The sequence below is a fragment of the Cetorhinus maximus genome, chromosome 3 (assembly GCF_964194155.1).
Source record: "Cetorhinus maximus chromosome 3, sCetMax3.hap1.1, whole genome shotgun sequence".
In the NCBI taxonomy this organism is placed as follows: Eukaryota; Metazoa; Chordata; class Chondrichthyes; order Lamniformes; family Cetorhinidae; genus Cetorhinus; species Cetorhinus maximus.
Window position 1 is genome coordinate 157,494,952 of NC_135881.1, and position 144,179 is coordinate 157,639,130.

The 144,179-nt window shown below is 45.7% G+C and overlaps 1 protein-coding gene across 1 annotated transcript; it reads left to right on the forward strand.

The window, feature by feature from the left end:
- Positions 1-29,388: 29,388 nt before the first annotated feature.
- On the forward strand, positions 29,389-84,208 carry gcm2 (glial cells missing transcription factor 2). The gene is made up of 5 exons (XM_078535287.1): positions 29,389-29,481; positions 30,355-30,607; positions 63,121-63,233; positions 81,489-81,614; positions 83,321-84,208. Exons 1-5 carry the CDS (start codon positions 29,389-29,391, stop codon positions 84,206-84,208), a joined length of 1,473 nt encoding a protein of 490 aa, XP_078391413.1.
- Positions 84,209-144,179: the final 59,971 nt, after the last annotated feature.

The following is a 144,179-nucleotide window of genomic DNA, read 5'->3' on the forward strand; positions in this document are numbered from 1 at the left end:
CTGAATACTTTATCTCTCTGATGGAAGCTGAGTTTTGCATTCATCTGCCCTAGGCCAGGGAGCCACTCAGTTGAAATGTTGCTGAATCGTAATGGCCCTTCTGGCCATGCCAGCTTGTCATTTCTCTAAGGGTTTTATGCCTTTCCTAAAATGACCAATAAAGAGATACTGGTGTCACCAACCAAAAACCAAATAAAAGTGTTCACTTTGAAAGGACCACAACTAATCAAGAACTTAATCAGAAGAACAAAATTATTTATAACCTTACGCAATAATATTATCCCTGATGTCCACTTATGCTCTCCAGTCCCTGAGATGTCCATCAATCACAGAAAGCCTCAAGCAAAGAAGCAGACATCATGTGCTCCTTCGACAAGGTCACCCACGTAGACAAGATTGCTAAAGAGTGACAGAGTGAACAGCACCATGGACCATGAAAAAGAAGCGTGAATTTATTTGACTCATTATGAGGATGTACCAAAGTATTAATTGTTAATTATTTTTGAAGTGCAGTCGTTTTTGTTTTGTGTGCAGCGATACCTTATAGAACATTGAACATTATATGACATTGAACGATGAGTTCAGTAATGAGATAACTGTATTTAAAATAAAAAGGGGTTAATGAATAAACTAATCAAACTCCAAGGGGATAAAAACCCTGGTCTGGATGGATTGCATCCACATATTTTAAAAGAACCTAGGGAAGAGATAGTTGAAGCATTACTACACATACTTAATAATTTGTTAGAAAATAGTGCCGTGCCAGAAAACCAACAGATAGCTAATGTAATTCCTACGTTTAAGAATGAGGACAAAACATGTTCAGGGAATCACAGGCCAGTCAGCTTAACATCAATGGTAGGAAATTAATGGAATCCTTAATTGGAAAGAGGAGAAGTACATCTAGAAATGAGAAACGTACAGCAGGATTTTTCATATGTTGGTTTGCTGCTCTTCCATGGATCATTAATCATCAGTTATGGGACTTTTCGCTTGGAGGAAGTCCCACCTCAGAGAGCTGTTGGCCAATCTGTAGTTTCAGCAGTGCCACCAGGAGCAGTGACCACTGCTCGGACTACAAGCAGTCCTATCAGTCTAAGCATTGGAGCCCCTAGGACCAGGTGAGTCCAGGGTCCTGCATCAGGGATAGGACACAAGACCAAGGAATTGGGGAGAGATGGGGTGAGGGTCTTGATGACAAGGCCAAGCAGAGAGAGAGCACCTGGTTGCAGGGGTTGCATCCTGTGTGGATAGGAAGCCCATCAGGGAAAAAGCCCCTATCCCCATTTCCCAACTGAGGTCTGAGCAGGGTAACCTGCCAGCCTCAAAATTGAGGCCAGGCGGGAAGTGGAATTGACAACTCAAGGGTCTCAATTGGGACTAGGGCAGGTAAGCCACTCTAGATCTTACCCACCCCCCCAATAAAATTGCAGACTGGTCATGAGCAAGCGGGTGGGTAGGCAACCAAGGAATTTTACGGCCGCCCACACAACCTGAAAATCTGCCAGCAGGGGCCTGTAAAACTCTGCCCATAATAATAAATGCATGGATTTCAAAAGGGAAAATCTTCTTGACCAACTTTATTGAATTTTTTGAGGAGGAATCAGAGAGGGTAAAAAATGGGAATGCAGTAGATGAAATTTATCTGGATTTTCAAAAGGCTTTCGATAAGATGACCCATAATAGACCAATGAATAAGGTCAGAGAATATGGAGTAAAGGGGAAAATGCAGGATGGATTGTTAGCTGGCTTCAAGGCAAAAAGCAGAAAGTGGGAATAAAGGGTAGTTATGCAGAGTGGCAGAAGATGTGAAATGGTGTTCCACAACCTTCAGTGTTGGAAACACTGCTATTCACAATTTACATTAATGATTTGGACTTTGGAATCAAAAACACAGGCCCATAACTTCCAATCTCCAGGGCGTCGTACTCAAAGGGTACCCCAAAGATATGGTGGGTGATCCCCACCCCCCACCTCCCCCAGAAGTCCCCATGTTAGGATTACACAGCAATGTGTACACCTCCAATACCTTGTCACTCCCTACATCAATTTGCTCAAGAACCTCGCAGTCTCTCTCCCCGAGTTCCATACCTCCATCCTCATTCTCTTGGGTGAAGACGGATGTGAAGTATTCGTTCAACATTCTACCGATGTCCTCTGGCTCTACCCATAGATTTCCCCCTTGGTCCCTAATGGGCCCTACTGTTTCCCTGGTTATCCTCTTCCCATTGATATACGTATAGAATATCTTGAGATTTTCCCTACTTTCATCAAGTCTAGGAAAGATTTAAAAATTATGCCTGTAGAAACTCTTTCTATCTGTTTTAACATTTCTAGTTAGCTTCCTCTGATGCTCTAATTTCTTTCTCCAGATTAATCTTTTAGCCTTCGCTGCTGTTCTTTATATCCTGACCAATCATCTGACCTGCCACTCATCTTTGCGCAGTTATATGCTTTTTCCTTAAATTTTATGCTTTCCCTAACTACTTTTGTTATCCATGGATGGTGGGTCCTCCCTTTAGAATTTTTCTTTATAGTAGGAATATGCTTATTCTGAGTATCCTGAAATATCCCCTTAAATATCTGTCACTGCTTCTCTATTGATCTATCCCCTAGCCTAGTATCCCAGTTCACCTCAGCTTTCATTCCCAAATTGTTGCCCTTATTTACGTTTAAAATACTGGTCTTAAACCCTCTCTTCTCCCTTTCAAACTGGATGTAAAATTCCACCATATTGTGGTCCCTGCTATGTAAGGGTGCCTTTACTCTGAGGTCATTAATTAATCCTGTCACATTACACAATAGCAAGTCTAATATAACTTGCTTTCTGGTTGGTTCCAGAACATGCTGATCTAAGAAACTATCTCGAAAGCATTCTAGGAACTCTTCACCCGGGCTACTACTGCCAATCTGATTTTTCCAGTTTATATGTAGATTAAAATCACCCATGAATATTGCCATCCCTTTATCACAAGCGCCCAATATTTCTATTTATAAACTTTGTCCTACATTGTGGCTACTTTTAGGGGCCTGTAGACCACTCCCACTAGTGACAATTTTCCCCTTCTATTCCTCATTTCCACCCAAACCAATTTCACATCCTGATTGCCTGAACCAAGGTTATTCTAACTGTTGCACAAATGCCATCCTTGATTAACAGTCCTACCCCTCCACCTTTATCTAGCTTCCTATTCTTCTTGACAGTCACATATCCCTCAACATTCAGGACCTAATCCTTGCCATCCTGCAGCCACATCTCCATAATGGCTGTCAGGTCACATTCATTTAGTTCAATGTGCACACTATCAATTCGTTTACTTTGTTATGAATGCTACGCTCATTCAGATAAAAAGCCTTTAGTTTAGTTTCTTTGTTATCTTTGTGACATCTAGTCTTGATTCTTTGTGCATTCTTAGACTTTTTCTCTCTGTCCTTCCTGCCATTCTCTGACTCTCATTTCCCATATTACTATTTTCCTCCCTCATCTTGTCTCTACTCTTTGATATATTACATCTTTCCACATTTGACCCCTTGCCCCCACTATTTAGTTTAAAACCCTCTCTACTTTCCTAGTTATGCGATTCGCTTGAACACTGGTCCCAGCACAATTTAAGTGTAGGCCATCCCAATGGTACAGCCCCCATTTTCTGCAGCACTGGTGCCAGTGCCCCACAAACCAGAACCCACTTCTCCCACACCAGTCTTTGAGCCATGTGTCCATCTCTCTAATTTTATGTACCCTATGCCAATTTGCATACAGTTTGGGTAATAATCCAGAGATTATAATCTTTGAGGTTCTGCTTTTCAATTTAGTGCCTAGCTCCTATACTATCTACGCAGAGCCCCTTTCCTCATTCTACCTATGCCATGGATGATGACAAGTGCATCCTCCCCTCTCCCACTGCAAGTTCCTCTCCAGCCCTGAGCAGATTTCCTGAACCCTAGCACCAGACAGCCTCCTGGACTCTCGCTCTTTGCTACAGAGAACAGTGTCATTCCCCCTCACTCTACCGTCCCCTACTACTTCCTTTTTTCTCCCCGCACTTTAATGGCTTCCTGTACCAGAGTGCCACGGTTTGCTTATCCACCCTGCAGCTTCCGCTCTCATCCAATCAAACTGAGAGAGCCTCGAACCTATTGAACAATTGCAGAGATCACACTCCTGCACTCCTGCCCTCTAGGGCCCCTTCCCTGCCTCACACACAGTCACACTCTCAAAAGGAAGCGATGACATAGTGGTATTGTTGCTGGGCTAGTAATCCAGAGACCCAGGGTAATGGTCTGGGACCTGGGTTCAAATCCTGCCATGGCAGATGGTGAAATTTGAATTCAGTGAAAATCTGGAATTAAAAGTCTGATGATGACACAAAGCCATTGTCATAAAAACCCATCTGGTTCACTGATGTCTTTTAGGGAAGGAAGTCGTGACTCCAGACCCACAGCAATGTGGTTAACTCTTATATTCCCTCTAAACTAAGTATGGGTAATAAATGCTGGCCTGGCCAGCGATGCCCTCATCCCATGAACAAATAAAAAAAAACCCTCCTGTCCCACTGACCAAATCAGAAGACCCTATCCTAAGTGGTGTGATTGCCTCCTGGTACAAAGCATCCAGGTAACTTTACCCCTCCCTGATCTGTCACCTGTCATGCGTTTTAAATAATTACTTAATTATATTATTAACTTATTTATGTCACTTTTTAACTTTACCACCAATTCATGTGCTATTTAAAACCTTAGGGATAGAATAGAACTTACCCACTTACCACATACTCACCCTTTTCCCTGTAGTTCAGCAAGAACCAATTCCTACAGGCTGAGAAAGATGGGGAAAGGAAACGAACACCTCCCCTGTACCCTTCACCAAACTTCGTCCTCACCAAACTTCAAGTCTTCACTCAGTTTCCTCAGCTGCACTCCATTTGCCTTGGCTGCACTAAAGAACCCTGAATTTATAGTAAACTGAACAGGGGCTAGAGTAACCAGATTCAACCAGTTAGCTAATTAACTACTCAGCTCCTACAGCAGAGAGTGAGTTTACCCTGTTTAAACTGCAAGAAAGAAAGAACTTGGCCTGCTTAAACAGTTACTCTGCAGTTACTGCTAATTACAGACCAGATTAGACTTTAAGAGCAAAATTTAAGAACAAAATTAACACTTAAAACTCTCCCTCTCACCAAACTCCAAGGGCAGAATTTTTAGCTCAGCACACGGGTGTACGCCCGACCCAATCGGATGTGAAATTGTGCGAGATGACATTGGGTGAGCATCCTGACATCATCCCGCGCTAGCACAATATTTCAGTCAGCGGACATGCGCAAAACTTGGAAGCGTGACCACTGACAATTAAGAGGCCAATTAAGGTAATTAAAGGTGCAATTGTTTGCTATTTTTCGTGGCCCTTCCAACATTATTGTTGGCGGACAGGTGAAATGGCCAGGTGGACTTTGCATTTTTCATGAAACCTCATCCAAGGGTGGGATGATGTTTCCGTTATTAAATGAAAGAAAAATAAAAACCTATGGAGAGCATTTTTATCATGTACATGTTCAGGCGACTGATTGTGTTGCTTGCACATCTTTTTCCTGCTTTTAAAAACTTTATTTGATGCTTTTCAGGTCTTCAGCTCCCTGAGGCAGCTCTCTGCCTTCAGGGAGCTTTCTGTCAGCACTCGCCCACGCCCACGCTGACGCCTACACCTGCCCTCTCCCGGCCCCACCTGGCAGTGCTGAGCTTCTCAGTGTGCGTTTCACACCGGCTGGCCATTAAGTGGCTAGCCAGCGTGAGATTGCAGCCGGGGCCAAACGCGGTTGGTGGTCTGTTCCCCAGCCAATCCTGGGCCTGCCGATCGCACCCGCCCGCCAAGCTGAAAATTCTGCCCCAACTCTTCACTCAGTTTCCTCATCACTCAATTTGTCCTTGAGAAGGTGATGGTGAGCCTCTTTCTTGAACTACTGTAGACGATGTGGTGTAGGTACACCCACAGTGCTTTTAGGGAACGAGTTCCGGGTTTTTGACCCGGCAACAGAGAAGGAACAGCGATATAGTTCCAAGTCAGAATGGGAACGTGCAGGTGCTGGTGCTCCCATACATCTCCTGCCCTGGTCTTTCCAGGTGGTAGAAGTCTCGGGTTTGGAGGTGCTGTCAAAGGAGCCTTGGTAAATTGCTCCAGTGCATCTTGCAGATGGTACGTACTGCAATGTGTCAATGGTGGAGGGAGGGAATATTTAAGGTGGTGGATGGGGTGCCAATTAAGCCCTTGTCCTAGATAGTATCAAGCTTCTTGAGTGTTGTTGGAGCTGCACTCATCCAGGCAAGTGGAGAGAATTCCATCACACTCCTGACTTGTGCCTTGCAGGCAGGTTTTGGGGAGTCAGGAGTTGAGTTACTCACTAAAGAATTCCAAGCCTCTGACTTGCTCTTGTAGCCACCTGAATCTATAGTTATATTGATACACCATTTTAAAATGTTATAGTTAAGAGAAGTATTTTGTTAATTTTTACGTAGTTTTATTTTTTTGAGCGGTTATTTGATTGATTGGGTGGTCAGCATGCTTTGTGCTAATGCAAGAGTTAGCCTGCCCTGGGGCATATGTCTCTTGTGCAATGATTTAAACATAATTTATATTCCTTGTTTTTTTGCTTTATTTGCAATCTGTCTGTTTCAGTGAAGATTCTTCAAACTAATCGCTGCTTGTCCTGCTCAAAGACACCACAGCATCCCTGTAGAGGGCGCCATATACAAATACACACTGGATGATTCAAAGAGGTAAATTCTATGTTTACAAATTGGGCCTGCTGCCTCCCACCCCAACCGTGTCATGATGCCAGTCTTCAGTAACACAAAACTCGGCCAGGTGTTGAACTCGGCAGCCTCACCTTCCATTTTTTAAAAAAACTAATTAACAATCTATTGCGCTTGTTAACAAAGCAATAGACCTGAATTTTACACTAATCAAAAAGCAGGAAATGTTGCCCATGCCATTTTTTTGGTGGGCACATATGAAAAACCCTCGGAGGAAGTCTTGCTAGGTATCAGGATGTGTTGCAAAGTCAGATATAAAGGCTCAAAGTGAGGCTGGCTGTTCAGCAGAAGATCTTGAAGGTAAAGGTGGCAGATTTTCACAGTGGTTTCACTTTGTTTTATCATAGATTTCTTTTTTATTATTCATTCACAGGATGTAGGCTTCATTGGCTGGGCCAGCATTTATTCTCCATTCCTAGTTGCCCCTGAGAGGGTGGTGGTGAGCTGCCTTTGTGAACTGCTGTAGTCTATGTGGTGTAGGTACACCCACTGTGCTGTTAGGAAGGCAGTTCCAGGATTTTGACCCAGTGACAGTGAAGGAACGGTGATATATTTCCAAATCAGGATGGTGAGTGACTTGGAGGGGAACTTCCAGGTGGTGATGTTCACATTTATCTGCTGCCTTTGTCCTTCTAGATGGTAGTGGTCATTGGTTTGGAAGATGCTGTCGAAGGAGCCTTGATGAATTCCTGCAGTGCACCTTGTAGATGGTACACACTGCTGCTACTGTGCATCGGTGGTGGAAGGAGTGAATGTTTGTGGATGTGGTGCCAAACAAGCGGGCTGCTTTGTCCTTCAGCCTGCATCAGGACTTTTCTCACTGAAGTGCCAGAAAGTGCCACAATCAAGTTTGTGCACTCCAGTATCAGACCTGCAGATCACTGATCACTGTGGGGATTCTGCTTTTTGTAGGATGCTCTGATAGGTCTGCAATATGATCCTGTTAGGGTTTCACTCATGGTCGTGGTCTGCTGTGCTTTACATAACCTGGCCCTCTAGAGATGGGAAGCCCTAGCAGTGGAGGATCTGATGGAGAGAGCCGCATCCTCTGACAATGAGCCTGATGATGAGGATGGTGAGCCATGCCAGTAGGAGGCTCTGGATGCCTGGGCAATGTGAGAATCCCTAATACTATGAAAAGTTCACTAGCAATATGTTATTTGATCAATGAGAATATCTTGGCCGCATTCACCTTTTCCAGGTAATTCCCACATACCAACACCAGGGCTGTCTGTGCATGTGCCAATGTCTCTATAAAAGTACCAAGTGAGGCTAATCAGAGGGACCCACATGAGTGCAAACTCCCATAACAACAGGCAGTCAATCCAAATCAAAACCAACACATCACACACAAGAAACACTAATGCAGCTTGTGGCATCACGTGAAAAGAACAATTGTATAATAACAAAATGAATCAATAATCTTTAGAACTCTCAAAGTTGAACAATCACCCCCCAATGAACCCGTATGTGATTAATGTGGTGTTTTCTTAAATCATTTATGGGTGCGATTTATGGGTGCTTCCCTTCACTTCCAGCTGTGCTGAAGACAAGCTGCTGACCCTTATGTTTGCCTCTTTGCCTGGGATGACTTTGGTAGGGTTCTCTTGTCACCTAAGGCTGTGAGGGCCCTGGTGTGATGGGACTCTCCTTCACAGTGGCAGGAGGGATAGCTGTGTCCGTGGCAGCCTGAGGATTTCTGCCAATGGCAGAGGGGTGGAGCGGCTGACCCATCATAAGCACCTTGAGAGGTGTCCTCTGATAGAGGCAGCAGCTGCTCATCTGCTGCTGTGAGCTCCATTTGGCCCTCGCTGTTTTCCTGAAAGGAACCAGGAACTGTATGTGACCCAAGGCTCCTTGCAGCCCCCCCCACCCCCCCCACCCTCACCTAGGCTCTGGGCACCGGAGCTCGGAGACAAAGATATGGTTGCAGGTCAGCATGCATGCCCAGTATCCCATTAGAGTTGCTGGGTTTGTACCTCCATGACAGTCACCAGTCTCTCAATGGAGGCAGCCACATGTTCTGAAGAGCAGGTGATCAGAGTGCTCATGGCCTGGATGAACTCTGCTACTGTCCGTACCCATCTGGTATCTCTGCCACATCTCCACGTACCTCGCACTGTACGTCAAGCATCTGCCACCCGATGGATGACTCCACTGGCTTATCGTCAACATCTAGAGGCAGAATCATCCCAGATTTGCAGTAAAGGGCGTTTTACTCGCCGGCCGCAGTGGTGGCTTTTCATGTTGTATCGTCCCAATCCTGCCTCATTAATCATGCATTCCCGGGAAGCACACTGTTTCAATGGCGGGCAGACACTCATTCTCCCGCCATGCAATCAACTCACTGCTTCCTCACGCCGGGCGCCATATTTAAAGTGCAGCTGCACAAACACCTCTCAGTGCTTCCAGCCCAGGACTGCTGCAAAGAAGACATGGCCCTGAAAGGCAAGAAGACTGCAGCCCCCTGGTTTAATGAAATGTCTCTCATGCATATTTTGGATGCTGTGGGGGCCCAGCGTGATGTCCTCTACCCCTGTTCTGGCCACAGGAGGGACAGAAACATCACCAATGAAGCATGGGAGGCAGTGGTAGTGCTGATCAGCACCAGCGTCCTACAAAGGAGGACAGCCACCCAGTGCCAAAAGAGAATGAATGATCTCTTCCATTTTACCAAGGTAGGTCACTCCTCTGATCACCCTCAGCTCACACACTCACAAACCCATCACACATCTATAGAAATCTCACTCACTGCCAGTGCAAGGGACATCACCATTCACTCTCTCACACTCACCTTCATTGTCCTTATCCCGTCCATGGGACCACTCACCCACCCACACAACCTAGGAACACTTATCATCTGGCCTGGCAGGCATCCTGGTTACACTCTTTCCATTTCTATCCATGCAAGACAAGCTGGCACACAACATAGGGAGAGGTCACAGACCGGGTGGAGGAATGCCTGAAATCAAGGTCCTCACGGACTTTGAAAATGGAGCCATCCAGCTGGCCACCGAGGATCTGGACATCCCTGTACCGACAGTGAGGTCGGTGGTGCTCTACCAAGTGAGGATCCAGCAGTGCAACATTCATCAGGCAACCATGCTGTGACTGATGTGTCCTGTTCCGCAGTCCCCTGCCATGCTTTATCTCTCCTTGCTTTCACAGAGTAACAGCCAACAGAGTCACGACTCAGGGCCTCTAATTAAGCCCTGAAGAAACCTCTGAAGAGGAATCTGAGGGCATCCTCCCTGAAGTCCCATCACAGCACTCACCCACACCCTCCACCAGCGCAGGGATACACACCTCGGTGGGACCTAGCTTTAGAGTAGCCCCGGGATCACAATCTGGTGAGCACATTGCACTTTCTGATCCACAGCAGGCGGTGGCCGGAACTTCCCAGGAGCCCAGCACTCGGAGGACTGCTGGAGACCAGAACGTTGCTGAGTCCCGGTCAGATGACGAGCCTCTGGACTCAGTCATGTCACAGTTGCTGGAGCTGCAAAGGAAAGCTCGGGAACATCAGGATGGGATGTCCGCTGCACTCCTCAGATTACAAGGCATGATGGAGGAGTCCTTCCACCTTCAGGCTGAGGTGATAGCACTGGCACCGAGGTCAACACTGGTAGGATGGCGGCCACCATGGAGACCTTGGCCAAGGACATTAGTCCTGCACTGCAGTGCGGGTTCAACTCCATCACTGATGCCATAGTTGGCCTCCAACAGTGTGTACGTGAGAGCAGCATGGGGCAACTTGATCTCACTCCAGCTACCCCTTCTCCTCAAGGAGTCAGCCAGGGGCCCTCGGGCACCCATGGGGAGGAGGATCAGCAGGTGCAGACCCCAGGGCCATCCATCCAGGTGACTCGGGGAGTGTCCAGCCCATCCGAATCCCCTCTTCCTGTGACCAGGAAGCTCCACAGGCTGAGGAGGCTGCCACTGTCACACAGCAGGTCCCTGAAAGCAGGCCCAGGCCCTCCAGAGGATGTCCGTCAAAGTCATCACAGACAGGGCGTCGCACTCAGCAGGCTGCCTCCACCTCCGCTGTGGATGTCCGGGGAGCACCAAGACATAGCGGCATAGATAGGAAGGTTAAGAAGATGTAGTTGCACAACCTGGACATGGATGTTAATCACTTGTACATAATATTCGTCATTGTCAATAAACACCCAACAATGTCTCCCTGTCTGTGGCTCCTTATTCTGATGAGCAGTGTTCTTTTCACTCAGATATGAAACCTTTCTGCACAAGATAAAGGCAGGTGTCTCAGTCCAGAGCCTCTTCCCTGTGCTCTGTGCGGCCTCCAGACTACAGTGATGGTCTGGCCTCACACTCACTGGACACATTGCTGATGCCTGCACCTCAGTGGCACTGGTCATTGCTGCCACAATGTCGTCGGCAAGCAACATAGAATTCCGTCATTGTCTCTGTGTGCTCTCAGCACCTTTAAGGTGGGTCCAGCCCCCCATCTCTTCATCATCTGTGACCAGTGACTCTGTGCTCCTGAAGAAGTCAGGTGCTGAAGGCTGACAAAGGATCAAGTGCATTTAAAGTTTCACGGCTACATCTCTATGATATAACCCTGATCACAGAGCGCAAGTGAGCTGCCCTCGGCCAGACAGAAGTCAGACATTCTCAGAGGCAATGTGAAGATCTATGGAGTGTTCTCACTGCATGTCGCCATCATCCTCCTGCAATAGAGCAACTATTAGGGCCTCACCTGCATCTCCATATGAGGAGCATTATCACAGAGGGTATGTGCACTGCCATCAGCCAGACTGGAGTCAAATGTTCACATGCAATGTGAGGATTTATGGTGTCTCCTCACTGCATGTTGTCATCATCCTCTACAAATGTAGCAATTCTGAGGGCCTCCCAAGTGGCCCTGCTACATCTGGCCAATGCGATGACCTCATTGCCATCATTGCCTTAAAGGACCTCCTCACCCTCATTCCTCCTCATCAGAGGAGACATTCAGTTCCTGCATCTCCTCCTCAGCCAGCTCCTCTCCCTGTTGCAGCACCAGGTTGTAAAGGGTGCAGCAGACATAACGATGTGTGACACCCTCTATGGGCTGTATTGCAGGGCTCCACCAGACCGGTCCAGGCACCGGAACCTCATCTTCAGCATCCCAATAGTCTGCTCCACCAAGTTGCGAGTTGCTGCATGAGCCTCATTATAGCGTCGCTCTGCTGCAGTCTGAGGCCGCTGCACGGGTGTCATCAGCCACGGCCTCTGCGGGCAGCCCTTGTCCCCAAGGAGCCAACCCTGCAGCTTCTGTGGACCCTGGAAGACTGCAGGGATCTGCGAGCGACTGAGAATGTTGGAGATGTGGACACTCCCTGGAAACCGTCACAGACCTGCAGCATGTGTTTGTGTTGGTCACACACCAGCTGCACATTCAGCGGGTGGAAGCCCTTGCGGTTGACATAGTTGACCCCGTGTTACGACGTAGATCACATAAATGCAGTAAATGGCACCCTGCACCTGTGGGAACCTGAGACGTGGGCAAATCCAATTGCTCCTGCATCCTGGCTTTCCTGGTCCCAGGCAAAATGCACAAAGTTGTGTATCTTTGCGAAGATGGTGTCCATGACCTCATGGATGCATTTGTGGGTGGTGGTTTCAGATATCGTGCTGAGGTCACCTGTGGAGCCCTGAAAAGAGACACTGACATAAAACTTGATGCCGCTGTCACTTTCATGACCATGGACAGTGAATGCCCTCCACGTCCCTGTGGTACCAAATCCTGCAGCAGGTGGCAGATGTGACTGACCAGTTCCCTGGACATGCGCAGTTTTTGGCGACACTGGTTGTTGGTCATCTGCAGGAATGAAAGACGGTGTCTATAGACCCTGGATCTAGCTAGGCGCCAACCAGTGACGGCTCACTGTGGCTCTTCAGCAGCGTGTGCAAGAGCCCCAGCCGCTCCTTCTTCTTGTGGGTGCTGCCCCTCCCTCTGCCCAGCCAGGCTCCTCCATCACTCTTTTCTCCTTTGTTTCCACTCTCTGTACATCATGACGCATACAGCTAGTTCACCAGGCTCCATGCTCCTGATGTACTCCTCCTGCAGGATAAAAGAGAAAGATGCATGGGTTAGCATGGGTGTACTACAAACCTCTCTTGGTTAAATCTGAAGGCCTCTTAACGCATCCAGAGAGTGCTGGCCACCACTTGGGTGGCCAGAGTTTAGTGCGCTGCATGGCTGCCCAAAACCCCACCCACCTCCTCCCCACTCCACCTGACCGTTTGGCGACAGCTTTGCCCACTGGACTGCATGCTGTGCTCTCAGCTCAGGCACAGGCATTCTCCTAACCTGCACTGCAAGGCTGCACTGTTAGCTTGAACTATGGGGGAGACTGGTCCAAACGGGATGCTGACATTGCAAGGGGCTGTGAGTGCCTCCACCAGTGACTGCTCCACGGCCAGCTTTCACAAGGAGATTGTACAACTTGCACAGTCGTTCAACTGTTCTGCAGTCCACTAAAACGCTCATTAGTTTGCAGCCTGTGCCCGAGGGTTGAAAAGCTCTGGAGCAGTTGGTGGCACTTTGGTGCTTCTATGTTGCTTGAGTGGGCAGATAAGCTAAAGGCCTGACTCCGATCATATCAATGTGGATGCATCTGAACTGTCTCAGCTGCTGTGGAATGGTTAATTTATACAAGGTTTCCCCAATGCATGGCTGCTTCCCTCCCCCCAACCCAGCATTTGCTTGTGCACTACCATCAACCACAATGCAGCCCTTGCCCCCCTTCTAAGTCACCTGAACTGCAGGGCAGCCCTTGCCCTGGCACTGCACTGTCAGCCAGCTGGAAAAGTGTGACTTGCCTGTGCCCTCGCCTGAATTCGCCGCACCTCAGCCTTGAAATCCAGCAGGTGACCCTGCCAAGCACTGTGCAACATTACTGTGCACTTAACTCCGAGTTCTCCTTGGTGTGCAGCTCGCCAGTGGAGCCTCAGAGGGTTTATATACGTTGTTGTGAAACATGTTGGCTTGCAATCACACCAACATGCTTGGATCATCCAGCATGTGGGGATGATTCCAGCAAGCTGGGCTTATAATAATATGCATCCGACATCCGACAGTGGGAAACATGGCCCACAATTTATGGGCTGATCAGACGATCGCAAACTGGTTTCACGTCATGAAACCGATTTTTGGCCCTCTCGCCATATTGTCCGCTCATGCCGCCGAACACACCTGATGCCAGTGGGCATGGAAAATTCTGCCCTAGCACTTCTCTGACTACCAGAGGCCTATTTTATTTCAGTTTCCAACAGCTGGTCTTGCAACTGTGATGTGCTTGCACCAGTGTGTGGATCCCTTAGAACAGACTCGTCCATACCCACTGAGGTGCGTGTATCTGTGCTAGTGCTAGGTGCAGAGCAAGGAAGTGATGCTGCACCCTCTGAGGCTCCGTTCTACTCCTCAGAGGCTTTTTAAAATATTCTTTCACAGCATGTGGCTAGGCCAGCATTTATGGTCAATCCCTAATGGCCCTTGAGAAGGTGGTGGTGAGCTGCCTTCTTGAACTGTTTCCATGGCGTTGGTACATCCACAGTGCTGTTAGGAAGGGAGTTACAGGATTTTGACCCTGTGACAGAGAAGGAACAGGTATATAGTTCCGAGTCAGGATGGGGTGTTAACATTGGTCACTGAGGGCTAGTGGCCGCATCTGCCGATGTTTCACCTGTGGGAAACAAACAAGGAGTATGAAGGGCACCATCAGCATTTGAGATGACTTCAGAGAGACACTCCGGCTAAAAACACACACTTGGGGCATTGGGAGCTGGTAACCAAAACTTGAACCTTAGGCCCTTCAACATTGAGACACTCATTCCTCCCCGAATTCTGCAAGCCTCCAAAATCAAAAACCATTAATGTTACCTTCCCACCACCTTCCCCAGTTTCCAATACAACAAGAAAGAGCTAGGTGCCCTTGGAATCTCAGCACCCTGGGGCCTTCCTCCAATCTCGCCTCACCCAATGGTACGACCCCAATAATTTGCTGCCAGCTCCAGCACTCTTCCTCTGGAGGGATGAAAGTGACCATGTTGTCTTGACCACCTCCTGGCACTATCTCTGGCATTATGTTAGAGACATTGAATATACTGTGCTAAAATCATGCTTTCAAATGTGTAATCAATATGTCCTTTGGTGGTCAACATTTCTCAATGCTCCGTGCTAACTAACAGGTTTTGCATTTCATAAGCTCCCACCATTGAATCCCCTGTTGCAATGCAGAGAGGTATGTCTTATGCACTTGGCCAAGGGCTACGCAATCCCACACCTGCCACACATCACACCCTTCCATATAGGTCCATCTCCAAAACGGTTGCACATTCACCCTGGCAGATCACAAGTGGCTATTCAGCCTCTTATGACACTGTAACAAAGTCCTTTGGATGAGCCCATGGCTGCTGACCTCTTCGGCAACTTCAATCTGGTCTGACTTGGAGGTCTCTTCTCATCAGCAAGAATGAGGACCTCCCACCAATCACTCACAGCCTGGAGGAGGACTCACAGTGAGTCATCATCAAACCATGGGGCTGTCCTTGGTCTGAGCCCCTCAACAACTCCTCTCTGCTCCATATGGGAAAGGGAATGGGACAGGTGTGTTAGAGGAGTAATATAATTATATAGTACAATTACAATGTGCAGGGGTATGGGGAAAAGGTAGGGCAATGGCACAAGGTCATAATGCCCATTTGGAGAGCTGGTACAGACATGATGGGCCAAATGGCCTCCTTCTGTGCTGTTAAAATTCTGTAATTCTGTGTGCTTTCTGTGATTCCGTGTGCTCAAATGTTCTTTCCTCCTGCTTAAGGATTATGAATGACACGGTGCTGGCACAATAGTCACGAACATTTAAAAACAAGCTCTTACCTGCTGCTGGTCCAAATGTTCTAAGGATTTCACATTCTTTTGGGTCAGAACTTCTGTCTGAAAACCACTATTTATCATGCAGCTGCTAGAAAACCGTGCCAGAGTGCCTTTAAATGGGTCGCTGTGACTGGCTTCTGAGCTACAGCCTGCCCCCTCTCTCCCCTGATGTCCCACTCTGGAGGCCCAATTGGTCGCAATGCCCATCCTTTCCTTACCTAGTTGGCTGGCTTCCAGCCAGGCGGTTGTTATATGGCCGCAAGACACTTTATTCGGTATCTTTAAAATGTACTGGCAGTAGTCGGTGAAGCACACACTTCTGGGTCAGATTCCCACTAACCACAAAGAAGTGTGAAATTCACCCCAAAGTATCTGCTGAGAAACTTACTAAAAGTCTGTGGGGCAACTGTTTGCAAGGTGAACAGCTAACAATGAAGACCAGGCCATTATGTATTGAATACACTGTGTTTAAAACTTGGTAGTTAAGAGAATCAAAAACAGAAAATGCTGGAAAAACTCAGCAGGTCTAACAGCATCTGTGGAGAGAAAGACAGTTAACGTTTCGAGTCCGTATGACTCTTCTTCAGACTGTTCTGTTTTTGTTTCAGATTTCCAGCATCCGCAGCGTTTTGCTTTTATCCAAACTGAAAGTCTTTCTGTTCACTAAATTATATTTTTGACAGTTGTTAGTTTCAAAATAGAAAGAACAAAACAATTTTCATTTTTAGTATCTTCCTGTAATTACAAGTATAAATAAAAAATAATCCTTCATAAAACCGAATATTTTGACAGAGCACAGCGGATCAATCAGCTGTCAATATTTGTAAAAATTGAAATATCTATAAACAAGGATTAAGAATAACATTTAATTATAACAGGGTCTGTATATGAATATGGATCAGGTATTGTGACTCATTGAAATCAGGTATGAATGAGGACCAATCCTGTGTTGACAAGGACTAACTAATGCACTTTGTGTCTCGTTGGAATTTTAGCCTTCAAAAATGAAATATAGAATATTCAGTGTACCCTAGTATACCTTCTACAACACCTTGTTTGTAATCGCTGAAATCTAGAACTGACGGACAGAATATTTCAGCTGCTGTCTCTCCCCACTGGCAATGTTCTATCCATTCACTTTAAGAGGTGCAGAAATCATAGGTTAGCAACTGCAGAAGTGGAAATCTGAGTCATAAGAAAATACATACGAACACATGAATTAGGAGCAGCAATAGGCCACGTGGCCCTTCGAGCCTGCTCTACCATTCAATAACATTGTGGCTGATCTGATTTAAACACCTGATAACCTTTCACCCCTTGCTTACCAAGAATCTACCCACCTCTGCCTTAAAGATATTCAAGGTCTCTGCCTCAACCACATTTTGAGGGAAAGGGTTCCAAAGTCTCACAACCCTCTGAGGGAAAATGTTTTTCCTCATCTATGTCCTAAACAACCCCCTATTTTGAAACAGTGACCCCAAGTTCTAGATTGTCCCACAAGAGGAAACATCCTTTCCACATCCACCCTGTTAAGACCCCTCAGGATCTTATATGTTTCAATCAAGTCGCCTCTTACTCCTCTAAACTCCAGTGGATACAAGCCTAGTCTGTCCAGCCTTTCCTCATAAGACAACCCCCCATTCCTGATATTAAACCAGTAAACCTTCTCTGAATTGCTTCTAATGCATTTACATCTTTCCTTAAACAAGGAGACCAATACTGTACCCAATTCTCCAGATCTGGCCTTACCAATGACCTGTATAACTGAAGCATAAACTCTCTACTCTTGTATTCAATTCCCCTCACAATAAACGATAACATTCTATTAGCTTTGCTAATTACTTGCTGTATCTGCATACTAACCTTTTGTGATTCATGCACTTGGACACCCAGATCTTTCTGCGCCTCAGCACTCTGCAACCTCTCACTGTTTAGATAATATGCCTCATTTTTTATTGGACCTGCCAAAATGGACAACATTGTATTTTCCCACACAGTTAATAGGATGTGAGCATCACTCGCTATGTCAGCATTTGTTGCCCATCCCTAGTTGCCCTTAAGAAGGTGGCACTGATGCACCTTCTTGAACCGCTGCAGTCCATGTGGTGTAGGTACATCCACAGTGCTGTTAGGGAGAGAGTTCCAGGATTTTGACCCAGCAGCAGTGAAGGAACGGCGATATATTTCCAAGTCAGGATGGTGAGTGACTTGGAGGGGAACTTCCAGGTGGTGGTGTTCCCAAGTGTCTACTGCACTTGCCATTCTATGTGGTAGTGGTCATGGGTTTGGAAGGTGCTATCTATGAAGCCTTGGTGAATTGCTGCAGTGCATCTCGTAGTTGGTACACACTGCTGTCACTGTGTGTCGGTGGTGGAGGGACTGAAAGTTTAAGGTGGGGGATGGGGTGCCAATCAAGCAGGCTGCTTTGTCCTGGATGATGTCAAGCTTTTTGAGTGTTGTAGCTGCACTCATCCAGGCAAATGGAGAGTATTCCATCACAATCCTGACTTATGCCTTGTATATGGTGGATAGGCTTTGGGGAGTCAGGAGATGAGTTACTTCCCACAGAATTCCCAGTCTCTGACCTGCTCTTATAGCTACAGTATTTATATGGCTTGTCTAGTTCAGTTTCTTTTCAATGGTAACCCCAGGATGTTGATAGCGGGGGATTCAGAAATTGTCATGCCATTGAATGTGAAGGGGAGATGGTTAGATTCTCTCTTGTTGGAGATGGTCATTGCCTGGCACTTGTGTGGCACAAATGTTACTTGCCACTTATTACCTAAGCTTGAACGATATCCAGGTCTTGCTGCATTTGACATGGACTACTTCAGTATCTGTGGAGTTGTGAATGGTACTGAACATTGTGCAACCATCAGCGAACATCCCCACTTCTGATCTTATGATGGAAGCATATGCTTCATTGATGAAGCAGCTGAAGATGGTTGGGCCGAGGACATTACCCTGAGGAACTCCTGCAGCGATGACCTGGAGCTGAGGTGACTGACCTCCAACGACCACAACCATCTTCATTTGTACTAGATTTGACTCCAACCAGTGGAGAGTTTTTCCACTGATTCCCATTGACTCCAGTTTTGCTAAAACTTTAAGCCTTGATGCCACACTTGGTCAAATGCTACCTTGATGTCAAGGGCAATCACTCCCACTTCACCTCTTTACTCTTTAGTTCATGTTTGGACCTGCAATTTCCTGCCTATGGGTGTGGTGAAAGTGGAGACAATGAATGATTTCAAAAGGAAATTGGATAGGCATCGAACAAGATAAACTTACCGGGCTACTGTGATGGAGTGGAGGAATGGGACTGATTGGATTGCTATACAGAAAGCCAACATAGGCTTGACAAGGTGAATGACCTCCTCTGTCCCATAATGATTCTATGGGTGGAACTCTCCCATCCCGCCTGCAGCAGGTTTCGTGGTGGGCAGGAGCAGAGAATCCAGCGGGAGGCGAAAAATTGGAAACCCGCCGACGTAAAAACAGGTTACAATTCTCCCGACAGTGTTTTCATGGTAGGTCAGTTATCCTGCCGACTCATGGCGCGAATTCCATTTGCATTCATTAACATCTCATGAATGCTCATTAAAACAACTCCTCACCAGAATCTTGTCACGCCTTCCAATCTTCCGTCACGCCAGCAGGAAATTATGTCAGCCTCAAACCCGTTTGAATAAGGGTGGCTTGCACAAGTCGGACCGCAGTTCACTGGTAACTTCGAGGAGAGTGGAACGTACCTGCCATAGTGCTGTGCTGGTCTTGTTGCGATGAATACCACTCTGCTGGGGCTGTAGGGTTGGACTGCTCCTTCTCTTTGCTTTCATTATCCTGAGGCTCAGTACTGTGATACTCATGCAGGCCTCCAATTTCAGAGACTAGCACTTCAATCGGGGGTGGACTGTGAGGTGAAGGGTCAGGCTGACAAACAAAAGGGGGTCAACGGGGAGGGCAGGCTGTGGAACAGCAGTCGGGGGAAGGGCGAACACTAGGAGGACAATGGGGAGGGAAGGCCATGGAATGGCAGCTAGGGGGAAGGGCAAACAAGAGGGGGGCCTTTCTGGGTTCGCCCTCTAACCTCCTGTTACCACAGGAGTGAGCAGGAGTCTACTTAGAGAGAAAGGAGGAATACCTCCTTGCAATGAAAGCCACTTAAAGCCAATGGCTTCATTAGCACTGGTAAAGGGCTATGCAGGCCTCAATGGCTGCACATCACAGTTGCTACATCTCAAGAGTAACACATAGGAATGTAGAATTTGGGAATGCAGGCAATAGTGCAGGAGGCACAGCTGTATGATTTATGGCATTCCATTAATGAAGGTCTGTCACATGTTCACCAGATTTGACACTCCTAATGGGCCAAATAGCATCCACTCATTGACCATGAGCAACTGATCATTAATATGTCACATCAGAGATTGGAGCGCAGAGCTAGGTTGGGCCAATCATCTCAGTTGAACTTGAGCATCCCACCCAGGGCTCAAGATGTTACATCTGCGATGCCATCCTGGTCACCTGGATGTGTGTGCTAGTGTCTCAGGGACAAGGCAACATCAGTCAGCATGCAAGTAGGGCAGGAAAATCCATGGACCCTTACAGTTTCCAAAAGTGTCGTCCTCTGATTTTCATTTTCTTCCCCCTTGAATCATTAATGTCTTCAATGTTTCAGAGAGAAGGCAAAAGGAGATATGGATCCAGGGTCCAATCCTGCCTTTGTCAGGGTCCTAATGCAATGGAGGAGGTGAAGGGGGGAGAGCCGAATCCACACACAGCCCCAGCAGGAGGGACATGGTCAAGCGGAGCCACAACATGAACAGGAGAGTCAGGAGGAGAGACCCAGACAATGGGGGCGACTCACCAGACCTAAGGTTTATCGTCCAAGAGTCTCCTATTTACAAATAAGTGAGAGGCAATGCTGTGCATGACTGCATTTCTCCCAAGCTCTGGTACATCATATATGCCACATTTTTCATGAAGACCTGATGCTACGTGGAGTTGGAGGGTATCCCCTGCCAGTGGCTTTGAAGGTGACCACTGCGCTCAATTTCTTGGCCTCTGGCTCTTTCCGAGGATCAACAGGGGACCTTTGTGGCATCTATCAGCTCACAACACATTGATGCATAAAGGAGGTCACAGATGCCCTTTACAGGAAGGCCCATCGTTATGTCAGGTTTGCTCTGGATGAAGACAGCCAGCCTGCGAGATTCACCAACTTCACCACCATCTCAGGCTTCCCAAGGGTGCAGGGTGCAATAGGCTGCACCAATGTGCCTATATGGGCTCCATGGCAGCAGCCGCTAATATTTATAAACCGCAAGGGCTATCAATGTACAACTGGTGTGTGATCACCAGAAGCACATACTGCATGTTTGTGCACGGTACCCTGGGAGTTGCCATGACTCTTACATCCTGAGTCACTCCCAGGTGCCTGAGATTTTTGAGGGGCCATTACGTCTGCAGGGATGGCTGCTCGGGGATAAGGGGTACCCACTGAAACACTGGCTGAAGACACCAGTGTATCGCCCTCAGAGTCGTTCTGAGGAGAGGTACAACGCTGCTCACAGCTCCACACAGTCTCTTATAGAGCAGACCAGAGGGCTTCTGAAGAAGCGTTTCAGATGCTTGGGCCGCTCAGGTGGCTCACTCCAATACACTCCCGACAGGGTTTCCCGCATCATTGCATTGCATTGCGCTCTTCACAATCTGGCTATGCAAAGAGGTGACCCCCTGCCAGAGGATGAACTGGAGGAGGATGAGAGCTCATCGGAGGATGAAGATATGGAGGCCCAGGAACCTCAGGAGGCTGCTGAGGGTCAGTATTAGTGTGATCACGCCATGGAGGAAGGGACACATGTGATACGTTAATTGTTGACAAGTTCCAGGAAGAGTAGTGAAGTGAGGGAATACGGCCACATCTCTCTTGTCCATTCAGGGAAGTTGCCCTCAATGCATTTTCTTTTAACTAAGTGGGTGTCGACCCATTTGCAGCAAGAACGAGTCCCGCATTCACCCAAACACGTTCTGACCTCATGAATCACCAGGCCATGATCTGTGCTTCGGTCTGTGGGTCTCTGTGAGTGAGTTCATTCTGAGAGCTGAGAATTCACTTAGGAACAAGAGCGATTCGAGAGAAGACTTGAAGCCTTCGCCCCCATCTAATGATGGAAACTCTGCTGCAACTGAGATGTGGACATGCCCAGGGATCTCCTCCTCCCGTGCGTGTCTTTCCTTCTGCCACTACCACTGAGGAGACACAAATGCCGCTAGATTATCAATGTTGATGAGCTGCCATTGCTCAATGGTGTTCCTTGAGGAAGAAGAGTGAGAAATGCTTACATCACACATTTCCAATAAAGATTTAAACACATCTCCCTGACATCACACAAGGGGTGCAGATACTAGTTATAGTGAGGTTGATATCACAGGAATGTGAATCTCACAGTGGGACACTATCACTGAGTGGGAGCAAGGCTAAACCTTGAAATAAGAGGACTCCAAAGTACAAAATCACAATGCCTTCAGTTGACAGGAACATTCACATAACCATAAAATGTATTAACAAAAGTGCAATTTCTTTACATGTCAAGCACACTCGTGACCCAAAAGTGACGACAATTTTTCTTAACTTTCCTGGGTGCAGCCCCAACATCCGCAGCAGAGGTGGAGGCAGACTGCTGACTGCTATGCCCTGATGTCTGTGATGACCTTGGCAGATGTCCTAAGGTGGCCTAAGGCCTGGAGAGCCCCGGCCTGATAAGAGTCACCGGCCCAGGGGCAGAAGTGCCCTCGGCAGCCTAAGCAGCTGGAATGGTTGGGGTCACAGGCAGAGGGGGCTGTGAGCGACTGCACAGCCTTGGAGTGTCCTGAGAGGAGACCCCGGGGTGTCCACCTGACACTCAGCTTCCCTGTGGGTACCCGAGGGCCCCGCCCTGACTCCTGCAGGAGATGGTGCACCTGGAGGGGGGTCAAGATGCCCCATCCCATGTTGTCTACATCTTGATGGTGCCCAGCAGGGTGTGAGGCCATGGAGTCCAGGGCCAAGCATAAATCCGGCAAGACCTGCTGGACCAAGGTCTCCATGGTAATCGCCAACCTTCCCATGGTGACCTCGAGGCACTCCCATGTCAGAGGCACAACATCAGACAGAACACGGTCGGACTCCCCCATCCTTCGCTCTAGTCTGTTGAGTGATTGCCAAGTCTCTGCCTGATTTTCCACCGCCTGTCATTTTATCTCCAGCATTGATTTGGTGACCACTTCCAGAGGCTCATCATCTGACTCAGACCGAGCAGGTGGCTGGTCTCCAGCAGCCCTCCGAGTGCTGGAGACCTGGGTTGTCCCTGCCTCCAACTGCAGTGAGGTGTTCCCCAAAAAATGAGCCCGAGCCTAATCTACAGCTGTGCCCCCACCCTGCCCCGACATGTGTGCTCTGAGCTGATGGAGGGTGTGTGTGAGTGCGGTTCTTCCGGACCTTCCTCCTCGGATGAGATCCAGGGACTCATGCTGGTGGTGCTGGACTGGCTTGGGGGCATTGATCTGCTGGTGCTTAGAAAATAGAAAAGAGAGTTTCAGTTAATGAGCATGAGCTAGATAAGACTGCACGTGACTCATTGTGATTGTCAGGATTTGATGAAGTGATGGAGCTGTGATCCGTACAGGGTTGGCGGGAGAGGCCACAGGAGCAATCCCTATCCTCCCCAGCCAGCTCAGGTGCAGCCTCCTCAAACTCACTGAGGGCAAGGATGATGGAAGTCCTTCCCCTGGTCTGCGTGCTCTGATGCCTGTGGTGCGCCAGTTTGGCATGTATGAAGGGGAAAGAAGGGCATGTGATGGGAAGAGTTAGAGCAGAGGTTGGGTGAGATCATGTCTCCTGTGTGTGGTGAGCCCTCCCCAGGAGGGCCAGAGGATAGAGTGTGAGCAACATGGGATGATGATGATGTGAAAGTCTTGGTGAAGGAACAAGTGTTGATATGTTGCCCCCACTAATGGTTCCCTGAGAGAGTAGCCATTTGAGTGCATGATGCCATGATGAGAGTTTGATATCGGAGCGAGTTGAAGGATGACTTATCCTGGTGGGGCAAATAAGATCATTCATCCCCTTCCTGCACTGGGTGGCACTTTGGGATGGGTGTCAGCCGTGCTGACCTGCTCTGTGACGGTCTCCCAGGCCCGAAACGTAAGGCTGCTGTGCTTCTTGCAGCCATCCGTGGGGTAGAATGTGGACCGTTGTTCCTGCACCTTCCTGACCAAGGCCTGGAGGGCCTGGTGGGTGAGGCGGGGTGCAGACTTCATGCTGAGGCTCTTGGCCTTTCTCTTATGAGTTGCGGACTTCTCTGGTGGGCTGGTGAGATTGCGATTGTGTTGGATTGGCATTTAAATATGGCACCCAGACCTTCAAACCCACCAGCCTCCAGCGGGTGGATGAATCAGCTCCTGATCCTCCAGGTGATTCGGAGTGAAACATGCCTCTGCATGGTTAATGAGGTGCCAAGCACAGATTCAGGCATGAGTTGCTGCCATTAAACAGGGCTGGGCACCGCTGAAACCACCCATTCCCCCACTTAGTTTCATTTTGGAAAACTTTCACCCTATGATTCCACAGGTGTTTTGGGATGGATATGAAAAGCACTATACAAATTCAGCTTTGTTCTATATATTTGGCTTGAATTTAAATTTAAATCAGTGTGAAGCACCTTGATATTTATTAACATTTGAGATCAACTATAAACAAGGACCCAAATTTATTACCTAGTTAGACATTATGTGTATCGATTAAGGCAATTAAAGTTTATTAATAACTTTTGGGTTTCCGGGAATTATTCAGGACAATATTTAAAGTGCTGTCTCTTATTTCAAATTTATGGGATATATATAGTAGTGACCCAGGCTGCTCCAATAATTACATTTTATTTGAAAAACATCAAGATTACAGTCTAAGATCGATACTTTTTGGTATCTTATTCCAAAGTAAATTAAATTTGCATCCTAGGATAATTTATCTCTTGTAGCTAGGCAGACCAGGAAGCAGGTGTGGAAATTGAAAATGAGTAAGTTCTTTTCCAGTCTGTATGTTAAAGATAGTGCATAGGATTTTTTGCACATCCTTACTTTTGATTCCGTAAAATGTATTTTACAGCATTTATTTAATATTTAATGTGTGGTAAAATATATAGGGTTGATATATTTCTTAGACTAGCTAACATGGACATGAAATGATTTGAGGTATGGATGCATGTCAATGGTTAGTATAACTTTGGAGTGATATCCAAATCTCCATTCACCTCTTGGCAAGTGGTGATGACCAGCCTCCAAGCGGTCACATCAATTGGGTGGAATATAACTCTTGGTCCACTCTGAAACTGAATTTAGAAACTGTTGGGTCGTAGGCTGGATCTGATGAGCATTGTACAAGCCTTGCATTTAGTGTTTAAGCACTATGAAAAGGTAGAGAACTGCAGTCTCTCTGTTAAGGTAAAACAAAGGAACAAAGGTTGAGGGAATACAGGTGTGAAAGCATCTGCATGTTAGTACCCCATGCAGAATTCTACACATACATGCGAGCACCCTGCAACATGCGAGCACAATGCCCTGGTGGAGTCACATTTTGAAAAATTTGGATGACCTCATAGTTTGATAGAGTGAAACTCCAGAAGATTATCAACTTAATCTGAGTACTGAAATATGTTACTGTTTGAAACATGCACCTAAGCAACCTTTATATTCTTTCTATCGTCTGACATATATAGAGGAACTTGTTATTTAAGGCAGCATGTTCTGTGTGGTGTCTCAAAATTGCTGGTCCCTCATTGCAGCTACCCCGGAAATGAATAAATAATGCAATGCATGTTGTTCACATTTAAAAATAATTGGTTGCATGTGTTTTATAGTCCACAGTTTGGCCTTGGTTTCATTCATATTAAACTTCAGACCACTGAACTTAAGATGTAAAATTCTTTCTGTTTCGAACATGCAGATGCATGTAGTTCCATTTTATTGCTATGCAACTTGTTAATGAACGCCTATGTTTCCACATCTCTAGGATAAATATTTTGATTTGTTCGTGCTTTAAAGATTACGTTGCAACATGTTTTGAAAAGTAACATATTTTAGGGTTCAGATTAGATTGATAATCTATTGAAGTTTTACTCTCAGTTTAAGAGATCATCTAAACTCTTCAGTACACTATTCTTTTCTTTTTATTATCCTATGTGTGACCTGGAAATGAATATACAAAAATAATATAATGTATGTTGCTTAAAATTTTAAAATACATTTTATAAGAGAAGCAATACAAGTTAAATGTATGATGTAAGCATGATATACTGTAGACAAGCCATTAGCTAACACACCATTATCTCTGTTATTTTCTGAGAAAATGCCAATATTTGTTTGGCTCTTTATACTTTTTTCATTTGTTTTCTTTGAATTAAGAGAATGATCTTCTAAACCACATCTAGTAAAGTAGAATATCCCATGCTTGTATAAATGTATTTCATTTGTGAAGCATTCTCAATTGCTTGTTTTGATAATATAATTTTAACAAATTGACTTTGTGCCCCTCAATGACCTTTACACAATTTAAAGTTATGTTTTAGCACTAGAATCCTAAATTATTTTAGAAAACTAAACAGCACAATTAATTAACTTTTGTGGCTTGTTATTTTATGTTAATATAATGTTGAAATATGTAACAAAATTATTTTTCAAAGCTTTTCTTGAAGTTGTTATATTTCACTTGGAGTCCCAGAACTGATATTTTCTCCTGCAGCATTTTGCCAGCCGCCGGAAGATTCTTGGGTCTAAGCCGCACAAAACAACTTTTTGCGCGATTTTATTGAGATTTTCATAGGTTTCACGTTTTGTATATTTTGATTTGATTTTTCTCTACTGTTCTATAGCTGAGAAATTGCTGCAAGAGCGATGTGTTGGATTTGGATTTTAGATACATTTACTTATTTTACCAGTACACGGTGTGATTTGCCTTTGGCCAGCTCTTCAATAACTTTCGCAAGCTGGTCAAGGTTAATTGTTTTCTCTTTTTTCTTTTCGAAATATTTGTTTGTTTCAGGATTAAAAATGCCACTGGAATTCCCAATCATTGGAACTATTAGGATATTCATTTGTAAGAAACGATTAATAATCTGGAACAGCGCGACAGGCAATTCAAATATTCAATTAAAGATAGTTTGGTTTTCCAGTTTACCTCATAGATTTGAGCAGAGTGCTATTTTATATTTAATTTGCATCATATTACTGAAGGCTTTTCTTTCAGGAAGACTTCCTTGTTCTGCCATTGTTTTGTCAATTTGTGTCGATGCTATTTAACTGATGCGACTAAGACCAAAAACAAAGGTGGGACACTGTTTTCAAACCTTGGTATGATCCTTAATAAGAGTCAGCAAGACAAATGGCTATAGTCATCGAGGCTATTTGTTTGTGGCTCCCGGCAAATGGGCTGTCGTTGGAAGCTATTTGCAAAGGAAACATTTTACAGTGAAACTATTGCAGTTGCATGTTAAGGTTGTTATTTCTGTTCCATTGTGCCGTTAAACTGGGGAAGATGCTGTCTCTATTTAGGAGTCAGTATTAATTTAATTAATGGGGTCAGTATTGATTTAAATTTCGAGGCCAGTATTTGTTTTACTCTAAGGATCAGTATTGGTTTAATTTGGTACTAGTACTTGTTAATATTTTGGGATCAGTACTTGTTTAATAATGATCAGTATTTATTTTGGGAATGAACATTTGTTTATTTTTATGGCGAGTGTTGTGCAGATCCGTGAATGAAATCAGCGGAAAAACCAATATACAAGCGACAGCTCAGATCATGAAAGATTCTGAAGTCAGCGCTTTGACTTCACTCCCTGCTCACCTTTTCGTGTCAGGAAGGTTGAGGTGGAACGGGGTTTAGGGAACGGGGTTGTTTGGTGTTCGTGTCCAACATCTGTATCTATTTCCTGGAATACCGTCACCCGACTGAGCAACCCGATTCAGATCTAACTGCCCGTCTTTCTTACTGTCAAGTTTCCCCCCTTATATTTTAATTATAACCTGAATGTTTAGTCCACTGACTAAATAAGTCTCGAGTCATCCATGGTTTCATGTATATATGAAGACTAATTAATAAATACTCCATCAAAACGAGTGCCGGAGCAAGTTTGGCTGCTTTGTCAGAACAGGTTCTAGATTTACATGATTTGTCTGATTCCTAAAATGAAAATCTATCAGGTTTACACAAAACAATCGGAACACGGGTTTGTTTGTTTCCCTGTTTGATCCACTACACTTGGAAAGGTACCTCCCTTCATCATACAAAATGAAGCATCGTTCAGCAATGTTGTTATATAAATAAGAGAAAAGGCAAAACACCCTTTACATTCAGAATGCACAACGTCGTGTATGGGAAACGTTTTCCATTAGACCGCGCTCATCTTCACTGGAACCAAGATTCGACTGATATTCTTTTAACATCTTAGTACATACCGATTTAAGAAAATACGTATTTCGCAGTTCACAAATAATTTTTAGAAATCGAAATAACTGATTTTTGACTGCACGGTTTGGACTTAAAATCAAGATCTAACCTCTGTAAACTTGGGAAGGAGCCAAGAGTTTAACTGTGGAGTTTAACTCGATTTTTCCGCTGTCCCAAACTGTAGCTCATCAGTGTCACCGAAGTCAGATTTACAAGTAATTGGCTCCGCAAAAATGTTAAAAGCATTTTGTGTCATCTTCAGTTCAAAACAATCCATAAGGTAACGTGAAGCGCCTCACATCCCATTATGAACCATGTACGGCGAATTGAACGGATTTACAATCAATGTACACTACTGCTTTCACAATATTTGAACGTTTGTTTAAAGTTCATCACATATTCCATCCACATCTCGAATGAAATGTGTGTATTGGACTATAGTCCACATTAGACAAACCGCCAGGAAGCACATGGTGGCTTTGGCAATAATAATATTTTATTTTGACTGTTATTGTGCTACCATCAGAAATCCGGTAAATCAGCTTTGCCTGTTACAAATGTATATACATGGTCATTTCAAGATCTCTGCTGATTGTGTTTTGATGTGGTTTCTAGCCTTGACTTTGTGGCTGATTTCTGCTTGGTTTGCGGCTGGTTATGTCTCTGGAGAGTGCTGGTTTTGAGACACTGGCAGGCGGGTGGGTCTTGTTTGACTGACTGAGTGTCTACGTGTAGTTCAGAGCAGGCTATCTCCGCAGGTCACCAACACGGTTCACCTGAGATAAAAGCTAGTGCTGGTGATCAACTCCTACCGAACTGTGTCAAAAAGAGCGCGTATCCTCAACCACTGCGAGGTTACCCGGGGATCCAGGGAGTGTTCACAACATCTTCACTTATCTTTGGACTCCAGTGCTTTAGAAAAATAAGTGCGCGGCGGGGCGCACCTCCAGCCAAACTTTGTTGCACTCCACACAGGATCAAATGCGATTCAAATGCCGCAGGTTTTGCTAGTCTCAGTAAATACTTTCTGTCAGAGTTTTTTTTTTACTTTATTTTTCCATTCGGCGTTTATTTACCCTGTGTCAGTTCTTTCCCCCATCACCTCTCACCATTTCTTTTGTGCAGTACATGAATCGGAGTGCGAGTGGAGCCCCGAGCCAGCCCATGTTCTCCGATGTCATTGAGCAGATCTGATTATAGGGTGAGAGGAAAGATGTCCAAAGTGGATCAATACGAAGATGCCGACTGTGTCTGTTCCTACGGCATGAAAATCACTTGGGACATTAACGACCCCAAACTGCCTCAGGTAACCGTTGGGAAAGCTTCGCCCTGTAAAAGGACGGATTCAAATCTTTAATTCAATCAGTATTTCTACACTGTATGGTGCATATTATCACCGGGTTATACATGTTAAAGTGCCTTCTTTTAATGTTCTTTAGTTCAATTTCAAAAGTTAAACCGGAACCGTTGAAATACAATGATTTATGCGGTGGGGAGAGAATCAGATTCGGTGCCAGTTAATATAAGCAGGAGAAGCCCAGAGCCGGTTGCTTCAGACGGATAATCCTGTCCCGGAGTTTTAAAGTCATTTGTTCGTGTTGCGGTTTACCGGCGGGTGGATATTTCAGTTCTCGAGTGAATACATTTGTTCTTTCCATCTGCTGCCAGGTTTTTATTTCAAATATTGTGCCGATTTTTTGAGTGTGTCAAAGGCAACAGTTTGAAAGTGGTTGACTTGTGGTTCTGGAGCATGTTTAATGTTTATAAATTGAGTTTCGCGCTTTGGCGAATTCGGCACTCATTCACACCGGTGGCCGGTTCCTATGAATTTAATAATTAAAATCAAATCGATTACAAACATAATCATTTTTTAAAATGTCTCTAATTTGGTACTGGCTTTGAATGATCTTAATCGCTGTATTTGGATTTTAATCAAATCTGCTATGAATTTTACAGATCCGCTCAAAACGAACATGGGGCATGTAAATCTGTTTCAGTTTGACAATTCCCATTTATTTTAGAGACAGTTCACTGCGGATTTATAAATTTCTAAAATCTGGTCTAACAATGTGTGACACGGGACTCGGAGTAGACCAACCCGTGTATGTTTTTTTTCATATAATGTTTCTTATCTGACAGCCTTGCATAATTAATCAATACTTTTGTGTGCAACTTTCAGGATGTGAAGCAGTTTGACTCGTTCCAGGAATGGACAGATGGCTATGTGCGATATATTTACTCTGCCGACGATAAAAATGCGCAGAGGCACCTTAGTGGCTGGGCTATGAGGAACACTAATAATCACAACTGCCAGATCCTGAAAAAGTCCTGCCTGGGAGTGCTGATCTGCGCCAGAAACTGCACCCTACCTAATGGCTGCAAAGTGCAGCTCAGACCGGCTATCTGTGACAAGGCTCGTCAAAAGCAGCAGAGTGAGTATCCCAGAGTCGGCAATGAACAGCATTGTATGTTGTTGGATTAATATCACTTTCTTTACAGAGGAGCCTATATTTCTGTCTCCAATTGTGGTTTAAACGGATGAAGCAAGATTTATGTCAGGATGCAGGATGGGTGATAGGATGTACTGCTCAAACTCTACGCTCACCAACAAGAGCGGAGTTGGAAGCAAAACAAAGGTTTTGGTGGAACGCGGGAGGCGCGAAGGGGATGGGAACTGGACATAACAAGAATGACGATGCACCAGAAACACACAACTCTCTGCATTTTGTTTAATGCATTTATAGGATGTGGGCTTCGCTGGTTAGGCCAGCATTTATTGCCCATCCCTATTTGCCCTAATTGCGAAGCGGCAGGGTCTTCTGAAAAGGCTCTCAGTGCAAACTCTTAAATAATGTGTCCCATCTGTGCCTTAAAATTCTCTTTCCGGCACATACAGGAGTTATTTCTGTACTTGGATTCCAGTACTCTGTAATTTCAGGTGTTTTTTTTAATTTTCTAATATCAATCCCTCTCACGGATTACAGTTGTCCTCAGGTCAGGACCACGGGTAAAAGTTATTGGCTTTTTTCCTTCCGGCCTAAGTTTCGGCCTAAGAAACGTTTATATAATTGTTAATATTATCGTCCCTTTCTATGTGTATTTCTGTGTGTAAATCTAACAAAATACGGAGTATGCCACAACCTTTCTAGGAACAATCTTTAAAATTATAATCCGCCGTCTTCAACCCAATCTTGATTTTGTTTAAATTCTCATCGCCGCAATTAAATAATATGTTACAGCACAGAAAGGAATCTGAATGAACGATGTTCGATCCCATGCCATTTACTATTTCTACTTTGCGAACAGCTATCCAATTCCATGTAATTCTAGTGATTTAATTACTTGTGATTAATTTAAGCTTGTGATCATTCGTTACCCGAACCAGTTTCACTATTTATTCTATCACAACTCTTGATAACCTGGAAGAACTCTGCCAGGTTACACGTAATCTTTTCAGTTTCAGTAAAATGAAGTCCTAATTTCTCAAGTCCCTTTTTCATAACTGTCACTCTCATCATTGAGAGTATAATAATATAGTAGAGCCAGAGATACTAATGAAAAGTGGTTTGATAATTGCCAGGATGGCTAAAGAGGACAGGGATCCAAATTGCCTGACAAACATCGACAGCAATTTAAGTAGCACTGTTAATATTTAATGATAGTGACATTCTGTTCTAAGGCTCCAGTGGTACTGCAGCTTTTGTTATTTGTCGAGTGCAACTTGCAACTGGCAGATGCAGGTTATACTGTCCACCATATAGCTGCAGGTTATTCTGGGATCAGTGATGAAGGAGCAAGGAATGTACTCTAGCAATGAACGATTATATGTTGTTGAATTAATATAATGCATATTAAAAAAATGCAGAACCCCAGGTCCTTGAAAGCCAGGTTTTAAAGTTAGGAGATTATTGATAAAAGCTAACATCAGAAATATTAAAAACTAGGTTTATGCAGTTCCAAGGACATCCAATGGACAAACTGGAGACTTTTATTTGGTTTTGCACTGAATCGGAGTTATATTATATTCAATGTGAAATCAATGTCTGGGAAGGATCTTGCACCTTCTGGTTGTAGAGTGGTCAGAAGTCACACAAGAACTAGACACTTCACTGTCACTTTGTTTCTATGAGCTTACAAAAACATTTTGCATTGATTCGAAAGTGGATGTAAAACTCTAAGCTTATTGAAATTTCCTACTGCAGCAAATATATAAAGACTTCTTTATATGAAAAAAAGGAATAAATTTGGTCAATTCACTGATCTTATGCTCTCAGAGGGGAGCCACATCAAAGTGGAATATTAATCAGAGTTAGGGCAATATCAGTAGCACTGATTCTCTGACCGGTAATCCTTTCAAGCATAGCTCCACACTGGGCATGTAGGATCAGTACATTTTTCATATTGCCTTGTTGTCTCTCACGATTTGCAAAATATTTTTTAAAACATGTGTAAAATGTGTTTTCTTGTACTAGTAATTTGTTTAATTTTATAGTCACACAGTGGGGGTTAAGTTCGATCAAACAGGACAGATCTGTTGGGCCTGTTGACCTTTTGTCATTTCTGAAAATCTTCACCATCTTAATTTTAAAAAGATTAAATAATTCATGCATCATTTGAAATACAAAAGAATACATTTTTTCGAAATAAAATGACAGGGATTAAAAAATTGTCCAGGAAGAAAGGAGTCGTAGAATGAATAGTACACAGAGGATATGCAGATATTGTTATAAACAAAATCAGTGAAGCCCAAATGGTTTGTAGAATCCAGCATAACCCATCATGCCTGTGCCAGCTCACTTAGTCCCATTCCCCTGCTCTTTTCCACGCAATTTTACATGTTCCCTTTTTGAATATTGAACTATTTTATAAGCTATTATGGATTTATTTTCTCCCATGTTTCCTTCCATGTCCTAGCAACCCTCTATATGAAAATAAATCTTCTTCTCTCACCCTCTCTCTTTGTACTTCTGATGATGATCTTAAACTCATATCCTCTAATTAATATAATTACTTTAATTACCAACCAGTGGAAGTAGATTTTCTTGCTTTATTTCATCTAAACCTCTTATAGAATTGAATATATAAGAATCCCCAGAGATGTGTTGGAGCTGAGAACGTAATTTCAATCTGAATAATACATATAGTTGCCATTTATTCAGTTCTGGTTAATTTTATTCAATTTTATTTTCACAAATTGTGGGTGTTATGGTTTGCAGTAATGGATAAAAGGTCCTTCTGATTTTTAAAAATAGTTGTTGGGATATGGACAGCACTGGAAAGGTCACATTTATTGCCCTTGCTCAGTTGTTTTGAAAAGGTGCTGGCCCTTTGTCTTGAGCTGCTGCAGTGTTTATGTGCTACCCTGATGGTGTTATGTGGATAGTAACACTTCAATACTGAAGAAATGGAATATACACATGTCCCAATTAGACTGGAGCTGGTCATGTTCTCATACCACTGTTGCTCTTGTCTTTCTTGGTCATAGAGATCGCAGGGTTTGGAAGTATAATTGAACAACCTTGGAGAATTGCTACAGTGTATCCTGTCAATGGTGTGTTCTACTCTATGAGACACTGGCCTGTGGAATTGGTGACTATTGAGTCCAATAGTTGGACTCAAACAGATTGCTCTGTCCTAAATGGTTTTGAGCTTCTTACATCTGGAGCATACACAGTGACTGGTGACTATTCCATCTCACTCTTGACATGTGCAAGGTAGACAGTGGAGAGGTGTTGAAGAGTCTGGAGATTGGTCAGTCATCACTGAGTAACCAACTTAAACCACGCTCTTCTAGCCCTGATGTTTATTTGGCTGGTTCAATTAAAGATTCTGGTCAATGGTGACCCACCCAACAGGATATTGATGGTGGGGTCTTAGTGATGGCAGTGCAGTTCAACGTCAGGGAATGTGGCTGAGCTTTTATTTGTTCTAGAAGATCATCACCTGGTACTTATATGGTGTAATTGTTACCTGCCATTTATGATCCTAGGCATGACTGAATGCTGCACAAGTGCTGCTGCAGGTTGGCACGGTTAGCTTCATTATCAGAACATTAAGATGAAGCTAAACATAATTTGTCAACAGACCCACGTCTGACTTTATGATGATTGGAAGGTCATTGATGAAGTAGCTGAATGTGGTTGGGCTAAGGATACTTGAGGAGCTTTTACAGTGCCATCTGGGGCTGTGATGATTGGCTTCTGAGAAGTAAAGTTATGATTCCGGACACTGGAGGGTTTCCCTTGATTGCCACTGACCCAGTTTTGTTGGCTCTCTTTTTGCCATAATTGGTTGAATGCTGCCTTGATTTTATTGTCACCTCTCCTCTGCCACTTACCTCTTCCTTGGCCAGTATGTTTTCAGTCCAACTGGGAAGGTAGCTTTGCTGGTTCTGGTGCTGGGGAATGAGGTGGATGAGGTGGAACAAGTGTCTATGAGGGAACATTTGGGTAAGAGTGATCATCGTTTCATAAGGTTTAGGTTAGTAATGGAGAAGAGGAAGGAACAATCTAAAGCAGAACTTCTAAATTGGAAGAAGGCTCTAGCCAGAGTAAAATGGAACCAAAGGCTGGCGGGAAAAACTGTAACCGTGATCTTAAGGAGAAGATGTTTCAGGTATATATTAGGTATATACCAACAGGGGTGAAAGGTAGGGGAGCTAAAGGCAGGGATCCTCGAATGATGAGGGAAACAGAGAATATAATTGAAACAAATAAAGAAGGTGTATAATGCATGGATAAATTCTTCAAGCGAGAACCAAGGCAAATACAGTAGGTTCAGAGGGGAAGTGAGGATGAAAATAAAACTGGCAAAGGCAGAATATGAGAATAGAATGGCAGTTAACATAAAAGGGAACCCAAGAATCTTCTACCAGCATTTAAATAGTAAGTGGGTAGTAAGAGGCAGGATGGATCCTATTAGAGACAAAGAGGGTGATAAATGTTTAGGGGCATAGGCAAGCATCAAATACTAAATGAGTGTTTTGTATTAGGAAAGGTTGCCGATAAAATGTTGGTAGAAACGTGGATGGTAGAGGTAATGGATAAAGTAAAATTGATAGGCAGGATATAATGGAAAGGCTGGCTATGTTTAGAGTGGATAATTTGGCTGCTCAGGATGGCTTTCATCCCAGGCTACTGAAGGAAGTGGTGGTGGAGATAACAGAAAGGCTTGCCATAATCTAATTTTCCCTAGGTACAGGGAGGTGCCCAATAGAGTGGTAAATGTGACACCCTTATTCAAGAAAGGGTGTAAGGACATTCCTCATAACCACAAGCTTAACATCAGTGGCATGTAAGATTTTAGAAACAATAATCAGAGAAAAACATTAACATGTACTTGGAGAGGTTTAAGTTAATTAAGGAGACCCATCACAGATTTGTAAAAGACAGATTATGTTTGATTTATTTAATCGAATTTTTCTGATGAATTAACAACAAAGACTGATGAAAGGAATGCAGTTGATGCTGTCAATATGAATTTTAAGAAAGAATATGACAAAATACCACAAAAGGCTGATTAACAAAATTAAAACTCATGGAATATGAGGGTCAGTATCAGTTTGGATTAAAAAATTGACTTAAGGACAGAAATAGTGAGCTGTTAAGTGAGGAAAACCAGGGGAAAGAGTAGGGCCCAATAGGGGCCAAGGGGGCAATCTATGGGTGGAGCCAGAGGACATTGGTAGAGTGTTGAACGAATACTTCACATCCGTCTTCACCCAAGAGAATGAGGATGAAGGTATGGAACTCGGGGAGAGAGACTGTGAGGTTCTTGAGCAAATTGATATAGGGAGTGGCAAGGTATTAGAGGTGTTGGAAGGCTTAAAAGTGGCCAAATCTCTAGGTCCGGATGATTTGCATCCCAAACTGCTGAAGGAGGCAATGGAGGAGATCGCAGGGGCTCTGACCCAAATTTTTAATTCCTCTATGGCCACGGGGGAGGTACCAGAGGACTGGAGAACAGCTAATGTGGTTCCGCTATTTAAGAAGGATTGTAGAGATAAGCCAGGGAACTACAGGCCAGTGAGTCTCACGTCAGCGGTAGGGAAGCTATTGGAGAAAATTCTGAAGAAGAGAATCTATCTCCACTTGGAGAGGCAAGGTTTGATCAGGGATAGTCAGCATGGCTTTGTCAGAAGGAGGTCATGCCTAACAAATTTGATTGAATTTTTTGAGGAGGTGACCAGGTGTGTAGATGAGGGTAGTGCAGTTGATGTAGTTTATATGGATTTCAGCAAAGCCTTTGACAAGGTCCCACATGGGAGACTTATAAAGAAGGCAAATGCACATGGGATACAGAGTAATTTGATAAGGTGGCTTGAAAATTGGCTTAGTTGTAGGAGACAGAGGGTGATGACAGAAGGATGCTTTAGTGACTGGAAGCCAGTGTCCAGTGGCGTACCACAAGGATCTGTGCTGGGTCCCCTATTATTTGTCATTTATATAAACAACATGGATGACTATGTTGAGGGTAGGATTAATAAATTAGCAGATGACACAAAAATTGGCCAGGTGGTTAACAGTGAGGTTGAGTGTCCTGGGCTACAGGAAGATATAGACAGGATGGTCAAATGGGCAGATAAGTGGCAGATAGAATTTAAGCCTGAAAAGTGTGAGGTGATACACTTTGGAAGGAGTAATTTGACAAGTAAGTATTCAATGAATGGCACGACACTAGGAAGTTCTGAGGAACAAAGGGACCTTGGCGTGTGTATCCATAGATCTCTGAAGGCAGAGGGGCATGTTAGTGGGGTGGTGAAAAAGGCATATGGGACTTTATCAATCGAGGCATAGATTACAAAAGTAGGAGGTCATGTTGGAGTTGTATAGAACCTTGATGAGGCCACAACTGGAGCACTGTGAGATCACAGGTTGCCACATTATAGGAAGGATGTGATTGCACTGGAGGGGGTGCAGAGGAGATTCACCAGGATGTTGCCTGGGAAGAAACATTTAAGTTATGAAGAGAGGTTGGATAGACTTGGGTTGTTTTCGTTGGAGCAGAGAAGACTGAGGGGCGACCTGATTGAGGTGTACAAGATTATGAGGGGCATGGACAGGGTGGATCAGGAGCAGCTATTTCCCTTAGTTGAAGGGTCAGTCACGAGGGGAGATACGTTCAAGGTGAGGGGCATGAGATTTAGGGGGGATGTGAGGAAAAGCTTTTTTACCCAGAGAGTGGTGACGGTCTGGAATGCGCTGCCTGGGAGGGTGGTGGAGGCAGGTTGCCTCACATCCTTTAAAAAGTACCTGGATGAGCACTTGGCACGTCATAACATTCAAGGCTATGGGCCAAGTGCTGGTAAATGGGATTAGATAGGTAGGTCAGGTGTTTCTCACGTGTCGGTGCAGACTCGATGGGCTGAAGGGCCTCGTCTGCACTGTGTGATTCTGTGATTCTGTCGTTGTTTTTCACTGGAGCATGGTAGACTGTCGTGTTCCCCAAGGGTCAGTGTTAGGATCACTGCTTCTTTTTGATATAAATGACTTGGATAGCAGATTACAGAGTAAGATGTCAAAATTTACCAATGATACTTGCAGGTATAGCAAACAGTGAAGATGGTGACCATCAGCTGCAACAGGACCAAGATAGCCTAGCAGAATAGGCAGACAATTGGGAGATGGAATTTAGTACAGAGAAGTGTGAGATGGAGCATTTTGGAAGAAAGGATAGTGAGAGGCAATGCAGACTTAATGGCACAGTTCTAAAAAGTGTGCAGGGATAGAGGAACCTGGGAGTTCATGTGGATAGACCTTTGAAGTTGGCAGGATATTTTGAAAGAACAGTTGGCAAAGGCTATAGGAACGTGGGCTTCTTAATAGAGGTATTGAGTACAAAAGCAGGGAAGGTATACTGAATGTTTACAGAGCTTTGGTTAGGCCACAACTAGAGTATTGTATCCAATTCTGGACACCATCATGTAAGTCTTTTGTTTTTTAGTACTATTTTCACTGAATTATTTGTTTATTATGGGAGTTAAACTACGTTAAGTCATTTGTTTTGGAAACAATAGATTACATTCAAGGTAATTTTCGTGAGTCACCCAGATATTATTAAAGTAGCGAGGGCTTTTCATAAAACCTACATTTTCATGAAATATTGCAGATGATAGTGATATCTGTGAAGTGGAATATGTGTAGACTTTAATGTTGCAAGAGTGAAATCTCACTACGTGTTACTACTGGCCTGGTCAGCAATGTCCACGTCCCATGAACAAGTAAAAAGAAATTGCCATGCAACGCTGTTGTTAAAATAGTGGACAAATTAAGTTCATAGAAACACAATACTAATAGGATTGCATAGATCTGTTTCACTAATTTAACTGTGACTTATGATAACCATGGGCAGAATTTTTTGGTCCTCTGCCAGTGGGTTTGAAGGCAGGGGTGCTTGTAAAATGCAGCACATGGCCTGTCTGTTGCCTACCCGTCTGCCGCCGACCTGTTTCTCATTTTACAGAGGGAGGTGGAGGTATTGGGCCTGCCCTTGGGCCTATTGAGGGCAAGAAAATAAATGCCTCATCCCATACCCACCACTATTTTACCCACAGCAACGGATGCCAAGTGGGTACCCCACTGGATGGGCTGGTGTCAGGCAGAGGTGGTCCCCTGTGTCCATCATAGGCAAACCTTCCCAAAGTTATAGGCCACTTTAACCATCCCTCCGGCCTCTCAAGCCCAGCCCTCTAACCCCCTCACACCCCTCGCTGGGGCCTGCCAGCCAGGCCCCAGAGATACCCCGGAATTACCTTCAGTCCAATCTCCTTAAGCTCATCTTCTTAAGGGATTGGCATTAGTCCCAGCAGTGACTGCCTCTCAAACCTGGCGCTGCTGGGACCACAGAACTGCCATCTGTCCAATTGGCCAGCAACTCTCTAAGATAGGACTTTCTCCCCAGATAGGGGTGGACTTTTCGCCCTTAGCCAATTGACATCCTGCTGAGTGTTAAATGACTGCAGAGCAGCTAGTATCAGTGGGGATGCATTTCCCACTGACTCTTTGGGTGGCAGGACAGGAAACCCTGCCAACAAAAAACCCTGCCCATGTATATTTCATACACCTCTGCTTGACCTGAATTTTCTTTTCTTCTCCTGCTGATCTTGATAACATAAGGAATCCAAAATCTGAAATATCCATACTGAAGAAGCCACTTGGTTTATCATCACTTCCTTAAATAACACTAATCTACTCTAATCCCAATTCCTTTCTCTTTTAAGAAAAACCTACATTTAAATAGCACTTTTCATTACCTCGGGACACTTTGAAATATTTTACAATTTTTTTTAGTGTCACTATTGGCAATCATAGCAGTAGTCACTGATTTAATGTTGCAAATTGGAAAGCAACTTCTGGGAACCCCCACCAGTTAAACACCAAATCTGGAACTTGCTGCCTGATTTACCTCTGCTCCTTCACAAGCTTCACCACACTTGTACTTTTCCAGTTTGGAATTAAAACATGCCAAGCACTCTTTCTGGCAATGAAAATGTAATTTTAAAAGATTGTAGTCTCTCTTATTTATTGATGGAGATCTAAAAAGATTAAAACTGAAAATGCTGGAAAAACTCAGCAGGTCTGGTAGCACCTGTGGAGAGAGAAACAGAGTTAACATTTCAAATCCAATACGACTGTTCTTCGGAACTGAAGAGAGGTAGAAATGTGATGAGTTTTACGCTGTTGAGAAAGGGAAAAGTCAGGTGGAACAAAAGGGAAGGTCAAGGATAGGTTGGATGGCGGGAGAGAATAAATACCAAATATGTCATGGAACAACAGGCAATGGGAGTGGTAATGGTTGTACTGAAGAAACAAAGCATAGATCCAGAGTAAGCATGCTAAAACAAGATACAGACTGGCACTTGGCAAAAGAAATTCAAAATGGAGGACGGAGCTCATGGTCTGAAATTGTTGAACTCAATGTTGAGGCCAGAAGGCTATAAAGTGCCTAATTGGAAGATGAAGTGCTGTTCCTCCAGCTTGTGTTGGGCTTCACCTCAATGGAACATTGCAGCACGCTGAGGACAGAAATGTAAGCATGTGAACTGAAATGGCAGGTGTCCGGAAGATCAGGACATGCTTGCAGACTGAGTGAAGGTGTTCCACAAAATGATCATCCAGTCTGCATTTGGTCTCCCAAACGTAGAGGAGACTGAGTTGTGAGCAATGAATATAGTAGACTAAATTGAAAGAAGTACAAGTAAATCGCTGCTTCACCTGGAAGGAGTGTCTGGGGCCTTGGATGATAAGGCGAGAAGAGATAAAGGATAAAGGGGCAGGTGTTACACCTCCTGTGATTGCATGGGAAGGTGCCATGGGAAGGGGATGAGGTGTCAGGGGTGATAGAGGACCAGGGTGTCACAGAGGGAATAGCCTCTTTGGAATGCTAACAGAGGAGGAGAGGGGAAAATGTGTTTGGTGGTGGCATCATTGCTGGAGGTGGCGGGAATGGTGGAAGATGATACTTTGAATGTGGTGGCTGGTGGGGTGGTAGCTGAAGATAAGGGGAACTCTATCATGATTCTGGGAGGGAGGGGAAGGGGTGAGGGACAGAAGTGCTGGACTGCAGTTCAGTACTGCACTGAAGTATCAGATCATCTGCTTAAATCTCTTGAGAGATACTTTAAGCCACCACCTTCTGATTCAGAGGTGAAGGTGCAATTACTGAGCCAAGGCTGACATTTTTTCTGACCATTTTTCTGAAAGTTTTATCTTATTCGTTTCTTGATTCATCTTCACTCAGTCCCTGTGGTAATGCCTTTCATTCTCTAAAAGCACCTTGCATTAAAAAAAAATCTTTCCAACCTCCCTCTTTGTTCTTCAATTGTGAACCGTTGCATTGCATAGCTAACTCTTGCTGATGCTACCCCATCCTTAATACTTTGTGTCTGGTTTATGTTCAAGTTATATGTTCTTGCTATGCAGAGTTTTGAAGTGATTCTAGATAAAGGAAAGAAAAGAATAGTCATTATGACTGGTTTCTGAAAGATGCAATGTGCAATCAAGAGACCAGTGATACTGCTGACCATTTTCATCATCACTAAAAGTTGATCTGAGGTCAGCCATAAAGTAGCTGTCACAGGTGTAACCTTTCTATATATTTTGCACTGTAACTTGCCATGATTAGAAATCCATTTTGGTGCAACAGCCTCTATAGGGGACCTAGGAACTGTGTGAACAGGGTCGGCAACTATATAACTCCCTCGTCAATCATATTGAAAAATCCTGAGTGAGGCATGCAGAATTCACTGGAGTTTAGAAGAATGAGAGGGGATCTCATCGAAACGTATAAAATTCTGACAGGGCTGGATGCAGGGATGATGTTTCCTCTGACTGGGGGTCACAGTCTCAGGATTTAGGGAAGGCCATTTAAGACTGAGATGAGGGGAAACTTCTTCATTTGGAGGGTGGTGAATTTGTGTAATTCTCTACCACAGAGGGCTGTGGAGGCCAAGTCACTGAATATATTTAAGAAGGAAACAGATTTCTAGACTCTAAAGGCGTCAAGAGATATGGGGAGAGTGCAGGAGTATGGTGTTGAGATAGAGGATGAGCCATGATCATATTGGATGGTGGAGCTGGCTCAAATGACCTACCCCTGCTTCTGTTTTCCATGTTAATTCAAACCACAAAGTGTATGTTGAAATAATATCCTCTCTCTGGTTGCCATAGTCCCAGAGGGCCATAGCTTGCTCTCACAATAGAGACAGATGACTAGTGGTGAGTTTAACCTGAGAGTCATCACACCTCAGGCAAGGGGTGAGGTTCATGGATGACCTCAGCCAGTATGGGAATTGAACCCATGCTGTTGCCATCACTTTGCACCACAAACCAGCTGTCCAGCCAACTGAGCTAACCGACCCCCATTGTGATAATAATTAAATGTCAAATCATGCACAGAAAGTGAAATAATAAAAGGAAATGAAGATGGGATAAAATGGAGATAAAAGAAGCAGAAAGTGGCACTAGAATATAGCAGCAGAGAGGAAAGATAAGGTGCATAAAAAAGTAGGAGGAACAAACAGAGAAGAACAAAGAATCATGCAAAAAGAGCTAGAATGAGATTGAGGAAGAAAGGAAAACAGATTAGTATGGTGTTGAAATGCATATGTGATAATGTGAGAAATCTGACAATTAATAGGTGCTGGCTGCCACAAAGGAATTATTCAAATGCCTTCTGGAATTCCATATAAATAACATCCAGAGACAATCCCTGTCCACGACTTTCTTCACCTCTTCAAAACATTCAATCAGATTCCTCAGGGATGGCCTACATCTTACAGGGTCATGCTGGACTGCCTGAAAGTTTTCAGGGTGTTAATTAACATTTAATTGTTATCACAATGGGGGGCAGTTAGCTCAGTTGGCTGGACAGCTGGTTTATGGCACAAAGTAACATCAACAACATGGGTTCAATTCCCATACCAGCTGAGGTCATCCATGAACCTCACCCCTTGCCTGAGGTGTGATGACTCTCAGGTTAAACTCACCACTAGTCATCTGTCTCTATTGTGAGACCAAGCTATGGTCCTCTGGGACTATCCTTAATTAAAGACTGTAGTAATTTCCTGACAACCAATGTTAGGCCAACTGATATACAATTACCTGGTTTTCCTTAAGTTGAGAAGTCACAAGCAATTTTCCAATCTAAAAGAACAGCTCCCAAATTAAGCACACTTTGGAGATTATAGTTAGGACAACTTCAGTGTTCTCACCTATTTCATTTCAAACCCAGGGATGGACACCATCTGCTTCTGGAGATCTGTCAATTTTAATGCCATTATTTTCTTCCTTTCTGTCACTTTGTCTATGTTAATTTTGATGTATTCCTGTCCCTGATTCAATATTAGTTTCTAGCATGATGATCTCTTCTGCTACTGTAAATACTAGCACAAAGTAATTATTCAACATGTTCACTATTTCCTTATTTTCATTGACAATATCACCATTATCAAGGGTTCCACATTGATCCTGGCTAGTCTTTGTTAACTATTCATTGTAAAATGTTTTTGTGTTGATTTTGTTATCCATTGCAAGTTCATTTTCATACTCTATTTTCATAGCTTTTACTAACTGTTCTGTCTCATAAGATCATAAGAAATAGGAGCAGGAGTAGGCCATTTAGTTTATGGCTGATCTGATTGAGGCCTTAACTCCACTTTCCTGCCTGTCCCCCTTAAACTTGACTCCCTGTCGATCAAAAATTTATCTAGCTCAGCCTTGGATACATTCAATGACCCAGCACCCACTGCTCTCTGTGGAAGAGAATTCCAAAGATTAATCGCCCTCTGAGAGAAGAAATTCCTCCTCACCTCTGTCTTAAATGGGAGACCCCTTATTTTCAGACTGTGAACTCCTAATTCTAGATTCCCCAGTGAAGGGAAACATCCTGTAAGCACCCACCCTGTCAAGCACCTTCAGAATTTTATATGTTTCAATAATATCATAGAATTATAAAAGGTTTATGGCACAGAAAGAGGCCACTTGGCCCATCATGTATGCACCAGCTAAAAAACGAGCCACACAGCCTAATCCCACTTTCAAGCATTTGGTCCATAGCCCTGCAGTTACAGCACTTGAGGTACGTATCCAGACACTTTTTAAATGAGTTGAGTGTTTCTGCCTCTACAACACTTTCAGGCAGTGAGTTCCAGATCCCCACAGCCCTCTGGGTAAAAAATATTTCCCCATCTCCCCTCTAATTCTTTTACCAATCACTTTAAATCCATACCCCCTAGTAATTGACCTCTCTGCTAAAGTAAATAGACCCTTCACATCCACTCTATCCAGGCCCTTCACAATGCTGTACATCTCCATGAGATCCCTCCTCAGCCTTCTCTGTTCCAAGGAGAAACACCCCAGCTTAGCCAATCTCTCCTTGTAGCAGCAATTTTCCAGTCCTGGCAACATCCTCATAAATCTCCTCTATACGCTCTCTGATGCAATTACAACCTTTCTGTAATGAGGTGACAGAACTGCACACAGTACTCAAGTTGTGGTCTAGCTAATGTTTTATATAGTTCCAGTATAACATTACATTCTATGCCTCAGCTAATAAATACACCTTCTTAACCACCTTATCAACCTGCCCTGTTGCCTTCAGGGATTCATTCCAAGGTCTCTCACCTCTCAGTATTCTCCCATTTATTGTGTATTTCTTTGCCAAATACATCACCTCTCACTTCTCTGGGTTGAATTCCGTTTGCCACTTTTCTGTCCGCAGATCAGTCTATTAATATTTTCAGATCACCTCTATCTCTTCTGAACTGCAATGAGTATAGGCCCTACCTGTTCAATGTTTCCTTATAAGGCAACCCCTTCATCGCAGGAATCAGCCTAGTGAAACTTCTCTGAACTGCTTCCAATGCAAGTTTATCATTCCTTAAGTGAGGAGACCAAAACTGTACACACTCCAGGTCCTGTACAGTTGGAGCAAGAGTTCCCTATTTCATATGCCATCCCCCTAAGGCTAACATTAAGGACACCAAAATCCCTATGTACTGCAGAATTCTGCAGTCTCTCTCTATTTAAATAATATTCTGCTTTTCTATGGACAACCTCATTTTCCCACAATTATACGCAATCTGCCGAATTTTTGTCCACTCACTTGACCTATTAATATCCTTTTTCAGACTCTTTGGCCGGGATTTCCTGGCCCTGCCCACGGTGGGCATCATCACAGGCAGACAGGAAAATTTGGAGAATGGCCTTGACTTTTGGCCGCTCTTCAAATTTTCCTGTCCTGCCCATGATGATGCCTGCTACTGATGGGGCAAGAAAAGCCCACTCTTTGTTTCCTCCTCACAACTTACAAAATAGGTAGGGAAGTATTATCAGTAAATCTAGCTACAATACAGTAAGTCCCTTTACCCAAGTGATTAATATAGATTGCAAGTATTTGAGCCCCAGCATTGATCCCAATGTACTCCACTAGTTGCAGTTTGCCGACCTGAAAGAAACCAATTTTATTCCAACTCTGTTTCCTGTTAGTTAGGCAATCCCCTATCCATGCTAATATGTCACCCCAATACCATAAACTCATATCTTCTGCATTAAGCTTTTATGTGGCACCTTATTGAATGCCTTTTGGAAATCCAAATACAATACATCTACTGGTTCCCCATTATCCACCCTGCTTATTACATCCACAAAGAGCTCTAATAAATTAGTCAAACGCAAATTTCCCTTTTGCAGAATTATGTTGACTCTGCCTGATTGTTTTATGATTTCATAAATGTCTCACTATTGCCTCTTTAATAATGTATTCTAGTATTTTTCAATGACAGATGTTAGATGAACTGGCCTAGCTTCCTGCTTTCCATGTGCCTCCTTTCTTGAACAGTGGTTTTATATTTGTGGCTTTACAATCGCTGGTACCCTTCCAGAAACTAGGGAATTTTGGAAGATTCAGTCAACCATGGCTAACAAAGGGAGTTAACGATTGTGTAAGATTAAAAAAGGTTGCCAGAAATAGTTGTAAACCTGAGGATTGGGAGGATTTTAGAATACAGCAAAGGATGACCAAACAACTGATAAAGAAAGGGAGAATAGAATATGAATGTAAAACTAGCAAAAAACAGAGGGCAGGATTTTTACCTCAGGCCGGCGTGGCGGGCGAGCCTGTGAGCGGCCACGAAGCTGACCATCGCCCGCAACCAGGCCCTGATCGTGATTTCACGCTGGCCGGCCAGCATGAGAGGGGCACTCAGAGCCTCAGCGCTGCCAGGGTGGGGGCGGGAAGAGCGCGAGCGCTGAGGTGTGTGAGGGTGCGCTCAGTGAAAGCTCCCTGAAGGCACAGAGTTGCCTCAGGAAGCTGAAGATCTTTAACCTTAAAAATAAAGAATGGAAAAATAAGGAAAACACATCCCCTCGTGTGACTCTGTCATATGAGCAAGGACATGTTAAAAATTAGTTTTAAAAGTTATTTTTTTTTAATCACTGGTCAAAACCTCATCCCCCCGTGGATGAGGTTTCGCAAAAAATGCAAAGGCCGTTTGGCCTATTTGCCCACCTGCCAACCGAACGGTTGGACGGGCAGTGAAAATACGATTTAATTAATTGATTAAGGGCCTTAAAAGGCCTCTTAATTGTCAGCTAGTGCGCTACCGCCTCTCATGCACGGCCGCCAAGCGAAAAATTGCGAGAGTGCGCGATGATATTGGGACACTCACCCGACATTTGGGAAGGGTGCACGCCTGCCAGACAAGGGAAAAATTCTGCCCATAAAGACGGACTGTTAAAGCTTCTATAGATACATAGAAAGGGAATGTTTGGCTAAAACAAATGTAGGTCCATTGCAGGCAGAGTCAGGAGAATTTATAATAGAGAATAGAGAAACAGCAGAGAAATTAAATGATTAGCAGGTCTAACAGCACCTGCTGAGTTTTTCCAACATTTTCTGTTTTTGTTTCAGATTTCCAGCAGCCACAGTATTTTGCTTTTAACTAAATGATTGCTTTGTGTCTATCTTTATTGACAAAGATACAAGAAATCTCCCAGAATTAGAGATCCAAGGGACTACTCAGAACGAAAAAAAACAGTAAAACCTGGGAAATAAGAATACTGGTCTAAACTGGTCTTGGATACCTTAGAATGGAACACCAGTGAAAGCTGGGAAATAAGAGTACTGGTCCAAACTGTTTTTCCCTATTGGGTAGGGAGATGAGGAATTGAAGGAATTCATATTAGTAAGAAGGTTGCATTGAAGAAATTAATGGGACTGAAGGTTAAGTCCCCGAGGGACCTGATATTCTACATCCCAGAGTGTTGAAAGAGGTAGCTATGGAGATAGCGGACACATCGGTGATCATCTTCCAAAATTCTATAGGGCAAGATTTTTAGTTCGGCAACCTACAACTGCGATTTCACGCTGGATGGTCAATTAACAGAATCAGTCACCTGAACATATAGGTAGAGAAAATTCTGTCCAAACATTTTTATTTTTAAAAATTTAATAACAGAAGCCTCATCTCACCCTTGGATGAGGTTTCATCAAAAATGCAAAGTCTGCCTGGCAGATTTGCCTGTCCGCCAACCATAAGGTTGGACGGACCATGAAAAATTGGAGTCAGTTGGAACTTTAATGGGCTTAGTTGCCCTCTTAATTGTCAGTGGGTGCAGTTCTGGCTTTCGTGTGCACCCGCTGACCGAAATATTGCGCGAACGCGGGGTGATGTCGGGATGCTCACCCGATGTCATCACGCCCTATTTTACGCTCGAGCAGGTCAGGCGCGCGCCAGCACACCGAGCTAAAAATTCTTCCCATAGATTCTGGAATGGTAGCTGCAGATTGGAAGGTAGCAACTGTCACCCCACAATGGAGGGGGAGAGAAAACAGGAGACTATAGACCTGTTAGCCTGACATCAGTAGCAGGGAAGATGCTAGAATCTATTCTAAAGGATGTGATAAATGGATACTTGGATAATGATAATCTAATTGAGCATAGTCAACGTGGATTTATGAATGGGAAATCATGTTTGACGAACTTGTTGCAGTTTTCTGAGGGTGTTGGGGATGTAGTACACTTGGATTTTCAGAAGGCTTTTGATAAAGTCCCTCAAAGGAGTTTGGTTAGCAAAATCAAAGCACATGGGATAGGAGGTAATATACTGGCATGGAGTAAGGATTGGTTAACAGAGTAGGAATAAACAGGTCGTTCTCGCATTGGCAAGCGGTGACTAGTGGGGTAGAGAGGCAGTGGCAGACATTTAAGAATATTTTTCATAACTCTCAACAAAGATAAATTCATTAAGAAAGGAAGACTCTATGAGAAAGATGCCCCTTCCATGGCTAAACTAAGGAAGTTAAGGATGGTATCAAGAACAGATACACGATGCTGTGAAGATTAGTGGTAGGCCAAAAGATTGGAAAAATTTTAAAACCATGAAAGGATGATGAAAAAAAGGGAAAAATTGGAGTATGAGAGAAAACTAACATGAAATATAAAAACAGTCGCTTATAAAAGCTTCCACAAGGATATAAAAAGGAAAAGAGTAGTTACAGTGAGCGCAAGTCCCATAGAGGGTGAGAATGGGGAATTAATAATGGGAAACAAGGAAATTGCAGAGACTTTGAATAAGTATTTTGTATCTGTCTTCACAGTGGAAGATCTAAGCTCTTGGTTTCACTGCACTCGGTTACTTTGTACATGTGCTACATTTCCTGCATTTATACTAGCTCAGATTCCAGTGAGATGAGTCAGCCACTGCTGGCTGTGGAACGAGTTGTGACTTACTAGCTACCCTGCAGGTGCCTCTAGGCAGGGACTTTGTTTATCACTAACTTGCCTCTTTAACTGTCCATGCTGATTTTTTTTTGGCAAGTAGAGCCCTTGCTCCTTGGAGGTTTCAACTTATTCTATATCATGTTAAGTTTTTTTTGAACATCTCTCACTGGACTGCTGTCATTTTACCCATTGAAAGATGTGCCGAGTTTACTGAGGAGGACTGCGACAAATTACAGAAGGACATAGATAAACTTGCAGAATGGGCAAATAATTGGCAAATGAGGTTCAACACAGTTAATTGTGGCATAGTACATTTTAGTAGGAAGAACAGGAAGCTCACTTGTTATTTGTAAGGTACAAGTCTTGGTGAAATAGAGGAACAAAGGGATCTCAGAATACAAATACATCAATCACTAAAAGTTGTATCACAAGTTAGAAAGGCCATTAAAAAAAAGCAAATCAAGCACTAAGGCCGGGATTTTCCATGTCCGCTGGCGTTGAGCGTGTTTGGTGGCATGAGCAGACAATATGGCGACAAGGGCCAAATTCAGTTTCACGACATTGTGAAACCAGTCTGCAATCATCCGCTCAGCCTCATCAGATGTCAGGAACCTCATTGTAATACATCAGCATATCATTATAAGGCCGGCTGGCCAGGCTCATCCCCCCCCCCAGCTGGATTGTCTACCCATGTTGGCAGGAAAACCCCCCCAGCTGGATTGTCTACCCATGTTGGCAGGAAAACACACTGGTGCAGAATGCATCTTGACAACTGTGACGTGCTAAAGTTGGGACTTGCCGCCAGGGCCTTGCTCACATCGTGGACATCCGAGGAGCAGAAGATGCTGGAGCCCAACAGCAGTGGGATCCTGGAGGAGTGTCCATGACATGCTGAGTGGACTCTCATGGACATGGCTCTGCTGCGAAGCAGCTCACGGAAGTTGGAAAGTCACCATTGATACCCACAACGGATGATGATTCCTCATGATGGTGGGAGAGGAAGGTCTAGGATCAATTGGAAGAGGAAGAGGTGTCAGGGGGTGAGGTTGGGAGGGAGGGAATGAAGGTGTTGGGGGGTGAATGAAGGTGTTGAGGGGTGAGTTTGAGGGGGGAATGAAGGTGTCAGGTGGGTCAGGTTGGGAGGGGGGAGGGAGTACAGGGGAGGAAGGGGTAATGGGGGAGAAGATGGCAATTGGGGAGGTAGGTGAAAGGGGGGTGGAAGATGCAAGGGAAAGAGTTCAGAGGTGTGAAGGAGTGCGGAGAGGGGAGGGAATCTGGGGGGAGGAGGGAGTGCGGAGAGGCGAGGGAGTAATGGTGGAGGAAGGAGTCATGAACAGGGAAGGAGTAAAGCTGGAGGAAGAAGTGAGAGTGTATGAGGGAGTCAAGAAGGGGGAAGGAGTAAGGCTGGAGGAAGAAATGAGGCTGGAGGAAGGAGTCGTTGGGGGTGGTGGGAAGGACTAAAGGTGACGGAAGAAGTATGCCTGCCTGAAGGAATCAGGAAGGGAGGGGAGAATAAGCGGGGTGGCGGCGGGTGGTGGGGGGGGTGGGTGTGGTGGGATGGGGAGCTCGGGAGGGTTGGGAGGACTAAGCGGAGGGAAGGGGTTCTGGGGGGGAAGGGGTCTGGAGGGGGTAAGGGGTTCCGAGGGGGAAGGGGTCTGAACGGGGGGATGTCCAGGTGAATGTGCAAGGGAGGGGTCAGATGGGTCCATGACTGTCTCCCGGGGAGTGAACTGAGAGTGGGCGTGGTATGAGGGAATGGGGAGAATGACCGAGGGCAGAGTGAGGCAGTAGGATGGGAGGGTGAGGGTTCGATGGTAATGGTAGAAGGGACGGCGAGGGTGGTTGGTGGGTGCTCAGACGCTAACATGGGCCCTGGAGGTGGGAAGCAGGAGGTTGGGTGGTTAATGTGGATGAGGGTGGGGTTTTTGGGAAGGAAGGGAATGTGCACGTTCACCTGGACATCCCCGAAGGAAAAGGGTTGTGGCTGGTAGGTCACGGAGGGGAGGTGAAAGGTGATGCCGGAGAGGTCAACTATGATAGAAGATAGGAAATGGGTGACTGGGGGAGGAGAAAAGACAGGGGAGCATACGAAAAAATGAATCCAGACCAAGCTGTTCAAATTGAAAGTGGAACTACAGTTGTGGTGTGCTCAGGTGCTGCATGGGAGTGTGATCAGTGGGTGGGTGGAGATGCAGGTCAGCTCAGATGGACAACTGAAAGTGAACCCCAGCAGGCAGCATTCAAAATACTCAGGATGTTAAGGTGAGTACGACACGTGAAGGATCCGTATGCGTGGGAGAGTGCTTGTATGAAACTCCGAAGGCCCTGTCTCTCTCTCACACGCACACACACACACTCTTCTCCCTCCAGAATCACTCGTTGGCCAGCTGCTCCCTCTGTGATGACAGAGGACGAGGTTGAGGGGGTCACCAGCAAAGGGGACTCAGAGGGAGAGGACAGCCTCTGAGATTCCTGAGTGGATGACTCAGGGGTGTCCAGTGTCGCTTCTTCTCCCTTCAGATGCGCTGGGGCCTCGGCCTGACACCTTGAAGGGAAGGAACACCTGAGGTGTCCTGTTTCCCCCTTGTGTTGCCACATCAGGAACTCGCCCATGGCCCCCGCGATGGTGTGTAGGTCTGCACACATCTCCACGTTCTGCTGGACCAGGGTCTCCATGGCATCCGTTATCCTCCCCATGGAGACCTCCATACACACACATGTGGGCACAACTTCATCAGAAAGCAGGCAGACGCACTCTTCTGACTCACGTGCCACTCTGTTGAGGGCTTCCAACAGCTCTGTGTGATGTTCCCCTGCCTTCTGCTGACTCGCCAGGGTGAGTTGGAAGGCCAAATCTAGAGGCTCATCATCTGACTCGGATCTCATAGATGCCTCTTCCCCAGCAGCCTTCTGAGTGCCAGCGAGCTCGGCTGAACCTGTCTCCTCCTGCTACAGACATATGTCTGTGCGGTGACCACCAGATTATGAACCTGAGCCTGCTCTAGACCTAGGTTCCACTGAGGTGTGTGTCTCTGCGCTGGTGCAGGGTGTGGTTAAGCTCTACAACAGGTCTTCCAGGCTGCTTATTTTCAGCTCTTCAATGGAAGGGGTATCCTCTTGGTTGGAGGTGAGGACATGGATAGAGCTAAGGGACTGGCTGGCTGAGGGTTGCTTGGCAGAGCTCCTTGAGAACTGAAGTAATGCATGTGAGCAGAGTCAAAAGCAGGAGAGAGAGCACTCACATTAGCGTTGAGAGAGGGATCCTTACGAGGCTGTTCGCCGCCAACCTCACTGTCACCGCAGGCATGGTCCATGGCCTCACCAGTCAGCGCGATGGCACACTCCTCAAAGTGAGTGAGGGGCCTAATGTGGGTCACTCCACCCTCAGTCTGGGACCTCTCCCTGCTGATGTGAGCAGGCCTCTCCTGCATGAAAACAGATGAGGAGAGTGTGAGCAGGACACATGGCACTGTGTGGAATGTTTGTGTGGTGAGCGGAGCCATGGACAGGATGAGGATGAGAGCTCAAGAGGATATGAGCCTGATGGAGATGTGAGGGTGTGTGTGAGAGTTGTGGCATTGTCCTTTAAGGTGTGCGATCCCTGTGGATGTGTGATGGGTTTGTGAGTGTGTGAGTTGAGAGTGATGAGAAGAGTGAGTTACCCTGGCGGAACGGATGAGACCATTCATCCTGTAGCAGCACTGGGTGGCTGTCCTCTTTTGCAGGGCATTGGCATTGACCAAACTGGATTAGTGAGGTTGCTGCCCAACCTGCAGCCAGAGCGGAGGTAGAGGACATCACAGTGAGCCTCCACTGCATCCAAAAGGCGCTCGAGGGACGTATCTTTGAGCCTGGGAGCTGCAGTCTTTTTGCCTTTCAGGGCCGTGTCGTCTTTGCAGCAGCTGTGGGCTGGAATTACTGAAAGTTGTGTGTGCGGATGGACTTTAAATATAGCGCCTGGCATGATGAAGCGGTGAGGTGATGGCCTGGTGGGCAAATGAGAGCCTGCCCGCCATGGAAACGGCATGTTTCTTGAGAATGCATAATTGTTTTACCCTCCCACTACCGCACTTATTGCAAATCTGGGACAATTCCGCCCTAGGTTTTATTTCTAGAGAGATCGAATTGAAAAGTAGGGAAATGTAGGGAAAAGTAGGTTCAGTATGCTGAACCTGTAGAGAACCTTGGTTAGACAACACAATGTACGGTGTGCAGCTTTGGTGGCCATATTACAGAAAGGATATAGAGGCACTGGAGAGGGGTTCAGGGAAGGTTTACACAGATGATACAGGAAATGGAACTTGCTAACATAGGTAATGGTTGAAGTGAATACCGTAGATATTGGCATATAAATTGACCTTTGAAGCTTTAAAGAATCCCTCCAAAAATGAGAGTTGGCCTATAAGCCAAGAATAAATGTGAAATGCCAATGTGTGGGTGGTCGCCATTTTGAAATGATATCAGCATCCGATGAAAAGAGTGCGCGTATCTTAATGTCTCGTGCATCTTTGCAACACAGTCCACATGGCCTGTTAAATCCCTTGTGCCTAGTTATAAAGTACCATTAAGTAAAACACGTATTTATGGGGTGAAAAATTGAGGCTTACTACTAATGCAAGTATAGCATGTCATGGCTGCAAAGGTGGGGGGTAGTGTTGACTTATATCCCGAGTATATGCAAAAAAATGATTTTTGGGCTGGAAAAATTGGGTCATCTTATATGTTGGACCAACTTATTTGTTGCAATTTATGGTAGCATTTAAGGGGAAGCTAGACAAGCATTCTGAAGGAGAGAATCTATCTCCACTTGGAGATGCAAGGTTTGATCAGGGATAGTCAGCATGGCTGTGTCAGAGGGAGGTCATGCCTAACAAATTTGATTGAATTTTTTGAGGAGGTGACCAGGTGTGTAGATGAGGGTAGTGTAGTTGATGTAGTTTATATGGATTTCAGCAAAATCTTTGACAAGGTCCCACATGGGAGACTTATAAAGAAGGCAAATGGACATGGGATATAGGGTAATTTGATAAGGTGGATTGAAAATTGACTTAGTTGTAGGAAACAGAGGGTGATGACAGAAGGATGCTTTAGTGACTGGAAGCCAGTGTCTAGTGGCATACCACAGGGATCTGTGCTCGATCCCCTATTATTTGTCATTTATATAAACGACATAGATGACTATGTTGGGGGTAGGATTAATGAGTTTGTGGATGACACAAAGATTGGCTAGGTGTTTAATAGTGAGGTTGAGTGTCTTGGGCTACAGGAAGATATAGACAGGATGGTCAAATGGGCAGATATATGGCAGATGGAATTTAACCCTGAAAAGTGTGAGGTGATACACTTTGGAAGGAGTAATTTGACAAGTAAGTATTCAATGAACCGCATGACACTAGGAAGTTCTGAGGAACAAAGGGACCTTGGCGTGTGTGTCCATAGATCTCTGAAGGCAGAGGGGCATGTTAGTGGGGTGGTGAAAAAGGCATATGGGACACTTGCCTTTATCAATCGAGGCATAGATTACAAAAGTAGGAGGTCATGTTGGAGTTGTATAGAACCTTGGTGAGGCCACAGCTGGAGTACTGTGTACAGTTCTGGTTGTCACATTATAGGAAGGATGTGATTGCACTGGAAGGGGTGCAGAGGAGATTCACCAGGATGTTGCCTGGGATGAATCATTTAAGTTATGTAGAGAGGTTGGATAGACTTGGGTTGTTTTCATTGGAGCAGAGAAGACTGACGGGCGACCTGATCGAGGTGTAGAAGATTATGGGGGGCATGGACAGTGTGGATAGGAAGCAGCTGTTCCCCTTAGTTGAAGGGTCAGTCACGAGGAGACATAAGTTCAAGGTGAGGGGCAGGAGGTTTAGTGGGGATGTGAGGAAAAGCTTTTTTACCCAGAGAGTGGTGACGGTCTGGAATGCGCTGCCTGGGAGAGTGGTGGAGGCAGGTTGCCTCACATCCTTTAAAAAGTACCTGGATGAGCACTTGGCACGTCATAACATTCAAGGCTATGGGCCAAGTGCTGGTAAATGGGATTAGATAGATAGGTCAGGTGTTTCTCATGTGTCGGTGCAGACTCGATGGGCCGAAGGGCCTCTTCTGCACTGTGAGATTCTGTGACTTGAGGGAAAAGAAAGCAGTTGGTTATAATGGTAGATTTAGATGAGAAAAGATGGGAGGAGACTCGAGTGGAGCATAAACATTGGCATGAACTAGTTGGGCCAAGTGGTCTGTTTCTGTGCTGTATGTCCTATGTAAAAAAAACTGTGGATAGTCTCTGTTGCATCGCATTGAAGTCACCCTTACCTAAATCTGGAATCTTTGTAGCTGTTTTGCAATTCTCCATTTCAAACATCTACATGGCATACTCCCATTTTGTTTCTAGGACATATTGCTGCAGAAAACTATCCTTGGCACATTCAAGAAATTCATTATCTTTTTGACATGTGGTAGTCTGCTTGTTCCAATTTACAGAAAAGTTAAAATCCTCCATTAAAATCACTCTGTCTTTGTTACTTGAATACTTGCTTTACCACTTCACAGTTACTACCACAGGTCCTTTGCACAAGACCCAATACAGTCATAAATCTTTTTTACTTCTTAATTCTATGCATCAGTGAGGGACCCTCGATCACAGGTGAGTGAGGACGGGATGGGGGTCACAGAAGAGTGGGGAGGGGGGTCGACAGTTTTTAGCAGGCTCCCTATTATCAATACTGATTCCCTTGATCAGACACTGAGTCCCTTTTGAACAAATTGAACCCTCTTCACCCCTGGAGTCCACAAGCAAACTTGACAGTGTTTGCTTTTCAGGCGTCCTGCCCAGCAACTGCCCAGCCCACCAGCAGCACCGGATAAGGCACTTAAGTGGCCCTCAATTGGCAGCAGACCAAGAAGGCCGTCCACAAGCCTTCCCACACCAGACTTAATTGGAGCAAGAGCAGGAAGATGGAAGGGTCCTCACCTGGTGCCCTCCCACAGAGTTAAATACTCCTGCTGCCTCCAAACGTGCTTGGGGAGGGCATTAAATTCCGCCCTGTCAGTGCATTTGTCTGTAGCAGTTTGATGTAGCTGAGTGTCTTGTTAGTGCATTTCAGGGGCATTTAAGAGTCAACAATATTTCTGTGGCTGGAGTCTGGAGTCACATGTAGACCAGACGAGGTAAGAATGGCAGATTTCATCCTCTGAAGGGCATGAGCCAGATGGATTGTTATTGAGAATCCAATAGTTTCATGGTCATGAATGAGGCTATCATTTTATTCTAGATTTATTCATTATTTGAATTTAAATTCCCTCAGCTCCTGCTGAGGTAGGATTTGAACTCTTGTGCCTCAGGAAGATTATGAAGCGCTCACTCGCGCGCAGGCGTGAAGTTCATGCTCGGCCCGGTCACCTTCCTCCCCCTCTGCACAGGTAGCACTTAATTGGCCCGCCAGCATGAAATCGTGGTGCAGTGCTGATCACGGGCGGCGGTCAGCTTCCCGACTGCCACCGCCCACCCCTGCCAAGCCCACCCGCCAAGGGCAAAATTCTGCCCCAGCGTATCATAAGTCCGACCGCTGGAATCATCTCCCTACACTGGATCGTCCGCCCACGCCGATCTGATTGCACGCTGATGTGTTTCACAACAGCATTGTTATGACTAATGTAGTTGATAAAGCTGAATTATTTAAAAATTGGGCAGCCATGCAGCGCACTTTTCTCTGGCCATCCAAGTGGTGGCCAGCACTCTCCGGGAAGGCCTTCAGACTTATCCAAGAGAGGTTCTTAGTACATTCATGCTAACCCACATGTCTTTCTCTTCCATCCTGCAAAAGGAGTACATCAGGATCATGGAGCCTGGTGAAATAGCTGTATGCCTCATGGCGTGCAGAGAGTGAAAATGACGGAGAAGAGAGTGACTGAGGCGCCTGTCTGCACAGAGGGGGGAGCAGCAACCTCTGGAAGAAGGGGCGGCTGGGGCTCCTGCACACGCCGCTGGAGAGCCAGTGAGACATTGCTGGTTGGCGCCTAGCTAGATCCAGGGTCTATAGACACCGTCTTTCATTCCTGCAGATGACCAAGAACCGGTGTCGCCGAAAACTGCACATGTCCAGGGAACTGGTCAGTCACATCTGCCATCTGCTGCAGGATTTGGTGCCACAGGGATATGGAAGGCATCCACTGCCAGTGGGCGTGAAAGTGACTGTGGCACTCAATTTCTATGTCAGAGGCTCCTTTCAGGACTCCACAGGGGACCTGTGTGGAATATCACAAGCCTCCACCCATAAGTGCATCCATGAGGTCACGGACACCGCCTTCGAGAGGACACACAACTTTGTGCATTTTGCCCAGGACCAGGATAGCCAGGATGCAAGAGCTATTGGATTCACCCAGATCTCGGGTTTCCCCACTGGTGCAGGGTGCAATTGACTGCACCCACATGGCACTCAGATCACCATCGCAAAACGGGATCAACTATGTCAACTGCAAGGGCTTCCATTCACTGAATGTGCAGCTGCGACCACCACAAACGTATCCTGCAGGTGTGCGCATGGTTCCCGGGGAGTGTGCACGACACCTATATTCTCAGTCAGTCACAGATCCCTGATAGCTTCCAGGGTCCACAGATGCTGCAGGGTTGGCTCCGTGGGGTCAAGGGCTACCCGCAGAGGCCGTGGCTGATGACATCTCTCCGAAGGCCTAAGACTGCAGCAGAGTGGCGGTATAATGAGGCTCATGCTGCAACTTGCAACATGGTGGAGCAGACCATCTGGATGCTGAAGATGTGATTCCGGTGCCTGGACCGGTCTGGTGGAGCACTGCAATACAGTCCACAAAGGGTGTCATGCATCGTCATCGCCTGCTGCACCCTTTACAACCTGGCACTGCAACGGCGAGAGGAGCTGGCTGAGGAGGAGATGCAGGAGCTGGGGGTCTCTTGTGATGAGAAGGACATCGACCATGATGAGGGTGAGGAGGTCCTCAAAGGTGACAATGACGCACTGGCCAAAAGTGGCAGGCATGCTTGGGAGGCCCTGACAGCTGCTAGATTTGTGGAGGATGATGACAACACACAGTGAGGAGATGCCATAGATCCTCACATTGCATCTGTGAATGTTTGGCTCCAGTCTGGCTTATGGCAGCGCACATACCCTCTGTGAGAATGCTCCTGTCATGGAGATGCAGTGGAGGCCCTAACAGTCGCTCTATTACAGGAGGATGATGACAACATGCAGTGAAGACACTCCATTGATCTTCACATAGCCTCTGAGAATGTCTGAAGGTAGCTCACTTGTGCTCTGTGATCAGGGTCATATCATAGAGATGCAGCCATGAAACTTTAAAAGCATCTGATCCTTTGTCCGCCTTCAGCACCTGAGCCCTTCAGGAGTACAGAGTCACTGGTTACAGATGCTGAAGAGATGGGGGCCAGCCCCACCTTAAAGATGCTGAGAGCACACAGAGAATGACGAAACTCTGTGATGCCTGCCCACGACATTCTGGCAGCAATGACAAGCACCATCGAGGTGCAGGCATCACTGATGTGTCCAGTGAGTGTGAGGCTGGACCATCACTTTGGTCTGAATGCTGCACAGAGCACAGGGAAGAAGCCCTCGACTGAGACACTTGCCTTTATCTTGTGCAGAAAGGTTTCTGAGTGACATGAATACTGCTCATTAGAACAAGGAGCCATAGGCAGGGACACATTCTTGGGAGTTTAATGGCAACAGTGAATATTATGTACAAGTGATTAACATCCGTGCCCAGCCTGTGTACCTACATTTTCTTAACCTTCCTAACCCTGCTGCTATGCCTTAGTGCTTACTGGACATCCACAGTGAAAGTGGAGGCAGCCTGCTGACTGCTACACCCTGTCTGTGACAGACATCCTCTGGAGGGCCGAGACCTGCTTTTGGGGACCTGCTGTGTGGCAGTGACACCCTCCTTGAGCTGTGAAGCTGGAGCTGCGGGGGTCATAGGAAGAGGGGATTTGGTTGGGCTGGACACTCCTGGAGTCAACTGGGTGGATGGCCCCAGGTTGTGCACCTGCTGATCCTCCTCCCTATGGGTGCCCGAGGGCCACTGGCTGACTCCTTGAGGAGAACGGGTAGCTGGAGTGAGATCAAGCTGCCCTGCACTCCTCTCGTGTACACACTGTTGGAGGTCAACTATGGCATCAGCAATGGAGTTCAGCCCATGCAGCAGTGCAGGAGTGACATCCTGGACCAAGGTCTCCATGGCGGCTGCCATCCTACCAGTGTTGACATTGGTGTGTTGACATGCCGGCGCTATCACCTCAGACTGAAGGCAGACGGACTCCTCCATCATGCCTTGCAATCTGAAGAGTGCAGCGAACATCCCTTCCTGATGTTCCCGAGCTTGCCTTTGCAGATCCAGCAACTGTGACTTGACCGAGTTCAGAGGCTCATCATCTGACTCTGACTCAGCAGATTTCTGGCCTCCAGCAGTCCTCTGAGTGCCAGAGACCTGGGAAATCCCTGTCTCCAACTGCTGTAGATCGGACGGTGCAATGTGCTCACCAGATTGTGATCCTGCGTCTACTCTAAAGCTAGGTCCCACCGAGGTGTGTGTCTCTGCACTGGTGGAGGGTGTGGGTGAGCGCTGTGATGGGACTTCAAGGAGGGTGCCTCCAGATTCCTCTTCTGAGGTTTCTTCAGGACTTAATTGGAGGCCCTGTGTCATGGAGTCTGTTGGCTGTTTGGCAGATGTGCCTGCGAAAGCAAGGAGAAATAGTTAGTGCAAGGCAGTGGCCTGTGAAAGAGGACACATCACTCACAGCATTGTTGTCTGATGGATGTTGCATTACTGGATCCTCATCTGGTAGAGCACCACCGTACTCACCGTCAGCACAGGACTGGTCCAGATCATCACCAGCCAGCTGGATGGCTCTGTTTTCAAAGTCCGTGAGGACCTTGATTTCAGGCATTCCTCCACTGGTAAGTGACCTCTTCCTTTTGTTGTGTGCCAGCTGGTCCTGCGTAAATAGAGATGGAGAGAATGTAAGCAGGATGCCTCCCAGGCCAGATGATTGTGCCTGGCATATGTGGGTGTTGAATGGTCCCATGGATGGGATGAGGACAATGAAGATGTGTGTGAGGGAGTGAATGGTGATGTCCCTTGAACCGACAGTGAGTGAGGGCCCTGTGGATGTGTGCTGGGTTTGTGAGTGTGAGAGTTGAGAGTGATGAGAACGGTGACGTACCCTGGTGGAACAGAGGAGATCGTTTATCCTCTTGCATCACTGGGTGTCTGTCCTCTTTTGCAGGGTGTTGGCACTGACTATTGCTGCCATTGCCTCCCAAGCTGGATTAGTGAAGTTGCTACCCATGCTGCGGCCAGAGCAGGGGCAGAGGACATCCCGGCGAGCCTCCACTGCATCCAAATTATGCTCGAGGGGTATGCATCATTGAACTAGGGGGCAGCAATCTTTTTGCCTTTCAGGACTGTGTCTTCTTTGCAACAGTCGTGGGCAGGAAGGACTGAGAGGTGTGCACACGGCTGCACTTCAAATATGGCGCCCGGTGTGATGAAGCGACGAGATGATGGCGTGTTGGGCAAATGAGAGCCCGTCCACCATGGAATTGGCGTGTTTCCCGGGGATGCATAATTAATACGGCGGGTTTAGAATGATACTGCACGAAAATCCACCATTGCAGATGCAAATCTGGGACAATTCCACCCTACGATTCTACAGAATTGTTTTTAAAGAGTTACATTTTTAAAGAAAATATTCAACAGTGATTAACATTTGAAGGAATGAGCCTTCACATTTGCAAAAGTTATTTTCAGTGGCAGATTGGCTATTTGCCAGTAAAAAAAAACTTACCCTGCCATTGACAAGCCTTAATCCTTTTTACTTAGTTTTGTGAATATATTATGCCAGTACTGTAACTTCCTGCCATGTCATGTGTTTATGTGGTGAGTCTCTCAGTGAGGTACTGGTGTAGTGAAGTTTCTCGAGGAGCAGGGCAACCTGAAGTAACTTCCTGATGTTCATGTTTAGCTGCGTGTGTACAGTCACTTGCTTTACAATTTGCATTTTAACAACGGTGAGCACTGATAGCCTCGTTGTTATTTTTACTGTAAAATCCATGGCGTTGATTTTGCATTGGGAGCAGATGTTGGGAATTTAGGCATAGTCCTGATGAACATATTCTACAACAAGTGAGCAAAAGAGAAAAATTTACCTCCATGTTTGGACACAGGTGCAGAGCATTCCTCTCGAATGTGACCGCCAAGGTGATTATCAATTTTTTCCTAACATTACAAAGATTCCAATCTGACCTTCTGGTAAACCACCTAGACACTGGAGTTATAATACAGCAATACAAATGGTCAGTGATGTAAGATTGACTTTAGTGCACTCACCAAGGCTCCTTCGACAGCACCTTCCAAATCCATGACCTCTACCACCTGTAAAGACAAGGGCAGCAGGTGCATGGGAACGCCACCACCTGCAAGTTCCCCTCCACGCTACAACACTATCCTGACTTGGAAATATATCACCATTCCTTCACTGTCGCTGGGTCAAAATCCTGGAGCTCCCTCCCCAACAGCACATGTAACTACACCACATGGACTGCAGTGGTCAAGAAGGCAGCCACCTTCTCGAGGGCCGTTAGGGATAGACCCTATAGGACACCCACATCCTGTCAAAAGAATAATAAAAATACTGGGAAGCCAGATTGAGACCTGCTTCCTGAGTTATACTGGCATTGATATCTTGCCATCGCTCTATTCATGTGAAGTACTTTCAGATATGTATCAACTGCACATTAATGAACATAAACAACATTCAGTAACAATTTCATAACAACTAGTACACTCTACTGAGAGGTCAGACTGTCCAGTGAAATAACTGGAGTTCAAAGATAGCTTTGCATGACATCCCACATGACTTCATAGGCAACTAATTATTTTTGAAGTGTAGTTACTATTGTCATTTTGGAAAATGCAGCTGTAAATTTGTGCACAGCAAATTTCCATTCAGCTAAAGGATCAGATAATCTGTTTTGGAGTGTTGTTCAAGAATAAACTTTAGTCATGATGCACAGGAACATGAGTAGGACATAAACCCCTCAAGCTTGTTCGAATCAAAGAATCAATAATTATAAACACGGAAGGAAGCCACTCCTCATGCCTCTGCTGGTTCTTTGAAAGAGCCTCTAAATTAGCACCATACCTCAGCCTTATTCCCACAACTTTGTAAATTAACCGTCATCATGTACAAGTCCAATTGTCTTTTAAGAGTCCCTGTAGAATTTGGTTCCACCAGTCATTTCAGACCTTAACAATTCTCCATATGAAGTAATTCCTCAATTCTCCTCCAATTCTTTTACCAATTATATTAAATCTATGACATCTGGTTACTGATACACTTGCCAGAGGAAATAGTTTCTCCCGACTGTGGTGCTGGGTATTGAACACAGTACTCAGGCTGAATCATAACCAGGGATTTGTAAAATTTTAGCTTACTTCTTTGCTCTTGTATTCAACACCCTCATTTGTTTAGCCAAGCATCCCATTCTTTCTTAACCACCTACTTAAACTGTCCTGCTGCCTTCAAAGATTTGTGAACATGCATCCTAAATCCTTCCGTTCTTGTTCTTGTCCTCCTCAAGTCTGCTACAATCAGACTATTTACTGCATTATTTTGTATCATCTGCAAACTTCAAAATTATACTCCCTATATCTCTGACTATGTCATTTTTGCATATGAATGTTCTGCCATTCAGTTAGATCTGTACCTCAAATCAATTTACCCACCTTTACTCTAGATCACTTGACACCATCACCTAATAAAAAATGTTAGACCTCAGTGTTGAAAATTTCAACCAATCCTGCATCCACAACTTTTTGGTCTGGATTTTCACTCCCTTTTGTGTAATAAGTGCTTCCTGGTTTTATTCCTAATTGACCCATTCCCTGCAGTTCTTCAAATAGTGGTGGCATGGACAATCCTCAATGACTAACTGAGACGCCAAATGGGTCCTTGGTTTAAGGAATCATCTAGAAGATATTGCAGTATTCCCTCAGTGCTGTACTGAAGAGCCAACATGGACCGCATGCTCCAGCTGGGGAGTGGCACCTGAGCCCACACCTATCACTGGCCCTCTATCCAGCTCTACCTGTCCCACCCCCCTTAAACCAGCTTATATTTCACCTCTTTTCTATTTTTCCTTAGTTCTGATGAAGAGTCATTCGGACTCGAAACGTTAACTGTGTTCCTCTCCGCAGATGCTGTCAGACCTGCTGAGTTTTTCCAGGTATTTTTGTTTTTGTTCTTGAGCCCACAACTTTCGGACTCAGGGACAGGGCTACCAATAAACAAAGGATGACATTTGAGATGGTATTTAACACGCTGTATTTGAATATTAATGACACGTTTGAAGTAATTCTAACTTTATTTTGGTGCAGAAGTGGTATCACAACAGTATGCACATTCGCTGTTTTATCTTTCTCTTTATTCTATTTCGTGGGAAGTAATGGGGTAATCTTGGAAATTCAGCCTCTAGTGAAAAGCCTCACCCAGCAAGAATGGATAACAGGAGCCCAAGGCACAAGTTTCAATCTTTGACACATGCTGCCTGTGGGCAAGGCTCTCAACTGGGAACACTAAATTGGAAAATTGAAAAAAATACTAAGTAGGTATTGGGCCCATCTTGTTTCCCATTCCTGTATTATAAAATCCTAATATATAAGATTTATCTTTTGCAGAAAGAGTGTGTCCGAACTGTAATTCAGCATTGGAACTGATATCCTGTCGAGGTCACAGTGGCTATCCGGTCACAAACTTTTGGAGACTTGATACCAAAGCCATATTTTTCCAGGTAAATTATATTTACAAAGGTGTTCAATGAAATAAAAATGTTAAACATATTCTTTAAACATTTTAATGACAATCTATCATGATATTGCTCAATCTGTCCTCTATGCCATACTTTGCCCAGATTTTGCATTGAGACTAATAGCGTGTCTAACAAATGCTCACTATTATTATGGAGTAAATTTGAAAGCACTTTCCAGAGCCTGTACATGTACAGTTAAATGCAGACATCAGGAAGTGTTGTCTAAATTACCCTGCTGCACTATGACATTACCTTCCCAAGGGAAGCAAAATTCAAATCTATTTAAGAGTGTGAAGTGCTGTACTCCTCCACTAGATACTCATTAAACACATCCAATAAAGTTGTGGCTTGTGCATTTAGGTGTGAGTGTAATTTTAAAGGTGTGATAAATCACAGTTACTGTCAAACATCCTACCTGGCCCTGGAAATTTAATTCTACAAGTGTGTACTCTCATTCCTTCAGAATTTTATTACCACTGTATTCAAGATTTTAAATGTTTTTTCACTTTTTCTTTCTCTATTTTCTCTCTCTCAATCTCACCTTTCCTTTTCTTTTATTTGCTGTACATAATTTTGCAATGAACGGGTATAGAAATACAAGGATAAAGCAGGGGAATATGTAGCTAAGGAGATGATGCTTTATGTTTTGGAGGGAGAGCTTTAGATTCCTGGGACATTGAGACTGGTTCTGGTGAAGGGGAACTATACAGGCCTGGCAGGCTACACCTCAACAGATCTAGGACCAATATCATAACAAAAACAGAAAATACTGGAAAAACTCAGCAGGTCTAACGGCATCTGCAGAGACAAGAAAAACAGAGTTAACATTTCGAGTCTGTATGACCCTTTTTCAGAGCTTCTAGGACCAACATCATCTCGTGGTAATTTGCTAATAGCACTGGGGAGGGTTTAAATTAACTTGGCAGGGGAATGGGAACCAGAATGGAACATTAGAAAGGAGAAACAATGTGTACCAAAGATTGGGAGTCAGATAGAACTAGAGTAAGAAACAGTATGGTATTAAGTGGGGTCAGGCTAAGAGCGAATGCATTAAGGTCTCAATTAGGTTTACAGCGAACGCATGTAAACACACAAATCATGGTAAATAAGATTGGTGATCTTCAGGTGCAGATAGTGACATGAGAATATGAGATGACAGAGACCTGGTTCAAAATACAGGCATGATTAGTTACTAAATATTCCTGGATGCTAGGTATTCAGGAATCATGGAGAATGAAAGAATTGGTGGGGGGGTGGGTGGTGGCATGGGGGCTGGCAATTTTGACTAAGGAGGTTATTAAAGTACTGGAGAAAGAAGATGTCCTGGGGGGGATCAAGGGCATAATTTGGTTATAAGTATATTCTATAGGCCAACAACTCATGGAGATGATATAGAGGAGCAAACTTGCCTGGAAATTACAAAGAGGTACAAAAACTGTAGAGTAATGGTAATGGGGAGCTTTAATTATTCTAATATAGAATGGGATAGTAATTGTGTAATGGCAAAGGGGGTGAAGAGTTTCTGAAGTGTGCTCAGGCGAATTTTTTTCTGATCAGTATGTTTCCAGTCCAATGAGCATGGAGACATTGCTGAATTTGGTTCTGGGAAACTGATGAGTCAAGTGGATCAGGTGTCAATGGGGAACATTTAGGAAACAGTGATCATAGTATCAAAAAGTTTAGATAAGTTATGGAAAAAGATAAGCAGCAATCTAGAGTAAAAGTAGTTAATTGGAGAATGGCCAACTTAATTGGGGTGAGAACAGATCTGGCCCAGGTAAATTGGAACCAAAGATTGACAGGTAGAACTGTAACAGAAAAATTGGACTGCCTTTAAACAGGAGATTGTTTGGATACATTCAAGGTATATTCTCTTGAGAGGAAAAAAGTAAGGCTGCCAAAGCCACAGCTCCCTGTAAGGGCAAAGAGATAGAGTGTAAGATGAAGCAGGAAAAGAGGCATACATAGATGCCAGGCTAATAATACAAGTGAGAACCAGGCTGAATTTGGAAAGCTCAGAGGGGAATTAAAAAAAGAAATAGAAGTAAAGAGAAATTACAAGAAGAGACTGACATCTGGCGTAAATAGAAATCCAAAAGTCTTCCAAAGGCATATAAATAGCAGATAAGAGGGGGTGTGGGGAATATTAGGGCATGGCTGAGGCAATAAATGAATATTTTGCATCTGTCTTTACCAAGGAAGAAGATGCTGTCAAAGTGATAGTGAATGAGTTGGCAGTTGAGATACTGGATGGATTAAAAATTGAAGAAGAAAAGGTACTGGAAAGGCTGGCTGTACTTAAAGTTGATAAGTCACTAGGACTGGACGGAATTCTGGACTGGATGGAAATAAGGGCAGAAATTGAGGATTGGCCATAATCCTCTAATCTCGTTTAGATAAGGACTGAAGAATTTCAAATGTTATACCCTTGTTCAAGATGTGAATGAGGATAAACCCAGGAACTACAAGCCAGTCAGTTTAACCACAGTAGTGGGAAATCTTTCAGAAACAATGGGCAGAATAGTCCAGTCCCACAAGCAGCAGGAAGCCTGGTGGGCAGGGGAACCTAATTTAGTGTGAGGCCAAAAATCAGTTTCCTGATGTCGGAATGAACTTTAAGAAGTTTTGTTCTCGAGATTTTAAAGGTAAGTTAAAAATGGGTCGAGCTTCCCAATGAACAATGTCGGGAAGCTCTTTTGCATGCTTTAGCATCTCATGCATGCTCATTAAAAGGCCACCTCGGTGCAATTAAGTTCTCCCGCCAAATTAAGTTCCCCGCTACCAAGGAACTAAAACGTTCACTTTTTGTATATAAGTGGTTTGCATCTGGTGAGCTTCACTTCATCCACAACTTTGAGGTGAGTAGACATTGTTTTGGCCTTCTTGGAGACCACTCACAACTTTTCTCACATCGGCAGGACAAGCTTTATGAAGGCTAGACATGGGAGGCAGGCGAAGGGTGGAAGCGGGATAGGCTGTAAGGGTACAGGGGACATGGGAGCCAAGCTAAGGGTGGAAATGGGGGAGACTTAGAGACCCAGGTCCAGCATGATGCACAGTGGCTGCTGGATAGAGAGTCAGGGGGTAGAGGTGAGTATGGTGGCCATTACCAAGGAGAAGGTGCTAGAAAAACTGAAAAGTCTGAAGGTGGATAAATCACCTGGAGCAGATGGATTACACCCCAGAGTTCTGAAGGAGATAGCTGAAGAGATAGTGGAGGCGTTAGTGGTGATCTTTCAGGAATCACTCGAGTCAGGGAGGGTCCCAGAGGACTGGAAAATCGCTAATGTGACCCCCCTGTTTAAGAAGGGAATGAGGCAAAAGACAGGAAATTACAGGCCGATTAGCCTGACCTCGGTCGTTGGTAAGATTTTAGAGTCCATTATTAAGGATGAGATTTCAGAATACTTGGAAGTGCATGGTAAAATAGGGCAAAGTCAGCATGGTTTCATCAAGGGGAGGTCATGCCTGACAAATCTGTTAGAATTCTTTGAGGAGGTAACGAGTAGGTTAGACAAAGGAGAACCAATGGATGTTATCTACTTGGACTTCCAGAAGGCCTTTGACAAGGTGCCGCACAGGAGGCTGCTCAGTAAGATAAGAGCCCATGGTGTTAGAGGCAAGGTACTAGCATGGATAGAAGATTGGCTGTCTGGCAGGAGGCAGAGAGTGGGGATAAGTGGGTCCTTCTCAGGATGGCGGCCGGTGACTAGTGGAGTTCTGCAGGGGTCAGTGTTGGGACCACAACTTTTCACTTTATACACTAATGATCTAGATGAAGGAACTGAGGGCATCCTGGCTAAGTTTGCAGATGATACAAAGACAGGTGGAGGGACAGATAGTATTGAGGAGGCGGGGAGGCTGCAGAAGGATTTGGACAGGTTAGGAGAATGGGCAAAGTAGTGGTAGATGGAATACAACGTGGGGAAGTGTGAGGTCATGCACTTAGGTAGGAAGAATAGAGGCATAGACCAATTTCTAAATGGGGAGAGAATTCAGAAATCTGGAGTGCAAAGGGACTTGGGAGTCCTAGTCCAGGATTCTGTTAAGGTTAACTTGCAGGTTGAATCGGTAGTTAGGAAGGCAAATGCAATGTTGGCATTTATTTCGAGAGGACTAGAATATAAAAGCAGGGATGTGCTGCTGAGGCTTTATAAGGCTCTGGTCAGACCACATTTAGAATATTGTGAGCAATTTTGGGCCCCTATCTCAGGAAGGATGTGCTGGCCCTGGAGAGGGTCCAGAGGAGGTTCACGAGAACGATCCCAGGAATGAAAGGCTTAACAGAGTTTGAGGACTCTGGGTCTATACTCGATGGAGTTTAGAAGGGTGAGGGGGGATCTGATTGAAACTTACAGAATACTGAAAGGCCTGGATAGAGTGGACATGGGGAAGATGTTTCCATTAGTAGGAGAGACTAGGACCCGAGGGCACAGATTCAGAGTAAAGGGAAGACCTTTTAGAACAGAGATGAGGAGAAACTTCTTTAGCCAGAGAGCGGTGAATCTATGGAATTCATTGCCACAGAGGGCTGTGGAGGCCAGGTCATTGAGTGTATTTAAGACCAAGATAGATAGGTTCTTGTTTGGGGATCAAAGGTTACGGGGAGAAGGCAGGAGAATGGGGTTGAAAAACTTATCAGCCGTGATTGAATGGCGGAACAGACTCGATGGGCCAAATGGCCTAATTTCTGCTCCTATGTCTTATGGTCTTATATGTGCTTGGACCTGCAGTCTGTCGCTCTAGCCATGGGTGCAGTGCAGGTGCCCCTTCTCCTTCTTTGGAGAAGCAAAAGGCTGCCTGGGGAAGGTGGAGGAGGCAGCGAGGGAATGCTAGAGTGCAGCGACGCTTGGAGGAAAGGGCTTTCATGTTGGGTCTAGAGGACCTGTGACTGGTTGGGGGTGGGGGTTGTTTATGGGCAAGGATGGTGGGAGAGAGATGGTTCTCAAAGGACATTCCAGATCTTTAAATGGCGCGAGCATTGAAGCAACTAGCAGCAAGATGGAATCCAGGAAACTTCCAAAGAGCACAAGTGAACATATATTTACAAGTGCCAAATCTATATACAATGGTTGTATACCTGTACCACCTGTGTGCCTTCAGTCCTTCTTAATCTTTTGTTGCCTACCACAACTAAGGCAGCCCCAATATCCGCAGCTGAGTTGGAGGCAGCCTGCTGACTGCTATGTCCTGTTGACTGTAATGACTTTGGTGGCCGCCCTCTGGTGGCTGGAGGCCTGGATGGCTCTGGCCTGCTAATGGTCTCCTGCTCAGGTGCAAGAGACACACTCCTTGGCCTGGCCTGCTGGAGGTGATGGGGTCACTGGCAGATGGGAGGTGGAGCGGTAGTGTCCTGTGGTGAAGCCCCTGGGTGCCTGGCTGGTTCTGTTCCTCCCTGTGGGTACCCAATGGCACCACTGACTCCCTGAGGAGAAGGGGTACCTGCTCTGCACCCACAGCCAAAGCTACGTAATGCAGGTCTGAGCACATATCCGACAGCCTCTGTGCATTCTGCTTGACCTGGGTCCCTAAGGCAACCACCGCCTTTTCCATGGAAGCAGACAAGCACTCACATGCTGGAGCCATGACAGCAGACAGACATGGATGGACGCCTCCAGCCTTCGGTCCAGTCTGTGCCTGGCCTCTGGCAACTCTGCCCAATGTTCCCCTGCCTATCTGTGCATCTCCATCAGGTCTCAGCTCCATCAGGCCCAGTCCAGAGGCTCCTCATCTGCATGGAGTTGAATAGGAGCCTGGTTTCCAGCAGTCCTCCGAGTGTCAGAGACCTTGGCCATCACTTCCTCTGCCAGCTGTAGACATTGTTTCAATAATGTGCTCAGCAGATTGTGAACCTACTCGAGAACATGGGCCCGCCGAGGTAAATGGATCTGCGCTGGTGGAGGACGCAGGTGAACACCATGACAGTGCATCCTCTGAGGATTCTGAAGCGTTCTTCTCAGAGGTGGGTTGGAGATGGGGCTGTGACTGGTCTCTCTTGGTGACCTCCCCCAGTACCTGGAATGGAGAAAAGAAAGAATTAGTGATTGACTAAGTAAGCTCCTTTCTTAAATCAATGTCTCACCATATGGTCGCAGCTGACAACTGCAGGCTGGATGCATCCTCACTGGCTTCCTGCTTCTTCCTGGCTAGCTCGGCTACCATCTCCTCATACAGGGTGACGACTTGAATGTCGGAAATCCACCTCTGGTCTGGGAGCGCTCACGTTTTTTGCAGCCATTCTTTTCCTGCAGAAAGACGGAAGGATTTATTGTCATCCCAATGGTTGCATGAGTAGTTCAGCAGCATGCATGCCTATGGCAGCTGCAGACCCCACCCCAGAAAGTGATTAAGAAGCAAAATGTCCTGCAACTGATAGAAGATTGAGAGCATGAAGTGGCTGTCACACATTCCGTGCAGATGTCCCACCTGCTGGTGAGTGCTGCAATCCAAACTCCTATTTGACATTGCTGTGCACTCGTACACTTAAGACTGCCTGTTATGAGTGTTAATTTGCAGTAAGAGTAACTCACCCTGGTGGAGTGCAGCCTCATTCATCCTCTTCCTGCACTGTTGGCCATTTCTGTGCTGGGCCCTAAGAATGCTAACCTCCGCTTTGACAAGTCAGGTAAGTTTAAAGGTCCAGCCACTATCAAGCCAGGGAGAAGGTAGGTTTATAAGGTAAGTGGTTAGAATTTGGAGAGGTGGGTGGGAGGGGTGTGGTGGTCGGGTACTCGGTGACGGGAGGTTGGGCACTCAGTGAGTAGGGGAAGGTTGGACAGCCGGTGGGGGAGGTCCAGTCGGGTCGGGCCAGGTGAGGGATAGTCGGGGTTGGAAGTCCTGGGGGTGGGGGGTTGGGTAGTTGGGGGGCGTTCAGACAGCTGGGGTGGGAGATCAGGTTGGGCCTGGGGGAGGATAGTCGGGGTCTGTGGGGTAGTCAGGGTTTGGGGGGAGTCCCCTGGGGGGTTGGAGGAGTCCCGTGGGGGGCATTACCCTTGGGGGGGGGTAGTTGAGATGTGGGAGCGTTCCATGGGGAGGGTAGCCATGGTTTGTGGAGAGTCCCCTTGGGGTTCAGGGTTGGGGAGATCTCGTGGGGCAGGGAGGGATTCCCGTGGAGGAGATGTCATGGGGTGGAGGAGTCTCTTTGTGGGGGGGAGTTGGGGCAAGGGAGGAGTTCCCTGAAGTTCAGGGGCATTGGGGGAGTCCCATGGGGATCGTTGTGGGTCTGTACAATAGTTACCCAGAAGCTAGAAGTGGTTTTAATTCAAGCTATTCCTGGGTAACTACTGAGGTAAGACAGTTGGAACCATCCGAGTTTGCGATTTAAATTGCATTTTCACATGGTTGCCAGTACATGGCAATTGCCCAAAAGAAGTTTGCATTCCCTGGGAAATTGCCATGCAATCCTTACCTAGAAACATCCTGGGGCGATTCCCCAGCACATCTTTGGGGTATCCCACTAGATACACTGACCTGGAGCTCGGGAGTTATGGCCAATGTTAAAGGCGACCATATTTTGTAGCATGTGACTGGACATTTCACCCATGATTAGGAAGAGTGAAATATATGGCTACATCAATTGTAGTCAAATAATGCTCCATCTGTTAGTATTTTTTGTTCATTTTTCTCTTACATTCTGCTGCAACTCACAAAATTTATGAGCCAGTGTGTATTCTTAGTTATGTCGCTTTTGTATGGAGATTGTGCTGTGGAAGACATCTTCATTCATTCATCATATGTTCATTTTTTTGTGTTGGACTACCAATTTGTTAAGTAAATCTAGGGCAGAAATTTGTGCTGAGTGGGCTGGCGCGTGCTCAACCCACTGGAGTGTAAAATGACGCACAAGATGTTGGGCGAGAGTCCCGACGTCATCATGCACTCGCGCAATATTTCAGTCAGCGGGCACGTGCGGGAGTCAGCAGTGTGCCCGCTGACAATTAACAGGCCTATTAAGGCCATTAAAGCTATAATTGAATGGCATTTTTCGTTGTCTGTCCAACCTTATGGTTGGTGGGTGGGCAGAAAGGGCAAGCAGCCTTTGGATTTTTTAGCAAACCTTGGGCAGGATGAGGTTTCCAACAGCAATTAAAAATTAAATAAAAATTTTTAAATTTCATTTATAACACGACCCTGCTCATGTGACAAAGTCAGCTCCCTGAGACAGACTTACATGAGGGGACATATTTTTAACATTGCTAAGTTTTTTATTTCTGATTTTTTAAATCTTCAGCTCCCTGAGACAGCTCTGTGCCTCAAGGAACTTTCATTGTGTGCACTTGTGCGCATATGCGAACATCCGTGTTTGCCCACCTCCCACACCCACCCCAGCAGCGTTTCACTCTGGCTGTCCATTAGCTGGCCAGCCAGTGTGAAATCGATATCAGGACCCTATCGCGGGCGGTGGTCGGTTTCTCGGCCGCTCCCAGGCCCGCCTGCCGCCCCTGCCCGACGAGGTAAAAATCCTGCTCCTATGATAGTTGTAACGGATTCTAAAGTTTTCTCAATGAATTTGCAGTACAACACAAGACAATCAGCAAATGACATTAGACAAAAGGCAGTTTATGGAATTACAATTTTATTTCCAGTAATCAGTTGTAAAAGCCACAATCTAAATTTATTATTAAGCCCCGCTGTACATTTTTTAACCAAATAATTATTCCATAATTTCTATTTTTTTAAATTGTTATTTGGGACATGGACTTCATTGACAAGGCCAGCATTTATTGCCCATCTTTGGTTGTCCTTGAGAAGGTGGTGGTGTCCTTCTTGAATTGCTCCATATATGGTGCTATTCCCACAATCCTGTTAGGTAGGGAGTTCCAGGATATTGAGCGAGTGACGATGAAAAAATACCCAATCAAGATGCTGTACGATTTGGAGGGACTTGGAGATGATAGTGTTCCTATGCACCTGCACCCTTCTCCATCTAGGTGGTAGAGGTCATGGTTTTGCGAGGTGTTATAGCAAAAACCCCTCAGCAAGTTGCTATAGTGCACCCTATGGATATTAAACACTGTAACCGCAATCCACTTGTGGTGGAGAGAGTGGATATTTAAGGTGGTGGACATGTTACCGATCAAGTGGACTGCCAGCAAAGTGGAGAGTATTTCGTCACATTCCTTACTTGTGTTTTTTAGATAGTGGGGAGGATTTGGAGAGTCAGGGAATGAGCTACTTACCACAGAATACCTACCCTCTGACCTACTCTAATATGCATGGCATTTACGTGCCTGATCTAACTGAGTCTCTGGTCAATGGTGACCTTAGAATTTTGATGATGGGGAACTTAGCAATGGTTACTTGCCACTCATCAACACAACACTTATCAACACAGCTCAGGTTACTCATGGATGCATAAATTATTCATTATCAGAAGAATTACAAAAGAATCTGAACATTGTGTAATCATCAACAAACAGCCAGACTTCTGGTACTTCAATGGAAGAAAGGTCACTGATGAAGCAGCTGAAGATGTCCTTCAAATGCTGCCCTGAAGAACTCAAGATGATTCTCCAACAACCATGACCATCGTCCTTTGTACCAAGCATGACTCTAGCCAGTGGAGAACTTTGGGCAGTGGAGAGCTCCATTGGTTTCTGCTTTATCAGGGCTCCTTAGTGCTACACTCAGTCGAAAGCTGGCTTGATGTCAAGAGTCATTATTCTCATCTTATCTCTGGATTTCATCTGTCGGGCAGAATTTTACGTCCCATGGACGGATGCGTGCCTGACCTGATTGGGAGTAAAATAGTGCACGATGACATTGTGCGAGCGTCCCGATGTCATCACCCACTCGCGTGATATTTCGGTCGGCAGGTGTGCACAAGAGTCGGCAGCGCGCCCGCTGACAATTAAGAGGCCTATTAAGGCCTTTAAGCAAGTAATTAATTTGTATTTTTCAATGCCCGTCCAACCTTATGGTTGGCAGGCAGGTGAATAGGTCAGGTGGCCTTTGCACTATTTAGGAAACATCATCCATGGGTGGGGTGAGGTTTCCAACAGCAATGAAATAAAAAATTTTAAACATCATTTTTAATATGTCCCTGTTCATGTGACTGAGTCACATGTGGGGAAATGTTTATATAATTTGTAAAATATTTATTTTTGTATTTAAAAATCTTCAGCTCCCTGAGGCAGCTCTGTGCCTTCAGGGAGCTTTCAGTGTGTGCTCCTCCCGCCCCCACCCCAGCAGCGCTGAGCATTTCAGCGCGCCTTTCACACTGGCTGCCTGTTAATTGGCCAGCCAGTGTGAAATCGCGGTCAGGGCCCAATCACAGGCAGCGGTCCATTTTGTGGCCGTTCCCGGGCCCACCCACTGTACCCGCCCAACGAAGGGAAAATCCTGCTCCTTGTGTTCATGTTTGGACAACAACAACAACTTGTATTTAGATAGCACCTCACAAGTGTGTTATAAATCAAAATTTGACACATCATATGGCTAATCAAAAGCTGGTCAAAGAGTAGTTGCACAGGAGCATCTTAATAGAGGAAAGAGAGATAGAAAGTTAGGAAAGTTTGGAGAGGGAATTTGAGAGCTTAGGTCCTTGACAGCCAAAAGCATGGCCACCAAAGATGGAATGACTAAAATCGAGGATGCTCCAGAGGCCAGAATTAGAGGAGTGCAGATATCTTGAAGGGTTGGAGGAGATTACAGAGATAGGGTGGGGTGGGGGTGGGGGGGCTGGTTACAGGGAGTGTGGGCGAGGCCACAGGAGGATTTCAAAACAAGGATGAAAATTTTAAAATTGAGACATTGCTTACTGAGGAACCAACGTAGGTCAGCGAGCAGCAAATACAGAGGTAATGGGTGGATGGGCCTTAGTGACAGTTAGGACAGCAGAGCTTTGGATAACTTCAAGACAGAGGTGGTATTAAGATCTGTGAGTGTTAGACAGCACTGTTGTCAACTCCTTCTATAATTTTACTTTGCTGATGATAGGCTATGGGATGATAATCAACAAGGGTTGTCCTGATTTTTGTTGACAGGACACACCTGGGCAATTTTCCACATTATCAGGTAGATGGCAATGCTACTCAGTGATTTAAGAAGGCTCACCATCACTATCTCTGAGCAATTTAGGCATGGGCAACAGATGGTAAGACTTACAAGATGCATTTGCATTCATACAAATATTTACCAAATCTCATGGAACACATTTCTAAATAGTACAAGAGATCTAAAGGCAAACAACAATCTATCTGAAATGTAACATGTCAATCAACATGCCTGAAAGAATAGACTGCATAGATTAACTAGCACAAACACAAAGGATCAAAACTTTCCGACTATTTTATGGTGAGAGTCAATATTTCTTAACTTCAACACACAGGACTCCAGTTAACCTTGTACTCCCTAGATTAAAATAATTCATAAGATTCCCTATAGCTTTGTCAGGCACAATGAAGTTCAGATCTTGAAAATTCCATATTTGAGGTGACAGAAGTGCGACGAGACAGGACTTTCTTCTGCCACTTTGACATGCCACTGAAGCTCTGCCAAATCTGGAAGATGGGGATCACTTAAATAATTGGGATGTGTAAGTGCACCTGTAGCAGTGCATTTACCATATTTTTTGTTATTTTCTTCGGTGCCTTATTGTGTGCTCATCAAAGGATAGGCAATAAATGCTGGCCTAGCCAGTGACGCCCACTCCCCATGAATGAATTAAAAAAAAGAATTCTCTAGCATTAGGAAATTGATCAGTTCAGGGACCAGGTTGAGCATTAGTCAGTCCTAGATCGGGAATAGCAAGCTTGGATTCCCTCTACTCTACCTCAATTGTATTTTAAGCCCAACCCCACTAGAGCACCAGTTGAATTCATTCCCATTTCCCATACCAAACATCCTCTGGTTTAAATAAGATTCCCTGAATAGGCTCAGTTTTTGTGTCATCATCCGATGTACTGAGGCTGTTGATAGCCAGTTTTGTGTCATATAAATAACAATCAAAAATACTGCAGCTTCTAGAAATTCAACCCAAAAACAGAAAATGCTGTAAACTCTCAGATGAAGAGTTGACATCTGTGGAGAGGAGAGACAAGCAAAGATTTAAGGTTAACTCTTCATTAGATCTCAAACCTAGTGATGAAAAACTTGATATCTTAACTTATCTGTTTTCTCCACAGACAAGGATTGACCTGCTAAGTATCTCCAACATTTTCGGGTCTTGTTTCATTTTTACACAGATCATAGGCACGGAGATTATAAATGGCTGGGAGTATAATGAGAAAGTATTACACAAAGAAAATCCCATAACTCTCATTGTGTCACACAGAGAACAATGGGAGAGCACTTGATTGAGAAAAAGGCCTAATGTTATGTAGATTGTAAAATTATTGAATGTAATATTATTATGCAATAGGAACAAGTAGAAAAACATTACATTTTATGCCATTTCTCTTAGCCTCAGCTTTGCTCACTAGTAGGGAAATCATAATCATGGGTTGGAATTCAATGTGGCACTTGGGAAAAAGATAGGAGACAGGGGTCAGAATTTTCCCATCCCGCCCGTGGCAGGTTTCGTGACAGATGGGAGTGGAGAAACCAGTGGCAGGCAAAAAATTGGAAATCTGCTGGTGTAAAAACAGCTTGCAATTATCCCGATGGTGGATTTATGGTGGGTCAGTTAGTCCACCGACTAGTGGTGTAAATGCAATTGCATTCATTAACATGTCATGAATGCTCATTAAAACAGCTGCTCGCTGGAATCTTGTCAGGCCTTTCAATCTTTCCAATCATGTCAGCCTCAAACCTATTTGAAAAGGGGTGGCGTGCACAAGTCGGATCTCAGTTTGCTGTAACTTCAAGGTGAGTGGTACATGCATAGCCTACCTGCCATAACGCTGCGCCGGTCTTGTAGCGATGAATGCCATTCTGATGGGCTGTAGGGCTGGTCTGCTCCTGCTCTTTGCTACATTGTCTCGGGGAACACCACTGCGCTGTGGTACTCATGCAGGCCTCCACTTTCAGAAACACTTCAACTGTGAGGCGAGGGTGGGGTTGACGAACATGAGAGGGGCAATGGGGAGGGAGGGCTGTGGAATGGCAGTCAGGGGGGAATGGCGAACATGAGGGGGGCCTTTCTGGGGTCACCCTCTAACCTTTTGTTGCCACAGGAATGAACAGGAATCTGCTTAGAAAGAAAGGAGGAAGACCTCTTTGCGATAAAAGCCATTTAAAGCCAATGGCATCATTAGCGTTATTAAAGGGCTACTCAGAACTCAGTGGCTTCACATCACAGTTGCTGTATTTCAAGAGTAACACATAGGAATGTAGAATTTGGGAATGCAGGCAACAGTGCAGGAGGCACAGCTGTATCATTTATGGCATTCCATTAATGAAGGTCTGTCGCGTGTTCACCAGATGTGACACTCCTAATGGGCCAATGGGCATCCACTCATTGACCATGAGCAACTGATTGGTCATTAATATGTCACATCAGGGATTGGAGCACAGAGCTAGGTTGGGTCACTCATCTCAATTAAACTTTAGCATCCCACGCAGGACTCAAGATGTTACATCTGCGATGCCATCCTGGTCACCTGGATGTGTGTGCTAGTGTCTCAGGGACAAGGCAGCATCAGCCAGCATGAAAGTAGGGCAGGGAAAACTATGGACCCTCACAGTTTCCAAATGTGTCATCCTCTGAGCTTCACTTTCTTGCTGCTTGAATCATTAATGTCTTCAATGTTTCCTTTCAGAGAGAAGGCAAAAGCAGATACGGATCCAGGGTTCAATCCTGCCTTTGTCTGGGCCCTAATGCAATGGAGGAGGCAAAGGAGGGAGAGGCGACTCTGCGTGCAGCTCCAGCAGGAGGGACATGGTCAAGCGGAGCCACAACATGAACAGGAGGATCAGGAGGAGAGACCCAGACAATGGGGTTGACTTGCCAGACCTAGGGTTTATCGTCCAAGAGTCTTCTATTTACAAATGAGTGAGAGGCAATGCCGTGCATGTCTGTGCTTGTCCGTAGCTCTGGTACATCACATATGCCACATTCTTCGTGAAGACCTGATGCCACGTGGAGTTAGAGGGTATCCCCTGCCAGTGGCTTTGAAGTGACCACAGCGCTCAATTTCTTTGCCCCTGGTTCTTTCCAAGGATCAGCAGGGGACCTGTGTGGCATCTCTAAGTCCACAACACATTGATGCATAAAGGAGGGTCACAGATGCCCTTTACAGGAAGGCCCATCATTATGTCAGGTTTGCTCTGGATGAAGACAGCCAGGCTGCGAGATTAACTGGCTTCACCGCATCTCAGGCTTCCCAAGAGTGCAGGGTGCAATAAGCTGCACCCATGTGGCTATACGGGCTCCAAGGCAGCAGCTGCTAATGTTTATAAACCACAAGCGCTATCACTCCATCAACATACAACTGGTGTGTGATTGCCTGAAGCACATGCTGCATGTTTGTGCACGGTACCCTGGGAGTTGCTATGACTCCTACATCCTGAGTCACTCCCAGGTACCTGAGATTTTTGAGGAGCCATTATGTCTACAGGAATGGCTGCTTGGGGATAAGACGTACCCACTGAAACGCGGGCTAACTATACCAGTGCGTCGCCCTCAGAATCCAAGGATCTGGAGGCCCAGGAACCTCAGAAGGCTGCTGAGGGTCAGTATGAGCGCGATCACGCCATGGAGGAAGGAAGATATGGGGACGTGCCTGTGATACGTTAATCGCTGTGTTCCAGGAATACTAAAGTGAGGGAATATGGCCACATTTCTTCTAGCCCTCAATGCCATTTTCTTTCATCTGAGGGGATGTCTAACCACTTGCAGCAAGAATGAATCCAGCATTCACATTTGTGCATTCTGGCCTCATGAATCGCCAGGCCATGATCTTTGCTTTGGTCCGTGGGGCCCTATCAGTGAGTTCTCTCTGGGAACTGAGAGTCCACTTAGGAACAAAATTGATGCAAGAGAAGAGTTTGAAGCCTTTGTTGCCATCTAATGATGGAAACACTGCTGCGACTGAGATGTGGACATGCCCAGGGATCTCCTCCTCCCGTGCATGTCTTTTCTTCTGCCACTACCACTGAGGAGACACAAATGCCGTTAGATTATCAATGTTGATGAGCTGCCATTGCTCAATGGGAAGAAGGGTTAGAAACACTAACATCACACATTTCCAATCAAGATTTAAACACATCTCACTGACATCACACAAGGGGTTGAGGCTAGTTCAAATGAGGTCGACATCACAGGAATGTGAATCTCACAGTGGGACACTATCACTGAGTGGGAGGAAGGCTAAACCTTGAAATAAGAGGACTCCAAAGTACAAAATCACAATGCCTTCAGTTGCCAACAATATTCACATAACCATCAAATGTATTCACAGAAGTGCAATTTCTTTACATGTCTAGCACGCCTGTCACCCAAAAGTGACATCAATTTTTCTTAACTTTCCTAAATCTAGCACTACATCTGGGTACAGACCCGACATCTGCAGAAGAGGTGGAGGCAGCCTGCTGACTACTACATCCTGATGTCTGTGATGACCTTAGCCTGGGGCCTGGAGATCACTGGCCTGATAAAGGTCACCTGCTGAGAGGCAGAAGCGCCCTCGGCAGCCTGAGAAGCTGATATGGATTGAGTTACAGACAGAGGGGGCTGTGAGCGGCTGCACAGCCTTGGTGTGTCCTGAGAGGAAGCCCCCAGGGTGTCCGGCTGCCGCTCGTCCTCCCTGTGGGTGCCCGAGCATCCCACCCTGACTCCTATAGGAGGTGGTGCACCTGGAGGCATCAAGGTGCCTCATCCCCATGTCACCTACATCTTGATGGTGCCATGGAGTGCAGGGCCAAGCACAAATCCAGCAAGACCTGCTGCACCAAGGTCTCCCTGGTGATCGCCAACCTTCCCAAGGTGACCTTGAGGCGCTCTCATGTCGGAGCCACAACATCAGACATGCGCGACTGGACTCCTCCATTGTTCGCTCTAGTCTGCTGAGTGACTGTCGAATCTCTGCCTGATGTTCTGCTGCCTGTTGTTGCATCTCCAGCATTGATTTGGCGGCCGCTTCCAGAGGCATCATCTGACTTGGACTGAGTGGATGGCTGGCCACCAGCAGCCCTCCGAGTGCCGGAGACCTGGGCTGTCACTACCTCCCACTGCTGCAGGGACGTGTCAGTGAGGTGTTCCCCAGAAAGTGAGCCTGAGCCTAATCTACAACTGTGCCCCACCCCCGCGCCTCCCCCCCCCACCCCCGCCCCCGACGTGTGTGCTCTGAACTGGTGGAGGGTGTGTGCGAGCACTGTGATGTCCTTTCGGGGCTTCATCTTTGGATGTAGTCTGGGGGTTCACACTGGTGGTGCTGGTCTGTCTAGGGGGCCTCGATCTCCAGGCCTGCTGCAATATTCCAATGAAGCTCAATGCAAACTGGAGGAACAGCACCTCATCTTCTGACTAGGCACTTTATAGCCTTCCGGACTTTACATTGAGTTCAACAACTTCAGACCATGAACTCTCTCCTCCATCTTCGCCCCCTTTTTTAATCCCCTTCTACATTCATTTTTATTTTTTTATCCACTTAATTTTGTTTTTATTTTTATTCATTTATCCATGGTTTTATCCCCTTTTTAATCCCATGTCTCGGTGAGGGAATGAGTGTTGATAAGTGTCCCCTGCTAATGGTTGTGTGAGATCCCTGAAGAGAGTAACCGTTTGAGTGCATGATGCCATGATGAGAGTTTGATATTGGAGCGAGCTGAAGGATGACTTATCCTGGCGGAGCAGATAAGATCATTCATCCTCTTCGTGCACTGGGTGGCACTTCGGACGTGGATGCCAGTCACGGTGACCTGCTCCGCAATGGTCTCCCAGGCCGGGGAGGTGAGGCTGCTGTGCTTCCTGCAGCCATTTCTGGGATAGAGCATTTACCTGTGTGCCTGCACCCCTCTGATCAAGGCCTGGAGGGCCTGGTGGGTGAAGAGGGGTGCTGCCTTCTTCTTGAGGCTCTCAGCCTTTTTCTTCTGGATGCAAGACATCTCTGGTGGGCTGGAGAGAGATTGTGTGTTGGACTGGCCTTTAAATATGGTGCCTGGGCCTTTGAACCTGCCAGATGATGACAGGCGGATGAATCAGCTCCCAACCTGCTAGGTAATTCAGATTTATATGCATCTTTGCATAATTAATGACCCTCCAAGCACGGAATTGGGCACGAGATCCCTCATTCTGGCCAGCAGGATGGGCGCCGCCGAAACAACTCGCCACCGCACTTAATCTCTTTAATGAAAAATTTGACCCAGCAATTGGGGAAGGGGCTTGCCAGAAAATTGGCCAATGAACGATCGCTTAGGGCTCTTCCCACTGCTGTTGGTATTCTCCCACTCTGTGGACCATAGAAGGCTGCCCCAGTAGCAAGGGCCAAACCGCGAGACATTCTCTCCTGTCACACTAACCACATCTCTTCTCTCTCCAGGGTCTGCATGACTAGCCTCTGCGACCCCAGCCCTACTTACCTTGGTCCCAGGGAAAATTCCAAGACGCTGTTCTGGACCGGGTGCAGTTCCAGCAGTGACCATCATTCCCAGTGGCACGGCTGGGACTGGAGAGCAGCCAACTCTCCAACTAACCAACAGCACTTGGAAGCAGGTTTTCGTCCTTCAAGTAGACAGGAGCTCTGATGCCAGTTCATTGCCTGATTGCCACAGAATTGAGTCGAGGCTTTAGAAAACAGCTGAGGTGGGGTTGCCCCTGCCTTTCCGGCCCGCCTTCAGGGCCGACACCATCCCAACAAAATTCAGCCCATAGAGTCATTATTGCACAGAAGAAGGCCATTTGATCCATCAAACTGGCTCTCTAGAGCAATCTAATCAGTCCCATTCCCCTGCTCTGACCCTATTGCTGTAATCACTGACACTCTTTCCATATTTTTTTCCAATGGATGGAAAAATCACAGGAATCATGTATGTGGTTTCCTGTCCATACAAGAAGCATGCATTTGAAAATGTAACTAGTATAGCTGGGTTTCATACATTGTAATTGGTTTGAATTGGGCTCTTAGATGTATGTCATTATGTCACATTCCATTTTTATTTTATTGAGATCAAATAATGATCATAAATGTCATTATTTACAGATTCTCCAAGTACAATCATGTGAAACTATGAAGTATGTTTCGGTCACCCTAATAATATTTTATAAACATAAATTGTTTCTCTTTATTGACTTTTGTACTGTTGGTCAGGGGCTATGTAAAGGCCATATTGTTCAACTTTTACATGTTAAATACACAGGCTAAAGGAGTACATGATCATCCAAGACCAGAGAGTAAATCAGAAACAGAAGCAAGAAGAAGTGCTGTTAAGAGACGAATGTCCTCCCCACATTTTGTACATAAAAAGAGGCATATGGAATCGGAGGTAGGGGACACATCAGAAGACATTTGATTCATAATTTGGTATCAATGTTGCAACAGGATAGTATATTCCACTAATTACTCAGTTGGATGGTAATGCTGTGCAGCAGCACTTGTTAGACGGTCTTTCCATCTCCCAAACCACCCTCACCCCTAAACTAAGTAATTACTTCAAAAAATTAGAATCTGTATGGTAGGGAAATGCCAACATGGAATGGCTAGGCCGAATGGTTGTTTCTGTAATATAGCATCTCTGTATTTTGAATGATACAAGATTTAATTGGGATTTTTAAATTGAAACCCTATTTATAATGAGGCAGCAGAGTTTCCTTTTGGGTCTCCAATCTCTGAGGTTTCAACTGAACTTCTGCAGAGCTTCTACAGTGACATGTTTTTGATTAGGTAAAACTATTTTTTTTAAATTGATGTGACTTTGACTATGATTGATAAGCCTAGTTTCATTTGTAAGTTTATTTTAACAATAAGGAATTGAAAAGCTAATTTTTAGAGTTCTTTGTTGCGTGAATATATATTTGTTTGATCTTTTTCATTTACGCATAAATGTGATATAGTTTTCATTCATGTGGATACAGCGTAGAAATATTCTATGTAACTATTTCTGCATGCATTTTTACTACATGTTTGTGTTTTGTGGATATAAGGGTAGTGGAAGGGTTCTGGGGGATGGTTGTATGGGTTATGTAGTAGGGGACGTCGGTGGGGGCTGATTATGTGGGCTTTACACCAGGTATAATTGGGGTTGTGCAGAGGGTCTGGAGGAACCCAGAATGTTCTTGATGCTCAGAGTAGCTAAGATTCTTAAACCAGCTCTTCCCATTACAATAAAATATAGAGTTGAGCAACACAATAATTAATTATCAGTTTGTTACTCATCTATTGAAATTGTTCATCGCTGAGCATTATTCAACTGACTTAAAATGCAGGTCAAAGCAATGGACTATTTATTAGCCCTGTCACTGGGCTGGCACTTAGTCGCCAGTGGAGGTTGTCCTTCTGGGCACCTTTGTCTCATAAATGGCAACACAGTGCAACTTAAAATAAAATTTTCAGCAAAATCTATGCTGAATAGATTTTCCACCAAAGTATTTGACTCCCCTATTATTGAACTGATTCCAATTCCAAGTATGAACTAAGTCCTGTCTGGTCATTTTTGTTCCCTCCAGTAGGAAATTGATGTGCTTTTCTGTGGAAGCTTTCACTAATAAGGCTTCATCAAGCAATTTTTCTGTGAAAAAATATTATTGATTTCACTACTCTTTTTATGAGGATAAAAGTTTGGAAGTAACTTAGAACAAAAAATATATGGTGATTTTAACATATCCTGTTGTTTGCTGTCATTAGTTTTAATTCCTGTCTCTACCACTATAGTTAAACAGCAGAAAATATCTCCCAAATTGTGCAACACACGCTGCTAGTAGTGAAATGTCATAAGACTGACTCTGGAGTGAGGGAAACTAAAACAAATCTTTGTTCCACCAGGAAACTGGCAACATTTTATATTTAATCAAATTCACTTTTAGAACATTTTTTCGGAGAGAAGTTTCTGAATTTTGTACAGAAAAACAAATATTATGTTGGTAAATGACAGCATTACAAGCAATCTCTTAACAAAAGGATAAAGCACAACATTTTCTATATGTCTCGCACTGTTTATTATAGTTAATATTTTTGTTGTTTGCTTTTCTTCAGGCAAGTAGATACCATGACAGTGGTGGTCCCTTCAGCAGCCTCCACCACATGCCTTGTATGGAAGCTCCAGACAGATTTGGCATAATAGCAGAATCAAACTTCCCTATTCCATCACATCATTACTCACCCTTTCAAAATGCAGAACCTTTCAAGCCTGCTTATGATCCCAGCGGCAGTTTTGTGGAAACAGCCTCCCCACTTCAGAAGGTCCCCAACCCAAGGATCTATGTACCTCGAGGCTCCTGTGGCTATGATTTTACTATGCCTGGCTACATGGGCTCCAACTCTTATTCAGCTCTTTATAAAGATTCTAGTAATATACCATCTGAAACTGACTCAGGAAAGATGTGTATGCAACTTAATGGATCCCAGCATAGTATGGGCAATCTGAATGTCCATGACCGGAACTTTGATGGGCCAAGCAAACATCACGGATGGAAGCAGATATTAAAAGGAGGATATGGAGACAGGAATGAGTGTGGCCATATCACACCCAATTCGAGTCATTACTACAATGGAGAATACCCCTGCAGATTAGGTGGCACTGGGTCCACTCCTCCAGCTCTGCAGACTATCATAACCACAACTACTAAAGTTTCCTATCAAACTTATAAACCTGTGACTAAGTTTGGTGACAATATTTGTGATGCCAAAAATCTTCCAAACTGTAATCACTTGGCAGACACCATATCTCCTACCATTTACCCTGAGGCAAAGTTCCAGGAAGATAATGGCATGATCAAATCAGCCACAGCCTATCAACAGGAAGTGCCCTCTAAAACAGAACGGGTTGAGGGATTGGAGAGCTACAGATATGGAAGTTATTCCACAAACTCCTACACTGACCGATTAGCTCATCCCTTCAGATATGATACTGGAGAATACTGAAAATGAACTGACCAAAATTTTCACCTTGGCTCTCTTCTCCTTCATCCTTCTGAGCTTAGATGTCACCCAAAGACCATGCTTATGATGCTCCTTTGGAATTTCAATCCACTCAAGATTTGGTTTGCAAGTGACAGAGTGTTATTGAATGTTCCAGAATGCTAAACAGAAAACTTTGTTTGTATCAAAAAGGTATTATAATGTTAGCATCATTTTTAATTAGAATGTGCTTTATCTCTGATGCTTAAAAACCTGTAATTTAATTTGGGACCTTCAGGATAAACTCCAAGATCTTTCTTAAAAAAGCGCGTGAAAATAGGAAAAGCCTGAACTGAACTGAACTTTTCCAGAATCTGTGTTCCAATTCTTCAAGAGCTTCCTTTAGCTCATAGCCAACCTGAAACATGTTTATTTCAGATATAAAACTGCAATTCAAACCACCGAGACTTACCTAGATTAAAGAATGAGCATTATTTTGTCTCCTGTATATTTCTATGCTCAAAGTTCATAATCAATAACCTTGTCATTACAAAAGTTTTTCATATGTCCATAGTTGAATGCTTGGTATAAGATATGATTAAATAAACATATTAGACTTGATGTTAAACACGTACAACCTAAAAGATGGTCTGGATATGAGTTGGGATGCTGCTGCAACATTTGTCTTTTTATTTAGTTCCTCAAGAGGTGACTGCTAGAGATCTACAGTGGGGCTTTGCTCATTCCAACTGGGCTCTGTGCAACTGAAGTGCTGTCCAGGTGCTCCAAACATATTATGAATTATCAAAAAAGCCAATTATCAAAAAAGTTGCAGGCCAAAATGAGCGAAGCACTGGGGTATGTTCGGAGCTTTGGATGCATCAAGACCTTTATGTCAAATTTGTTTTTGACTCATGAAGAAGAATTTTACATCCCCCTGGTGGGTTTGTAGGCTGGGGGGTGGCCATAAACTTCTGTGGACAGCCTTGCAACTGGGCTCTCGCCCACTGTGACCTCTCCGGAAATTTACAGTGGGATAGGTGAGGCCCAGGCCCTGACCCTCCCACCACCACCTTTGCTCCATTTGAGGCCCTTAAGTAGCAAATTAATGACAATTTAAGGGGCTGTTTCCCACCCAGCCTCAATTTTCAGGCTGGCAGGAGGAATTCAAGGGCAAGGGGGAAAGCCGGAAAAATGATCCTGCTCAGAGACCTCAGGTAAGAAGAGGGGGAGGGAGGGCGCTCCATCAACAGCCTCCTTTTAACATTGGGTGACCCCCAAAATGGTCTGGCCACTGTGGGTGATTCTTCCTGCCCCCCCACCAGCCTCTCCACCAACACCCCTAGCCCACTCTGCCCACCCTGAGGTCTCACCTCCGCTCCCCACCCTTACCTGGTTCTGGGCAGAATCTGGAGACTGCTTGCAGACCCAGTCCAATCCACTGCAGCTTCTTGCACTGCTGGAACTAGAGAGCTACTGACCAATCAGATTAGGTGGTAGCTATCTGAGGTGGGATTTTCTCCTGTGTGAGGGGCAAAGGACCCGCCTCCAGCCAATTAACGCTCCTTGGAATGTCAAATGGTTGCGGGGCAGTGAGTACTTGGCCACGGGGTTGGAGATTGAGTCCTAGGAAGCAAAATATGTTTTTTTTTGTATTAGAATCAAGAGATGCAGTGAGGTGTGAATTCGCCAGATACTGAGGGATGCTGAAACAAAAATAAAAATAGCTGGAAAAACTCAGCAGATCTGACAGCATCTGCGGAGAGGAACACAGTTAACGTTTCGAGTCCGTATGACTCTTCAACAGAACTGAGGGAAAATAGAAATGAGGTGAAATGTAAGCTCGTTGAGGGGGGTGGGACAGGTAGAGCTGGTTGGAGGGCCAGTGATAGGTGGAGGCAAAGAAGAGATTGCCAAAGATGTCATAGACAAAAGGACAAAGAGGTGTTGACGGTGGTGATATTATCTAAGGAATGTGCTAGTTAAGGATAGAAAGCAGGACAAAGAAGTGGCAGATAGCCCTAGTAGGGGTGGGGTGGGGGGAAGGGATCGAAATAGGCTAAAAGGTGGAGATGAAACAATGGATGGAAATACATTTAAAAATAATTGAAATAGGTGGGAAAAGAAAAATATATTGAAAAATATAAATTATTGGAAAAAGGGGGATCGAAAAGGGGGTGGGGATGGAGGAGAGAGTTCATGATCTAAAATTGTTGAACTCAATGTTAAGTCCAGCAGGCTGTAAAGTGCCTAGTCGGAAGATGAGGTGCTGTTCCTCCAGTTTGCGTTGAGCTTCACTGGGACATTGCAGCAGGCCAAGGACGGACATGTGGGCATGAGAGCAGGGTGGAGTGTTGAAATGGCAAGCGACAGGGAGGTCTGGTTCATGCTTGCGGACAGACCGAAGGTGTTCCGCAAAGCGGTCACCCAGTCTGCGTTTGGCCTCTCCAATGTAGAGGAAACCGCATTGGGAACAGCGAATGCAGTAGACTAAATTGAGGGAAGTGCAAGTGAAATGCTGCTTCACTTGAAAGGAGTGTTTGGGCCCTTGGACGGTGAGGAGGATACTGATCCTACTTGATGTCAGCAACCACCCTCACTTAGGGATGCATTATTTTCACACCTATATTTGGGTCCTGAGTAGAATTGCCAAGTTAGTGAACATTGTACATGAGAAATGGGGTTAAGATCATAAAACAGAGAACGGAATCTTTTACTCCATTACCCAGGGCTGAATTCAAATACAGACATCAGAGGTAAAAGAATTTTTAACACACACAAGATGTTTCAAGGAGCTTCACAGCCAAGGAAGTACTTTTGAATTGTAGATCACATGGTTTTGAAGGCAAACACAGCAGCCAATTTGTGTACAGCAAGATCCCACAAACAATGGTGAGATAATGACCCAATAATCTGTTTTGGTGGTGTTGAGGTAAGAAGGTTGGTCAGGGTGCACAGCCATGCAGCAATTGGGAATGTGCCGTGCTGGGGACAAACAGACTGTGCAGAAGCAGTGAGTTCCTTTGGCCATGCAGCAATCGTAAAAAGACCATACAGGACAACAAACAGCCTCACACAGTGAAGGGGAATTATAGGGGACATTGGTCAGATATTGACAAAATTCCTGATTCTTCTTCTTCAAGAAGTGCAGACAGGACCTTAGTTTAATTTCTCACCCAAAAATGTCCACCTCCAACAATGTAAAGTCCTCTCTAGCACTGGAGGAGGATTTGAACCATAATCTCCCAACTCAGAATCAAATGTGTTACCATTGAGTCAAGCTGTCACTTAAATAGGATGAGCTGACAGAACCATCCAGTTGCCTGATAGGTCACTATAAAAGGAACAGGAAAGGATTTGCATTTATATAGCGCCTTTCACAAACTTTGGATACCTCAAACCTGTTTAAGTGTAGGCACTGTTCTAATGGAGGGCAACAGGGCAGCCAATTTGCACACAGTAAGGTCCCACAAACAATAATGAGGTACATGACCAAATAATAAAGTGATGTTGGATGAAGAATACATATTGACCAGGACAATAGAATATGACACTACTGAGGTGGCATTGTGTATGGTGTATTTACTATAACACCTAAATAGTATAGATAAGGGCAGAAATTTGCAAAGGAGCACTGCTAGAATAAGGGAATGAGCAAACTGTGAGCTAGGAACTGTGGAGGGGTAAAGAATCGAAATCACCAAAATCTAGTTGATAGGTACAACAAAAAGTAATCAGAAAGGCAAATGGAATATTAACCTTAATCTCAAGAGGGTTAGAATACAAATGGGTGGAAGTTATGTTCCAGCTGTACAAAGCACTGGTTAAACCCCATCTGAAACATCAGTTCTGGGCACAGCATCTCAGGAAGGATATTTGGGCCTTGGAGGGGTGCAGCGAAGATAACCAGAACTTTTTTTAAATGGAATGTGGGCAAGGCCAATGTTTGTTGCCTATCCCTAACCTCCTGAACTGCTGCAGTCCACCTGGTGCAGGTACACCTAGCGTGCTATTACACTGAGGCTAAAAAGATAAAATTATGAGGGTAGATTGCATAGATTAAGCTTTTAAGATTTAGGGTTGATCTAATTGAGGTGCTTAAGGTGAATAAAAAATTTGATAGGTCAATAAACTATTGGGAGAGTCCAAAACAAGGGGCATAACTTTAAAAGTAGAGCTAGACTGTGGTGCCAGAAAATACTTCTTCACATAAAAAGTGTGGAAATTTCGAACTCTGTCCTTCAAAAGGCTGTTGAGGTTAGGTCAATTGAAGATTTCAAAACTGAGGTTGTTATATTTTGGCAAACGTCTTAAAAGTTAAGGAACCAAGTAAGGTAGATGGAGTTAAGATACAGATCAGCCATGATATAATTGAATGACAGAACAGACTCATGAGATTGAATTGTCTACTTGTGTTCCTATGTTCCGGGTATTCCAGCTGTTCAAATAATGCCATGGTATTTTTTATATTGCCTAAAAGGACCGACAGGACCTTGGTTTAACATCTTATCTGATAGGTAACACTTTTGACAGTGTGGCAGTCTTTTAGTACTGCACTGGAGTGTCAGTCTAGATTTTGTTCTCAATTCTCTAGAATGGAGCTTGAAACAATAACTTCTGACTCAGGTGAGAGAACTACCAACTGAGCTGTGGTTGACACACACACCATTTAATTTAAGCCATAAGACCATAAGACATAGGAGCAGAAATTAGGCCATTCGGCCCATCGAGTCTGCTCCGCCATTCAATCATGGCTGATAAGTTTCTCAACCCCATTCTCCCGCCTTCTCCCCGTAACCTTTGATCCCCCTATCAGTCAAGAACCTAGCTATCTTGGTCTTAAATACACTGACCTGGCCTCCACAGCCTTCTGTGGCAATGAATTCCATAGATTCACCACTCTCTGGCTAAAGAAGTTTCTCCTCATCTCTGTTCTAAAAGATTTTGCCTTTACTCTGAGGCTGTGCCCTCGGGTCCTAGTCTCTCCTACTAATGGAAACATCTTCCCCACATCCACTCTATCCAGGCCTTTCAGTATTCTGTAAGTTTCAATCAGATCCCCCATCATCCTTCTAAACTCCATCGAGTATAGTCCCAGAGTCCCCAAACTATATTTTGAGGATATATTAAGCCTTTCATTCCTGGGATCATTCTTGTGAACCTCCTCTGGACCGTCTCCAGGGCCAGCACATCCTTCCTGATTTACGGGGCCCAAAATTGCTCACAATATTCTAAATGTGGTCTGATAGCCATTTCCTACTTACCTGTAAAACATATATAGCAGAAATTTAGCCCCTTCTAGAGTACAGTGGAGGAACTAGACATTATGACAGATTCAATTTCTGTCAGGTCTGTTCCAGCGATGCAGCGAAACAGGATCATGCCATTTAGTCCCACAAGGGTTGGCGTGGGTAGCAATTTTGATTAGAGAAGCAATTACAGCCGTAAGAAGGGATAATATGTTAGAAGGATCATCAATTGAGGCCATATGGATTGAGTTCAGGAGCAAAAAAGGGGTAGTCCCACTATTGGCAATGTACTATAGACCCCTAAAAAGACAGAGAGAGATGGAAGAGCAAATGTGTGGGCAAACCTCTCAGATGTGCAAAAACAATAGGGCAGGAATAGTAGGGGATTTTAACTATTCCAGTATTAACTGGGATAGTTTTAGTGTGAAAGGAATGGAGGGAACAGAATTCTTGAGGTGCATTCAGGGGAACCTTTTTGGCCAGTATGTAGCAATTGCAACAAAAGAGGGTGCAATTCTGGATTTAGTTTTAGGAAACGAAGGTGGACAGGTGGAAGGAGTGGCAGTGGGAGGGCATTTTGGTGGCAGTGATCATAATTCAGTTAGTTTTAACATAATTATGGAAAAGGACAAAGATAGATTAGGAGTTAAAGTACTAAATTGGAGAAAGGCCAATTTCACTAAGTTGAGGGGTGATTTAGCAAAAGTGGACTGGAAATAGCTCCTTGAAAGTAAATGAGTGTCAGAGCAATGAGATGCATTCAAAGGGGGATTCAAAGAGTTCAGAGTAAAGACATTCCCAAAAAGGAAAAGGGTGGGATGGCCAAATCTAGAGCCCCTTGGATGTCAAAAAGTTTACAGGGTAAGATAAAGCAGAAAAAGAAATCTTATGTCCGACACCGAGAACTCAATACTACAGAAAGCTGAGAGTAGTGTAGAAAGTTGAGGGGTCAAATCAAAAGAAAATTAGGAAAACAAAGCGAGGGCATGAAAGAACATTGGGAAGCATAATCAAGGTGAATCCAAAGATGCTTTATCAATACATTAAGAGTAAGAGTTATCCTCAGGAAAAGGTAGGGCCCATAAAATACCGAAAGGGTAACATGCAGAGAATGTTAGTATGGTTCTTAATGGATACTTTGCATCTGTCTTCACAAAATAGACATGCAGACATCGTAGTTAAGGAGGAGTGTGAAGTATTGGGTGTGATAAACATGGGGAGAGAGGAAGTATTAAGGGGATTAGTATCCTTGAAAGTGGATGTCACCAGGGCCAGATGAAATGTACCCCAGGCAGTTAAAATAAGTCAGGGAAGAAATTGCGGAGGGTCTGACTGTCATTTTCCAATCCCCAGAGGATTGGAGGTCTGCTAGCATTGTACCTTTGTTTATAAAGGGAGCGACAGATAGACTGAATACTTGCAGGCCAATTAGTCTGACCCTAGTAGTAGGGAAATGATTGGATAGTTTTAGTGTGAAAGGAATGGAGGGTACAACATTCTTGACGTGCAGGACAGGTCGATAAGGTGGTTAAGAAGGTGTTTGGAATCCATTCATTTATTAGCTGAGGCATAGAATATAAGAGCAGGGAGGTTTTGCTGGAACTACTTAAAACATTAGCTTGGCCACAAATTGAGTAGTGTGTACAGTTCTGGCCATCTCATTACAGAAAGGGTGTAATTGCATTCGAGGGGGTACAGAGGAGATTTACGAGGATGTTGCCAGGATTGGAAAATTGTAGCTATGAGGAAAGATTGGGTAGGCAGGGGATATTCTCCTTGGAACTGAGGAGGCCGAGGGGAGATTTGATTGAGATGTACAAAATTGTGAGGAGCCTGGATAAAGTGGATGGGAAGGGCCTATTTGCTTTAACAGAAAGGTCAGCGACTAGGGGGCATGGATTTAAAGTGATTGGTAGAAAGATTAGAGGGGAGATGAGGAAAAGTTTTTCCATCCAGAGGATTGTGGGGGTCTGGAACTCACTGCCTGAAAGGGTAGTAGAAGTAGAAATCCTCAACTCATTTAAAAGGTGTCTTGATATGCACCTGAAAGACCGTAACCTGCAGGGCTATAGACCACAGAATCACAGGGTTGTTATGGCGAAGAAGGCCATTTGGCCCATTATGTCTGCACTGACTTGCCAAATGAGCAACTCACCTAGTTCTATTCTAGCACCTTCTCCCCATAACCCTCCACATACTATCTTTTCAAATAAAAGCCTAATTCCCTTTTGAATACTTCAGTTGAACCTGCCTCCACCACACTCTCAGGCAGAGCATTCCAAACTCTCATCACTCGTTGCGTGAAAAAGTTTTTCCTCATATCACCATTGCTTCTTTTACTAATTACTTTAAATCTGTGCCCTCTCATTCTCAATCTTTTCACGAGTGAAAATAGTTTCTCCCTTTCTACTCTGTCCAGACCCCTCATGATTTTGAATATCTCTGTCAAATCTCCTCACAGCCTTCTTTTCTCCAAGGAAAACACTCCTAACTTCTAATTTATCTTCATAACTGATGTTCCTCATGCTAGGAACCATTCTCATGAATCTTTTCTGCACTGTTTCCAATGAATTAACATCCTTCCTAAAGTGTGACACCCAGAACTGGATGCAATACTCAAGCTGAGGCCGAACTAGTGACTTATACAAGTTCAACATAACCTCCTTGCTCTTGTACTCTATGCCTCAATTAATAAAACCCAGGATACTGTATGCTTCAATTAATGTTCTCTAGCCTGTCCTGCCACCTTCAATGACATGCACATGTACACCTAGGTCTCTCTGCTCCTGCACCCCCATTAGAGTTGTACTCCCTATTTTACATTATTCTCCATGTTCTTTTTACCAAAATGAATCAATTCACATTTCTCTGTATTGAACTTCATCTGCCAACTGTCCGCCCATTCCACCAACTTGTCTATGTCCTTTTGAAGTTCTAAGCTATCCTCCTCACAGTTCACAATGCTTCAGAGCTTCCAAATGCTGGTAAGTGGGATAAGGCTGGATGGCTCGTTTTTTGGGCGACGCAGACACGATGAGCCAAGTGGCCTCTTTCTGTGCCTTAAGCGTTCTATGATTCTAAGCCTGCTCCCTTAGTCAATTGCATCATGTCTAATCTCCGTGACCTAACAGAATCCATCAATCTCAGTCTTAAAAGCTCAAATTGTCCTAGCAGCAACAACCTTGCCAGGCACGCACCTCCATATTTCTACTATCCTTTGTGTGAAAAGGTGCTTCCTGATTTCACTCCTGAATGGCCTAGTTCTATTTTTAAAATGATGACTAGAATTTTACCCCTCCCTAGAGTTGGTAAGTGGAGGTATAAAATTGGCCACCATGGTAGTGGCACCATTCCTATCATCTCCCCATCTCCTCTGGGATTTTACCTGCGATGGTGGAGGCGTTTGGTGGCCTGCTCACCCCTGGGGCATTTGAGGCCCTTAAGTAGCCAATTAATGGCCACTTAAGGGCCTCGTCCTCCTGCCACTGATGGGATTTTACCTGCAATGGGAGTTGTCGGCACCATATGGCAGGGCTGCATTTTCATTCCCCTGCCGTGACAAACTCAATCCCCATGCCGCTTGCTAGGGCCTGCCAACCTGGCCCCAGTAAAACCCCAGACTTAGCTTTAAGTTCCGAGTCCATGGCGTCTCTTCTTCAAGGCCTGCCTAAGGTCTCAGCTGGGACTGGAGAGCTTCCGTTCATTTAATTCATCTGCAACTCTTGGAGGTGGGAATTCCTCCCAGGCCAATTAACTGCCTGATCACTGGGGTGATCTGGCTAAGCGGAGGTGGACTCACCTACGACTTTTCAGTTGAGGGGCAAAGGCACCGCCTCCACATAAAATTCTGGCAGATGTTTCCTGTTCTTGATTTCCCCTCCACAGGAAATAGTTTCTCCATATCTACCCTATTGAATCCTTGTGACATTTTAAATGCCATAATCAATCGGCCCTCAATCTTCAATACCTAAGAGAATATAAGCCATGTTTGTGCAGATTTTCCTCAATTCTCTAAACTCTGTTATCATTCTGGTGAATCTGGACTGCACCCCTTCCAAGACCAATATATCCTTTCTGAGGTGCAGCGTCCAAAACTGAACACAATACTCCAGATGGGGTCTGTACAACTAAAGTGTAACTTCTCCCCTTTGTATTCCAGCCCCTTTGAAGTTAAATCCAGTGTTTGATTAACTTTTTTAATTGTGTTTTGTATCTGTCTACTTGCTTTTAATCACTTATGTACTTGGACCAGCAAATATTTTTACTCCTTTGCAGTTTATTCCCAGTTTCTCATCATTTATAAAATACTCTGATTTATCTTTCTCGGATCCAGAGTGGATGGTCTCGTGTTTGTCCACATTGAGCTCCATTTGCCATAGTTTTCCCACCTAATTAATTTATCCATGTCCCTTTGTAACTTCCTGCTCCCATTTGCATGACTTACTGTTTCTCCTTAGTGTCTTCTGCAAACTTGGATATGCAACTCTCCATTACGCCATCCAAGTCACAAATAAATATAATGAAAAATTAATGATTTAGAACATATCTCTGAGAATACCACTTGCCTTTCATAGTACATCCATTTATCCCACTTTCTACCACCTGACCGATTTTACAACCCAAAACAAAAGACTACCTCCAATTCATAGAGTAATAGAATCATAGAGGTCTACAGCACAGAAAAAGGCCCTTTGGCCCATGGAGCCTGCGCCAGTCAAACAAGTACCTAACTATTCTAATCCCATTTTCCAGCACTAGGCCCACAGCCTTGTATGCCATGGCATCGCAAGTCCACATCCAAATACTTCTTAAATATTATGAGGATTTCTGCCTCTGCCACCCTTTCAGGCAGTGAGTTCCAAATTCCAACCACCCTCTGGGTGAAAGAGTTCTTCCTCACATCCCCTCTAAACCTCCTGCCCCTTAACTTAAATCTATGCCCCCTGGTTATTGACCCCTCCACCAAGGGGAAAAGTTCCTTCCTGTGTACCTGAGCTAGGTGGGAGGGTGAGCTGTGAGGAGGATGCAGAGATGCATCAGTGTGATTTGGACAAGCTGAGCGAGTGGGCAAATGCATGGCAGATGCAGTATAATGTGGATAAATGCAAGATTACCCACTTTGGTAGCAGAAACAGGAAAGCAGATTATTATCTGAATGGCTATAAATTGAGAGAGGGGAATGTGCAACATGACCTGGGTGTTCTCGTATACCTGTCGCTGAAGGTAAGCATGCAGGTGCAGCAGGCGGTAAAGAGGCAAATGGTATGTTGGCCTTCATAGCGAGAGGATTCAAGTACAGGAGCAGGGAAGTCTTGCTGCAATTGTACAGGGCCTTGGTGAGACCACATCTGGAATATTGTGTGCAGTTTTGGTCTCCTTATCTGAGGAAGGATGGTCTTGCTATAGAGGGAGTGCAGCGAAGGTTTACCCGGCTCATTCCTGGGATGGCGGGACTGACATATGAGGAGAGATTGAGTTGATTAGGATTATATTCGCTGGAGTTAAGAAGAATGAGGGGTAATCTCATAGAAACCTATAACATTCTAACAGGACTAGACAGGGTAGATGCAGGAAGGATGTTGCCGATGGTGGGGGAGTCCAGAAACAGGGGTCACAGACTGATGATATGGGGTAGACCATTTAGGACTGAGATGAGGAGAAATTTCTTCACCCAGAGAGTGGTGAGCCTGTGGAATTCGCTACCACAGAAAGTAGTTGAGGCCAAAACATTGTATGTTTTCAAGAAGGAGTTAGACATAGCTCTTGGGGTGAAAGGGATCAAAGGATATAGGGAGAAAGTGGGAGCAGGCTATTGAGTTGGATGATCAGCCATGGTCATAATGAATGGCGGAGGAGGCTTGAAGGGCCGAATGGCCTACTCCTGCTCCTATTTTCTATGTTTCTATGTCTAACCTATCTATGCTCCTCATAATTTTATACACCTCGATCATGTCCCCCCCTCAATCTCCTCTGCTCCAGGGAAAATAACCCCAGTCTATCAATCTCTCCTCATAACTAAAACTTTCCAGCCCAGGCAACACCCTGGTAAATCTCCTCTGCATTCTCCCTAGTGCAATCACATCCTTCCTATAAAGCAGATTCCAGAACTGCATGCAATACTCTAGCTGTGGCCCAACCAGCATTGTATACGCATAACTTCCCTCCTCTTATATTCTATGCCTCAGTTAACAACAGAAAGTATCCCATATGGCTTCTTAACCGCTATACCAATCTTCAGGAATCTTTGGCATGCATGTTAAGTTCCCTGTGTTCCTCTACACTTCTTAGTGTCCGAACATTTATTGTGTATTCACTTGCTTTGTTAATCCTCCCCAAATGCATTATCTCACACTGCACTGGGTTGAATTTCATTTGCCATTTTTCTGCCCACTTGACTATTGATAACTTCCTGCAGTCTACAACTTTCTTCCTCACTATCAACCACATGGTTCTACCCTACACCTCTCTTGAATACTCCATGCTGCGTGTCCAACATCAAGTATAGGATTAGCAGAAATTTTCTGAAATTAAATATTGGGAAGAACAAATTATTTTCTTCAACCACTACCAAAAACTACGTTCCTTAGTCACCAACTTTAAGCCTCTCCTTGACCACTGTCTGTAGCTGAAAAGACTGTTCATAACTTTGCTGTCCTTTTGACTCTGAGCTGAACTTTTGACCTCATCATGCCCTGTCACTTCCACCTCTGTAATAATACTCTTCATAGCCTCTTGCCAGCCCATGACCTTTGAAATCGAGACGGGCAGAATACAATTTTCATCTGAAGTAAAAACAGAAAGTGCCAGAAAACTCATCAGGTTTAGAACCATCTGTGGAGCGAGAACCAGAGTTAACATTTCGAGTCCAATATAACCCTTCTTCAGAACACAGGGTTCTGTCTCCACAGATGTTGCCAGACCTGTTGAGTTTTTCCAGCACTTTATGTTTTTATTTCACAACCCTAGCATCCACAGTATTTGGCTTTTATACAATTTTCACCTACCCACCTCATTCGACTGATAGTTGCATTAAGCGAGCAGTTCCAGTGCTCTCCAATGCTGCTCCCTAGGTGCTCCTTTGGTCTCCATATTGCCTGTAGTCCCTGCATACAGCAGTCAAGCCTAGTAGTGTTGCTTGGTGATCATGTGATCAAGGTAACCTGTTCCTCTTGAAGGCTCTCTACCCATTGAAATCATGGTGGATAGAAAATTGTTTTGAAGCTATGGAAAGATATCACAGCAGACAAGGGAGAGGGCTCCTGGGTTTACTGACACCTCACTGGATACTCTGGTTACCCAGGTGGATTCCAGGAGAAAAGCAATGTTCCCTTGGGTGGGAATAAAGCCCTTGAAAGATAGCCTGAACAGGGAATAGAAGTATGTCACCTGGGAGGTGGATGGCGCCATGGAAATAAATACAATAGCCTCACACTGGTGGTCAAAGTTAATAGGAACATAGGAAGAGGAGAAGGCCATTAAGCCTATCAAACCTGTTCCGCCATTCAATACGATCACGGTTGATCGAACACTTCAATGTCTTTTACCCACACCATCTCCATAACCCTTTACATTATTGTTAATCAGAAATCTATCAATCTCTACCTTAAACACACTGAATGACTGAGCTTCCACGGCCTTCTGGGGTGAAGAATTCCAAAGATTCACAACCATTGAGTAAAGAAATTTAAAGAAATCTCATTTCGGTCCTAAATGGCTTCCCCTTATTTTGAAATTGTGTCGCCTGGTCCTAGACTCCCCAACCTGTATCTACCCTGTCTACTCCCTTAAGAATTTTGTAGGTTTCAGTGAGATCACCTCTCATTCTCCGAAACTCTAGAGAATACAGACATTATTGTCCAATGTCTCTTCATAAGACGGTCCTGCCATCCCTGGAACAAGTCTGGTGAACCTTTGTTGCACTCGCTCTATGGCAATAATATTCTTTCTGAGGTAAAACTGCACACAATACTCCAGGTGCAGTTTAACCAAACTTCTATACAATTGAAGCAAGACTTCACTATTCCTGTACTCAAATCCTCTTGCAATAAAGGCTAACATTCCATTAGGCTTCCTAACAGCTTGCTGCACCTGCTTGTTAGCCTTCAGTGAGTTATGGGCAAGAACACCAAGGTCCCTTTGTACATCTACACTTTCTAATATCTTACCATTTAGGAAATACTCTGCACATCTGTTCCTTCTACCAAAGTAGATAACCTCACATTTTTCCGCATTACATTACATGTTCCATATCTGCCATGTCCTTGCCCACTCACTGAGTCTGTCCAAACCCTCCTGCAGCCGCTTTACATCTTCCTCACAACACATTCCCACCTAGCTTTGTATCATCTGCGAACTTGAAAATATTACGTTTGATCCCCACAAATCATTGGTGTATATTGTGAACAGCTGGGGCCCAAGTACTGATCCTTGCGGTACCCCACTAGTCACAGCCTGCCAATGTGAGAATGACCCGTTTATTCCTACTTTATGTTTCCTGCCTGTTAGCCAATCCTTCATCCATGCCAAACGTTGCCTCGTATCCCATGTGCTTTTATTTTGCTAATCAACCTCCTTGGGGGACTTTATCAAAGGCCTTCTGAAAATACAAATACACGATGTCCATTAACTCTCCTTTATCAATTTTGTTAGTAACATCCTCAAAAAACTCCAACAAGTTCATCAAACATGATTTCCCATTTGCAAATCCATGCTGACTATGCCCAATCAGGTCATGATTATCCAAGTATCTATTTATCATATCTTTTATAATAGATTCTAGCATTTTCCCTACTACTGATGTCAGGCTAATAGGTCTGTAGTTCCTGGTTTTCTCTCTCCTTCCCTTCTTAAATAGTGGGGTAACATTTGCTACCTTCCAATAGAACCACAGAACCATAGAAAAGTTACAGCACAGAAGGAGGCCCATCTTGTCCATGCCAGCCCGAGGACACCCAGGTGCCCTTTCTAATCCCACCTTCCTGCACCCGGCCCATAGCCCTGCAGCTTACATCACTTTAGGTGCAGATCCAGGTACTTTTTAAAAGAGTTTAAAGTTTCTGCCTCTACCACCAAATTGGGCAGCGAATTCCAGACACCCACTACCCTCTGCGTAAAAAAGTTCTTCCTCATGTCCTCCCTACACCTTCTGCCACTTATCTTGAATCTATGTCCCCTGGTTCTAGAATTCTCCATCAAGGGAAACAATTTTATCCTGTCCACTCTATCTATTCCCCTCATAATTTTGTACAATCTTCAGGAACCATTCCAGAGTCTATAGAATTTTGGAAAATGATCACCAATGCATCTCTCTATAGCAACCTCTTTCAACACTCAGGGATGCAGGATATCAGGTCCTGGGACTTATCAACTTTCAGTCCCATTAATTTCTCCAATACAGCCTTCTTAATTATACTAATCTTCTTCAACTCCTCATTCTCCCTAGTCCCTTGGATATCTAAATCTGGGAGATTTCCTGTATCTTCCTCAGTGAAAACAGACACAAAGTAATCATTTAGCTTTTCTGCTATTTCTCTATTCTCCTGATTCTGCCTGTAATGGACCCACATTTGTTTTAGCCAAACGCTTCCTATTTAAAACCTATAGAAGCTTTTACAGTCAGTCTTTATGTTTTTTGCTAGATTGTATTCATATTCTATTCTCCCTTTCTTTACCAGTTTCTTGGTCTTCCTTTACTGTATTTTGAAAACCTCCCAATCCTCAGGTTTACTACCACTTTGGGCAACTTTATAAGCCTTTTCTTTTAATCTTATACAATTCTTAACTTCCTTTGTCAGCAATGGTCGACTAACTTTTTTGGGGTTTTTGCACCTTGAAGGAAAGTATAGGTGATGTAATAGTTCTTTGAAGATTATCCATTGCCTATGTACAGTCATACCTTTTAATACCATTTCCCAATCCACCTCAGCCGATTTGTCCCTCATGCCTTCATAATTTCCTTTATTCAACTTTAACGCCTTTGCTTCAGAATGAACAACCTCACGTTCAAACATAATGGGCAGAATTTTCTACCTGTCAGATGGGCTGGGCAGGAGCGAGTGCAGGCAGGCACAGACCTGATCGGCGCCCCCCATCAGGTCCGCGCCGCGATTTTATGTGGGCGGGCCAATTAAGGCCTGCCCAGCGTGAATCGCATTCGGAAGCACTGTGCGCTCCCTGTGCGGGTGGAGAGGGGGATTGCCTGAGTCGGGAGTGCACTCTTCCGCGCGCATGTGCGCAAAAGAGCACAGAAATCTCCCTGAGGCACTTCTGTGAGATTAGTTTTAAGTCCAAAACGTTTAATAAAGTGGTGAGGAAATTTTTATGACATGTTCCCTCATGTGAAACTGTCACATGAGCTGGGACATGCGCATTCATTTCAATAAAAATTTTTGCCATAATTTAAAATAATTCATGAAACCTCATCCTGCCTGTGGATGAGGTTCCATAAAAAATGCGAAGGCCGCCTGGGCTCTTCGCCTGCCCACCAACCTTAAGGTTGGACGGGCAGCTCCATTAATTATTTTAATTGAGAGTTAAATGGCCTTAATAGGCCTTTGACAGTTCGGCAGGTGCGCAGCCGACTTGGGTGCCCGTCCGCTGAACTGAAAGTCTGAATGACGCGCCATAATGTCGGGATGCATGCCCATATCACCACGCATCATTTTACGCCTTGGCGAGCGGGCCAAGCCCCTGCTTGCCAAGCCGAAGATTCAGTCCAATGTAAAATTCTATCATATTGTGATCACTCATTCCTAAAGGTTCTTTTACAACAAGATTATTAATTAGCCCTTTTTCATTACATAATACTAGATCTAAAACAGCCTGGCCTCTACTCGGCTCCTCAACATACTGCTCTTGAAAACCATCCCTAACACACTCCAGAAACTCATCTTCCACAGCATTAGTGCTCAATTGGTTTACCCAGCCTACATGCAGGTTGAAGTCACCCATGATTACTGTATTGCCCATGCTACATGTTTCTCTCATCTGATTAATACCATACCCCACATTACCATTACTATTTGGCGGCTTACAAACAACTCCAACCAATGCCCGCTGTCCTTTGCTGTTTCTTCGCTCCACCCAAACAGATTCCACACATTGTTCTTCCAATCTGGGATCATCCCTTACTAACGCACTAATCCCATCCCTTATTATCACTGCAACTCCACCTCCTTTCCCTTCTTGTCTGTTCTTCCTAAACGTCGAATATCCTTGAATATTCAGTTCCCAGTCTTGGTCACCATGCAGCCATGTTTCCATAATGGTAATTATACCACATCCATTTACCTCTATTTGTGCCTTTAGATCATCGACCTTTTTGCAAATGCTGCGCACATTCATGTGGAGTGTCCTTAACTTTGTCTTTGTGACATCATTCTGCATTTGAAGCATATTTGATGCTCTGCTTTGTTTCTCCTGCCTTCTTGTCTCACTACTACTTCCTGTTACCAACTTCCTTCCAATTTGGGCCACCCCTCAGGTTCCCACCCCCCTGACAAGCTAGTTTAAGCACACCCCAACAGCACGAACAAATCTCCCTGTGAGTATATCAGTCCCCGTCTTATTAAGATGTAACCCGTCCAGCTTGTACAGGTCCCACCTGCCCCAAAACTGGTCCCAATGCCTCAGAAATCTGATGCCCTCCCTCCTACACCAATTCTCAAGCCATGTATTTAATTGATCAATCCTCTTATTGCTATGCTCACTGACACGTGGCACTGCAAGTAATCCTGAGATTACTGCTCTTGAGGTCCTGCTTTTTAATTTCCTTCCCAACTCCTTGATATCTGCTTTTGGGACCTCATGCCTCTTCCTACCTATGTCGTTGATACCAGTGTGGACCATGACTTCAGGCTGATCCCCCTCCTCCCGAAGGATGTCCTGCAGCCATTCCATGACATCCTTGACCCTTCATGACTCTATCCCCTGAGACTCGTGAAGGAGAGTACTTCCGCATTATGGCGCTAGAGGCACACAGTGTGTGGCATCTAGTGCAACTGAGGCTGTCCAGGAAGTGACAACCTTTTGCCCCTTTTCAACTTCCTCCTCACCCTCATCCTGAGATGTGGAATCAAGTGGAATCAAGTGGAAGCTGAAAATAATGTGACCGTGAACGCCTGCTTTTCTCCCCACTGCCACTTCCCTCATCCCAACCTTCCCTTCCTGTTTGTATGCTTTCAGAAACAGAAGAGCTGCTGCCTGGACAGCATCATGAGACAAGAGTAAGAGGAAGAGCTACCCACAAAAGGGAGAAGTATGCATCTTCCCATGATATGATAGCTGCAGCCACCAGCTCAGGTTTTTTTTTATTCACTCATGGGATGTGGGCGTCACTGGCTGGGCCAGCATTTATTGCCCATCCCTAATTGCCCTTGAGAAGGTGGTGGTGAGTTGCATTCTTGAACCGCTGCAGTCCATGTGGTGTGGGTACAGGATTTTTACCCAGCAAGAGTGAAGGAACAGCGATATATTTCCAATTCAGGATGGTGAGTGGCTTGGAGGGGAACTTCCAGGTGGTGGTGTTCCCATCTATCTGCTGCCCTTGTCCTTCTAGATGGTAGCAGTCGTGGGTTTGGAAGGTGCTGTCTAAGGAGCCTTGGTGAATTCCTGCAGTGCATCTTGTAGATGGTACACACTGCTGCTACTGTGCATCAGTGGTGGAGGGAGTGAATGTTTGTAGATGTGGTGCCAATCAAGAGGGCTGCTTCACCCTGGATAGTCCTGATGGAGCTTCTTGAGTGTTGTTGGAGCTGCACTCATCCAGGCAAGTGGAGTGCATTCCACCATACTCCTGACTTGTGCCTTGTAATAAAAACGGAAAATGTTGGAAAAACTCAGCAGGTCTGACAGCATCTGTGGAGAGAGAAACAGAGTTAACGTTTTGAGTCTTCAGAGCATTGTAGATGGTGAACAGACTTTGGGGGGTCAGGAGTTGAGTTACTCGCCACAGGATTCCTAGCCTCTGACCTGCTGTTGTAGCCACAATATTTATATGGCTAGTTTAGTTCAGTTTCTGGTCAACGGTAACCCCCCAGGATGTTGATAATGGGGGGATTCAGTGATGGTTATGCCATTGAAAGTCAAGGGGTGATGGTTGGATTCTCTCTGTTTGGAGATGGTCATTGTCTGGCATTTGTGTGGCACGAATGTTACTTGCCACTTGTCAGCCCAAGCCTGGATATTGTCTACGTCTTGCTTCATATGGACATGGACTGCTTCACTATCTGAGGAGTCGCGAATGGTGCTGAACATTGTGCAAACATCAGCGAATATCCCCACCTCTGACCTTATGATGGAAGGAAGTTCATTGATGAAGCAGCTGAAGGTGGTTGGGCCTAGGACACTAACCTGAGGAACTCCTGCAGTGATGTACTGGAACTGATATGATTGATCTCCAACAACCACAACCATCTTCCTTTGTGCTAGGCATGACTCCAACCAGCAGAGAGTTTTCCCGTTGATTCCCATTGACTCCAGTTTTGCTCAGGCTCCTTGATGCCACACTGGGCCAAATGCGGCCTTGATGTCAAGGGCAGTCACTCTCACCTCACCTCAGGAGTTCAGCTATTTTGTCCATGTTTGAACCAAGGTTGTAATGAAGTCAGGAGCTGAGTGACTCTGGTGGAACTGAAATTGAGCGTCAATGAGCAGGTTATTGCTAAGTAAGTGCCATTTAATAGCACTGTTGATGACCCCTTCCACTGGCACACTGCAAAATTTCAATGCTGGTATAGATCAGCACATGATGAGTCATGGTCACAGGCGGAATTCAGCAAGATCGAAGGGAAAGGTGACAGCTCCCGATAGGTGAGGTCACAGTTGAGTTCTGCTGCAGGGGATTCAGTTGAGGACTTTGATGGGACAGCCTACAGGAGAACACTGATAAAGATCAATGCACACTGAAATGCTTGGGCTTTGAAAGGCCTTCCGAACATTCAGAGTCAGGCTGCAGTGCGTCAGAGTTTGCCCATTCCACCATAGAAGTGGTGGCCAACACCATGAGAGTTATCGGTGAATATCGGTCACCAGTCAATACCGGTGGATTGACACTTGATGGTGCATCTGGTTGCTGCTGTCTCAACTTTTACTGTAGCACAGGTGGAATCCTCCCAACATTTCAGTGACTGTTGTCATACAGGCTTAAACTGCTGTCATAGTGGGTGCAGATCTCAGTGCTCAATTGGGTGTGTAGGCTCTCACAGCAGTGCAGCAATCTGTGCTCCAGAAGATTACTAAGATTGCTGAGGTGCTGCCCCGTTGGTGAGTCAGTGGCTCCGTGGAGTACAAACCTGCTGTCTTCCCTTAGGGTGACAGCATTCCTTCTCCCTGCACAGCTATTCCACCAGTGCCCTTGCTGTTGCCTATCAGTCATCCAGCTCAGACTGCTGTCACTTGTGCTGAGCTGGTGCAGTTCAAGCCGGGCCTTATAGGTCAGAGCTGCTTGGGGGCGAACTGCAAGACCATCTGCAGTCTCCCCCGTGAAAGTCAGTAGCGTTCCACCAGCCAAGGTACAGCCACTGCACATGAGTACCAGGACAAGCTGAGGGCAGCTTGCTTGCGCTCTGTGGTCAGGATCATATCATAGAGTCGCAACCTTGAAACTTTAGAAGTCCTGATGCTTTGTCTGCCTTCAGCACCTGAGCCCTTCAGGAGCTGGGGCACAACATCAGAGCCAGCCCCTCCTTAAAGGTGCTGAGAGCACACAGGGTATGAGAAAACTATGTGGCACCTGGTCACTACATTCTAACAGCAATGACCAACACCGCCGAGGTGCAGGCATCAGTAATGTTTCCAGGGAGTGTGAGGCTGGACCATCACTTTGATCTGAAGGCTGCACAGAGCACAGGGAAGTGGCCCTGGACTGAGACGTCTGCCTTTATCTTGTGCAGAAAGGTTTCACATCTGAGTAACACAAACACTGCTTATCAGAACAAGGGGCCATAGACAGGGAGACATTCTTGGTAGTTTATTGACACTAGTGAACATTATGTACAACTGATCAACACTCGTGCCCAGGCTGTGCAACTAATTGTCCATTAACTTTCCGAACCCTGCTGCTACATATTTGTGCTCCCCTGACATCCATAGCGGAGGTGGAGGCAGCCTGCTGACTGCGACGCCCTGTCTGTGATGACTTTGGTGGGTGTCCTCTGGAGGGCTGAGACTTGGAGAGCCCCAGCCTGCTTTCGGGTTCCTGCTGTGTGGAAGTGGCACCCTCCTTGGCCTGTGGAGCTGGAGCTGCTGAGGTCGCAGGGAACAGGGATTCGGATGGGCCGGTCATTCCCAGAATCACCTGAATGGATGGGCCTGGAGTGTGCACTTGCTGACCCTCCTCCCTATGGGTGTCCGGGGGCCCCAGGCTGACTCCTTGAAGAGCTGGAGTAGTTGGAGTGAGATCGAGCTCCCTGGCACCCATCTCGCATACACACTGTTGGAGGCCAACTATGGCAGCAGCGATGGAGTTGAGACCATGCAGCAGTGCAGGAGCGATGTCCTGGACCAAGGTCTTCATGGCTTCAAGGTCTCCTAACCAGTGTTGACCTTGGTGTGTTGACATGCCGGCGCTATCACCTCAGCCTGAATGTGGTCAGACTCCTCCATCGTGACTTGCAATCTGTGGAGTGCAGTGGACATCCCTTCCTGATGTTCCCGAACTTGCCTTTGCAGCTCCACCAACTGTGACTTGACCGAGTTCAGAGGCTCGTCATCTGACTTGAATGTGATTGACTCTTAAATGCCCTCTGAACAAGGGCAATTAGGGATGGGTAATAAATGCTGGCCTAGCCAGTGACGCCTGCATGCCATAAACAAATATTCAAAAACTCAGCAACATGTTGGTCCTCCAGCAGTCCTCCGAGTGCCGGATACATGGGAAGTCCCTGCCGCTGGCTGCTGTGGATCAGACAGTGTGATGTGCTCACCAGATTGTGATCCTGAGGCTACTCTAAAGCTAGGTCCCTCCGAGATGTGTGTCTCTGAGCTGGTGGAGGGTGTGGGTCAACACTGTGACGGGACTTCAAGAAGGGTGCCTTCAGATTCCTCTTCAGAGGCTTCTTTGGGGTTTGATTGGAGGCCCCGGGTCATGGACTCTGTCGGCTGTTTCCCAGATGTGCCTGCGAAAGCAAGGAGAGATAGTTAGTGTATGGCAGTGACCTGTGAAAGAGGACACATCACTCACAGCATGGTTGTCTGATGGATGTTGCACTGCTGGATCCTCACTTGGTAGAGCAGCGCTGACCTCACTGTTAGCACAGGACTGGTCCAGATCCTCGCCGGCCAGCTGGATGGCTCTGTTTTCAAAGTCTGTGAGGACTTTGATTTCGGGCATTCCACCACCGGTCCATGACCTCTCTCCCTTGTTGTGTCCCAGTTTGTTCTGCATGGATAGAGGTGGAGAAAGAATAAGCAAGATGCCTGTCAGGCCAGATGATAAGAATGCCAGGCCTGTGTGGGTGGTGAGTGGTCCCATGGACAGGATGAGGACAATGACTGCATGTGTGAGAGTGAATAGTGATGTCCCTTGAACTGTCAGTGAGTGAGGGCCCTGTGGATGTGTGATGGGTTTGTGAGTGTGAGAGTTGAGAGTGATGAGAAGAGTGACTTACTCTAGTGGAACGGAGGAGATCATTCATCCTCTTGCGGCTCTGGGTGGCTGTCCTCCTCTGAAGGGCATTGGCACTGACCACTGCGGCCACCGCCTCCCAAGCCGGATTGGTCACGTTGCTGCCCATCCTGCAGCCAGAGTGGGGGTACAGGACATCCCGTTGGGCCTCCACTGCATCGAGCAGTCACTCGAGGGACCAGTTGTTGAGGCAGGGGGCTGCGGTTTTTTCCTTTGCTGGCCATGTCTCCCGTGCAGCAGTGGTGAGCTGGAAGTAATGAGCGCTGTGCTTGCAGCTGGACTTTAAACATGGTGCCTGGCGTGATGCAGCAGCCGGTTGATGGCCAGCCGGTGAATGAGAACCCACCCACCATGGAAATGGCATGTTTCCCCGGAGTGCATAAATAATGAGGCAGGTTTGGGACAATTCAGCGTGAAAACCTGCATCTGGCTGGCGGGTAAAATGTCGTTTTACCCGCCCACTACTGCACTTAGTGCAAATCTGGGAAAATTCTGCCCAAAGCCTTCAAAAAGCAATGAAACCAGGCAGACCACCAGGCATCAACCTAGGCACCAGAAACAACATTGGCAAACTCAGCTCTGTCAAACCTGCAATGTCCCCCTTACTAACATCTGGGGGCCAGTGCCAAAATTGGGAGAGCTGTCTCACAGACTAGTCAAGCAACAGCCTGACATAGCCATCCTCACAGAATCATACCTTATAGATAGCAGACCACCACCACCGCCATCCCTGGGAATGTTCTGTCCCAGCCCCAGCAGAGGTGGCGGCATAGTGGTTTACAGTCGGGAGGGAGTCCTCAATATCATCTCCGGACCCCATGAAGTTTCATGGCATCAGGTCAAACATGGGCAAGGAAACCTCCTGCTGATTACCACGTACTGCCCACCCTCAGCTGATGAATCAGTGCTCCTCCATGTTGTACATCACTTGGAGGAAGCACTGAGGGTGGCAAGGGAATAGAATGTACTCTGGGTGGGAGACTTCAATGTCCATCACCAAGAGTGGCTCGGTAGAACCGCTACTGATCTAGCTGGCCACATCCTAAATGACATAGCTGCTAGACTGGGTCTGCGGCAGGTGGTGAGAGAGCCAACAAAAGGGAAAAACATTCTTGACTTCATTCTCACCAACCTGCCTACCACAGATGCCTCTGTCCATGACAGTATCAGTCGGAATGACAACGCACAGTTGTTTTGGAGATGAAGTCCCATCTTCACATTGAGGATACCCTCCTGTTGTGTGGCATTACTGCCGTGCTAAATGGGATAGATTTCAAACAGATATAGCAACTCAAGACTGGATATCCATGAGGCGCTGTGGGCCATCAGCAGCAGAATTGCACTTGAACACAATCTGTAACCTCATGGCCTGGCATATCCCCCATTCTACCATTATCATCAAGCCAGGGTATCAACCCTAGTTCAATGAAGAGTGTAGGAGGGCATGCCAGGAGCAGCACCAGGCATACCTTAAAATGAGGTGTCAACCTGGTGAAGCTATAACACAGGACTACTTGTGCACCAAACAGCATAAGCAACAAGTGATAGACAGAGCTAAGCGATCCCACAACCAAAGGATCAGATCTAAGCTCTGCAGTCCCACCACATCCAGTCATGAACGGTGGTAGACACTTAAATAACTCACTGAGGGAGGAGGGTCCACCAGTATCCCCATCCTCAATGATGTGGGAGCCCAGCACATCAGTGCAAAAGATAAGGCTGAAGCATTTGCTACAATCTGAGGATTATATATGGATGATCCATCTTGGCCTCCTCCGGAGGTCCCTGGCATGCCAGTCCTCAGCCAATTCGATTCACTCCACGTGATATCAAGAAACAGCTGAAGACACTGGATACTGTAAAGGCTATGGGACCTTACAATATTGCGGCAATAGTACCGAAGATATGTGCTCCAGAATTTGCCGTGCTCCTAGCCAAGCTATCCCTGTACAGCTACAAAACTGACATCCGCCTGGCAATGTGGAAAATTGCCCAGGTGTGTCCTGTACACAAAAAGCAGGACAAATCCAGCCCAGCCAATTATCACCCCATCAGTCTACTCTCCATCATCAGAAAAGTGATGGAAGGGGTCATCAACATTCAAGTGGCACTTGCTTAACAATAATCTGCTCACTGACGCCCAGTTTGGGTTCCGCCAGGGCCACTCAGCTCCTGACCTCATTACAGCCTTGGTTCAAACATGGACAAAAGAGCTGAACTCCTGAGGTGAGGTGAGAGTGACTGCCCTTGACGTCAAGGCCACATTTGACGGAGTGTGGTATCAAAGAGCCTAGCAAAACTGGAGTCAATGGGAATCAGGGGGAAAGCTCTTCACTGGTTGGAGTCATACCTAGCACAAAGGAAGATGGTTGTGGTTGTTGGAGATCAATCATCTCAGTTCCAGGATATCAGTGCAGGAGTTCCTCAGGGTACTGTCCTAGGCCCAAGCATCTTCAGCTGCTTCATCAATGATCTTCCTTTCATCATAAGGTCAGAAATGGCGATGTTCACGAATGATTGCACATTGTTCAGTACTATTCGTGACTCCTCAGATACTGAAGCAGTCCATTTCCAAATGCAGCAGGATCTGGACAATATCCAGGCTTGGGCTGACAAGTGGCAAGTAACATTCGTGCCACACAATTGTCAGGCAATGACCATTTCCAACAAGAGAGAATCTAACCATCGCCCCTTGACGTTCAATGGCATTACCATTATTGAATCCCCCACTATCAACATCATGGGGGTTACCATTGACCAGAAACTGAACTGGACTAGCCATTTAAATACTGTGGCTACAAGAGCAGGTCAGAGGCTAGGAATCTTGCAAATCAGAAGTCAAGAAGCTTGACACCATCCAGGATCAGGCAGCCCACTTGATTGGCACCCCGTCCACAAATGTTCACTCCCTCCACCACCGACACACATTAGCAGCAGTGTGTACCATCTACAAGATGCACTGCAGGAAGTGACCAAGCCTCTTTAGACAGCATCTTCCAAAGCCATGACCACTTCCATCTAGAAGGACAAGGGCAGCAGATAGATGGGAGCACAACCACCTGGAAGTTCCCCTCCAAGCCACTCACCATCCTGACTTGGAAATATATCGCCATTCCTTCACTGTCGCTGGGTCAAAATCCTGAAACTCCCTTCCTAACAGCACGGTGGGTGTACCTACACCACATGGACTGCAGCGGTTCAAGAATGCAGCTCACCACCACCTTCTCAAGGGCAATTAGGGATGAGCAATAAATGCTGGCCTAGCTAACAATGCCCACATACCATGAATGAATTAATAAAAATAATTTTACGCTGGATTATTGTGTCTAAACCTTTTGACTAACTTCAGATTGACTGACCGATAGCTGCTGGGTTTAGCTCTCTCCAGTTTTTTGAACAGGATACACAGCTCTACTGCTATTTCAACCTTTACTACTCACAACATCCTGGGTGCAATCCATCCAGACTGGGTAACTTTTCTACTGTTAGCCCTGAAAACTATCTAAGTACATCCTCTTTATTTATTTCTATCCTATCCAGTTTTGCTAATATCAGTCCTTTACTGTAACATTGACAGCATCCTCTACCTTAGTGAGGACCGATGCAAAATATGACGTGCCTTTTGCTGCCACTAGGTTTCCTCATTTGTCCCTAAATGTCTCCAATCTTCCTTTAATTACCTTCTAATAATTTCAATTTTAGATCATGGATGGGCTGCTGAGATCTGTTACTTGCAATTCCTGTGCCACGTGGGAACTTCAGAACACTCCATTTGTCTTGGAGGACCATATTCACATGTGTAGGAAATGTTTCCAGCTGCTTGGGCTAGGGCTCAGGATTTCCGAGCTTGAGGGGCAGCTGGAGTTACTGCAGAGCATTAGGTAGGCTGAGAGTTTCCTGGATCATACGTTCCTGGAGGTGTCACCCATAGGCAGCGAGGGGTCAGAATAGTAGAAGGGTGGGCATTCAGGAGACTGGGAAAAGGTTGGAAGAGGCATTGGGATGTGTACTACATATATGTGTACTACATACTACAATGTACTAGGGAATAGAGGGATTCGGACCCCGGAAGTGCAAAATGTTTTAGTTGACGGGCAATATGAGGGCTTGGAGGGCTGAAGGGCCTGTTCCTGTGCTGTACTTTTCTTTGTTCTTTGTTTTACTCTCAAACTGATCCTCGGGATTGGAGACTGCTGGGAGTGACAGCACCTTGAAAGAGTGTAGTCTAGACCACAGCAACAATGAACAAGAGACCGCACAGGGGAGAATAGCAAAGTGTTGAAATGCAGTTGTTACAGGAGATTCCATAGTCAGGCACTTCTATAACTGTTATTGTGAGTCTGCATGATGTGTTACCTCCCAGGTGTCAGGATAAAGGACATTACAAAGAGGGTGTAGAATATTCTGCAGCAGGAAGGGATTGAGCCGGAAGTTGCGGTACACGTCAGTACCAATGACATAGAGAGAGTGGGTATTGAGGTCCTCTGGTCTAACTTTCAGAATCAATGGAGGAAGTTAAAAAGCAGGAGCTCAAAGGTAGAAATCTCTGGATTACGCCTATTGCCACATGCTAGCGAAGGTGCAAATAAGATGTTAGGGGAAATCAATGTGTCTTGAGGCATAGTGTAGGAGGGGAGGGATTCATATTCTTGGGCTATTGGGACCAGTTTTGGGGCAGAAGGACCTAAGCACAGGGACAGGTTGTGCCTCAACAGGACTGGGACCAACGCCCTTATGAGAAAGTTCACCAATGTGATTGGAAAAGGTTTAAACTAAATCAGCAGGAGAGTGTGCACCAGCACATAGAAGTGGAAAGCAGGAATCAGGTGGATAGGTTGAGGGTGTTGGACATCACATTAAGTAGGAACAGACTAAGAAGGACCACCTGGAAACAATGAAAGGCTTAGAATGCACATATGTGAATGCACAAAGTGTGGTGAATAAGGTGGAGATCTACAAGTGAGAATATGATGTAGCGGCAATAATGGAAATGTGGCTTAAAGGTGGTGGGGGTTGGGTGCTTAATATTCATGGATATAAAGTGTTCAGAAAATATAGGGAAGGAAAAAAGGGGTTGGTGGTAGTAATGATTAGGGAAGACATTATAATGTTGGAATGGGAGGATGTCCTTGAGGGGACAAGGGTAGCAAATGTCCAGGGAAATCAAAGAGAAATCAAAGCAAGAACTACAGAATGGTTACACTGGAGACTTATTGATTCAGATAATGCTAGAGTAGAAGGTAAAAGTGGGGGATGGATTTCTGAAATGTGTTCAGGAAAACTACAATGGCCAGTATGTTCTTGGTCCAACTCGGAAGGAGTGTTTGCTGGGTGTGGTGCCTGGGAATGAGGTGGGCCAAGTGGATCAAGTGTCTGTGGTCAAACACTTGGGTAAAAGCGATGATTGTACCATAAGGTTTAAATTAGTAGTGGAGAAGAGCAAGGAGCAATCTAAAACAGAAATTCTAAATTGGGAGGCGGTGAATTTTAATGGGAGAAGTGGTGGTGTAGACGAAATAAAATGGAACCAACATTTGACCGGAAAAACTAAAGCAGAACAATGGGTGACCTTTAAGGAAGAGATGTTTCAGGTACAAGCTCTGTAAGGGGGACAGGCAGCAGGACCGAAGCTCCTTGGGTGTCAAAAGAGATAAGAGAATGTGATGAAGTAAAAAAAAAGGTGTGTGATGCATGTCAGGTGAATTCTTCAAATGAGAACCAGGCCAAATACAATAAGTTGAGAGGGGAAGTAAAGAGGAAAATAAGACTGGAAAGGACAGCATATGTGAATACACCATGGTACAGAAAGTCATTCAAGTGGGGGGGAGCAGAAATGGGAACGTAGTATTGGTAGGGAACAGTATAATTAGGGAGATAGATATTGTTCTCTGCAGCCGTGAGAGTGAGTCCTGAAGGCTGTGTTGCCTGCCTGGTGCTTGGGTTAAGGACATCTCCTCAGGGCTGGAGAGAACTTGGAGTGGGAGGGGAGGGATCCAATTTTCGTCGTCCATGTTGTTACCAACGACATTGATAGAACTAGAAAGGAGGTGTTGCTGAAAGAATTTGAACAGTTAGGAGCTAATTTAAAAAGCAGAACCTCCAGGATAATAATCTCGGGATTGCTACCTGAGCCACGGGTAAACCGGCATAGAGTAAATAAAGTCAAGGATTTAAATATGTGGCTCAGAGATTGTTGTGGGAGGAATGGGTTTCAGTTCATGGGGCACTGGCAGCAGTACTGGGGTAGAAAGGAGCTGTTCTGGTGGGATGGGCTTCACTTGAACTGTGCTGGGACCAGTGCCCTGGCGAACCAAATAACTAGGGCTGTCGAGAGGGCTTTAAACTAAATGCAGGGGTGGGAGAGGGGGGTGTTCTGGAAAGGGGTTACGTGGGCTTACAAAGCAAAAGGACATGACAGCCTTGCAGGGCAGCTATTTAGGTAATGATACCCAGAGTGTGACAGGAAGGGACAGAGTGTACAAGCATAAAAAAATGCAGCAAATAGGATCAAAAGGGGAAAAAATGGTAAAAAAGCAAAATTAATGGCCCTTTACTTAAATGCACATAATATTTGGAACAAAATAAATAAATTAATGGCACAAATAGAGATTAATGGATATGATCTTCTAGCCATTATGGAGACGTGGTTACAAGGAGATCAAAACTGGGAATTAAATATTCAGGGGTATGTGACTTTCTGAAAGGACAGGCAGGAAGGAAAGAGTGGCAGAGTATCTTTGTTAGTACAAGATGGAATAATTATGATATCTAGAAAGGATCTTGGATCGGAAGATGTAGAATACGTATTTGCGGAGGTAAGAATTAGCAAGGGGAAGAAGACACTGGTGGGAGTAATCTATAGGCCCCCTGACAGTAGCTATACTGTAGGACAGAGAATAAATCAGGAGATAATGAGGGCATGCAAAAAAGGCAGTACAATAATCATGGGTGACTTCGGGAAAATCAAATTGGCAGAGGTAGACATGAGCAAGAATTCATAGAGTGTATTCGGGACCATTTTTTAGAACAATATGTTGTGAATCCAATTGGGGATCAGGCTGTTTTGGATCTGGTAATGTGTAATGCGGCAGATTTAATAAATGATCTCAGAGTAAAAGATCCCCTAGGAAATAGTGACTACAATATAGTAGAATTTAGTATTCAGTTTGAGAGTGAGAAACTTGGGTTGGAAACAACTGTGCTAAACTTAAATAAGGGCAATTACAATGGAATGAGGGCAGAGTTGGCTGCAGTGGGAAAGCAGTTTAGCAGAAAACATGGTTGATGAACAATGGCAGACGTTTAAGAAAATAGTTCATGACTCTCAACAAAGATTTATCCCGGTGAGTAAGAAGGATTCAAGGGGATAAATCAACCATGGTTAACCAAGGAAGTTAAGGACAGTATCAAATAGAAAGAAAAAAAACATACAATGTGGCAAAGGTTAGTGGGAAAGTTTTAAAAACCATCAAAAGATGACCAAAAAAAAGGGAGAAAATAAACTTTGAAGGTAAACTAGCAAGTAATATAAAAATGGACAGTAAGAGCTTATATAAATATATAAAAAGGAAGCGAGAGGCCAAAGTGAACATAGACCCCTTAGAGGATGAGGCTGGGGAAATAATAATGGGGAACCAGGAAATGGCAGAGGAGTTGAATAAATACTTTGCTTCAGTCTTCATCGTACAAGATACTAATAGCATTCCAAAAATACTAAGTGGCAAAAGGCAGGGGAAGGGGGAGTGAGGAAATAAATACAATAACTATCACTAGAGAAAAAGTACAAGGGAAACTAATAGGGCTAAAGGCCGATAAGTCCCCTGGACCTGATGGGTTGCATCCCAGGATATTAAAGGAAGTAGCTACAGAGATAGCGGCTGCACTGGTAGTAACCTTCCAAGAATTCCTAGATTCTAGAAAAGTCCCAGAGGATTAGAAATGGCCAATGTAACACCCTTATTCAAAAAGGGAGGGAGACAAAAACAAATAACTATAAGCTTAACATGTCATTGGGAAAATGTTGGAGTCTATTATAAAGGATGTAACAGCATTTAGAAATACACAATCTAATCAAGCAGAGTCAGCATGGCTTCATGAAGGGGAAATCATGCCTAACAAATTTATTAGAATTCTTTGAATTCAAGCAGGAAAGATAAAGGGGAATCAGTAAATCTAATATATTTGGATTTCCAAAAGGCATTCGATAAGGTACCGCACATAAGACTACTTAATAAGATAAGAGCCCATGGTGTTAGGGGTAGTATATTAGCATGGATAGAGGATTGGCTAACTAATAGAAGTCAGAGAATTGAGATAAAGTGGGGGGCATTTTCAAGCTGGTAACCTGCCACAGAGATCAGTGCTGGGGCCTCAATTATTTACAATATATATTAATGACTTAGATGAGGGAAATGAATGTACTATCACCAGGTTTGTGGATGACACAAAAATAGGTGGGAAGGCAAATTGTGAGGATGACACAAGGAGTCTACAGAGGGATGTAGACAGGTTAAGTGAGTGGGCAAAAACTTGGCAGATGGAGTATAATGTGGGAAAATATGAGGTTATGCACTTTGGCAGGAAGAATACGGGAGCTGAATATTATTTAAATGGAGAAAGGCTGCAGAAGGCTGCAGCACAGAGGGATTTGGGAGTCCTTGATCATGAATCCTAAAAAGCTAACATACAAGTTCAACAGGTAATAGAGAAGGCAAATGGAGTGTTGGTCTTTATTTCAAAGGGAATGGAGTATAAAGATAGGGAAGTCTTGCTAAAACTACACAAGGCATTAGTTAGACCACACCTAGAATACTGTGAACAATTTCAGTCCCCTTATCTAAGGAAAGATATACTGGCATTGGAGGCAGTCCAGAGAAGGTTCACTAGGTTAATCCTGGGCATGGAGGGGTTTTCTTTTGAGGAGAGGTTGAGTAGGTTGGGTCTGTACACACTGGAGTTTAAAAGAATGAAAGTTGACCTTTTTGAAAAATATAAGATTCTTAGGGGGCTTGACAGGAAGAGAGGTTGTTTCCATTTGTGGGGGAGTCTAGGACTAGAGGGCATAATCTCAGAGTAAGGGGGTGCCCATTTAAAACAGAGATGAGGAGGAATTTCTTCTCTCAGAGGGTAGTCAATCTGTGGAACTCTTTATCACAGAGGGCTGTAGAGGCTGGGTCATTAAGTATATTCAAGGCTGAAATAGACAGATTTTTAACCAGTAAAGGAATCAAGGTTTATGGGGAAAAGGCAGGAGTTGAGGATTATCAGATCAGCCATGATCTCATTGAATGGCGGAGCAGACCGAATAGCCTACTTCTCCTACATCTTATGGTCTCATGAATAGAATGGCAGTCAGATAAAAGGGAATTCACAAATTTTCGACAGGCAGGTAAATATTAAGTGGATAGTAAGGAACAGGGGAACATTAGAACGTAACGGCAGGAATGGCAGCTCACCTTTCCTGGTTACAGGGTTTTCAGATGAGATAGAGAGGGGGATAAAAAAGAAGGGGAGTGGCAATTTTGGTCAAAGAAACAATTACAGTTCTGAGGAGGGATGATATGTTAGGAGGATCATCAAATGAGGCCATATGGATTGAGCTAAGGAACAAAAAAGGGGCAGTCACATTGCTGGGAGTGTACTATTGACCCTCTAACAGTCAGAGGAAGATGGAAGAGCAAATCTCTGAGAAGTGCAAAAACAAGAGGGTAGTAATAGCAGGAGATTTTAACTACTCCAATATTAACTGGGATAGCTTTAATGTGAAAGGAATGGAGGGAACAGAATTCTTGAGGTGCATTCAAGATACCTTTTTTGGCCAGTATATCCAACAAGAGAGGGTGCAGTAATGGATTTAGTTTTAGGAAATGAAGCTGGCAGGTGAACGGAGTGGCAGTGGAAGAGCATTTTGATGGTAGTGATCATAATTCCGTTAGTTTTAACATAATTATGGAAAAGGACAAAGAACAGGAGTTAAATTCTAAATTGGGGCAAAGCCAATTTTACTAAGCTGAGGAGCGATTTGGCAAAAGTGGATTGGAAACAGCTCCTTGAAGGTAAATGAGTGTCAGTGCAGTGAGAGACATTTAAAGGGGAGAATCAAGGGCTTCAGGGTAAAGATGTTCCCACAAAGATAAATTGTAGGATGGCCAAATCTAGAGCCCCTTGGATGTCAAGGAGTTTACAGGGTAAGAAAAGGCAGAAAAGGAAATCTTATGTCAGATACCGAGGACTCAATACTACAGAAAGCTGAGATAGCTAAGGAAAGGATAGGGCCCATAAAAGATCAAAAAAGGTAACCTATGTGTGGAGGCAGAGGATGTTGGTATGGTCCTGAGTGAATATTTTGGCGGAATCATCTGGCCCTGTCGGCGGTGGGCATCATGGCGGGTGTGAGCGGAAAATATGGTGAGAAGGCCAAAAATTGGTTTTACGGCCATCGTGAAACCCGTTTGCGATCATCCGCTCCACCTGTCAATGGTGGGCCACATTTTCCATTGCTGCACATCGGGAACCTAATTTCAATACTTTAGCATCTCATTATCCACCTATTCGCTGGAATCACCCCTCACGTTAAATTTACCACCCACGTTTGCATGACTTCAGAACGACATGCTTCACGACTGCCTTTAAAAATACCTGGCGACCGGAACTTCGAGGGGAACACAGAAGTGAGCTCACACAACTTTGAGCAGTGCATGCAAGCATCGCCCGGAAGAAATCAAGGCACCACGCATTTTGGGTGGAGGGAGGGCCACAGGCAAGTTGCTTTTTTCCGGCTGGCCCTCAGTGCAGTGCAGTGCAGCAAGGGCTTCAGCGCGGGTGAGGCCAGAGTGGGGGGGTGGTGGGGTGGGGGAAAGGCAGCAGAGACTGAAGGAAGTACACAATCACATGTCGGGGTGGGGGTAGGGAGGTGAGGGAAGCAGCCACGCACTTGGAAAAGTGAGCATTCTTCTGCAGCTGAGACCGTTCAGCAGCAGCTCCAGTGACGTGCTTGGAGTTGGGCCTCTGAAGGTTTTCTGTCCACTCAAACAACGCAAAAGCATGAAAGTGCCACCAAATGCTCCAGAACATTTCACCCCTCAGGCGCAGACTGCAAATTAATGTATGTGTTTAGGGGGTAGCAGAACAATTGAACGATTGGCTAAGTTGTAGAATCCCCTTAGGAAAGGTGACCATGGTGCAGTCACTGGTGGAGGTGCTCACAGCCTCCCGCAATGTCTTTGTTAAGGTTTGGACCAGTGTCCCTCTTGGTTCAAGCTAATAGTGCAGCCTTGCAGTGTGGGTTAGGAGAATGCCTGAACCTGAGCTGAGAGCACAGCATGCAGTCCAATGGCTTAAGCTGCTGCCAATCAGATAAAAGGTTGGCTTTGTAACAGGAAACAAAGGGTAATGGTCGATGGATGCCCTTGCCAATGGAAAGTTGTTTCAAGTGGTATTCCACAGGGCTCGGTGTTGGGACCCTTGCTGTTTGTGTTATATATTAATGATTTGGACGTGAACGTGGGGGGCACGATTGGGAAATTTGCAGATGACACAAAGATTGGCCGAGTAGTGGATAGTGTAGAGGATAGCCATAATCTCCAAAATGATATAGATGTGTTGGTGGAGTGGGCGGTAAAGTGGCAGATGGATTTTAACATAGAGAAGTGTGAGGTCATGCATTTAGGGAGGTCAACAGTTACAGGGATTACACAATAAATGGGAATATACTAAGAGAGGTAGATGAAGTGAGAGATCTTGGCGTACAAGTACACAGGTCCCTGAAGGCAGAAGTTCAAGTAGACAAGGTTGTAAAGAAGGCATATGGAATGCTCTCCTTCATTGGCAGAGGTATAGGATATGAAAGTAAGGATATAATGTTGGAATTGTATAAAACACTGGTGAGGCCACAACTGGAGTATTGTGTGCAGTTCTGGTCACCACATTACAGGAAGGACGTAATAGCTCTGGAGAGAGTGCAGAGGAGGTTTACAAGAATGTTGCCAGGGTTAGATAAGTGTAGCGACGAGGAGAGATTGGATAGGTTGGGGTTATTTTCCTTAGAACAAAGAAGGCTGAGAGGTGACTTGATTGAGGTGTACAAAATTATGAGGGGAATAGTGGACAGGATAAAATTGTTTCCCTTGGTGGAGAATTCTAGAACCAGGGGACATAGATTCAAGATAAGTGGCAGAAGGCAAAAGGGGGACATGAGGAAGAACTTTTTTACGCAGAGGGTAGTGGGTGTCTGGAATTTGCTGCCCAAGTTGGTGATAGTGGCAGAAACTCTAAATTCTTTTAAAAAGTACCTGGATCTGCACATTAGGTGCTGTAAGCTGCAGGGCTATGGGCTGGGTGCAGGAAGGTGGGATTAGAAAGGGCACCTGGGTGTCCTCGGGCTGGCATGGACAAGATGGGCCGAATGGCCTCCTTCTTTGCTGTAACTTTTCTATGGTTCTAAGTGGAGTGGTGTTTCGGACAGTCAATGAACACACTACACTCCGGCCATCCAAGTGGTGGCCAACACTCCTCAGCATGAAGGGGCCTTGAAGCTTAACCAAAAGAGATTCTTAGGGCACATATGTTAACCCACGCATCTCTTTCTTTGATCCTGTAGGTGGAGAACATCAGGATCATTGAGCTTGGTGACTTAGCAGAATGCCTCATGGCTTACAGGGAGCAGAAAAGAAGAAGAAGAGAGCGTCAGAGGTGCCTGGCTCGGCAAAGGGAGGAGCACTTTATACAAATATATTAACATATGAAATAGGAGCAGAAGTAGCTCATTTGGCCCCTCGCACCTGCTCTGCCATTCAATAAGATCATGGCTGATCTGTTTATGTTTTGAATTCCGCATTCTCATCTACCTCCGTTAACCTTTGATTCCCTTGCCTAACAAGAATCTATCTACTTCTGCCTTAAAAATATTCAATGACCTCGACTCCACTGCCCTCTGTAGCAGAGAGTTCCAAAGTCACACAGCCCTCTAAGAGAAAAAAATTCTTCTTTTTCCTTTATTCATTCAAGCATCACTGGCTAGGCAAGCATTTATTACCCACCCCTAATTGCCCTTGTTCAGAGGGCATTTTTTTGAGACATTTTTGCTGTGGGTCTGGAGTTACATGTAGACCAGGCCAGGTAAGGACAGCAGATTTCTGTCCCTAAAGGACATTAGTGAACCAGAAGGGTTTTTACAAAAATCAGCAATGGTTTCATTGTCATCATCAGACTTTTAATTGAATTCAAATTCCACCCTCCTGGAATTCAAACCCAGGTCCCCAGAGCATTACCCTGGCCCATTGACAATACCACTATGCCACCACCTCCTTGCCATTCTCTCTGTCCTAAAAGGTCGACCCCTAATTTTAAAACAGTGCCCCTAGTTCTGGACTCACTCACGAGAGGAAACATCCTTTCCATGTCCACCTTGTCAATACCGTTCAGCATCTTATATACTTCAATCAAGTCATCCCTCACTCTTCTAAACTCCAGTAGAAATAAGCCCAATCTGCCTAACCTTCCCTCATAAAACAACCTGCTCATTCCAGGTATCAATTTAGTAAACCTTCTCTGAACCACATCTATTTACATCCTTCCTTAAATAAGGAGACCAAAACTGCACACAGTTTGAGATGCGGTCTCACCAATGCCCTGTATAACTGAAGCATAACATCCTTATTTTTATGTTAGAACCATAGAACCATAGAACACTACAGCACAAAAAACAGGCCATTCGGCCCTTCTGGTCTGTGCCGAAATATTATTCCGCTAGTCCCATTGACCTGCACCTAGTCCATAACCCTCCAGACCTCTCCCATCCATGTATCTATCTAATTTATTCTTAAAACTTAAGAGTAAGCCCGCATTTACCACGTCAGATGGTAGCTCGTTCCACACTCTAACCACTCTCTGAGTGAAGAAGTTCCCCCTAATGTTCCCCCTAAACCTTTCCCCTTTCACCCTAAAGCCATGTCCTCTCGTGTTTATTTCTCCTAATCTAAGTGGAAAGAGCCTACTCGCATTTACTCTGTCTATACCCCTCACAATTTTGTAAACTTAAATTCTGTCCAATTCCTCTCGTACTGAAAGATAGCATTCCATTAGCCTTCTTAATTACTTGCTGTCCCTGCTTACTAACTTCTTGTGACTCATGCACTAGAACACCTAGATCCCTCTGCACCATGGAATTCTGCAGACATGATCTTTTTTATTCTTCCTGCCAAAGTGGACAACTTCACATTTTCCTACATTATACTCCATCTGGTAGATTTTTGCCCACTCACTCAACCGATCTTTATCCGTCTGCAACATCCTTATGTCATCTTCACAACATACTTTCCTACCTATCTTTATATCATCTGCAAATTTACTGATGATCGAGATGAGACAGATGGGGTGGTAATTGGTTGGGTTGGATTTGTCCTGCTTTTTGTGGACAGGACCTATCTGGGCAATTTTCCACATAGCCAGGTAGGTGCCAGTCTTGTAGCTGTGCTGGAACAGCTTGGCTAGGGGCGCGGCAAGTTCTAGAGCACAAGTCTTCAGTACTATTGCTGGAGTATTGTCAGGGCCCATAGCCTTTGCAATATCCAGTGCATTCAGCTATTTCTTGATATCATGTGGAGTGAATCGCATTGGCCACAGACTGGCATCTATGATGCTGGGAACCTCTGGAGGAGGCCGAGATGGAACATCTACTTGGCACTTGTGGCTGAAGACTGTTGCAAATGCTTCAGTCTTATCTTTTGCACTGATGTGCTGGGCTCCTCCATCATTGAGGATGGGGTTATTTGTGGAGACTCCTCCTCTAGTGAGTTGCTTAATTTGCCCACCACCATTTACGACTGAATGTGGCAGGACTGCAGAGCTTAGATCTGATCCATTGTTTGTGGGATCGTTTTTCCCTGTCCATCACTTGCTGCTTATGCTGTTTGGCACGCAAGTAGTCCTGTGTTATAGCTTCACCAGGTTGAAACCTCATTTTTAAGTATGCCTGGTGCTGCTCCAGGCATGCCCTCCTGCACTCTTCATTGAGCCAAGCCACTTTTAGTAATGGACATTGAAGTCCCCCACCCAGAGTGCCCTTACAATCCTCAGTGCTTCCTCCAAGTGATGTTCAACATGGAAAAGCACTGATTCATCAGTTGAGGGAGGGTGGTACAGGTAATCAGCAAGAGGTTTCCTTGCCCATGTTTGACCTGATGCCATGAGACTTCATGGGGTCCGGAGTCAATGTTGAGGACTCCCAGGTCAACTCCCTCGCGACTATATACCACTGTGCCGCCACCTCTGCTGTGCCTGTCCTGCTGATGGGACAGAACATACCCAGGGATGGTGTTGTCCGGGACATTATCTGTAAAGTATGATTCTGCGAGGATGACTATGTCAGGCTGTTGCTTGACTAGTCTGTGAGACATCTTTCCCAATTTTGGCACAAGCTCCCAGATGTTAGTAAGGAGGACTTTGCAGGGGCGACAGGTCTGAGATTGCTTTTGTCGTTTCTGGTGCCTCAGTCGATGCCAGGTGGTCCGTTGGTTGTGAGGTCTGGTTTTGTTCCTTTTTTGTGGTTTGATACAGCTGAGTGGCTTGCTAGGCCATTTCAGAGGGAATTTAAGAGTCAACTACGTTACTGTGGGCTGGACCAGCTAAAGACAACAGATTTCCTTCCCTGTAGGACATTAGTGAACTAGATGGGTATTTACAACAATTGACAATAATTTCATGGTTCATCATTTGACTTTTAATTCCCAATTTTTATTGGATTGCACCATCCATGGAGGGATTCGAGCCTGAGTACCCAGAGCTTTACTCTGGGTCCCTGGATTATTAGTGCAGTGACAATACCACTACGCCATCACCTCCCACTTCTCTGCATTGAACTTCATCTGCCACCTATCTGCCCACTTCACCAATGTGTCAATTTTTGAAATTCTACACTGTCCTCACAGTTTACAATTCTCCCATGTTTTTTGTTGTCCACAAACTTTGAAATTGTCTCCTGCACACCAAGATCTAGATCATTTATATATATCAGGAAAAGCATGGGTCCCAATACTGACCCCTAGGGAACTCCACTACAAACCTTCTTCCAGCCCGAAAAATATCCATTAACCATTACTCTTTGTTTCCTATCCCTCAGCCAATTTTGTCCCCTTTATTCCATGACCTATGACTTTCCTCACAAGTCTGTTGTGTGGCACTGTATGGCCTTTTGGAAGTCCATATACACCACATCAACTATCTCTATTACCTCTTCAAGAAACTCCAACAAATTAGTTAGGCACGATTTTCTTTTAACAAATCCATGCTGACTCTTCCGAATCAATCCACATTTTTTCATGCGACTATTAATTCTATCCCGAATAATTGTTTCTAGAAGTTTCCCCATCACCGACGTTAAACTGACTGATCTGTAATTGCAGGGCAGACCTTTATAACCTTTTTTTTGAACAAGGGCATAATGTTTGCAATTCTCCAGTCCTCCAGCGCCTCCCCCGAATCCAGGGAACATTAAAAGATTATTGCCAATGCCTCTGCAACTTCCACTCTCACTTCCTTCAATATGCTTGAACGTATCTCATCCGGTCCAGGTGCCTCATCAACTTTAATTACCGACAGCTTATCCAATATCTCCTCCTTATCAATTTTAAATCCTTCTAGTGACTGAGCTTCCTCCTCTGTCACCATGGCCTGGGCAGAATCTACTTCGTAGGTAAAGACAGATGCAAAGTATTCATTTAACACCTCAGCCATGCCTCTTGCCTCAATGTCTAAATCCCCTTTTTGGTCCCTAATTGGCCCTACTCCTACTTTTACTACCCTTTTACTATTGATGTGCTTATAGAATACTTTGGGATTTGTTTTAATGTTAGCTGCCAGTCTTTTTTCATAATCCCTCTTTGCTTCTTGTATTTGCTTTTTCACATCCCTTCTGAACCTTTTAGATTCAGCTTGGTTCTCAATTGTATTTGCTACCTGACACCTGTCCTCTTTAACTTAATTTCTATCTCCTTTGTCATCCAGGGAGCTCTGGATTTGTTTGTCCTACCCTTCCGTTTTTAGGGAACATACCTTGGCTGTGCCCTTGACTGGATATACTTGCCATAGAGGGAGTGCAGTGAAGCTTCACTAGGCTGATACCAGGGGTGGCAGGACTGTCGTATGAGGAGAGATTGGTTGGACTGGGACTGTATTCACTAGAGTTGAGAAGAATGAGAGGGGATCTGATTAAAACGTTTAAAATTCTAACAGGGCTAGACAGACTGGATACAGGGAGGATGTTTCCCCTGGTTGGGGAGTCTAGAACCAGGGCCACAGTCTCAAGATACGGGGCAGGAAAAATTTCTTCACTCAGAGGGTGGTCAACCTGTGGAATTCTTTCCCACAGAAGGCTGAATATATTCAAGAAAGAAATTGATAATCTTTTGGATATTAGGGGCATCAAAGAGTATGGAGAGAAAGCGGGAATATGGCGTTGATATAGAGGATCAGCCATGATCTTATTGAATGGCAGAGCAGACTCGAAGGGCTGAATGGCCTACTCCTGCTCCTAGTTTCTATGTTTGTATCTCCTCTTTGAAGGTAGTCCATTGATCAGCTACTGTTTTTCCTGCCAACCTTTAGTTCCAGCCTATCCAGCCCAGCTCCATTCTTGCCCCATTTAAGTCCACTCTTTGCCAGTTGATTATTACTCTGGATTGACCAATGTTATTTTCCACCGTCATCCTAAACCTTATGATACAATAATCACTGTCCCCTAAATGTTCCCCCACTGTCACTTGATCTACTTGATCCACCTCATTCCCAGGAACCAAGCTTAGCAGTGCCTCCTTTCTTGTTGGATGGACACTAAAGCTAAAGAGAAAGCATACAATACAGCGAAGAGCAGTGGGAAACCAGGGGATTGGGAAGCCTACAAAGACCAACAGAGAACAACTAAAAAAGAAATAAGGAGGGAGAAGATTAAATATGAGGGTAAACTAGCCAGTAATATAAAAAAAGATTGCAAGAGTATTTTTAGATATATAAAGGGTAAAAGAGAGGAAAAAGTGGACATAGGGCCACTGGAAAATGACGCTGGAGAAGTAGTAGTGGGGAACAAAGAAATGGCGGAGGAACTGAATAGGTACTTTGCATCAGTCTTCACAGTGGAAGACACGAGTGACATCCCCAAAGTTCAAGAGAGTCGGGGGGCAGAGGTGAGTATGGTGGCCATTACCAAGGAGAAGGTGCTAGGAAAACTGAAAGGTCTGAAGGTGGATAAATAACCTGGACCAGATGGATTACACCCCAGAGTTCTGAAGGAGATAGCTGAAGAGATGGTGGAGGCGTTAGTGGTGATCTTTAGGAATCACTCGAGTCAGGGAGGGTCCCAGAGGACTGGAAAATCGTTAATGTAACCCCCCGGTTTAAGAAGGGAGTGAGGCAAAAGACGGGAAATTACAGGCCGATTAGCCTGACCTCGGTCGTTGGTAAGATTTTAGAGTCCATTATTAAGGATGAGATTTCAGAATACTTGGAAGTGCATGGTAAAATAGGGCAAAGTCAGCATGGTTTCATCAAGGGGAGGTCATGCCTGACAAATCTGTTAGAATTCTTTGAGGAGGTAACGAGTAGGTTAGACAAAGGAGAACCAATGGATGTTATCTACTTGGACTTCCAGAAGGCCTTTGATAAGGTGCCGCACAGGAAGTTGCTCAGTAAGATAAGAGCCCATGGTGTTAGAGGCAAGGTACTAGCATGGATAGAAGATTGGCTGTCTGACAGGAGGCAGAGAGTGGGGATAAGGGGGTCCTTCTCAGGATGGCGGCCGGTGACTAGTGGAGTTCCGCAGGGGTCAGTGTTGGGACCACAACTTTTCACTTTATACATTAATGATCTAGATGAAGGAACTGAGGGCATCCTGGCTAAGTTTGCAGATGATACAAAGATAGGTGGAGGGACAGGTAGTATTGAGGAGGCGGGGAGGCTGCAGAAGGATTTGGACAGGTTAGGAGAATGGGCAAAGAAGTGGCAGATGGAATACAACGTGGGGAAGTGTGAGGTCATGCACTTAGGTAGAAAGAATAGAGGCATAGACCAATTTCTAAATGGGGAGAGAATTCAGAAATCTGGAGTGCAAAGGGACTTGGGAGTCCTAGTCCAGGATTCTGTTAAGGTTAACTTGCAGGTTGACACGGTAGTTAGGAAGGCAAATGCAATGTTGGCATTTATTTCGAGAGGACTAGAATATAAAAGCAGGGATGTGCTGCTGAGGCTTTATAAGGCTCTGGTCAGACCACATTTAGAATATTGTGAGCAATTTTGGGCCCCTATCTCAGGAAGGATGTGCTGGCCCTGGAGAGGGTCCAGAGGAGGTTCATGAGAATGATCCCAGGAATGAAAGGCTTAACAAATGAGGAACGTTTGAGGAGTCTGGGTCTATACTCGATGGAGTTTAGAAGGATGAGGGGGAATCTGATTGAAACTGAAAGGCCTGGATAGAGTGGATGTGGGGAAGATGTTTCCATTAGTAGGAGAGACTAGGACCCGAGGGCACAGCCTCAGAGTAAAGGGAAGACCTTTTAGAACAGAGATGAGGAGAAATTTCTTTAGCCAGAGATTGGTGAATCTATGGAATTCATTGCCACAGAAGGCTATGGAGGCCAGGTCATTGAGTGTATTTAAGACCGAGATAGATAGGTTCTTGATTGGTAAGGGGATCAAAGGTTACAGGGAGAAGGCGGGAGAATGGGGTTGAGAAACTTATCAGCCATGATTGAATGGCGGAGCAGACTCGATGGGCCGAATGGTCTAATTTCTGCTCCTATGTCTTATGGTTTTATGGACACATACTGCTGTATGAAATTCTCCTGAACACAATCCAGGAACGCTTGTTCCTCACTGCCCCTTACACTCTACCACTACCCCAGTATATATAGGGCTAATTAAAGTCCCCCATTCATTTGCAGCTAGCTGATCCTTGGAGGTACACCTGATCTTGTGGGTAGTGCCTTCTTTACCTTGCAGCCTTCGCTCTGCTCCTCTGGCCTTCTGCTGATCAGGAAACTCTTTCGAGTTTTAACAGTCACAGATTGCAACTCTTTCGAGTACAATCACAGTTCTTGGTTTCCGGGAGTGGGACATGAACCCACAACCCTCTGATTCAAAGGCGAGGGTGCTATGAACTGAGCCACAGCTGACACCTGATTAAGTTTCTCCTCGATACTGTCCCCAATGTCAGAGTAGGCTTCTCCCATTTCAACAGCTTTAACTGCCGCTCATTGGTTTAATAGGGATTCCTCAACCAATATCTGATGCCTAAGTGATGTCAGGAGCTTCACGCACCTTTTCAGAGATCATATACTTTCCCCTCACAAAATTAAGCCTCTCAGCTCTAACAATGACGACTCTGCACCACTATCAACAACTACATTTAAATCTCCTCTTTTTATATTTGTTTTACACATTGCATTCATGAGCACTAATAGCTCCTCACTGTGTTCATGATGGCAATACTCAAACATGTTCCCCATGCTGGCAACTTTAAACCTGCTAACTGTTGCTCCCCATGTTCCTGACAAGCTCTACAATGAGCTCAACAAGCAATTAATCAGAGGCGCCTGAGTGGCTGGCTCTCTCCTCCTGCCCTACCTCTGAAAACCTAAATTTGTCACTGAGGCATCAGGAACCAGTGACGCCTTCTGGGTGCATGACTTTCCAGGCTTGCCTGCACCCAAACTCAGCTCCATGGCAAATGAACATCTAGTCCAGGATATCTGTCCTCTCTCACAATCTAATCCTTCTTTAGACTCCCTTCCACTCATTATTCAGTCCTTTCTGTTCTTTTGCTGGTGATTTAACTCTACATTTATCAACTCTCTTCCCTTCTTTTCCCCTAGTGCTCACGAGCTTCAGTCCTCCCGCATGTAATCATTGAATCAGTACATCTTGATTAGATGATTTACTTCAGCAAATGTTTTGTTTCTTGTAATTCTTCAGAGATACATTCTCACAAATCTAAACAAGCAGCTAAACCTCTTGTCTTCAATTGGCTGCTTTTTCAGTGCTTTATTTATTAACCTTCTTTACTTTATTATTTCCTGTGACCTTAAGATGTCATTTCTACTGATAATGTTCACTTTAAAAGAACAAAAAACAGTTCAAAATTTCAAATCCCTGTAAAAATCAGTAATTTCAAAAATCAGTAAAAATCAGCAATACCGGAGTTCCATTTAAAGGTATACAAGACCTACTCAGACACATTTTATTGATACCCTCCATTACTAAGTTTCACTGGTTTTTCCTTCTTAAGTATAAGATATACATCCTCCCATCTTTCGTCATTTAATTCTATTAGCATAACACTTGAATCCCTTCTGCCATATGATTATATAGCTCCCCTTAAATGCATCTAAACTATACACCTCAACCACTACCTGTGGCAATCTCACTACTCTTTGGATAAAGAAGTATCTTTTGAATTCCCTATTTGATTTCTTCGTGACTATATTATAATGATGGCTGCTGGTTTTGCTATTCTCCACAAGTAGAAACATTCTCCCTCTGTCTACTCAACCAAAAACTTTCATGGTTTTAAGGACCTCTATTTGGTCATCCCTTAGCTTTCTCTTTTCAAGTGAACAGAGACCCAGGCTGCTCATCCTTTTCCTGATAACCAGCTTTTAAATCTTTTCTCCACCATTTTCAGTGCCTGATATCTTTTTAATAATATGGCAACCAGGATTTTACACAGCATAAGTGTGGCATATCCAATGTTTGATACAAGTTTAGCATAAATTCTCTGCTTTTCAATTCGATCCTCTTAGAAATAAATACCTAATATCTTCCTTGTAGCCATATGGATACTATACAAGAACAGACTTGCTATTAGAGGTATTATTTTGGTTCGTTTGAAAAATATTGCCAATCATACTGCATATCCCTCTTAAACCTCCAGGCAGTTAAGACCTGCACTAAAGAAACTTCTATGCACAATCCCAGTTTTAAATGCAACTCAACTTTATTCTCAAGAGTGTACATTTGTGATAAATAAAGGAAAGACTTTACAGAAGTTCAATCTCTATTCTATATTTCGGGGTCATCCAGGTGTTGGCAGAGACAAAGAGAGCACAATACCCCCATGTTATCTCCTTGTACCCAATGAGACAAGGTACAAATTATCATCACTGTCTGGCCAGATCAAAAACTGTCTTGGCAATGAATCTCTGCCAATTGGTATTAAGTTTCATACCTCATTCTTTCTTCCTTCTCTCTGATCAGCAATAAATGCACTGATAGAAACAAGATAAGGTATAAGCATTACATGAATAATATTGTGGTGACCTATCTGCATTCAAACAAAATAAGATTAAACAGAAAATGTGGAGCTTGGATTATTGGAAGCTGTACCACATAAGGGCTCATCATGAGTAAAGTAAACAATGTTTGTATAAAATAAAAAGAAAAGGTTCTGCTTCAAAGAGGCAATTCACAAACATTTTTTGAATTAAATTACAAGCCTTTTAATGACTTTTTTTAAAAGGAAGTAAATGGTGGCCAAATAGTGGAGATGAATATGTGCACTTTTAAAGTCAATGATTTGTAAAAGATAGGTGTTCCAAATAACTGAAAAAACGTTATGGTACAAACCAGCAGGGGTGGGGACAGTTGGTTTGTGAGAACAAAATTCTGAATGCTCTGGGTTTAAATATTATTTGTTTTATATTTTAAAACTCACTTTTATCAATGGCTGATTCAGATGAAAGATTCATCCTTCGTGTGTAAAATAAGTATCTATTTCAATAGTCCTCAAACTATTTTTGAGCTGAGCCCCACAAGGAAACTCAATCTATTATAATCTTCTAACAGCCGTTACTAGTAATTCTGCAAAAAGACGTTTGCTTTCTTCATTTGTTTGTCTCTCTCCACTTTTAGGGCAGGATTTCACAGTTGGCGTGCGGGGACGGGTCCGACACCATGCGTGTAAAATGACGGGCGTGCGTCCCATCGTCACTGCGCACCATTGTGATATTTCGGAAGGCGGGCACACTATGAGTTTGGAGGTGCACCTGCCATTAATTAACAGGCCAGTTAAGGTCCTTGAGGCAGCAATTGACATCGATTTTTCACAGCCCGTGCAATTTTCAGTGCGTCACATGGGCGCAATGGGCAGGCGGGTAGGCCACATTTTTATAAACCTCATCTACGGGCCAGATAAGAGGGGTGAGTGGGCTCGCTGATGTGAGTAGTTATAACTTTAGTTTATTACTTACTGCTAATTGCTTGTGTGAACAGGATAACTTCATTTCGCTTCAGAGCTGCTTTGACAGAAATAACAGGCTTCAGTTCAGGACTCTGGAGGAATCATAACACATGGGGCCTTCCAGGTATCAGACAGCCTTCCCTTACCCTGGGAGTGGGGATTATGGTCTCTGCTGGAGGCACCTCCTCTGAGGAGGAAGAGAGGGCCAGCAGGGGGAGGAGCCCAGGAGTCCATATTCAGCCTCCAGGGGTGCCACCTGTGGGAGGACAGGTGCAGGCACAAGAGGCGCAGGCCCATCAGGAAGTCCAAGATGGAAGGGGCCGCAGAAGATGCCACTATCCTGCTGCCAGGGTTTACAGGCGGCGATGCAGCTACCTCAATATGTCTGAGGTACAGTGCCGAAGGGAGGCTCTGTCTCTCAAGGCAGACAGTGACATCCATCTGTCAGATGATCAGCTCTAACTGTGTGGTTGGACACCCCATGCCAGTGGCGCTGAAGTCACAGTGGCCCTCAACTTCTATACCTCCGGCTCTTTTCGGGGGTCGGTGGGTGATCTTTGTGGAGTCTCCCAATCAGCTGTCCACAGTAGTGTCAAGCGGGTGACAGACGCTCTGTTCAGGTGTGCATTGACTTTCATTCACTACCACTGGGATGAGGCCAGCCAGACAGAGCGAGCCAGAGGCTTTGCAGCGATTGCTGGCTTCCCCTGCATCCAGGCTGCAATCGACTGCACACATGTGGCCATCAAGGTGCCAGTGGGTCAGCCGGGTGCCTTCGTCAACAGGAAGGGATTCCACTCCATGAACGTGCAGATAATGTGTGACCATAGGATGCAGATTCTGCAAGTCTGTGTGAGGTACCCTGGCAGCTTCCATGACTCTTACATTCTAAGACACTCGCAGGTGCCAAGGCTCTTCAGTGCTCCAGCCCGGCTGGCTGGGTGGCTGGTGGGTGACAAGGGCTATCCCCTCAGAAGGTGGCTCATGACGCCTCTCCACCATCCAAGAGCAGAGGCTGAGCAGTGGTACAATAGGAGCCATGCCTCCACAAGGGCCGTGGTAGACAGAACCATTGGTCTTCTCAAGATGCGCTTCTGATGCCTGGACCGTTCAGGGGATGTACTGCAATACCCCCAGATCATGTGTCACTGATAGTGGTTGCGTCTGCGCTCTCCGTAATCTGGCGCTGGAAAGGGGGGACGCGGTGGAAGAAGATGTTGATGCAGATGCTCTGGCAGCTGACGAGGAGTCCAGTAGTGAATCCAAGGACGAGCATGCTCAGGAGAACGCTGAGGGGATAGATACTGACCCGGGCAACGTCCGGGGAGGCAGGGACACCCGGGAGACTTTAATCCAACGATCCTTCAGCTAGCCCACCACAGATGAACCACCAACACATGCCAGGGCTGCAGGCTCCATACTCGATACCTGAAAGCAACATTTGCCTGGTCAGGAACATTAACTATGTGCCTTTTCAATAAAGCTCAATTACAAACAAGTCACTCATAACATCATGGGTTCCCGTCCACCTGCAGAACTAATGAAGCACCCAGAGGCTTGTTGAGAACCAACACATTTAATGCTTTGCAGCTTGGCATACAGAAATCAAACTAAATGAAAAGGTGTTCAACATCACGCCAACTTAACAGTAACTTAAAAGTGGGGCAAAAGAAAACCAATAGTGATAAGCCCGTGTTGTGCCTAAGGTGCTTTACATTTATGTTTGTGGGTGCTACGTCTAGGTGCTCCCCCCTCACTGGCACTGGCATTGGAGACAGCCTGCTCACTCTGCTGTCCTATTGGCCTTGCTGACCTTGGCGGGCGTTCTCTGGCCCGTGGAGCCTGTGCTGGCCCCGCCTGGGAGGGAGCGGCCAGTGCCACGGCTGGTATCTCCCCAGTCGCTGCAGCCTCATCAGATGCCACGGTCACTGGCAGAGGGGTGGAGGAGCTGCTGCCCTCAACTGGAGCGCCCTGAGAGGAGCCCGCAGAGACGACAGGCAGCTCATTACCTCCCTGCTCACCATTGACCCTATCTGGGATACTGGGTGCCCAATCCATCTCCCACATTGACACTGACCAGCTAAGGTTAATGCCGCTGTGAGGGCTTGCAGGTCTGAGTGCATCCCCAGGAAGCCCTGATTGTTCTCCTGGAGGAGCCTCTCCATGAGAGACCCCACTCTCTCCATGGAGGAGACATTGCTCTAGGCCATGAGGGTCATTGCATTGCTCATGCTCCGCATGGACTCCTCCATCACAGAGACCATGACACACATTCCCTCATGTATTTCTGCCAGATCCTCCCGGACTTCCAGCATCTGCTGCCTCAGGGACTCCAGAGGCACATCATCAGCCATTGACTGAGCATTGTCCCGGTCCCCAGCATTCGTCCGACTGCCGGCACCCTGGGGATTCTCTGTCTCTGCCTGCACCTCAAGCGAGTGTGAAGTGCCCCTACCACTGCGTACTGAGATACTAGCCGACGATCTTATTCCCACCGAGGTGCTGGTATCTACATTGGTGCCTGCCTGGCTGAGAGGATGTGATGCTGGTGCATTCATATCATCTATGTCCTCAGGGGTAAGCGACGGTCCCTCAGGCTCCTGAGACCGGACATGCTCTGGTGAGCCTGAAAGGAAAAACAAAGACATTTGATTAATTGAAGTAGTTACACTATTAATGTGCATGCCTGGCACCCAGATCAGGATACCCTCATCTTTCTATTATCAGTGGGGGTCTCATGTTGGAGGCTGAAATCAATACACAGTCAACAGTGGAATGGTTCTCTTACCTCCATGTGGTACCCCAACCTCACCACGGCCAGTTGACCTGGGCACATGGCGCCTCTCCAGCTCCAGTGCCTCCTGCTCATATCCGGTCATGATGAGAAGATGGGGCTACCCTCCGCCAGTCCGCAGCCTCTCTGCATTATTGTATGCGGTTTTCTCCTGAAAGGAGAGAGGAGCATTGATTAGTCCACCCTGTACCTGCAGTACCATTGCAGCCTGACCAACCCCAACTGAGGAACACCTTGCAGGACTCAGCCGATTCCTGACCCCGGAGTTGCAAGATACTTATTCCAAGCAGCCAGGGCTCACCCCCTTGCTCAGATGCTGCCTCCATGACATTTGCCACTCACGCTCTAAGACCTTCCAAACCTAAGACCACTACCACCTAGAAGGACAAGGGCAGCAGATAGATGTGAACACCTCCAAGTCATTCACCATCCTGACTTGGAAATATATCGCCGTTCCTTCACTGTCGCTGGGTCCAAATCCTGGAATTCCCTCCCACACAGCACTGTGGGTGTACCTACACCATATGGACTGCAGCGGTTCAAGAAGGCAGCTGACCACCACCTTCTCACGGGCAACTAGGGATGGGCAATAAATGCTGGCCCAACCAGCGAAGCCCACATCCTGTGAATGAATGAACAAATAAACAAAATTTTGAGGTGCCGGGTGGGGGGGGAGTGGGGGAGGGGTGGTTATCAACCTAACTGCTGTGATAAGTGACCCTCCCCAATCACAGGAGGTTATTAAACTGCTTGTGGCACTACGCTCATGTGCGCCTCATTACATCGTGGGAGCTAAACAGTGATGCCGCCTCCTCCCAGGCACATTTGGTTAGGTGGGGGGTCTTCTCCTCCTGTCCCTTGAGAAAAGGATATCCCAGTGTGCTGCCACCTCCTTGAGGAGGGCAGTGAGGCACTCATCAGTAAACCTGGAGGCTGACTGCCCAACCGACCTGATCTCCTGCCTGGCCTGCTCTCTGACGATGTTGTCCATGGCAGCTAACCGAACTCAATGGCAGTTAACTGAACTCAATGGCACCTAACTGAACTCAATGGCAGCTAACCGAACTCAATGGCAGCTAACCGAACTCAGTAGCAGCTAACCGAACTCAGTAGCAGCTAACCGAACTCAATGGCAGCTAACCGAACTCAGTGGCAGCTAACCGAACTCAATGGCAGCTAACCGAGCTCAGTAGCAGCTAACTGAACTCAGTAGCAGCTAACCAAACTCAATGGCAGCTAACCGAACTCAATGGCAGCTAACCGAGCTCAGTAGCAGCTAACCGAACTCAATAGCAGCTAACCGAACTCAATGGCAGCTAACCGAACTCAATGGCAGCTAACCAAACTCAGTGGCAGCTAACCGAACTCAGTAGCAGCTAACCGAACTCAGTAGCAGCTAACCGAACTCAATGGCAGCTAACCGAACTCAATAGCAGCTAACCGAACTCAGTGGCAGTTAACCGAACTCAGTGGCAGCTAACTGAACTCAATGGCAGCTAACCGAACTCAGTAGCAGCTAACCGAACTCAATGGCAGCTAACCGAACTCAGTAGCAGCTAACCGAACTCAATGGCAGCTAACCGAACTCAGTGGCAGCTAACCGAACTCAATGACAGCTAACCGAGCTCAGTAGCAGCTAACCAAACTCAGTAGCAGCTAACCGAACTCAATGGCAGCTAACCGAACTCAGTGGCAGCTAACCGAACTCAGTGGCAGCTAACCGAACTCAATGGCAGCTAACCGAACTCAGTGGCAGCTAACCGAACTCAGTGGCAGCTAACCGAATTCAATGGCAGCTAATCGAACTCCGTGGCAGCTAACCGAACTCAATGGCAGCTAACCGAACTCCATGGCAGCTAACCGAACTCAGTGGCAGCTAACCGAACTCAGTGGCAGCTAACCGAACTCAATGGCAGCTAATCGAACTCCGTGGCAGCTAACCGAACTCAATGGCAGCTAACCGAACTCCATGGCAGCTAACCGAACTCAATGGCAGCTAACCGAACTCAGTAGCAGCTAACCGAACTCAATGGCAGCTAACCGAACTCAATGGCAGCTAACCGAACTCAGTAGCAGCTAACCGAACTCAATGGCAGCTAACCGAACTCAATGGCAGCTAACCGAACTCAGTAGCAGCTAACCGAACTCAATGGCAGCTAACCGAACTCAATGGCAGCTAACCGAACTCAATGGCAGCTAACCGAACTCAGTGGCAGCTAACCGAACTCAGCAGCAGCTAACCGAACTCAGCGGCAGCTAACCGAACTCAGCAGCAGCTAACCGAACTCCATAGCAGCTAACCGAACTCAATGGCAGCTAACCGAACTCAATGGCAGCTAACCGAACTCAGTAGCAGCTAACCGAGCTCAGTAGCAGCTAACCGAACTCAATGGCAGTTAACCGAGCTCAGTAGCAGCTAACTGAACTCAGTGGCAGCTAACCGAACTCAATGGCAGCTAACCGAGCTCAGTGGCAGTTAACCGAGCTCAGTAGCAGCTAACTGAACTCAGTGGCAGCTAACCGAACTCAATGGCAGTTAACCGAGCTCAGTAGCAGCTAACCGAACTCAGTGGCAGCTAACCGAACTCACTGGCAGCTAACCGAACTCAGTGGCAGCTAACCGAACTCAATGGCAGCTAACTGAACTCAATGGCAGCTAACCGAACTCAATGGCAGCTAACCGAACTCAGTGGCAGCTAACCGAACTCAATGGCAGCTAACCGAACTCAATGGCAGCTAACTGAACTCAATGGCAGCTAACCGAACTCAATGGCAGCTAACCGAACTCAATGGCAGCTAACCGAACTTAGTGGCAGCTAACTGAACTCAGTGGCAGTCTTAGGACAGCTGCCTGCTCCATTTTTGAATAGGCCGCTGGGTCGCCAAACGGCCTGGCGGACATTGGCCTCCCGTCACTGCCCGCCCCTTCCTGCAGATCTTAGGAGCCGCGAATTATGCTGGGCAGGCCTTAACTGGCCTGCCTGCGTAAAATCGTGGTGCGCATCTGATCGCGGGCGGCAGTCAGATTCCCGCTGGCCCTGCCCCCTCCCGCCGAGCCCACCCGCCAACTGTAAAATTCTGGCCTTAGTTCTTTCCCTTCTCTGCTTCAACTTTTATTTGTCAAAAACATTTTGTCAGTGCATATTTCATTGCACTTCCTGTGTCACACTTGAACAGCAAATTTTCTTACCATTAACCAAAGTCCTGTACTGGATGAGCAGACATTTCCTCTGATTAAATATTGAGATGACGAAACCATTGACTTCAAGCTGGTTTGCGAGCTACTGACTCCAGCCCTCTCCCTGGCAACTGTCTAGGACTAAATGAGACTGTTTGCAACCTTGGTTGCATATTTGACCCCAACCACATATCCGCACCATCACTAAGACCACCTATTTCCACTTCCATAACAGCAACCAACTTCAGCCCTGCATCAGCTCTCTTTCTGCTGAATCTCCCATCCATGCCTTTGTTACCTCTAGACTTGACTATTCCAATGTTCTCCTGGATAGTCCCTCACATTCTACCCTCTGTGACCTTGAGGTAATCCAAAATTCTGCTGCCTATGTCCTAACTTGCATAAGTCCTATTCACCTATGTGTAGACGTTGGCATCTAGTTGGGTTTTAAAATTCTCGTATTTGTTTTCAAATCTCTTCATGACCTCCTCCTCCAGCTCCGTAACCCTCTGAGATATCTGCACTCATCTCACTCTGACAGTGTGAGCACCCCGATTTTAATCAGTGGCCTTGCCTTCACTTGCTGAGGCACCTTGCTCAGGAATTGCTGACCTGTACCTGCCCGCTTCTCTACCTCACTTTCCTTCTTCAAGACCCTCCTTAAAACCTCCTCATTGTCCAAGCTTTCTGTCATTCTGACCTAGCATCTCCTTATCTGCCACGCTCTCACACAATGGGTGGAATTTTCACAGGTTTGCTCTAAGTGTGGTAGTGGGCCGGTAAAATGGAGTCCTACCGGCCAACGAAAATGGTGGGTTTATACACTGTATCATCCCAAGCCTGCCTCATTATTTATTCACTATCGAGAAACACCGTTTCCATGGCGGGCAGGCTCTCATTCACCCTCCCGTCACAGTTGCTGGAGCTGCAAAGGCAAGCTCAGGAACATCAGGAAGGGCTGTCTGCTGCATTCCTCAGATTGCAAGGCACGATGGAGGAGTCCGTCCACCTTCAGTCTGAGGTGATAGCGCCGGCATCACAATGCACCAAGGTCAACACTGGTAGAGTGGCGGCCGCCGTGGGGACCTTGGTCCAGGACGTCACTCCTCCGTTGCTGCGCGGGCTCAACTCCATCACTGATGCCATATTTGGCCTCCAACAGTGTGTACGCAACAGGGGTGCTGGGCAGCTCAATCTCACTCCAGCTTCCCCTTCCGCTCATAGAGTCAGCCAGGGTCAGCCCTCAGACACCCATAAGGAGGAGGATCAGCGGGTGTACTCTCCGGGACCATCCATCCAGGTGACTCTGGGAGTGTTCGGCCCATCCAAATCCCCTCTTCCTGTGACCTCAGTAGCTCCAGCTTCAAAGGCCAAGAAAGGTGCCACTGCCACACAACAGCACCCCTAAAGCAGGCCAGGGCCCTCCAAGTCTCAGCCGTCCAGAGGGTGCCTGCCAAAATCATCACAGACAGGGCCTAGCAGTCAGCAGGCTGCCTCCCCCTCTGCTGTTGATGCCGGAGAGCACCAAGACATAGCGGCAGGGTTAGGAAAGTTAGGTAAAAGTAGTTGCACAGCCTGGGCATGGGCGTTGATCGCTTGTACATAATGTTCAACAAGCTGCTAAGAATGTCTCCCTGCCTGTGGATCCTTGTTCTGATGAGTAGTATTTTTGTCATTCAGATGTGAAACCTTTCTGCACAAGATAAAAGGTAGGTGTCTCAGTCCAGGGCCTTTTCCCTGTGTAGCCTTCAGACCACAGTGATGGTCCAGCCTCACACTCGCTGGAAACATTATTGATGCCTGCACATTGGCAGTGCTGGTCATTGCTGCCAGAACGTAGTGGGCAGGCACCACAGAGCGTTCTCATACTCTTTGTGTGCTCTCAGCACCTTTAAGGTGGGGCTGGCGCCCATCACACCAGCATCTGCGACTAGTGATGCTGTGCCCCAGCTCCTGAAGGACTGAGGTGCTGAAGGCGGACACAGCATCAGATGCATCAAAAGTTTCATGGCGCTGTCTCTGAGATGGCCCTGTTCATGGAGCGCCATTGAGCTGCCCTTGGCCAGACAGGAGTCAGACCTTCTCAGAGACAATGTGAAGATCTATGAAGTGTCCTCACTGCATGTTGTCATCATCCTCCTGCGATCAAGTGACTATTAGGGCCTCTGCTGCATCTCCATGACAGGATCATTCTCACAGAGGGTATTCGTGCTGCCATAAGCCAGACTGGAGTCAAACGTTCACAACTGTGACGTAAGGACCTACGGGATCACCTCACTGCATGTCGTCATCATCCTCCACAAATCTGGCAGCTATTAAGGTCTCCCGAGCGTGCCTGCCTCATCTAGCCAGTGCGAGAGCCTCAACCCCGTCATTGTCACCACCGAGGACCCCCTTACCCTCATCGGCGTCCTCCTCATCGGAGGAGACCTCCAGCTCCTCCATCTCCTCCTCAGCCAGCTTGTCTCCCTGTTGGAGCACCAGGTTGTAAAGGGCGCAGCAGACGACGATGATGTGTGACACCCTCTGCGGACTGTATTGCAGGGCTCCACCAGACCGGTCCAGGCACCAGAACTGCATGTTCCACCCCACCAAGCTGTGAGCTGCAGCATGAGCCTCATTACAGCGTCGCTCTGCTGCAGCCAGGGGCCACCGCACAGGTGTCATCAGCCATGGCCTCTGTGGGTAGCCCTTGTCCCCAAGGAGCCAACCCTGCAGCCTCTGTGGATCCTGGAAGACTGCAGGGATCTGTGAGCGACGCAGGATGTAGGCATAGTGCACACCTCTGGAAACTGTGCGCACACCTGCAGGATGCGTTTCTGGTGGTTGCATACCAGCTGCACCTTCAGTGAGTGGAAGCCCCTGCGGTTGATGAAGTCCACTGAGCGTAGTGATGGAGGCCTGAGCGCCACATGAGTGCAGTCGGTCGCACCCTGCACCTGTGGGAATCCCGAGATTGGGCGAATCCAGTGGCCCTTGCATCCTGGCTGTCCCGGCCCCAGGCGAAATGCACAAAGTTGTGTGCCATGGAGAAGATTGCATCCGTGACCTCATGGATGCATTTGTGGGTTGCGGATTGTGAAATCACACGGAGGTCACCTGTGGAACTCTGAAAGGAGCCACCGGCATAGAAATTGAGCACCGATGTCACTTTCACAGTCACTTGGCGCCAAGTCCTGCAGTAAGAGGCAGATGTGAGCAACCAGGTATCTGGACATGCACAGTTATCAGCGACACTGGTTCTCAGTCATCTGCAAGAATGGCAGGTGTTGTCCATAGACCCTGAGTGTCATTAGGCGCCAACCAGCCACGGCTCGCTGTCGCTCCTGGACAGCATGTGCGGGACCCCCTGCTGCCCCTTCTTCCTGAGGTTGCTGCTCCTGCCTTTGCACACCCAGGAGCCTCAGTCACTCTCTCCTCTTTCTTCTATGGTGTCTATAGGCCATCAGGCATACAGCTAGGTCACCAGGATCCATGATCCTGACCTGTTCCCCCTGCAGCATGAAAGAGAGAGAGACATGGTTATCGTGGCTGTACTTAGCATCTTTCCTAGCCCTGTGTGACCGCCCCTTAATGCTTCCCGGAGAGTGCTGCTCACCCCTCGGATGGCCAGAGGTGTGTGTGCTGCATGGCTGCCCTGTCAACCTGCGACATGGGGGACACTGGTCCAAACCAGGACGCTGAGATTGTAAGGGGCTGAGAGCGTCTCCAGCAGTGACTGTTACATGGCCAGCGTTGGCGAGGAGATTGTACACCGTGTGCATTTCAACTGCTCCATGGTCCAATAATGTGGTGGCGGACTCGAAGTCTGTGCCGGGGGAGGGAGGAGGTGGTGGTTGGTGTGGGGTTAAGGTCTGGAGCACTTGGTGGCCCTTTGGTGCCTCTGTGTTGCTCGCATGGGTGGGCAGGCTAGGAGCCCGACCCCAATCGTATCACTGTGGCTGTGCCTGTTCTGCCTCAGTTGCAGAGGCACGGTCAGTTTATACAGGTGTCCCTAATGTGTGGCCACTTCCCTCGCTTACCCTGCCCGCCACCTCGATTGCCTGTGCGCGGGATACAGTGCCAGGGCAGCACTTGACCCCCCGCCACCGACAATGGTTGCCTCCGAGGCCAGCCAGCACTTACCCTGGACACCACCCCACCAACCCATCCCCTCCAAGGCTGGCCAGCAGTCTTACACCCCACCCCCACTCAGCAGTCGCCTCTAAGGCTGGCCAGCACTCTTACACCCCGCCCCCACTCAGCAGTCGCCTCTAAGGCTGGCCAGCACTCTTACACCCCGCCCCCACTCAGCAGTCACCTCTAAGGCTGGCCAGCACTTGACCCTGGACACCCTCCCACAGCAGTCGTCTGCGGGGCCAGGCATCAGCTTCCCCCAACCCCCACCCCCACCCCCCCGCCCCCCACCTCCCCACCTCGGCGCCCCTGAGGCCTGTAAACAAAGGGCGAGCTGTGGAGAATGCTGCTGCTCAGTCACCTCAGTTCCCCCAAAGTGAAGGCAGCATCGCCTGTGTGCTGTTGTGAAACATGTCGAAGTGCTTTCCTGCCGACATGGACGGACGATACAATGGGTTTCCAAGAGCCTGGTGGGATGGCCTTTTAATTATATGCTAAAGTATTACAATTAGCTCCCCGCCAACCGATGGTGGGAAACATGGCCTGCTGTCGGCTGGCTGAGCGGACGATCGCAACCTGCCTTCCCGCCATCATGAAGCAGGTCATGCCATACTTTCCACGCACGCCACCCATCAAACCCGCTGCCAGTGGGCTCTTAAAATTCCACACACTGTTTCATAATGCTCCTATGAAGCACCTTGGGGCATTTTGAAGCTTAACTAGTGGTGAGTCAACTCAGCTCTATTTAAGAAAGGGACTATCCAGAAACACACTGCAGTGTGCTTGCACACGAACAGGGGAGAGAGCTCATCCTGAGTGGGGCACAGCCAGAGTGGGTATTGGCAATTTGGTGCAAAGCGGGAATTCGGTGCATAGGGGACGAGGCGCTCTTTGCATTTTTTCCTTGCTGTCCAACTTCTTAAATCTTCAGAGCGTGCTGCAGCAGTAGAGGGTACAAGGGAAAGAAATCACTGATAAGTAGTAGGTAAGGTATTTCCTACTTTAATCACTTATTGTTTAAGGTCTTTTTGTGGTTTACAGTTTGTATATTCTACAGTAACGATGATCAGGAAAGAAGAGCCCGAGAGTAATTGACTTAAAAGGTTTATTTTAAAAAGAAAAGTCATGGCAGGAGCGCTCAAAGCCGTGGTGTGCTCCTCGTGCTCCATGTGGGAAGCCGGGGACATTTCCAGTGCCTGGGACCAGCATGTGTGCAGGAAGTGTGTCCAGCTGCAGCTCCTGGAAGCTCGGGTTTCAGAGCTGGAACGGCGGCTGAGGACACTGGAGCATCCACAAGTCTGAGAGCATCGTGGATAGCACGTTCAGAGAGGTGGTCACACCGCAGATGAAGGGACTTGAGGAAGGAAGGGAATGGGTGACCACCAGGTAGTCCAAGAGAAACAGGAGTCCCCTGGGGTCCTACTCGCAAATCGGTATTCCATTTTGGAGGCTGATGAGGGCGCTGGTTCCTCTTGGGAGTGCAGACAGAGCCAAGCTTCTGGCACCACAAGCAGCCTGTCTGTACAGGAGGGGAGGAAGGGAGGAAGAGCAATAGTAATAGGGGATTCTATAGTCAGGGGAACAGATAGGCGCTACTGTGGCCGTCAACGTGACTCCAGGATAGTATGTTGCCTCCCTGGTGCCAGGGTCCGGGCTGTCACTGAACGGCTGCAGGGCATCCTGAAGGGGGAGGGTGATAAGGCAGAGGTCATGGTACATGTTGGTACCAATGACATAGGTAGAAAGAGGGATGAGGTCTTGCATCAAGAATTCAGGGAGTTAGGCAGTAGACTAAAAAGCAAGACCTCTCGGGTTGTAATCTCTGGATTACTCCCAGTGCCACATGCTAGCGAGCACAGAAATAGGAGAATAGCGCAGATGAATATGTGGCTTAAGATTTGGTCCAGGGGGGAGGGTTTTAAATTCCTGGATCACAGGGAACATTTCTGGGGAAGGTGGGACCTCTACGAGTGGGACGGTCTACATCTGAACCAGACCGGGACTAACATCCTTGCGGGCGGGTTTGCTAGTGCTGTTGGGAGGAGTTTAAACTAATTCGGCAGGGGGAGGGGACACAGAATGTTAGCAGAATAGGGACACATTATAATACAATAAAACAATCAAGTCAGAGGGAGTACAGCTGCAATAAGCTTCAAGGGAGTAAGGCAAGGCTGGATGGCCTCTACTTTAATGCCAGGAGTATTACAGGTAAAACGGATGAGTTAAGGGTGAGGATTGACACGTGGAATTATGATATAGTAGCCATCACTAAGACATGGGTTAAGGGAGGGGCAGGATTGGCAGCTCAACATTCCGGGATATAGAATCTTCAGGTGAGACAGGGGAAGGGGTAAAAGAGGAGGAGGCATTGCATTATTAGTTAAGGAGTCAGTTATTGCAGTAAGGAGAGATGATATCTTGGAGGGGGCATCGAATGAAGCTTTGTGGGTAGAGCTTAGGAATAAAAAAGGGGCAGCCACATTGTTAGTTGTTTATTATAGACCCCCAGATAGTCAGCGGGAAATTGAGCAGCAAATATGTGCACAATTTGTGGAGGTGTGTAAAAGCAATAACAATAGGGTAATTATTTTAGGTGATTTCAACTTCCCAACATTAATTGCGATAGACAGTGTTAAGTGCTTGGATGGAGTGGATTTCTTGAAATGTGTGCAGGAGAACTTTTTAGGTCAATATGTAGAGGGTCCAACAAGGGACGGCGCAGTGCTGGACCTAATTCTGGGGAATGAAGCCGGACAGGTGGCTGAGGTGGTGGTTTAGCGATAGCGACCACAACATGGTACAGTTTAAGTTTGTTACAGACAAAGAAATCAACAAGATGCAAAAAAATGTTTTGGATTGGGGGAGAGTAGATTTTAGTAAAATAAGGCAGGATCTGGCGAAGGTAGACTGGGAACAGCTACTTGTGGGGAAATCTACAGAGGAACAGTGGGGGGTGTTCAAAAAGGAAATGGGGAGGGAACAGGCTCAACATGTTCCCTCTAGGGTGATAGGAAGGAGTAACAAGCCCAGAGAACCATGGATGACCAGAGATATTCAGTATATGATGAGAAGGAAAAGAGAGACTTTTAGCAGGTACAAGGGAAGCAAATCAGCAGAGGCATTAGTGGAATACAGAAAGTGCAGGGTGGATCTTAAGAAAGCAATTAGGAGAGCAAAGAGGGGATATGAGAAAGCTCTGGCTGATAAAAGTAGGGAAAATTCCAAAATATTCTATAAGTATATCAATGGGAAGAGGATAACCAGGGAAAGAGTAGTGCCCATAAGGGACCAAGGGGGCAATGGTGGAGCCAGGGGACATCGCTAGAGTGTAGAATGAATACTTCACATCCGTCTTCACTCAAGAGAATGAGGATGAAGGTATGGAACTCGGGTAGAGAGACTGCGAGGTTCTTGAGCAAATTGATATAGGGAGTGACAAGGTATTGGAGGTGTTGGCAGGCTTAAAAGTAGACAAATCTCCAGGTCCAGATGATTTGTGTCCCAGACTGCTGAGGGAGGGAAAAGAGGAGATCGCAGGGGCTCTGGCCCAAATTTTTAATTCCCCTCTGGCCATGGGGGAGGTGCCAGACGACTGGAGAACAGCTAATGTGGTTCCGCTATTTAATAAGGGTTGTAGAGATAAGCCTGGGAACTACAGGCCAGTAAGTCTCACATCAGTGGTAGGGAAACTATTGGAGAAAGTTCTGAAGGAGAATATCTCTCTCCACTTGGAGAGGCAAGGTTTGATCAGGGATAGTCAGCATGGCTTTGTCAGAGGGAGGTCATGCTTAACAAATTTGATTGAATTTTTTGAGGAGGTGACCAGGTGTGTAGATGAGGGTAGTGTAGTTGATGTAGTTTATATGGATTTCAGAAAAGCCTTTGACAAGGTCCCACATGGGAGACTTATAAAGAAGGCAAATGCACATGGGATACAGGGTAATTTGATAAGGTGGATTGAAAATTGGCTTAGTTGTAGGAGGCAGAGGGTGATGATAGAAGGATGCTTTAGTGACTGGAAGCCAGTGTCCAGTGGCGTACCACAGGGATCTGTGCTGTGTCCCCTATTATTCATCATTTATATAAACGACATAGATGACTATGTTGGGGGTAGGATTAGTAAGTTTGTGGATGACACAAAGATTGGCCGGGTGGTTAACAGTGAGGTTGAGTGTCTTGGGCTACAGGAAGATATAGACAGGATGGTCAAATGGGCAGATATATGGCAGATGGAATTTAACCCTGAAAAGTGTGAGGTGGTACACTTTGGAAGGAGTAATTTTACAAGGAAGTATTCAATGAACAGCATGACACAAAGGGACCTTGGCGTGTGTGTCCATAGATCTCTGAAGGCAGAGGGGCATGTTAGTGGGGTGGTGAAAAAGGCATATGGGACACTTGCCTTTATCAATCAAGGCATAGATTACAAAAGTAGGGAGGTCATGTTGGAGTTGTATAGAACCTTAGTGAGGTCACAGCTGGAGTACTGTGTGCAGTTCTGGTCGCCACATTATAGGAAGGATGTGATTGCACTGGAGGGGGTGCAGAGGAGATTCACCAGGATGTTGCCTGGGATGAAACATTTAATTTATGAAGAGAGGTTGGATAGATTTGGGTTGTTTTCATTGGAGCAGAGAAGAATGAGGGGAGACCAGATCGAGGTGTACAAGATTATGAGGGGATTGGACTGGGTGGATAGGGAGCAGCTGTTCCCCTTAGTTGAAGGGTCAGTCATAAGGGGGCATAAGTTCAAGGTGAGGGGCAGGAGGTTTAGTGGGGATGTGAGGAAAAACTTTTTTACCCAGAGGGTGGT

What these genes read in the sequence shown, in the direction of transcription:
- gcm2 (XM_078535287.1), top strand. Translation starts at nt 29,389, where the DNA reads ATGTCCAAAGTGGATCAATACGAAGATGCCGACTGTGTCTGTTCCTAC. An exon ending in GGCTCGTCAAAAGCAGCAGA is followed by an intron (nt 30,608 to 63,120) that starts GTGAGTATCCCA and finishes TATCTTTTGCAG; the next exon opens with AAAGAGTGTGTCCGAACTGT. An exon ending in AGAGGCATATGGAATCGGAG is followed by an intron (nt 81,615 to 83,320) that starts GTAGGGGACACA and finishes GCTTTTCTTCAG; the next exon opens with GCAAGTAGATACCATGACAG.